The 144,179-nt window shown below is 37.2% G+C and overlaps 4 protein-coding genes across 4 annotated transcripts; 2 read left to right on the top strand and 2 right to left on the bottom strand.

Annotated features, from left to right (window-relative positions):
* Positions 1–3,790: 3,790 nt before the first annotated feature.
* Positions 3,791–10,044, bottom strand: LOC117315128. The gene is made up of 7 exons (XM_033869272.1): positions 8,492–10,044; positions 7,612–7,735; positions 7,089–7,215; positions 6,564–6,682; positions 5,449–5,659; positions 4,179–4,337; positions 3,791–4,023 (listed from the first exon to the last, which is right to left on the bottom strand). The coding sequence occupies exons 1-7, from the start codon at positions 10,042–10,044 to the stop codon at positions 3,791–3,793; spliced, it is 2,526 nt and encodes an 841-aa protein (XP_033725163.1).
* Positions 10,045–57,148: 47,104 nt separating this feature from the next.
* LOC117315127 lies at positions 57,149–91,488 on the top strand. The gene is made up of 12 exons (XM_033869271.1): positions 57,149–57,521; positions 64,960–64,991; positions 65,298–65,339; positions 67,421–67,456; positions 69,368–69,400; positions 84,856–84,888; positions 85,799–85,828; positions 86,115–86,126; positions 86,463–86,498; positions 86,846–86,890; positions 91,151–91,186; positions 91,430–91,488. Exons 2-12 carry the CDS (start codon positions 64,961–64,963, stop codon positions 91,486–91,488), a joined length of 393 nt encoding a protein of 130 aa, XP_033725162.1. The 5' UTR covers positions 57,149–57,521; position 64,960.
* Positions 91,489–94,173: 2,685 nt separating this feature from the next.
* LOC117315609 lies at positions 94,174–97,522 on the top strand. Its single transcript, XM_033869871.1, has 2 exons — positions 94,174–95,091; positions 96,569–97,522. The coding sequence occupies exons 1-2, from the start codon at positions 94,659–94,661 to the stop codon at positions 96,796–96,798; spliced, it is 663 nt and encodes a 220-aa protein (XP_033725762.1). The 5' UTR covers positions 94,174–94,658; the 3' UTR covers positions 96,799–97,522.
* Positions 97,523–104,071: 6,549 nt separating this feature from the next.
* Positions 104,072–129,883, bottom strand: LOC117315126. The gene is made up of 10 exons (XM_033869270.1): positions 129,782–129,883; positions 125,397–126,549; positions 123,189–123,440; positions 122,276–122,523; positions 119,445–119,796; positions 118,045–118,692; positions 117,371–117,781; positions 115,009–115,128; positions 114,168–114,275; positions 104,072–113,567 (listed from the first exon to the last, which is right to left on the bottom strand). The coding sequence occupies exons 2-10, from the start codon at positions 126,526–126,528 to the stop codon at positions 111,151–111,153; spliced, it is 5,688 nt and encodes a 1,895-aa protein (XP_033725161.1). The 5' UTR covers positions 126,529–126,549; positions 129,782–129,883; the 3' UTR covers positions 104,072–111,150.
* Between the last annotated feature and the right edge of the window lie 14,296 nt (positions 129,884–144,179).

Genomic DNA, 144,179 nt, shown 5'->3' with positions numbered 1-144,179 from the left:
GAGTGGGACGACTGGTTCGCCCGTTGTCAGTATAATGTGACGGGGTGGGGTGTGCTGCTGGGTGTCTTCGGCAGTATGCTTCAGTGAGGTAGCACTCTAAACCGGCAAAAGATCCGGCCTATCACAAGGAGACTTAACACAAACATACCACAGCCTCCCAAAACACACATACGCACTCATCACACGCATACATTTCGCACGCACGGGAGGCCGTTCTTAAATGACCTTAGCTGTTAATAGGACGTTAAACAAAACAAGGATGGATAGTATTGCAGCAGCAATACAAAGTCCCCTGCCTTATCCAGGAGTGCAACTATTTATTTCCCATTTTTTAAACTACGTGTTATACTGATCACGTATACCAAGTTTCGTTAAAATCAGAGTAGTACTTTAGGAGGAGTTGTCCGGACAAGTCTCAACCAATCAGAAGCCGGCGGCCATTTTGAAAATTGTTTTTTCGGGGGGGAAAAATGTGGGATGCACTATGCATTATGGGGACCACTTTTGTAAGTACATAGCATATATGTGGGCATAGTTTTACCTATATAAAGAAATGTTTTAAACAATCACTTGGATGTAAATAAAAGGAATTTTATGATTTCAGCATCATTGTTTTATATTATTTCAAAAATACACAGAACAATTATTCATTCCTGTGAAAAGACATCCAGAAATTTGTTTTCAGCCTATAATAAACCTAAATACTTACCTAAAATAATTTTGAAGTAATAAATGATCAGTCGCACTGCGAGGTACAATGTGAAACTAAGTTAATCTGAATTCTGGGAAGACCACCATGGATAATCGAATGAAACTTTGTCTTTCAATTGTGGTAGACAAATTTGTCCCACAATGACAGACTCTGTGTCTTTAATTGTGATTTTCGTTCCATAATGACAGACAAATTTGTCCCACATTGACAGACTCAGTGTCTTTAATTGTGATTTTCGTCCCACAATGACAGACAAATGTGTCCCACATTGACAGACTCAGTGTCTTTAATTGTGATTTTCGTCCCGTAACGACAGACAAATTTGTCCCACATTGACAGACAAATGTGTCCCACATTGACAGACTCAGTGTCTTTAATTGTGATTTTCGTCCCACAATGACAGACAAATTTGTCCCACATTGACAGACTCAGTGTCTTTAATTGTGATTTTCGTCCCACAATGACAAATTTGTCCCACATTGACAGACTCAATGTCTTTAATTGTAATGTTCGTCCCATAATGACAGACTCAGTGTCTTTAATTGTGATTTTCGTCCCACAATGACAGACAAATGTGTCCCACATTGACAGACTCAGTGTCTTTAATTGTAATGTTCGTCCCGTAATGACAGACAAATTTGTCCCACATTGACAGACTCAGTGTCTTTAATTGTGATTTTCGTCCCACATTGACAGACTCAGTGTCTTTAATTGTGATTTTCGTCCCGTAATGACAGACAAATTTGTCCCACATTGACAGACTCAGTGTCTTTAATTGTGATTTTCGTCCCACAATGACAGACAAATTTGTCCCACAATGACAGACTCAGTGTCTTTAATTGTAATGTTCGTCCCGTAATGACAGACAAATTTGTCCCACATTGACAGACTCAGTGTCTTTAATTGTGATTTTCGTCCCACATTGACAGACAAATTTGTCCCACAATGACAGACTCAGTGTCTTTAATTGTGATTTTCGTCCCACAATGACAGACAAATTTGTCCCACAATGACAGACTCAGTGTTGTGTACTTCAGTTTTTTTATCCCAATGACGGAAACACCATAATACCATCCCCTCTCAAGGTAAAATTGAATGTGCAGATGAAAGAAACAACAACCACGGTCATCAACACATTTTTTTTTTAATTGAGGTTTGTCTTATCTACTGAATTTTTTTTTCATATTTACAGAGGTGGAGAATTTTTTTTCCCCCAGATAGAATGAGTCTTCCATTCTGTAATTTTCTCACCTGGTTCTTTCTTTTGCCATGTAGCCATAAGCATTGGAGTGAAAGAAAGGAGGAGGGAACAGGAAACTGATCCCCATTTCAATCAGTGTTTGGTTATACAAACTTAGTCTATATTGATATTAAGATTCAATCTGATTCCACTTTTTTGAAAACAAAAGTAAATTATTTTGGGTTATTAATTCTAGAATGGCCTGTGTTTTGTATTTTTATAGATTTATCAATTTGGCAATTAGATAATAAGAACCAAATACTTATTGGTGCAAAAATGACATTGAGACTAGATTACTAACAAATGTCTGTATTTATTGTTTTTCATTTCACAAGATTCTAGCAATTAGTAAGACAAACCTTTGCTGTTATATTCATTCTAGGTACTTGCGTCGAAATTTAAGTAGCAGCAAAACAAAACATTCAAAATATTACGTCTTTAAAAGCTCAGCTGTAATGTAAATGTTTTATTCCTATTCTTTTCCTGTGCACAATATGAAAATGGTGGATTTAAAATGATTTGAAAAACAAACATCGAAATAACTTTGAACATAACTTAATTTTCTTGTATAATATATACATACCTTGTATATTTGCAATGATATGGCAAAATGAGACATAAGATATGCAGATAAGATGCAATGCATTCGTGAAAAAGTTTTCATTGCCCTTTAAAAGTTCCTTCATAGTTTTTTTTCAGGACATTGTGAAGTTCATTTAACATTGAATAACAGATGCAATCGATGTTTATGAAGCTCACTGGTGACAATTATATGTTACAAGATATGTTGGAAAAGAACAATTAAAGCTCGCTGATTGGTGATATATGTTGTAAGACAGAAAAACATCAATATAAATCAACACATGTATATGTACATAAAAACCATAACAAAAACAAATTGTATTAATATTAAAAGAAATTGCAGAAGCTGTACCTTTCCATTCACCATAGATCTTTCCTGACATTCAAGATATGGCAAATAAGTTGGCTACAGTTATCATTGAGATTTTCTGTCCTGCAGGTAGGGCGTAAGAATTGTACCGGCTGCCCCCATTGCATGATCGTAAGAGGCGACTAAACTTGGGATCTTATCGTTTCTCTTCTTTCTTAACAACTTTCTTCTTCCTAATGTCTCCCTTGACAATGCCTCACTTTTGGCCTTAGGTTCGCCGCTGTGAGGAAGGTTTTGGGTTCTGTCCCCTAGCCGAGACATACCAGAGTCTTTAAAAATGGTAGTTGCTACTCCTGCTTAGCGCTCAGCATATTTGGAGTGGGACGACTGGTTCGCCCGTTGTCAGTATAATGTGACCGGGTGTGGTGTGCTGCTGGGTGTCTTCTGCAGTATGCTTCAGTGAGGTAGCACTTTAAATCGGCAAAAGTTCCGACCTATCACAAGGAGACTTAACACGAACATACCGCAGCCTCCCAAAACACATACGCACTCACCACACGCATACATGTCGCACGCACGGGAGGCCGTCCTTAAATGACCTTAGCTGTTAATAGGACGTTAAACAAAATAAACCAAACCAAACCAAACTGTACACACGGTATTGTACAATAGTTTATAAAACAATTGGAAATTATGTCAATGAATTCTTACCCTAGGGCTATCAATGAAAATTATTGATAACAAACATTCATTTTGTGTTCAGATTTTGATCATTTCAAAAATGACTTCTGGTAACTGAATAGTATTTCAGTTGGATTAAAACAGCATGTTTCAAAAAAGACACTATTGAAAAAGTTAAAAGCAGAACTTTATAATGCATCAATAAAATCCTGATAATGGTGATTTGATCACTATTATCACTTGTTGATTTCAAAATAGTCAACTACTAATCTGTTGGATGGAGTCTTAGCAAAGAGATTTTCTTCTTTATTTTGGATGTGTCCAACTGCCAGATTTGTCCTCCTTTTCTTTTGCTGGTCTTTTTCCCCTCTTCAATAGCTTTTTGCCCTGATGTGTTGTCATTTCTGAAGGAAGCCTTGAAAATGTCCCTGAGTTCATCTAGTTCTGTTAAACTCCACTTGTGACGGTTGAAAGTTGGGGCCTTCCTTCTGGTTGGTTCTGTATAAATCATGACTTAGACTTAAGGTGATATATAACACAGGATTCACACTGGGAAAGGTCAAATATCACAAGATTAATCAACTAAAAAAAATTGTAACAGCCATTATGTCCAGTCATTTTTCAAAAACATACAAAAAGAAAAATGTACATACCTTTTCGGAGGGACTCCTCTTCCTCCACAGGTAGGTGTGGAATAAAATTTTCATCATTTCCACTGTCCTGATTTTCAGGATCCTCAATAGGCTCCTCCAGATCTCCACTGGCCTGTCCAGGTTCCAACTCAGGATCAGTTGTATTGTTTTCCAGCAACTCTGAATGATAAAGTTATTTTTTAAATGAAAGCAAAAATTACAGACAAAATAGAAAAACAGGATTATTTTCACCAATAGCCAGTTATGACACCAGTAGATACCCTTCTAGTGTCATACCTGGCTATCAGTAAATATATGTATATATATACAATGTATGTAAATTAAAGGGACTGTTTAAAATAATGGTCACTAATAGCTAATAGAGGACTTGTTGTCTATGTTTTTGGTAATATTTGGAACATTAAGTGCTTCGATAATATTACATGAATGCATTTTCATCATAGAATACCATGCCCGTTGTCAGTATAATGTGACCGGGTGGGGTGTGCTGCTGGGTGTCTTCGGCAGTATGCTTCAGTGAGGTAGCACTCTAAATCGGCAAAAGATCCGGCCTATCACAAGGAGACTTAACACGAACATACCGCAGCCTCCCAAAACACACATACGTTACATGTACTTGTATGATAAGCGAAAATGGTAATGAATTGAGAGATTCCACATCACCTGTAAATCTGAATCTGTATAAACCTACTGAAATTTCAACACTTTCTTGACCTAGACCAGCTTGTACAAAACAAGACCTGTTTGAGACCTGCTATTTCTATTTAACTTGTACAGCCCATACTGTGTTATCAGGTATTACTCATGTACATGGAATTTCACCTTGCATGTTTTTAGTACAAAATGTACTACTTATTCTCAAACGTCTTCTCTGTTTCCGTAGTTCTGAACTACAAATGTTTTTTCCCCCCTAATTTCTTATAATATAGAAAATTTAGCAAAATAAAGGGAAAACAAAGATTGGCCAAATATATAGGAATTTATAGGAAATGGCACCCAATACCAGTCGTGGTCCAAATGCATGCATGTGTGGAATAACATTTATTTCAATTTCTTAAAGATTCATGATACAGATTTTGAAATAATGCATAATTCCTACCAAATCTCAACTGCAATACCTCCAAAAGTAATAATATCATATTAGTTTGGTATATGTACATGTAGAAGATATTTGAATATCATATGTATATAACATAACCATGATGATGAGATTTAAAACGGTTATTCTTTCATTGATGAAACAAGCAAAAACTTCAATATGTAATTTTACCATCCAACTGAAACTCTTCCAATCTTTTCCCTTTAAATTTCCCGAGCAGTCGATTGTCCATCATCAACAACAACTTAGCAATATCCACTCTTTCAATCATGTCTGATGTGCATTTGTAATGGATCTTGTGCACATCCAGTGTATGGCCCAGGTGATCAACAATCCACTGCTGCTGTTGTGGTGTTACATCTATAGCATGAAAGAATAAAATCTACATTTGCTTTCAAGATCACTTGGAATGTTTCAAAGACCCAAAGAGATTTGGAGAAATATATCTCCTATCATCATGCTTATAGAGTTCATATTTTGAGTTTATGCCATTCTACTGTTTACATTTGTTCCCCTTTTACTTGGTTGAAAATGATCATGCTCATTTGAAGCATGTAAACATTGTTTTTGCATCATGTTACTTCTCAAGAAATGGGGATAAAAAAAATTGTTTAAGGACAGACAGATGATGTGAGATTTGAACAGCCCACCACCTGCTGTGATGGGCTTAAAAAAGATGCAATGTTAGCACACCAGTTATGCATGCAATAAAAGCACACAGGACCTTAAATAAGAGTGTATGTATATTGGAACAATATACACCCATCTCATGCCTTATAGAAATCTATCATTGTATTGAGGAAATGATTGTCTTAGCAAACCCATACTACACCTGCATTTTGAATATGAAAATTGAAGAAACCACAATATTGTTTCTTTAGTCATAATACCTTTAAACACCATATTTTATCAAAACTGAACATCTAAATATCAACCAATCTGAAGATAGCAAATGACAACCATTTAGAAAAAAATGAAAGTCACAGTTGTATTTGTAGTACTTATCATGAATCACCTCAACACCAAATTTCATAAAAACAAAACAGACATTATCTACATGTTTGACCTATCAGAGACTTCCATCCCATTACCATCATGTTATAAGCATCCCTCAAAACCCATAATACCCTCAGAACCCCTATGTACTAATTTTGTCAAAATCATGCATGTTTTAAATTTTAACCAATCAGAAGCCTCCATTTAATTACTATGGCCTCCGAGTTATTCAAAACTGTTGCCATCGTTTTCGGCATCCTTCAAAACCCCTTCTTACTCTTAATTATTACCTGAGAAAGAGTTGCCATAAGCCGACGCATATTTGTTCCTCTGATTCTTTCCGGATGTTCTAGCCCTGCAGCCTCTGTAACGGATCTTACAGCATCATATCCTCGGATTATGCCTTCTCCTAAAAGAAAACATAATATTTGTGTTTAAATTTTATTCAAAGAAGACCTAGGACAAGGGGGCTTTTGATTCCTGGTAGGAATTAAAGTTTAACTTAAACCATATACTTTCTGTCATGTTTATAGAAATAATAGCAGCATTTTTTTAACAATTGATTTTAACCAAATAGGCCCCCACATTATCAAAATTGTTCACCGTAGATCAGCTTGGTTCCAGTCACCAGGAATCCCAGTGTAACAGTTTATTGTCTTTAGTACTTTTACTAATTTAGATTGTTACTTAAAGCTTTAAACATTAGATTGCTGTGGTGATTGTGAAAGATGGAAAGAGTTCTTATCAACTGTATTGTACAGCATCATGTTTACATATAATAAGCATTTTTATCTCCAGAATAGCCATGTACTTACTGTTGCTGGCAAACACATAGGGATTTCTTTCAGATACCCCTGCACTCCTGCGTACATTGTCACTGGTTAGAAATTTCAGTATCCTCCTGGCATGTTTTGGTACAATTACTGGCACAAATTTCCCACACTGTTGATAAACCAAGAAAAATATCTTTGAATACTGCAGAGACTAAATTTGTTTTTCTAGGTTGATGAATTGTTTTTATTTAACTTATTTAAATGAATCTCTGGTAAAAATACATGTTGTTCCTCTCTATTAAATCAAATGTTTAATTAAACATTATCTAGAAACTGGGATTTCACAATAAACCAACATTTTTGCATTATCTGATCAAATGTAATCAACTTCTTCATCAGCAATCTAAATGATATAAACTGATGTGTTATATCTCTGTGCTTGAATACGGATAATTCAGTCATTGTAAATGATCGATATGTTATTATATAGTTATTGTAAAAATTGGGTCAAATTTTCCAGGTTACCATTTTCTTCTACTTAGTCTGATAAAAAACCATATATAACCTTTCCTCTAATTTCAATAACATCCTGATCTTCCACAAGTCTTTTTTCAAACTTGGTCAGGTCAACACCTGTCAATTCATCTGACTGATCTAGGCCCGTTTTTCTTTTCTCATATGCAGTCAGTCTGTTGCAAAATATCAAAATGCCTTCATAGAAAATGTATATGACATTTTGTACACTACAGTATTTGATATTAACAATTTAACAGACTTCTGGAAATAATTACAAGAGGTCCATGGGCCATATCAGTCACCTGAGTTCCAATATACAGAAAGATGTTTTAAACTATAAGATTAAAATCATCTAACCTCTGTTAACTTTTAAGTAGGTCAAAGTCATTCAATTGAACAAACTTGGTAGCTCTTCACCCCAGTATGCTACAGGCCTTAAATCAAGTCCCTGGACCTCTTGGTTATTGAGAAGTTGTTAAAAGGAAATAGTTTACACCGGACACCGCACCACATGCACGGCATATATATATAAGCTCACTTGCCCTTCAGGCAGGTGAGCTGAAAATGATGACATTCGTATTTGATAACAACAAAAGCGATTCAATTTCACAAAAATGCCATCTTGGTTATTCATTAAATGCCTAAATTACTTATGAACTAATATTGTTTCACAATTTGCTTTTTTTTTTTTTAATGTAAAAGAATCTTTTAAAACTTAAAAATTATAGCTAGAAAAAACTTTAAAATACACTACACCGCAAACCTTTCATAATAAAATATGACCAGAAAAAATAACATCAAATAATTTTAATGTATGCTACCATCATGCCATATTTTTCAAGAAGTCCTGCTAAAAAATGTGAACAAAAATTAAACTACGGTCAAAACTACCATCACCTACTGTTAAAACATTAACAGGTTAAGATTACCTCATTGCTTGTACCTCTCCAGGCCTTCTACGGTTGTACGTAATCAAATTAGACTCTACAAGGACGACGCCTTTTCGATAATTGTCGTAAGATGCATCAGATGTGTTAAATGACTCCAATTCTCTTTTGAGATATGATGCAAGCTTTTGGACATCATTTGGCAAGGGCAGATTAATTCCTTTGTTGCTTTTGCGTTCATGTAGTAAGACACGTGACAGTTTGGCGGTCCACTCTATTTCCATTAGCTTTAGGAAATCTTTTGCAGCCTTTCGATTTGCTTCATCGCCATTCTTTATAGCCTTTGCCAACTTTATGTTGCCGAGCCTCTTCAAATCGTATGAAAGCTTAATAGCATTTGATGGGGCTTCAAGATTTTCTTCATCATCATTATCCTGTCTGGCAACTTTCAAAGCGGCTTGTGCCACATGGGTGAAGAACATCGGATGTAAATAGTTTTCAAGATGAATTCCGGTGTTGGGAGTTGCCAGGATCCGAAGCTGAATAAGCAGCCTACTTGCTAGACGCATCACTGCAGAAACATAGTGCTTTCTCATTAGCTTGTTTCCTATGTTTCTGGTAAGCCACTGATTACCAAGGGCTATAATCAAACTGTCAGTTTTTGCAATCTTTCCAACCTTATCATCAAGCATAATGGAAAAGACCTCTTTTACCAATGCCTGACTTGCTTCTTCTGTGACCCTTCCTGCAAGAACAGCACTTTGCATTAAAAGGCTCCCTTTTGAAACATGTACAGACGAGTTATTTACAGGACAGTGCGCTTGATGCCTGTCCAAAACACTCAATCTAAGCCATCCAAAGCAGTTGGGACAAGGCCCATATTTTGTTACATCAAATTGTTCTTTTCCACTTCGTCGTGCTAAAAGAATCTCTCCTTTCTTCTGTTTTATGACATTTTCATTGTGAATATTACTTCCTTTACTGCGCAATACTGCCAACATGGTTTTACGTTGTTTGCCTTTGAGGGCCAAGACTTTTTTTACTTCTGGCTCATTGCAGTGTTTTTTTGAGAAGATATGCTGGGCGAAACTGGAACACATCTTTCTACAAAAAGGGCAGCTACATTTCGAATTATACACACGATCAGACCGTTTAGCCTTTCCTTTCTTTGTGGTTGTTGAATGCATGATCCTTCTGACAAATATGGATTTGTTCTTAACATCACGATTGATTTCCTCCTCATCAAAATCACTGTCATCATTTTCCTCATCCGAACTTATGTTCTGTAACGAAATTGGTCCAGAAGAAGGAATTTGGATCGGAATAATTTCAGAAATGTCAGAATCACTATTGCTAACCATTTCGTAATCAGTATCTTCCTTTATTGTCATAACCCTTTTCCTTGGTTTTACTTCTTCATTTTCACTTTCAGAAAATGACCTGGACCTTTTTTGTTGGTACACTGCACTTTCCATCTCCATTTCAGAGTCACTTTCAGAGTGAGACTCTTCAAAACTACTTGGAAGGTAGTCCTGATCTTCATTTTCTGAATACTGCTCAAAATCTGATTCTTCATCATAATGTTGAAAAGTCATCGGTTCGATAACTGCAGTGGGAACAAAAGTCATTTTCCCATCAGATTCTCCATATTCACCTTCCATAAATATTCTTTTATCTGATTGATGAACGCACACAACAGATGGTGGTGGCTCTGTCACTGAGGAAGAGTTTGGTGGCTCTGTCACTGAGGAAGAGTTTGGTGGCACTGTCACTGGAGGAAGAGTTTGGTGGCTCTGTCACTGAGGAAGAGTTTGGTGGCTCTGTCACTGAGGAAGAGTTTGGTGGCTCTGTCGTGGAGGAGGAGTTTGGTGGCTCTGTCACTGAGGAAGAGTTTGGTGGCACTGTCACTGAGGAAGAGTTTGGTGGCTCTGTCATGGAGGAGGAGTTTGGTGGCACTGTCACTGTGGAAGAGTTTGGTGGCTCTGTCACTGAGGAAGAGTTTGGTGGCTCTGTCACTGAGGAAGAGTTTGGTGGCTCTGTCATGGAGGAGTTTGGTGGCACTGTCACTGAGGAAGAGTTTGGTGGCTCTGTCACTGTGGAAGAGTTTGGTGGCACTGTCACTGAGGAAGAGTTTGGTGGCACTGTCACTGAGGAAGAGTTTGGTGGCTCTGTCACTGAGGAAGTGTTTGGTGGCTGTCATGGAGGAGGAGTTTGGTGGCACTGTCGTGCTGGACGTAACTTGTGGCTCAGATATGGAGGAATAGTTTGGTAGCTTTTTCAATGAGGAGGAGTTCTGTGACTCTGTCAAAGAGGAAGAGCCCTGTGTTGTCGTGGAGTTGTGTTCCTAAAAATAAAATTTGAGGGTCTTGATTGTGTGATTGTTTATTGAGTATTCATATTATGAATGATACAGATTTATGAGCAATGACTGGCCTGGGTTAACTTTGATGCAGATATATAAGGCTGTTAGATATACTTATACATTAATTTTCTTGCAAAAAAAAAAAATCTTACTTAACTGGAATTTATTGTGACTATATTAACTTTCTATAAAATAGGAATATTTATTGTGACTATATTAACTTTCTATAAAATAGGAATATTGAGTGCATATTCACATCTGAAGTTTATATTAAGATATCAAATGGTCTCTTGATGAGTTTGATATATAGTATAGCAGGTCAATATTTTTCAAGAGAGCCAGCTCAAATAACTATAATATTAAATGTTTAACTTGATATTTTCTAGCCAATATACTTCTAAAATTGTTACCTGTGTTGATTTCTCCAAGTGGATAGACAAATCTAATTTGTATTTGCTGAGTAGACCTTTGCATTTTTTCAAGTTTTCTGAAACAAATTAAAAGTACTATTATTTTTTGACATTTATAGTTCAAAACAATTGCAAAAATATATTATACATGTAATATATATAGAAGTCTTGGTTTCCTTCCACCTCCATATTTATTGGGCTAACAGAAATGTAGATACTGGTATGATGCTCATTTGTGAGCTTTGATTTATTTTATTTAATCTTTAATACCTCCCTCACTAACAATCAGGGTCATTGTGGGAGATCGACTTCGTCCTAAACCTTTGGACCCAAATAACCTTGACCTTTGACTCAGTGACCTTAACCTGTTCTGTCTGTTGATCAGATGTGTATTTCCGACCAAATGTACTTCATAATGTTGTAAAGAATGTTCACCCGTGAAATTAAAAAAAAATAATATTGAACTGGACCCTTGACCCTGGTAGTTAGCCTCAGTATGCATTTTTGTGAATTGAACATCCAGACTTCATTTCATGTGAACGGTTAATTACATGTAAAACTTAAGTTATCAGCGAGGACCTAAATTTGGGGACGGATAGACAGAGTGACTACTATAGGGCACCTGTTTGGTTTGGTTTGGTTTATTTTGTTTAACGTCCTATTAACATCTAAGGTCATTTAAGGACGGCCTCCCGTGCGTGCGACATGTATGAGTGTGGTGAGTGCGTATGTGTGTTTTGGGAGGCTGTGTTATGTTCGTGTTAAGTCTCCTTGTGATAGGCCGGAACTTTTGCCGATTTAAAGTGCTATCTCACTGAAGCATACTGCCGAAGACACCCAGCAGCACACCCCACCCGGTCACATTATACTGACAACGGGCGAACCAGTCGTCACACTCCAAATATGCTGAGCGCTAAGCAGGAGTGGCAACTACATTTTTTTAAAGACTGTGGTATGTCTCGGCTAGGGGACAGAACCCAAAGCCTTCCTCACAGCGGCGAACGCTCAACTAAAGGCCAAAAGTGAAGCATTGTCAAGGGAGACATTAGGAAGAAGAAAGTTATTAAGAAAGAGAGAAAAGATAAGATCCCAAATTTAGTCGCCTCTTACGATCATGCAATGGGGGCAGCAGGTACAATTCTTACGCCCTACCTGCAGGGCACCTGTATCTTCAATCTGGGGACATATCAAATTATTAAATCAGATTCTGCTGGTTTCTCAATAATGAAACAATAGGCATTGGAATTAGAAATACCAAGGGTACAAATCTTACTCAAGCTCGAGGCAATGACTGGTAATTCATTTTTAAAAGGACAAACGTCACAAGCTCTTCTTGTTACACTGAAATAAATAGAAAATATACCAAATTTAGTTATCATCTACATGCTGAAGTTTAATATTAATATATTAAAAAAGTAAGAATAACTCTTTATCCGAAAGATTGTGTTTGTGTTTCACACAATTATGTACCGATCTGGCTTTCCGAAATATAGCAGGAGAGAGGGTTACTGTCATAAAGTCATTAAAAGTAGTAAATCACTCAGAATTGTTTTCAAAGTAATTAGCAGCAATTATCCAATTCAACGATTGTCTTTAGATTTAATTTACAGTGACCTTTAATGTGCATCTACACTAGCATGGCCATGCTGAAAGGAAGGTATGATTTTCATTATATGATTTATCAACTGAATTAAAAGTTAAGGCATTCCCTTCTATAAGACTTAACTTGAATTCAAAACATACCATTCATTTTCATCCCAAAATCCAATAACATATGATGTGGTTGAATGTTGAATATCGACCACATACCCTGGCCACCACATCCCCTCCCATCTGCATAAGACAAGGTCACCTAAAATAAACAAACTAGTACAATATAAGGGAGTCAACTATTTGCATGTTTCGGTGCAAAAAATATTACTCATGTTGCGAACTTGCAATAATTTGGCAAATACAACTAAACAAGAAGCCCAATGGGCCTGTATCGCTCACCTCCATTTCTAAGAAGCTAATATCTTACCTTTATCCAAAAACAAATTTCCATGCGTCGGATCCATTATTCCATCTCCAATTTGATCTTAAAAAATGAACATGCAAGAATTAATGTCTACAACATTCACAATATTTTGACATGTCTTGTTTGCTTCTGTAGTCGGATAGAAGAGGAGTCATTTAACAAGTACAAATTGTAAATCCCTGATAAAAGTGCACCATACTTCATATTCATGATTTGCTGGTTTCTTATCACAGGATTCTAAATGTTAAAATGTTAACAATATGATCTTGGGTCTTATATTGGAAACACATGCAGTGTAACCTGATACATGTATCACAAGTAGGACTGGGTATTGATAATGTTTTTTCTATACAATACCTATTGGTCAATATGGTTTCAACACAAATACAAATTGGTTCTTTCCCAAGATTTGGTAAAATTGATATTTGATTATCAGTTCAATATGCTTATTATTATATGACAAGTATATTTTATCGATAATACTTGCTGATGTTTGTATGTTGTTTTTTTTTATATTTATTTCTCTAACTGCTATTTTGACAAGAATCTATAACTGTAAATACGAAACCAACAAAAGCTTTAAATCAGACGACTAGATTCTTTACTAAATCTGGTAAGTTTTTTTTTATTTTCTTGGGGTAAACCACATGATTTGACCATAAAGGCCAGAAAGTTAATCCCAGCTTAACTTTAAGTTACCAGGTAATTCTTGATGAACTTCTTCAGAAAGACAAGTGCATCTAATGAGGACCAAATGGCAACGGAATGACCATCGTTAACATTACAATTTTTTTCAGTGCTAGGAGAGCTATTTACTGTGGTTTAATGGTGCACACTAAGTGCGTGTTTAGATGAGCTGTTTCTCTTTGTTGGAATTAGCAACCTGATTGTTAGCCTCTTTAAAATACATATACATGTACAACCACTACCTTGACTGTGATTAAAGTGTACATTTATTTTTTCATCTTTTTTATACATATCATATAATACAGGTGTTATTTGCTTAACAAAAAAAACCCACCCATGGCCAGGCTGTCCTAATACAAGTTCAGATTAGGCATGATTCGAATACAGTCAAATTGTTCTTATCAAATATAAAGTTCAATACTTATGATATTCTTAGCATGCTTGTTATGATGTAATTAAAAAGTTTATTGTAGAACTTTCCCAGTTTCCTTTCATCAACAAGTTACGTCAAAAAGCAGTTCTGCTAGTTTGCCCTGCAGGTAGGGCGTAAGAATTGTACATGCTGCCCCCATTGCATGATCGTAAGAGGCGACTAAACTTGGGATCTTATCTTTTCTCTTCTTTCTTGACAACTTTCTTCTTCCTAATGTCTCCCTTGACAGTGCCTCACTTTTGGCCTTTAGTTGAGCGTTCGCCCCTGTGAGGAAGGCTTTGGGCTCTGTCCCCTGGCCGAGACATACCAGAGTCTTAAAAAATGGTAGTTGCTACTCCTGCTTAGCGCTCAGCATATTAGGAGTGGGACGACTGGTTGGCCCGTTGTCAGTATAATGTGACCGGGTGGGGTGTGCTGCTGGGTGTCTTCGGCAGTATGCTCCAGTGAGATAGCACTTTAAATCGGCAAAAGTTCCGGCCTATCACAAGGAGACTTAACACGAACATACCACAGCCTCCCATAACACACTGCTAGTATGTAGATTAATATATATAATATACTGCATATTAAATAATACTGTCACCATTGATTAATACTGGATCTTCATTTTATTTAACTCACCACTTGTATCTATACCCTCCATAGATCTCGAGCTAGTCTTAGCACGTCTCCGTGTCTTCATGTTGGTTTGGCAAGTCTACAATTAATAAAAGAAAACTATACAGCCATAATAATTGTTATCAATAGTTCTACATTGGTTTGTTTTTGTTTTACGTCCTATTAACAGCCAGGGTCATTTAAAGACGTGCCAGGTTTTGGAGGTGGAGGAAAGCCGGAGTACCCGGAGGAAAACAACCGGCCTAGGGTCAGTACCTGGCAACTGCCCCAAGTATAGGTTTCGAACTGGCAACCCAGAGGTGGAGGGCTAGTGATAAAGTGTTGGGACACCTTAACCACTCGGCCACCGTGGCCCCCTAGTTCTACATGCAGCTGCAGACTCCGACAAGTTTTCTGTTAGAGAACTAAAAAAATTAATATGACAAGATGTAGAACATTATATTATGATACAGTTTTGTAGGGTAAACATGAACCAAATCTTTTGAAAGGTTCTTAAGTTGCGGAATGGGGCATGTGCCAGGTGGGTGTAGATACAAATGTACTTACACTATTGATACAACATACAAGGGAAGGTGTATAAAAATATGTTACTTTGTATGTTACTGAAAAGTCTAAAATAATACATATACAGTATATCGAAGAAGTGTCTAGTTAGTAACAGCATATAATGCTTAAATGCGTAAAGTTCCGACTTAAAGACAGATTTATTCAACTATACACTAAATTGACTTTTGCATGTTCAAGTGATGCTTCTATATGTATATATATATATATATATATATAAATAATTCTAATACTACTCAAATATTTACTTCATTATATTCTCCTCAGTATTATGAATTTTGAACCACAAAATTTGTTCCCCGATATTGTTCCAAGGTATGGTCCAGTTTTGAAGGGTGAAAATGGCCTACATAGAAGAAACAAATATACATCAACAGGCCAAAATGTGAGTGAGAGCTCAAGGCCATCATGATTTGCTGCACTGTGCACGAAAAAGATGTAAATACACACGCACAATCTTACCAGTTTTATCATCATCATTGTTTTAAATTTGCTGTATACTTATTACTTTTTCTTTTGGTAATATTGTTTATATCTGTCTTAACAACATTATACATATATAATAAGGCCTTTGGTAAAATTTCACCGAAAGGATTATTGTCTGTATCTAAACGTCGTTTAAATTTATTTTTATCCTGATAAGCTACTTGTACATGTAAGATTGCCTTGGCAATTTGACAATTTGCTTGTCCATACTTATGGATAAATGGAAGATAGATATATCAATAATTAAAAATCTTTGTGCTTGAATAAATACCAATATTAATGAACTAAGAGGAGAAGACTTCTTTAGCTGTCACCTCTTAAAATTCGGAGAAATATTCAGGTACATTACAGCTATTGTATTTTCTGTTTAGATCAATGATCAGGAAGTTATATTTAAAAAAAAATGAACAAGATAAAAACTTGTTTTAATGCTGTCAATATATTGATACTACAATTAATAATATGATGGTTAAAAATGTGTATGGTGTTTCTTGTATCACACTTAAAGTATGACAATGGTTATAGGGCTGAGGACTAACAGTACCTTAATACTCTCTAGTTTGCTGTAAACCTTGATTCCATGATAAAAATAAAGCATTCCATCTGTTAAAAACTCTCAACATAGAAATGTATAAAGATAATTCAATGATGATCAGAATAGGAAGCAGAAGAGCAATACAACATGTCATCACAGACACCAAGAGCATGTGCTCTTCCATGTCGGCCATCTTAATAACAAAGTCACATGACCTACAAATTGAGACTGTCCTATGTGGGGTGATATTTCTTTTAGACCCCATCAGCCCTAAATATTTATTAGTATTGTATGAAATTGTTTTAAAAACCAATGAAGTCCTCTACAAATGAACAGTGACCTCAGATACCCCCTCATGACTCAGGGGGTATAATTTCACAATTTGTCTATCTCAATTATTTTTTTTATAAAGGCTTCATATTTAAATTGGCCCTGTAGGGAAATGTCTTAAGTCACTCCAGAAAGTACAAAAAATACTTCCGGTAACATTCCATAGGGTTAAATTACCAGGAAGGTCTGAACTTTAATATTAGAAGAAATTTGTTTGCCTTATTAATCTTACCTTGTGCACTTCGGCAATGGAGAAATATAGCGTAGATCAAAAAAACAAAGGCAAACAAAAGGTCAAAGAAGAGTGTTATAAAAAACATTGTGAAACTGAAAGTATTATAAAAAGCAGAGACAACTCGAAACACTAACTGCAAAAAAAAAATAAAAACAAAATACAACTAGCTCATATTTCTCCATGGTTTCTGAAAGAAGAAATACAAATTAAAGTATTGTTTATGTGATTAATGTGTAAAAAGTGTCATGAATGTACATATATACTGAAGATATAAATGTATATTCTCTGAAATTTTACTGATCGAGTAGATATTTTCAAGGATTAATCTAACACTTTTACGGGAAGAAAAGACTTTCAGGAAAATGGGGGGGGGGGGGGGGGGGGAGGACTGACTTGGGAGGTGAGGGCGGAGGGCGAATGCCGAAACAAGGCTCGCACAATGGGCTGTGACTGCAAATGATTGTTTGAAAATAAGATACAAAAAGATGCATTTTGAGAAAGGAGTAGGTAGGATAAGGGCCATGTTTTGCCCCCAAAAGAAACATTTAATGTCCTGTATATATTTGAAGATAAATGTATACTGATTAATAAAATATAACATTAAGAGTGCTCCGTTGCCATGGTAACGATGTAGGGGGCGCCATTTTGAGCATTGCAAAATTGGCTAATTTAGCCATTTGAGGTCCATATTTGCAACATTGTCTTTGTATCAGTGTCGTATTTAAACTATAAACAACTACTATATATTTGTGTATGAGGAGTAACTTCCACATAGTTATATGTTATGGAAATAAACACACACACACACACACACACACTCAACCTTACCCAAACACACAAGTATGTCCTCTGAATAAACCGCGATTTAAGACAAGCCCACACTCCGATTTTGCAGCCTGATGAGAATACTTTTTTTTAGCTTCATAAAATTAAAATGTATTGAAGTTTATCATTTTGATTAGAAAAATACTATACACAATGCTGTGGAAATCCTGTATTGTTGATGGCCTCTTCTCTTAGAAACCATTACGCCACTCTATCAGTTGATCAAAAGTGACATACGAAACAATAACGTCAATGTTTTGTTATGGGCTGATAACATCAAGTTTTAAGCCAATGAAAATGCAAGTTATAAGCCAGATAAAAAGTATATGTGTAAATGCATTTTTTTTATTTTTGAATCAAACAAATGCATACACATTAGTTTCATTGTATTGTAAAACAAAAACATTTGCTGAATAAAATATGCAAGAATACTAATTTAATTGCGAATTACAATCATGTTTATTTACATATCATCATAGCATTTTTATTTGCATACAATAACTCTATGAACAAAAACTTATCATAACTGGAATTACAAACCAAATGCATCAATTTGTTGCTACATAAGTATAACATCATTATATATATATCATTGATACATATCAATCATATGCCGGATAACTCAATATCACCCTGTCCTCTGTTTGCTGAGGACACAAAATCATATCGCAATATTAAGAATCAAGAATATGCTAGTATTCTGCAATCAGGTTTAGATAGCCTCCGAAAATGGTCAGTAGACTGGCCGTTAAGATTCTATTTTAACAAATGCAGGGCATTGCATATAAGGATAACACGAAAATACCAGCTACAACTTGGTCAAATCAGAAGATCTTTTACATATTTGGAGTCTATATTCAAACAACTGTTCATAACATTAACCAGGCCACACTTAGAATACGCTCGTATGCAGCATGTGCCTGGAATTCTTATAAATGACCAATCATGAGCATTGTTAAGAGCAATGACCAATCATGAGCATTATTAAGATTAATGAATAATCATGAGCATTGTTAAGAGTAATGACCAATCATGAGCATTGTTAAGATTAATGAATAATCATGAGCATTGTTAAGGGTAATGACCAATCATGAGCATTGTTAAGATTAATAACAATCATGAGCATTGTTAAGATTAATGACCAATCATGAGCATTGTTAAGATTAATGACCAATCATGAGCATTGTTAAGAGTAATGACCAATCATGAGCATTGTTAAGATTCATGACCCAATCATGAGCATTGTTAAGATTAATTACAATCATGAGCATTGATAAGATTAATGACAATTATGAGCATTATTGGGTTTAATGACCAATCACAAGGATGGATATAGTTAATAAACAGTAACAAGAGAAAGGACACAACTACTGTCCCAAGGCTAGATTTATGACAAAATTATAACAATCTTCAATCACACAAGTGAAAGCAAATCTTTGCAATTTAAAGAAACTTCAGTTCTATGAAAAATACACACAATCTTTTATATTAACTCCTGAGTCCTGGTACAGAAGGTTTCATATAAAACCAGGCTTAAAGATTCATATGACCAAGACAGCAACCATTATGAACAAAATAATTGTGTGGTAAAAGTGTTATACAGTTTCATTGTAATTGCCCTCTGACTAGGACCACGATGTCCGCAAAGTAGGCACAAATACATTGTAAGGTATTTGGCAAGGTCCATTTCTTTATGCATCTCGCTATGACGCGTGATCCTAAAGACATGGTATATGCAAATTTCATAAAACAGTTAACATTGTATCTAATAGATGGAATATACAGAGACATATCTTTATGCATATCATAAATCTGGTACACACACATATATATATATATATGTGTGTGTGTTAGTATACATGTAATTACTATGTACTGCTAAAATGATAAAATATTTACTCCTCAGTTACTGATTTGCTATCATCTGAATTATCTGAGGTGTCAGTTTCAGGCATATCTGCAGCATCTAATACAGATGACACTTTAGTAGAAGGTTCAATGGTGTCTTGGTGGCGAATGATACCTAGGTACCACAACACACTTGCAATATGGGCACAACAACCCACCTCTCTAGCCCCGACCTTACATGTACAGTACCATCCAAGTATAGTAAACACATCATATCGAATCCATAATGAATGCAAAACACCGCTACAATGCCGGCTTTGGATCCTGACTTTCAACAAGCCAGTGTCCTCCTTACAAACAAGTAACTCATAGTCACCGTCATCTGACATGTGCTCTCTCGAGTATGAACAAGCTTGCTTGATTTGATATATACCAAATGTAATATCTCTGAGATCGTCACTTGTTAGAATTGGGAAGTCGTCAAGTTCTTCTCCAGAGGCGTCAATGGTGACATACGTTGATCTTTTTTTTTAGAAGACCACGTTCTTCCAGCTCAGTAAGAAGACGATTCTCCTCCTTTGATTTGATCAGCATTTTGCGAGCCATTTCCTCAGAGGATGCGGTGGGTTGCAAAAGAGGCTTTTTGTATTTGTTCAAGATGCTACAAATAATTTGTATAAAATCACCAATACAATGGATATATGTATTTGAGACCACTTTGTCCATCATTCGATATTGCTTGATACGGCCATTAACACTCTCCACAATCCAGCGAACCTTTGTTACTAGCCGCGATAAGTTGGCGTCTTGTGTTGTGTGTTGCTTTGCTCCCTTTTTCAAGTAAGGTGGCATTTCAACGCGATAACCGTGCTCCTCAAGAAAAGAAACAGAATCCCGAAAGCCACGGTCAACGATACACATATCACCATCCTTGAACCACTGGTTAATGTTTTGTAAGTTGTTGGCAAACATATGTTTTGTAATTGCGGCGTCATTGTTTTTGCCATCTGCTAGATATGGTCCTAGAACACTAAGTATATGACCATCGGTACCCACAATTACCATAGGCTTTACTAGAGGTCGATGTTTATGTAAACTATAGGACCTACGCTGGAACTTGTAGTTTCCACTTTTTTGAATATATATATATGTCCCATCTAGAACGACGACTGCCTGATTATTGTTGGTAGTGAAAAGTTCCTTGGCAATACTCGACGTGTGGTCTTTACAGAAGTTATCATGGGTAATGTGGTTAAAACCTATATTTTTATTCACGAAATTGTCGATCAATGCAGATCTGGCATTATGTACACTCCTTTGAACTTGTGATTTCTTCAATCCGAAAAGTACTGATATCAGTTCATTGGACAATCCAGTTTTCAGTTTAACAAGCAATACCCCAAGACATGTGCGCGTTGATCTAACAGTAGTATTTCGAACGGACACAAGGTATGATGCAAGATCTGCAAATTGATCTTTATTTAGTCCGGTAAGTTCGGAATAATTAGCATCTGACAACACAGAGGGTATATCAAAATTGAGATGAAACGATGTTTTCATTAATGATCTAACATTCTGGAGTAAATCAGTGATGTCTGATCTGGAAAATAAGTCTGATGTCTTAGTACTTCTGATTAGTTGTAGAGATACAGTATCAAAATATTTGTCTTTTATATGACTGGCACAGCATCTATTTGTAGAGTCTATAAAAATTCCATGTTCAATAAACGCTTGAGTCCTTGCATTTTTAGGTATAGATATTAAATGGCATCTGTTGTTTCCATATTTTTGGCATACAATACAATATTTGTGTGTTCTAGGAGTAGACAGTATTTGAAGATTCACAGTTTTAGGGCTTCTAAATGATGTTGGAACATTGCTGACATGATGATTACTTGTTCGTGTAGATTTTCCATATTTATAAAACTTTCCTGTACAAGAACTACAAACGAAATCGTCATTACAAATGTCACGACGCAGAACTTTCTTAAGATACTTAAGGAATGGTCCTCCTGTTACCTTCCGCCTCAAGTTAAGTTTACATCTTTTCCTGCATAAGCAGCATGTAATTGCCTTGGGCATTGTTGAAACCTGGAAACAAATAAAAACATGTAACAGAAAATACTATTATGTAATTATCATTTAATAGATATTTATTTTAGCGATCAAATACAATATATTATATAAACATTTACTACAAAACATGTGCTGTCATCAAATCGTTTTAAGTTGCTCAGCAATTTTGTTTTAGATCTTTTATTTAACTATTTATATATACCATCTGTACACCGCCTTAGATGTTTCGTAATTTATTACAATAGGCCTTCGGCGAATTAATTATCGACCATGGGCAAGGGACCATTAACACAATCATACCAACTTTGTTTGTTGTTTATTTACTGTACTTGTGTAACTGATCCATATCCTATGTCTATATGTGATCGGTTGTAATAAACACGTAATTCAAGAATTTACTTGTCTGTACTGTCGGTATTACTACTTGACCAAATATAACTGTACTGAACTAAAGCACACTACATTATATTTTTTTCAATAAATGAAGAGATGAAAAGGTATCAATAATATAACGTTGTTTTATAGAATTAAACTCATTTAATTAACAACAATAAATCAAATGCATTTTTACAAAAATATCAATCGGTTCAGTGCAGTTAGACTTCATTAGAATTAAGTTGAATTTAAAAGTGCAGCAGGATTTTAATTATCTATGAGATGACAGAACTAGTAATTATAAATTAATTTAGCATAACATATCACTACTTACATAGCTGATATATAAAATAATAAAGCTAAAGATAGAAAGTAAACAAGTTATTAAAAAAAAAAAAACAGTTCCTTGCATGGGTGGATTCGAATCGCCCACCTTAGCGTTACAAGGAAATGATGTTACCACTACACCACTTCGTCTTTCACTGTTGGACGATGTAAACAATTACCATATTGATAATTACTCTAAATCAGTCACCCTGCATAATGTTACGTAATCATTTAGGCCTAAAGAAGACGATGGCTGACAAACTGCAGGTCAGCCAGAATAACTTATTTCAGTCATTTTATCACTGTATACTGTATAGTTATTAGTTCTGATCTCATTACGTATGTGTAATTGTGTTTTGTGTGAATTGCATTTGCGATCTGCATCTTTTAGATGTTAAACAGCACTGTTCCTACGGCAGAGCACGTAACGTTGGGCCTAGCACATGGATATTTTATTCAGGGATACACTAGGACAAGGCATAACGTTTCAAAGGGCTGTCTAATTAATGCTAGTAGATCTAAATAGTGATTTAAAGGTTGTGTTTTTGTAAATATGTATCAATCTCGCTAATACCGCAAAATATGATTTGGGCAAATGAAGTTTTATTTTTCAAACATCTTAACAATCCTTGTTCAGAGGCGTGTATTGATCGAGTTTTAAAACAATGTTTAGGGGCACCTAGCGGGTGAATTGACTAGGGCAACGTCTTACAATTGTTTTATTGAAAGTATTATAAGCGGTACAGTAGTGGTTTTATTTTATTTTATTTTTATTGTAATGCCCCTTTTTAAATTCAATCTAAATGCATTCTTGAAAAGTCATGCATTTTTTAAGGTTAGACCAGTTGATTTATCGCGATCAACTGTTTAGCGGACCTATACTGTAGTGATTGGTCAACTTGCAGACGACAGCTTATTTAGTTCTAACGTGCAGTGCCGGCATTTTATTTTCCATGACTTTCGGTGATGTTTTTAATACTATTGGATTATGAGTATAGTTTATATATTCATATCAAGTTTTAATGATATATAGGCATGGGGTCGTGATCGAGACACCCATGTTGCCAGTTTCGTTTATGTACACAACTTCAATTCCTTCGTTTCCGCCCATTTTTGTTTGTGTATTGTTCTATTTGGAGCTGGCAAATACCCGCCTGTGTGACAAGGTCTCCATCAATTCATATACAATGTATGAACAAAATGCAATAAAGCAAAACAATATCGACGATTTTTAATACTTATGTGCTGTGTTATTTGTTGAGGACGTCAAGCTCTGTTGCCAACAGTTCGATCGATTGTTTACACTTTCACTTCGATTCTGATTTCGACGGTTTCACTTGGTAACGTTAAATAACTACAGCAGGAAAACACAATCAAGCAAAACATTTCTATTTAAGTCAAAATACAAACCACAAGTGTGAAGCATCGTTCTTGGATCTTCTAGGCTTATATTCCACAGTGGAGAACAAACTTGTTTACATTCTCGATGTTTACTGTACTGGTACCCCTTCCGGAAGGCCCCGCGCAGAAACGGCATTCGTTTCCGACTTGAACGATGCCGATCTCCTCGAAAATACCGCAATATTGTTGATCGTTTTTGCTATTTTTAGGCATCTGCGCAAGGGAGAACATGTCCAATTTTTTAATATGTTTTTGATATTTGTAAAACACGTTAGCTGTATGAAAATTGTTCATGTTCTCGACTGCGCTGATGGTTTTCTTGGACTTCAAACATCGAAAAAAGGGTAAAAACAGTGATTTCGTGGATTATTGTCGTATTCAAAGAAGAAAACATGTATTTAGAAATACGATTTTTTAATCAACAATGGTTAAAACGAAAAGATATTGATATATTAAAATGTTTTAGGCATATAAAAAACACAATTTTGTAGTTTCAGTTTTCCCAATCATTAGGGGCGAAATCATGGGCTTATCCCATCTACTCCTTTGTTAGTATTTTATTATGCAGTGATTTTGGATATTTTTTTCTGGGTAGAGGGTGCAATAAATTTTACCGTTAATACATTTTACTTGTAAATATTTGTTGAGTTTTCCTTTTCTTTGTTGCATGAATTTAAAATTTATTTTTTCAATCCATTAACTAAGGACTTCTGTACTGGTATGCCACTAAAAATCCTCCTGCTTTCCAGAATGTCTTTATAATGTCGTTGTAATATATTTGTGCATCCATTTTCTTTTTAAAAACAAGCTTTGATTTATTAATTGCTTTAATTTATTAATAAATAAAATTGTCATTTCTTATATGTTGTGGTCGCAAAATAGTCGACGCACGAATTAAGTCTAGTAGTATCACTAGATTCTACTATCAATGTAACAGGTTGTCTTAGAAAATGAAGGCTTACATTTGAGTCGTTTGATCAACGAAAAAGAACTGTCAAAATCGATATCCCCGTCTATCTTCTCTCAAACTTAAAATACAAAAGAAATTTCACAAAGAACTGTCTGATCGAGCATCTGCTTAGGACCTACCGTTTGTGCCAGAATCCAGCATCGGAATGTTCTGCCGCCTGTCAAGAACCGCCAAATCCGAAAGGATGCTGGGAAAAATTCTTCGAGGAATTCCGTAGTAAGTCCCGAGGAGCTCCGAATCACCGTTAGTCTAGGTCACTTGTGTGCTTATAATAACATATTTAGAGCTAGCTAGTTACATCGGGAGTGACCAAGGGGGGAGATAACTTTTGTCTGACAGACAAATCGTAAACAGACAAAGTTGAAAACAGACAACAGACAATTCGTTGCGGGGATTTTTTTATTTTCGACAGAAAACGTCCCCATAAAACCATAACAGACATTTGGAGGATATTTCATTGTGGGGATATCCCCATAATGTAGCGAAATCCCCACAATACTTGTATGTACCAACAGATATTCGCACAATGTATGTCGTGTAAGAACAGACAGACAGACAGACAAACGGAGGGTAAACCTATAGTCCCCCCGTTTTTCAAACGGCAGGGGACTAATAAACCAAACCAAACCAAATATATGATCATTACCACCACAATGCACAACTAAAATCTTTGGAGGGTCTTCATGAGTCAACATTTGCTTGATTTTTCTTGGAATCACAGCAATCTTTATTCCTCCTTTACCTTGCCACCAAATCTTAGCCAGGTGACGTCTAAGAGTCAAATCAATCCCCTCGAGGGAACTCCTAGCATGTACAAAGGCTCTCTTTATGATGGAAGATCCCACTAACCAAATATTAACTGGAACAGCTGAAAACTTAAGCTGAAAATCAGCTGCTTTTGTGTATACATATGGTACAATAACTAACAAAATGCAGTATGCATTTAAAGACTACAAATTAAAACGAGAAGTGTGTATCCTAATATAACCCATGTAAGCTTTTGACTCCTATCTACCCATTTCCAGGATTCGAGTGTCGGAGAAACTTCTCAAGAAAGCTGCCCTGCAGGTAGGGCGTAATAATTGTATCTGCTGCCCCCATTGCATGATCGTAAGAGGCGACTAAATTTGGGATCTTATCTTTTCTCTTCTTTCTTAACAACTTTCTTCTTCCTAATGTCTCCCTTGACACTACCTCACTTTTGGCCTTTAGTTGAGCGTTCGCCCCTGTGAGGAAGGCTTTGGGTTCTGTCCCCTGGCCGAGACATACCAGAGTCTTTAACAAGAGATCCCAGAGGGATCTTGGCGCCCACCATTGAATGATAGGTTCCATGTCAGATGAATAGGTTCCATGTCAGATTGATCTTTTCTCTACTTTTCCCTTCATTTTACTCTAATCTGTGCAAATTGAGACATCCCTCCAGTACTTTTCAAACAAGGGAATCCTAGCTATATAAGAAATTTGAGATTTAACGATAATGGCTGTTTGTTTGTCAGGTTGTTTTCAGGACAGACTGGTCCAAAAATGCAATACAAGGGACCAAGGGGAACCTACTTATGAAATTTGAGAAAGATCCCTTCAGCACTTTCTCAGAAATAGCGATAACAAACTTCAACTGTCAATATCCAAGATGGCTGCCTGTCGGCCATGTTGTTTTCAGATCGGTCTCAAAACGCAATATGCATAACTAGGCACCAAAGGAAACCTACATATGAAATTTGAGAAAGATCCATTCAGTACTTTCTCAGAAATAGTGATAACAAACTTCAATTGTCAAATCCAAGATGGCTGCCTGTCGGCCATGTTGTTTTCAGATTGGTCTCAAATTGCAATATGCATATCTAGGCACCAAGGGGAGCCTACCTATGAAATTTGAGAAAGATCCCTTCACTACTTTCTCAGAAATAGCGATAACAAACTTCAATTGTCAAAATCCAAGATGGCTGCCTGTCGGCCATGTTGTTTTCCGATTGGTCTCAAAACGCAATGTGCATAACTAGGGACCAAGGGGAACCTACATATGAAATTTGAGAAAGATCCCTTCAGTTCTTTTTCAGAAATAGCGATAACAAACTTCAATTGTCAAAATCCAAGATGGCTGCCTGTCAGCCATGTTGTTTTCAGATTCGTCTCAAATCGCAATATGCATAACTAGGCACCAAGGGGAGCCTACATATGAAATTTGAGAAAGATCCCTTCAGTACTTTCTCAGAAATAGCGATAACAAACTTCAATTGTCAAAATCCAAGATGGCTGCCTGTCGGCCATGTTGTTATCCGATTGGTCTCAAAATGCAATATGCATAACTAGGCACCAAGGGGAACCTTCATATGAAATTTGAGAAGGATCCCTTCAGTACTTTCTCAGAAATAGCGATAACCAAATTCAACTGTCAAAATCCAAGATGGCTGCCTGTCGGCCATATTGTTTTCCGATTAGTCTCAAATCGCAACATGCATAACTAGGCACCAAGGGAAACCTACATATGAAATTTGAGAAAGATCCCTTGAGTACTTTCTCAGAAATAGCGATAACAAACTTCAATTGTCAAAATCCAAGATGGCTGCCTGTCGGCCATGTTGTTATCCGATTGGTCTCAAAATGCAATATGCATAACTAGGCACCAAGGGGAACCTTCATATGAAATTTGAGAAAGATCCCTTCAGTACTTTCTCAGAAATAGCGATAACAAACTTCAATTGTCAAAATCCAAGATGGCTGCCTGTCGGCCATGTTGTTTTTCGATTGGTCTCAAAACGCAATATGCATAACTAGGGACCAAGGGGAACCTACATATGAAATTTGAGAAAGATCCCTTCAGTACTTTCTGAGAAATAGTGATAACAAGAATTGTTTACGGACGGAGGGACGGACGGACGGACGGACGGACGGACGACGGACCACGGACGCAGGGCGATTTGAATAGCCCACCATCTGATGATGGTGGGCTAAAAATGTTAGTTGCTGCTCCTGCTTAGCGCTCAGCAAATTAGGAGTGGGACGACTGGTTCGCCCGTTGTCAGTATAATGTGACCGGGTGGGGTGTGCTGCTGGGTGTCTTCGGCCGTATGCTTCAGTGAGGTAGCACTCTAAATCGGAAAAAGTTCCGGCCTATCACAAGGAGACTTAACACAGACATACCACAGCCTCCCAAAGCACACATACGCACTCATAACACACATGCATTTCGCACGTACGGGAGGCCGTCCTTAAATGATCTTAGCTGTTAATAGGACGTTAAACAAAATAAACCAAACCAAACCATTCTCATGAAAGCTGTAGTTGCTGCCCCAACCCTGAAAGAAGGCTTTCCTTAACACAGAGAAATTGATTGAAAGTGGGTAATAGGTAAACCCCCATAACGGCAAAACAGTGGGCCGACTGAAACTGGCCTAATTTTCAGAAAAAAAAAAATTTTTTTAGCTGAACCGGGCATGAACTAGCATTTGTTGCTTGAAGCATTAAAATGTTGTCCCTGGCAAGCTGATCAGTTTTTGAAGAAACTAACTTCAATTCAAGTGCTGTATTGGAGTTAACGAGGGGGACATTAGAACTACATAACACATGCAGAAACCAACTCCCCGATACGCAAAAATGCATGAAAAGCCAGAGAAGAAACTGCCGCAATTGTCCTAGCCTTATAGCCAGATTTACAGACAGCTGGTAAGATATCGACTAACTTTGACAGTAATTGAGAAGACAAATCTCTCGGGGTACTTTTTTTTCTACCCAAGTATTCCAGTAGCATAGTTCTCAACTCAGCTAATTTATCACTTGGAATTTTAACTGACATTTCCAAAGTATTCAGTTCAAGACCTAAAAAGACCATAACTTGTGAGGGTAAAGCAGTTTTATCCTCAGCTATAGGTACCCCTATTTCGTCACACTTCTGAAAAAGTTGACATTAGTACCCGACAGTTGCTAGGGTTTCTGCCCCCAGCGAAAATAAAATCATCTAAATAGTGGTCCAGTGTAACTAGTTTTGACCGATCAGAAAGTATCCATTGTAGGAGTGAAGCAAACTTTTCAAAAAGTGAGCAAGAGATGGAGCAACCCATCGGTAAGCATTTATCAATGAAAACCTTGTCCCCGATCTTAAAACCTAATAAATCTAAATTCGAAGGATGCACTGGAAGAAGTTTAAAGGCTGATTGAATGTCCATCTTACCAAGAAGTGCCCCGGTACCTAAAGATCTGATAACCTTCAGAATATTATCAAAAGGAGAATAACGAACCGAAGCTTGATCTATGTTAATAAAATCATTAGCACTTGAACCATGAGTGTACGACAAATGTTGAATTTGACGCCATGTACCATCTTTCTTTGGAACTAAACCGATTGGGGATAACCTAAGGTTTGGAATAGGAGAGGTCAGAAAGGTGCCAGTGATCCTTCCTAACCTTGCCCTGCAGGTAGGGCGTAAGAATTGTACCTGCTGTCCCCATTCCATGATCGTAAGAGGCGATTAAATTTGGGATCTTATCTTTTCTCTTCTTTCTGAACAACTTCTTCCTAATGTCTCCCTTGACAATGCCTCACTTTTGGCTTCCCGCTGTGAGGAAGGCTTTGAGTTCTGCTCCCCTGGCCGAGCCATACCAGAGTCTTTAAAAATGGTAGTTGCAACTCCTGCTAAGCGCTCAGCATATTTGGAGTTGGACGACTGGTCCGCACGTTGTCAGTAAAATGTGACCTGGTGGGGTGTCCTGCTTGATGTGTTCGGCAGTATGCTTCAGTGAAGTAGCACTATAAATCGGCAAAAGGTCCGGCCAATCACAAGGAGACTTAACACGAACATACCGCAGCCTCCCAAAACACACATATGCACTCACCACACGCATATATGTCGCACGCACGGGAGGCCGTCTTTAAATGACCTTAGCTGTTAATAGGACGTTAAACAAAATAAACCAAAACAAACCAAATTATATCGGCAAAAATTCTTGCCTATTACAAGGAGACTTAACACAAACAAACTGCAGATTCCCAAAACACACATTAGCACTCACCACACGCATGCATGTCGCACGCACGGGAGGCCGTCTTAAAATGAATTTGCACATTAGCTGTTAATAGGACGTTAAACAAAATAAACCAAACCAAACCAAACCATTTCTCCTTCTGCATCCATTATTTTCACACAGTTCTCCGTTTTGACTATATTGTTGACAAAATTCACAGTATTTCCTGCTCACTGCTTCCTCAAATCCGATTTCTTTTTTTATCCTCCGCGAAATGCGTTTGAGGGGGATATTAAATTGGGCTACGTCCGTCCGAGATTCTTTTCCGGGCTATAACTTCATAACCGTTCAACACAGCTCCTTGAAACTTTCTGTATATATCAGACTAATGCCCTAGTTGTGCCTTTTGCTATTGCGGACCTTCCATTTTCGGTATTTTTTCTCTCACCAAGGAAACTTAATCAAAAATACCAAATTACTGTTTCCTTTTGTTTCCGGGCTATAACTCAAAAACCGTTCGACGCAGCTCCTTGAACCTTTCTGTATATATCAGACTAGTGCCCTAGTTGTGCCTTTTGCTATTGCAGACCTTCCATTTTCGGTATTTCTTCTGTCACCATGGAAACTTAATAAAAAAAAATACCAAATTTTTGTTTCCCGGCTGAAACTCCATAACCGTTCAACGCAGCTCCTTGAAACTTTCTGAATATATCGGACTAGTTGTGCGTTTTGCTATTGCGGACCTTCCATTTTCGGTATTTTTTCTGTCACCATGGAGACTTAATCAAAAATGCCAAATTACTGTTTCCTTAATAACTGTTACTTTGAGCTTGATATATACATTTATTTGGGTTTTCATACCAACTGCGGGGCGCGGGGGATAATGCCAAGCTTAGCGGCTGCTTGTTTAAATTCTCTTTTACCTTAGAAACTGACTTGATAAAATTTCCTTCAGCAGATTCTGGCAGAAATGATGAAATTAGTTCAAGTAAACCAGAAAATCCTCGGTTAGATAGATAATTATCCATAACACAGAGCATTATCATGGTATTTGCACTTCTAAGTGTGTGTCGGCATCCTTCATATAATCTTCTATCTTCGTTATTTTCTACATTACATTCAGAGTAAATTTCAGAAAAGAAATTGTTGCTCCGTGAAGCGGAGTCCGAAGTTGCATCTGAATTTGTATCTGTATCCGATAGGATACGCACTCAACACACGCATGCATGTCGCACGCACGGGAGGCCGTCCTTAAATGACCTTAGCTGTTAATAGGACGTTAAACAAAATAAACCAAACCAAACCAAAGTATCCGATAGGATAGGACGTTAAACAAAATAAACCAAACCCAAATACAACTTGCAAGAGAGAGTTTTTACAACAGCATGGCAAGTCTGAAGACTCTGTTCGAGTCTGTTAGTATATACAAAATCCCGTTATAGTCATGGTGGGTAAATTTTGTTAGTGAGACATTTGTTTCCGGCTAACAACTTCTCTTTTTTGTAATACACAAATGATATACATCCGTAGCCTAATATACTTCATATGTTGACACGATTTAACTGATGGTTCCCGTGTTAACTGCAATTATTAAAAATGAAATATGAATGTTTGGTGTTCTAGACTATTTTAGATTATAAACATAATTCCTCACCAGTATATGCAATTTTGTTGGCGTAGGATTACGTAGTTCTGTCTCAATCCTGCCTTGCAAACGAAGTCAAAAATTCAGTTTGATCGTTGTGGAAATTTACATTGGTCCCCAGATAAACTATCCACATGTCTTGGACTCATACTCATCCTCAGTTCATATGCATGAACATTTTATATAAGCCTAAAACCAAGCGTGTTTACCTGTGAGGAAGGCTTTGGGTCCTGTCCCCTAGCCGAGACATACCAGAGTCTTTAAAAATGGTAGTTTCTACTCCTGCTTAGCGCTCAGCTTATTAGGAGTGGAACGACTGGTTCGCCCGTTGTCTGTATATTGTAACCGGGTGGGGTGTGCTGCTGGGGGTCTTCGGCAGTATGCTTCAGTGAGGTAGCACGCACTATAAATCGGCAGAAGTTCCGGCCTATCACAAGGAGACTTAACACAAACATACCGCAGCCTCCCAAAACAAACATACGCACACGCATGCATGTCGCACGCACGGGAGGCCGTCCTTGAATGACCTAAGCTGTTAATAGGACGTGAAACAAAACAAACCAAACCAAAGGAAATGGGAGTGTTCCAAATGAAGAATTCCATATGTAGTTGTACTTAAAATCAGATTTTTGTGATTCTACCTACTGGTTTCAATTCCAGAAACGTTAATACTTAATAAGAAAATTGATATATCAACACATTGAGAACTTTTGAGATATTGAGAGGGATGTGTTTAAAATGCATGAAACTACTAAATCAATGTTTTGAATGATTTTAGAATCTTAACATTAATATAGTAAATATATGGTCATTTTGTCGAATTATCCTTTTTCTTATATGTCTCATTGTTATTGAAATAAAATTCTCATTTCAATGAAACATGCTACACTAAAACCTGTAACAAATGCTAAAATTTCATTATTTTCTTCTTGTAGTAAAAGTTTATGGTCGGATGGACTGATGTACACCTGTAAAGGTAATAACACTATGTCTCTATCATTTATATCTAGCTCTACTTCAAAAGGAAATATATAAGGTAAAGAGTGTAGGAAACTTCGTGGTATGTTAAGTCATATATATATGGGGGAAAAAAAATGAAAACTAAACCCGTTCACCAACTTAGGAACAGTAAGATCATTTACAGAGATTTGGGCATATATAGATATACAACAGATTAAAGTGTAGTGCATATATTTAGGAGGTGAATATATCAAACAGAAATATTATGCAAGGTGAGTCAAAGGACTGTCTGTGGGTCAAAGGGTACTTAAGGAAATATAAAGAGTGATTATATTAGAACCATCACAACCACAACAAAAATACTGCTAAATGCTAACACCAAAGCCACACTGAATACTGACATTAGGTAATATGGAAAACTCACCAAATGAACACTTTCACTGAAATCAAATTATCCTCATTAATTCTTAAATAATTCACTATAATCTACAATCTCATGATTTAACTTGGATTCTTGTGAAATGTTCATTGAAATTGCATCAATTTAAGCAATAAAAAACAAACAAAAACAAAAATACACAATTATTAAAATATTTCATAAAATCAGACAATAGAACACCTCCAATAGTAGGTCAAATATGTAACTGTATTGTCATATTTGTTTACTCACTTGCGATAGCTATCAACAAAGAAATCTTCGATCAAAGCTGTCATTAGACTGGAAACTGTCCTTGAAGAAAGACCTGCAAGGTACTCGTACTTGAATACCTTATCCTGTGCTTCTACACCATTGTTAGTGTTGGAAACTAAAGTGAGATTGCTGCCTCTGTATAACCAAACCCACATCTACAAAACATTATAAAAAATGGCATTGTATTTTATTATGAGTTTCCACTGGTGAAGATTGTATATGTTTAAAGACAATCTTATTACTGTAAACTTGGGGAAACAGCAAAAAACATCATGAAAGGCAAAAACTGTCAATAAAGTTTTGATTTGATTTGGTATTTGGATTAAAATAAAAACATATATATACAAACTTTTATATAGACTTCATTTACTTGTATCACTGTTTTACATGCAGAACATATGCGTGTCTTACTTTGTTTATCATTAGCTAGCCATTGATTCTGAATGTACTGTTGCAACTTCAGGTTATTCCTCCATGCTTCACTGTTCTGGAGTTTCTTCAGGTTGTCATTGTTCCTCTATAGAACATGACTCTGCAACTATCTGAAAATTAATGATGCAGAGATGATGTTTCTGATTGAAAATATCTGGCTCATTAGTAAACTGTTCTTTTTTATATACCAACAGATTGAAGTAGCACTGCTAATATGTTTCCTGTAAAGATACAATAAAACATAATTCTTCTTATACCTCACTTGCATAATGCTTGTGGCATATTAAATTATTGAACTTTTAAAATATATTTCACATTAATTTCATGGCCACTCATGTAAGATCTTCTCTATATATTAAGCACCAATTCTTACATTAAGCACGTGTAAAGTTTCCTCCTGGCTTGTTACATCATGTTTAGAAGCTGTTGTCCATCTTAACCAGGCCTGCTTTCGATGAAAATCACAGATGAAAATGTTCGCCTCTTTAAAGCAGAAATGACTTCATTAATATTCATCACCTCCCCAAAAATACTGGAAGCATTAGTCATCAAACAAAAGATCTACAACATTCATTTATTTGACAGTGGCCCCCACACAGCAGAAATGAATCTTTTCATGTGCAAAATTTAAAGAAAATTTTCAATCACTAGTTACTTCTTACCAGTAAAACTAGTAAAACTAAGGTCATGTTGTAAGAGTATAAAGACAGCATTTTAGAGGAAAAGAGTAAATATCAGATAAATATTATGATACTTATTAATTTCATATTGAAAACTTTGATACTATATCTGTACAATTAGAATCATAAGATTCTTTTTTACTGAAATTGCATCTCAATATTTCACAGTATTTGTGGAATCAATGCCTAACTGTATTAAAAATAGAACATTTTTGCATTTTCATTACATCATACAATTGCACATCTGTATTACCTGGAAAAAGTCTGGATATGGCATTAGCTTCAACTTCTGAAAAATCAATCATGAAACTTCCACATGTCCACTGAAGTTTGTTCTCTTGGATAATTCTGCAATGGAGGCGGAGTGTTCTTTCTCCAGAACAAATGAGGCAACTACGCTGTATCCGCAGTTCGTTTGTACACAGGCAAAAAAGAGTGGCAAGGCATATTTAGTTGTGCGATAGGTGGCATCTACATAAACAAGCTCCTTGCCGTATCTTTGGAGAAGCCGTCTTTGCCATGCTGACTGATAGACGACAAGAAATCTTTCATCATCAGTTGTCATGCAATGATCCCCATCTTCATTCAGGGGTCTTTTCACGAATGAAGAGAGAAGGAGAGTCCATGAATCATTTGGCCTTTCATCTTTCCATACACGGATTTTATCAGCAAGGTCTTCCTGATCAATCAGGCTGTGTACAGTTTTACGTCTTTGTTGGTAAATCAGCTTTCTGATGTCTTCTTTGCTTGGAAAAAACCTTCTGTTTATGATACGTGGCATCTCCCTATCAACAAATATATCCTTAACGAGAATTTTCAGATGTCTTTGCATCTCCTTTGGATTTTGAATCCCCTCATTGACAAGACTCCTCAATTTCTTCACAACTCTTTCATCAATAGGGCTTTTCAATTCTGCAGCCTATGATTGGTTTGGTTTGGTTTATTTTGTTTAACGTCCTATTAACAGCTAAGGTCATTTAAGGACGGCCTCCCGTGCATGCGACATGCATGTATGTGATGAGTGCGTATGTGTGTTTTGGGAGGCTGCGGTATGTTCGTGTTAAGTCTCCTTGTGATAGGCCGAAACTTTTGCCGATTCTGCAGCCTATGAGGAAATTATAACACCGTATAAGAAAACCCACACAAGTTTATATGACATGTAAGAACCAGATGACAACATGACAAAGAGTATATCTGGTTCTGTTTGTTATGTTATAATAACAATGCACAGAACCAGATGACAACATGACAGAGTATATCAGGTTCTGTGTGTTGTCTGCCCTGCAGGTAGGGCGTAAGAATTGTACCTGCTGCCCCCATTGCATGATCGTAAGAGGCGACTAAACTTGGGATCTTATCTTTTCACTTCTTTCTTCCTAATGTCTCCCTTGACAATGCCTCACTTTTGGCCTTTAGTTGAGCGTTCGCCCCTTTGAGGAAGGCTTTGGGTTCTGTCCCCTGGCCGAGACATACCAGAGTCTTTAAAAATGGTAGTTGCTACTCCTGCTTACCGCTCAGCATATTTGGAGTGGGACGACTGGTTGGCCCGTTGTCAGTATAATGTGACCGGGTGGGGTGTGCTGCTGGATGTCTTCGGCAGTATGCTTCAGTGAGATAGCACTTTAAATCGGCAAAAGTTCCGGCCTATCACAAGGAGACTTAACACGAACATAACGCAGCCTCCCAAAACACACATACGCACTCGCCACACGAATACATGTCGCACGCATGGGAGGCCGTCCTTAAATGACCTTAGATGTTAATAGGACGTTAAACAAAATAAACCAAACCAAACCAAAATCAGATGGTGGGCTATTGAAATCGCCCTGCGTCCGTGGCCCGTCGTCCGTCCGTCCCTCCGTCCGTCCGTAAACAATTCTTGTTATCGCTAATCTTCAGAAAGTACTAAAGGGTCTTTCCCAAATTTCATATGTGGGTTCCCCTTGGTGCCTATTAATGCATATTGCATTTTGAGACCTATCGGAAAACAACATGGCCGACAGGCAGCCATCTTGGATTTTGACAATTGAAGTTTGTTATCGCTATTTCTGAGAAAGTACTGAAGAGATCTTTCTCAAATTTCATATGTAGGTTCCCCTTGGTGCCTAGTTATGCATATTGCATTTTGAGACCAATCGGAAAACAACATGGCCGACAGGCAGCCATCTTGGATTTTGATAATTGAAGTTTGTTATCGCTATTTCTCAGAAAATACTGAAGGGATCTTTCTCAAATTTCATATGTAGGTTCCCCTTGGGCCTAGTGATTCATATTGCATTTTGAGACCTATCGGAAAACAACATGGCCGATAGGCAGCCATCTTGGATTTTGACAATTGAAGGTTGTTATCGCTATTTATCAGAAATTGCTGAAGGGATCTTTCTGAAATTTCATTTGTAGGTTGCCCTCTGTGCCTAGTTATACATATTAGATTTTGAGACCAGTCAGAAAACAACCTGCCCGACAGGCAGCCATCTTGTATTTTGACAATTGAAGTTTGTTATCGCTATTTCTCAAATTTCATATGTAGGTTCCCCTTGGTCCCTGGTGTTGCATTTTGGGACCAATCCGAAAACAGCAGACAGCCATTATCGCTAAATCTTCAATTTTATATAAAGGTTCCCCTTGTTTGAAAAGTACTAGAGGGCTGTTTCTGAATTTACACAGATTAGTAAGACTTAGAGGAAGGGAAAAGTAGAGAAAAGATCAATCTGACATGGAACCTATCAAGATCATTCAATGGTGGGCGCCAAGATCCCTCTCGGATCACTTGTAATAACAATGCACTGAACTAGAAAATGACATGATAAAGAGTATATCAGGTTATGTGTGTTGTACGTCATATTATAATAACAATGCACTCATTTTGTTAGCTCACCTGCCCGAAGGGCAAGTGAGCTTATTCCGTGGTGCGGCGTCCGTCCGGCGTCAACTTTTTCATTCAAACAACTTCTCAATAACCAAGAGGCCCAGGGACTTGATATTGGGCCTGTAGCATGCTGGGGTGAAGGGCTACAAAGTAAGAATTGTACCTGCTGCCCACATTGCATGATCGTAAGAGGCGACTAAATTTGGGATATAATCTTTTCTCTTCTTTCTAAACAAGTTTCTTCTTCCTAACGTCTCCCTTGACCACCGGGTGATACCGGAAGTTACGAATCTGACGGGGAGTATATACCGGAAGGGCGTAAGGACATGGCTGGGGTATGTTTTATAGTGATACGTTTTATAGTGATACATGGCATTTTCACATACTATCAGAAATATGATGATGCCCACGGAATTCTACGCTATTTCCTTTATACATATCAGTAATTCGTTAATCTCATATACTTGCAGTGTTTGATTGATGCTCAATATTATTCGGCTGCCCTACTGTCAAACGACGAATTTGCTATGATTTTTGTCAAAAATACCCAATAATCGCGATCAAAACACGATGGACAGAGTTTTGGCATTAAACATTGACTACAATAAACTATTAGTTATCAACAATTTGTTTGGATTACAGCTATAAAGTACCTTAATTGGCTAATTATAATGACACGAAAACATTCCGACGGGGAAAATCTCTCTCCAATATCTGAATCCGACGGGGTATATCAGTACACAGGCTTTATTTGATTTTCATTCAGATATCAAATACTTGTTATCAATATGACACATGATTTCATTTATTTCCAGATAATTCTAGATTTACCCAATTATCGGAAGATTCTGGTGTTTTACATTTGATCCAGGGACTTCTTACCCGTTAACATTTATGCGTATTTTTGGAGGCGTAATAAAACGTTTAAGGTTTGGAGTTAACGAAATTGGATTTAATGGATTTTTTGGGGCGCGTGAAGCCACAACGAACTCTTTTTACGTGTTGGCATTATCTTGAAAATTAAAAGAAATAAGTGTTGACGTTATTAAAGTCTCTACTTCAAAATTCATTGGTAAGGAGTTACATCAATTGATTCAACAATTGATTCAGCAATAGTTCGAAAACGAACACATTGACAAATGATTTTTCGCCATTTTCTGCTATGTCCTGACATCCGATTTCCAAAAATAGATACGAGAAAACAAGTTTAATACAGGAAAATTCTGGTTTCTCAGAGGTGTACAATTCCTGTTATCATTTATATGATATTTGTCAATTGGACATTTTCACGTGTATATACAACATATCAGTAATACGTTACATTCAGGATTGAATCAAAGTTTCACAGAATATCTAACAGTGAATTGTTTTGCAATCTATAATACGACATTTAAGCGTCCGAGAGAGGCAGTAGCTCCTGGGAGTAGAACAGCGCAACAATGCATCTAACGTATGGAGTAAATGACGGGCACACTTGCAGATTTAAACATGATTTCACTTGGCTTATACGGAGAGGTTAGAAACATTTTCTGTTAGATGCGCATGCTCCGTGGAGCTTTATTCGTCAAATTGTTGCTATTTTAGTTTGTTAGCAGTTTCGCTAATTCTGGACACTATCATAAGTGGAATTGAGCTTCATAAGATCGAAAGCAACTGAACCCATACAGTTTTCAGTTAGACTTATTACATTTTGATAACGTGTAGCGCAATACACACACTGTACGATGCTTGACATACTTGTACATGTATATATTTACATTTACACTGCAGCCCCACTGTATAACTTTACCAAGCTCACTTGAAGGTTACGAGTCCATAACGTCATTATATAGTGACGTCATAATTGTCACGTCGGCGATAACGAAAGATGGCTGTTGAAAAGGTGGTTCCGTCTTTGACAATAATAATTTGTTCGTTCATCGTAGGAGCAAAATTCCTGGATATAGTCTTTAAAAATCGTTGTCAAATTTAAGTATAAGCATTGAACTGCTTTCATTTGGAAGTTATGGGCTGATGAATGCCAAATGAACAAAGGCAGCATGAAGCGCTAGCGCACTTCATTAAATTTGCCTTTGTCCAGTTGGCATTCATCAGCCTATAACTTCCAAATGAAAGAAGCTCAATGCTTAAGTATCACATAGTCGCGACTTCGTGTACTGATAGTCCCCGTCGGATTCAGATATTGGAGAGAGATTTTCCCCTTCGGAATTTTTTCGTGTCATTATAATTAGCCAATTAAGGTACTTTATGGATGTAATTCAAACAAATTGTTGATTACTAATAGTTTATTGCAGTCAATGTTTAATGCCAAAACTCTGTCCATTGTGTTTCGATCGCGATTATGGGGTATTTTTGACAAAAATCATAGCTAATTCGTCGTTTGACAGTAGGGCAGGCGGATAATATTGAGCATCAATCAAACATGGCAAGTTCATGAGATTAACGAATTACTGATATGTATCAAGGAAATAGCGTAGAATTCCGTGGGTATCATCGTATTTCGAATAGTATGTTAAAATGCCATGTATCACCATAAAACATACCCCAGCCATGTCCTTACGCCCTTCGGGTAGATACTCCCCGTCGGACTTGTATATACTCCCCGTCGGATTCGTAACTTCCGGTATCACCCGGTGTTGACACTGCCTCACTTTTGGCCTTTAGTTAAGCGTTCGCCCCTGTGAGGAAGGCTTTTGGTTCTGTCCCCTAGTCGAGACATACCAGAGTCTTAAAAAATGGTAGTTGCTACTCCTGCTTAGCGCTCAGCATATTTGGAGTGGGACGACTGGTTTGCCCGTTGTCAGTATAATGTGACCGGGTGGGGTGTGCTGCTGGGTGTGCTGCTGGGTGTCTTCGGCAGTATGCTTCAGTGAGGTAGCACTTTAAATCGGCAAAAGTTCCGGCCTATCACAAATTGTTCAATTTCCTACCAGTCAGAATAAGATCTTTGAACATGTGCATCTGGTTTGCGTCACTTTCCAAACGAAATCACATATTTTATAATATTTAAATGTTTCAAGACATACAACTGTACATACCACAGGGGCATGTCTAGTCTTATAAAAATAGCCAGAACGTCTTAATATGTAGGTACTTCTGGCAGTTTTTAAGGGGCATCTAAACAGCAAATCCAGCCAAAACAGTTGATATTTTACAAGGCTATAAATCCCTACTAGGGTACAATTTAATAGAAGTAACTTGATAAAATTTTGATATGTATCATGTCAAACTGTGGGCCTTGCTGTTGACATTTAATTTGTTCAGTTGTTTGTCAATTTCAACAAAACACGAGAAAAGTGTATGTTTCAGGGGGACATAATTAACTCATTTGTATCGCATTTATTGTGCAAAACAGTCATGTCGTTTTGTTCACAAGAGTCTAAAGCACAAAATAGGAGCATTGGTTTGACTAGATTTGGCTTTATGATATGTATTAACACTGATTTTATTTTGACCTTGAAATGCAAATGGCGGTTGTGAATAATATCACACAATTGTGGCATATAAGAAGGTATTTTAAACGTCAAAAATGCTCTAATTAGATACTATAAAGAACTCTAGACATGACAGGAAGACTGTTTTTAGGAAAAATTGTTGATCCGTTCAGTTTGGGGTAAAAGATATATATTTCTGAAAAGGGCCCAAAACTCACCAGTTTGACGATTTGTCTTAACAAGAGCTGTTGGAGAACAGCATAGCTCGTCTCGCAAATGTTTGTCAATAAATAATTAAAATATATTAATTGGAATGGTTTCGCAAATTGCATTAATAATATTTATATTGTTTACTTAATCAGATTATGTTTTGTGAATTCATGCATTTGGGAGACAAAAATGTAATTGCTTTTGGACATATTTCTTCAATTTTTTGACAACATATCCTAATGAGAGTTGTCTCCCTTGAAAAATGTGACCGGTATAAATTGTCTATTGTGACGTTTTCATATTGTTTTATATTCAGTTTCACCCCAAGAAAGGATAGTGTAACTCCATAGGGACTCTTACCAAATATCAGCACCCTAGTACAATCATAAAGTAATGTGTTAAAAAGCTTTCAACATTTGCACGAAAATTTAAAAAAAAAATATTTCAGTTTAACTCAGGAAAGGGATAGTTCAACCCCCAAAGGGAACCTAATACCATGTATAACTATGCCTTTCAACACTCACAATATAAAGTTAACACAAAGTCCAAAGATTTAAAAACAAAAACAAAAAAACACAGATTTAAAAAGAAAAAATCAAATTTTTACTCAAGGAAGGGATTGTCTTACTCCATAGGGACTCTATTGCCAAATATAAGCACCCTAGTACAATTATAAAGTGATGTATTAACACTTGCACCAAAAACTTAACGCAGAAATATTCTAAGTCCAAAAATTTGAAAATTCTGGTTTTTTCCCAAAAACATCTTTTAGTTTAACTCTGGCAGGGGGTAGTTTAACCCAAGAGGGAGTCTATTACCAACTATCAGCACCCTAGTACAATTATAAAGTGATGTATTAATACCTTTCAACACTTGCACCAAAAACTTAACGCAGAAATATTCTAAGTCCAAAAATTTGAAAATTCTGGTTTTTTCCCAAAAACATCTTTTACTTTAACTCTGGCAGGGGATAGTTTAACCCCAGAGGGACTCTATTGCCAATTATCAGCACCCTAGTACAATTATATAGTGATGTATTAATACCTTTCAACACTTGCACCAAAAACTTAACGCAAAAATTTTCAAAAATCAGTTTTTTTCCAAAAAATCTTTTAGTTTAACTCCGGCAGAGGATAGTTTGACCCCCACAGGGACCATATTACTATAAATTAATATGCCTTTCAACACTTGCACCAAAAATTTAACATTTGGAAAACCAACGCCGACGCCGGAGTGACGACATAAGCTCTCACTCTTCTTCGAAGAGACGAGCTAAAAAGGTCATTCTTACTATAATCATGTCTTTAAAGTATGATATAGGAGCATTTGTAATGGCTGAAATGCCCCCCTTTATGCTATATTTGTGTAATATCATCCACAGCCGCCATTTGCATTTCAAGGTCAAAACAAAATATGTGTTTATACCTACATAAAGTCAAATCCGGTCAAACAAATGCTCCTACCCTGTGGTATAGACACTTATGAACATGACAGCTGGGCTAATTTTCAGTTTTGGTTATTTTTGTGACTTAGAATTAGTCCATGCTTCAACTTACCACAAAGTAACTCTATAGAAGAAATTGTTAGCATCTACATCAAATTATTTGTGATTTTAAGACACAACATGTCCCAACAAACATTTTGGTATATTATATGACTATTTTTGTGCAAATTTTAAGATATTTATTCGTGTTTGAAATACAACATTATTCTGCTATATAGATGACCCTTAAATATAAGACTAGACATGCCCATGTGTACATACTAACAGTTAACCGAAATCGAAAGTACAGTATAAGTCACCACGCCTGCGCACGACACATTCTTTGCAAGCCGCACTTCCGTCAGGGTCTGTGCGTTGTCATTTTCCCTGACTTAAATGAAATACGAATAAATGACGGGTAAAATACGTTATATGTCTAGTACATAACATACTGCATTTTATGTTTAAATATGAGTTTGACAGAATGAATTAAAGCAGGGATGTATAATACAAAATGTACGTCCCTGATTAAATGACCGTCAAATTGTCCATTACTACATGTAGGTCTAAAGTTAACATTAGAACTGTTCAGATTGATAACGGTTGCGCGAGAATTTGACATCCTACGTATACTCGCAATCTCATTCATATTGAAAAAAAAAAAGAAATAATAATAAAGCTTACATAAGTCCACTCAAAGAAATGGTAGGACAAAATCATCTTCCGTTTTGTCGTCATCAATTAAATCAGTTATCAGAAAGCCTAATGCTGTATCACGCATGTCCGTCATATGTACTCACTTCCTGTCCAATTGTATTTGGGACATCTTACTGTGCGGAACACTTCAGAACACCCCACCTGAGCAGCCCCTATGAAAACAAAACACCATAACATTTAAACTTCAGGGAAAATGAAATAGAAACGTACTATGTTATAAGGGTTACGCCTGTTCTCGTTCTTCAGGTTTCACCGATATGGTCTACAACAAAGACAAAATAAATCATGTTAAAGCACAAGGCAGAGAAAGATATTTTACTGTTTCCCTTAGACCCTGGTCCGTACACCTCAAAAATTCAATATGTTTATTGTAACCTAGCGATGGGTATGCACGGCAATGAATACTGCAACTATCTGCGATTAACATTATTCATTATTTCAACACAATTAGCATTTAAAAAACTAATTTCAAGGCCAACATCTTAAATTTAAAATCTTCGATCCCAAACAACCCGCTACCATTTCTGCATGGAACGTAGAATTTGTTGTGTCGGCAACTCTATGCAGTCTACAACATTTCTAATAAATTCCTTTTAACAATCGGGGTCATTCCGTAGAAATAGATTTTGATACACAATAGCGTATAATATGATGCTCCAACCCAAGAAAACATCTTACATCTTACTATTGTAGCTTTCAAGACTGACCACTCACACGACTGTGTCATCTCACGTAATCCCTCAGTACCATATATGCAAGTGTGGAATCCTAATCAAACATCAATAAATCTTATTTAATTGATCAATTCCACACTTCATTATATGGTAAATGATTGATCACGTGGGTTTTAGAGACATTTTATTGTTTCGTTAAAATTTATTATAAATATACTCCAAATAGTTATAAACAACAACAAAATAAGGTTTTCTAAACACATTTATTTACATTATATACATTTGTATGAGAAGTGCACTCGTGTGATATGCAGAATACTTATTTGTCACACGCGTTTAGGATTGATATACTGAAGGAAGCGTCAGATACTACAGTTTTGTGATAGAATTTCCTGAAAACACATGCGGAGCTCCAACATGCAGTCCTCGAAATTGTAGATATTGGTACAGTTTTGGGTGGAAGAGAGGTTGATACTGACCGATACATCCCTCTATAATCTGCGTAAAACATAAACAAACGTAGTCCGCGGGAAAATGTTGAAGATATATTCACCATTACTGTTACGGGTTTGTTCAACAATGTGCTTCTAAATAAGGGATCTCTTCCCCCACACGTTGTTTTCCCTCAGAAGGAAAGTTTCAAGGCCTCCCTCGGAACCATATCCTGTTTTGGAAACTGTTCAAAATCAATCGAGTAGCCATTTACACTATTCAAAATCCAATCATCAGATGTAAAATCAAGCCAATTTTTGTTTGCAGCTTCTTACCTTCGATAAGTCTACATGTAATCCGTTTGGTTGTGCCGGCCTCTCTTATGTGAAAAAAGAGATTCCCTGCTTTGTGTGGCGGGCTTCTGATAGGGATGGTTCCGGTATTCACCCCTTTGGTTGGAATGTGGGAATATGTTGCCTGGTTGATAATACTCGGCTTGGTGGTAACCTCTAGTGCTCTGTCCTTGATAGACACAAGGCCTAGTACTCCTGTGAGGTGACATCATTCCCTGGCATACACAAACTTGATAGATCTTGTCCCGAACAAAAACTGTCTGCCCTGATTTGGGACAATTCAGTAAAAGCCCGGACCTGTATTTTAATATGTCCGTGAGTTTTGCCACATTCTCTTTAATGACTGGCCCCTTTTTACCGCCCTTGGCTGTTTGTATGAGATTATCAGCTACTTCTAGCATTGGGATGGTTCCTTTAACCATCACAGACTGCACTTTCTGGATGCCCTTATCCTTGGTTTTAGCAAAGGGCTTTGCTTCTGTTGAAATATCCGAATTAACCTTGGACGTCGTCAAGTTAGGACAATTTACCGGTCTGTTATATTTTGCCTTATGCTTCGGTGAGGTAGCACTCTAAATCGGCAAAAGATCCGGCCTATCACAAGGAGACTTTTTTTTTTTTTTTTGATAAAAACACATTTTATTCATATTACACATAATACATGTATATACAATACAGCCTCCCAAAACACACATATGCACTCATCACACGTATACATTTCGCACGCATGGGAGGCCGTCCTTAAATTACCTTAGCTGTTAATAGGACGTTAAACAAAATAAACCAAACCAAACCAAAAGTTTCACTGATCCGCTGTGCTCCAATCACGGTTCTGAAGGCACCGTTGCACGAACTCGCTAGTTGATCATTTATGTTAGGCCCACATGTCTGTTCACTGATGTAAATATCTTCCATATCTTTGAGGAGGTCATCAACTCCCCCCGATGAGTCATTGAGGTGTTCAAAATCATCCAAAACATCGTCTAAACCATAATTTTAGTCCTCAGATTTGTCCTAATCAGACACTTCATGGGCGCCATATGCAGACTCCTGACTCGAATGATTAAAATGGTTTAAAAACATGTCTTAAGCAAGTTAATGGGTATTTCAAAAATAAATCGGGATGACTATCATTGTAAGTTCTGATCATATATTTGATTAATCAATGGATTTCAAGAAAATTTACACATACCTCAGTCCTGTATATATTAAATGACCGAGGTGCAACTGTCACCCATAGTAAGTTGACTGATCAATTACAAACAGTTAAAAAAAACAAGACAACTAATTCTAAAGTGCTAATTGGATAATTTGCCGAGTCATGTTTTGCGATGATAACATGGTTCACTTCTATTTACTGTTCCATAATGATATTTAACATCTTTACTACCAGACTGACCTCATGAGACACTAGTAGTGTTCACACTCCAACACGACCTTTTCCAGCTTTGGGCACCTTGGTCGGGGCCGTAATAGTGAACACCTGTATGGTGGAGGGGTAGTCCTCAACTGTAACCATGTAACTTATCAACAAGCAATATATCTTACTTTCCTTTGATGTAGCATAATTTATCTAGATATTTTTACTACATTTTGCTTTTAAGTACAAATGTATGTTAAAGCTTTGGTTAGTCATATTAAACCATCTTTTCTCCTTCATGTTGTAGTTGTTCATCGTATATATAATACGTTTGACCTATACAAGAATCATTATCTGCCTAATCTAGTAAGGGGAAATAATTTTGTTTAACGTCCTATTAACGGCTAAGGTCATTAAAGGACGGCCTCCCGTGCATGCGACATGCATGCGTGTGGTGAGTGCGTATGTGTGTTTTGGGAGGCTGCGGTATGTTCGTGTTAAGTCTCCTTGTGATAGGCCGGAACTTTTGCCGATTTAAAGTGCTACCTCACTGAAGCATACTGCCGAAGACACCCAGCAGCACACCCCACCCGGTCACATTATACTGACAACGGGCGAACCAGTCGTCCCACTCCAGATATGCTGAGCGCCAAGCAAGAGCAGCATCTACCTTTTTTTAAAGAGTCTGGTATGTCTATGCAAATAGTACTTTAAACAAAATATTCGGGATCAACTTGCATAATATTCTGATGTTATAGCTTATAACATCACCTTTATATGATTAATTTTGCGCCAAATAGCATGTAAAGAGGGATGTACAACATAAGAAATTCACAATATCACATCAACTGTTGACCACATAACCTAATATATTGACAACATAACATATTGGTGTCTGATGACTGAATGTTAACACAGTAATGTATTTACTGTAATCTTAAGGCAGCCCTGACCTCCGATACGATACAATGATGTAAATCATGATTAAACAACAATATTATTATTTTTGATTGGATGAATATTGTACATATTATGATTGATAATAATTATATACTTACTATATCATTTGAGTGAACTTCAAACATTGAGTAAAATTTATCTTCAAAATTAAATCTCCTAATCAGAACTGCAAGATTTACTGATTAATTATCATCCATCTTTGTTGAATTAATGATCGATGCGTTTATGAAAAGGGACGCGTTTCCCACATAATTCGTGGTGGCAGCTCATTAAATATTCATCAATGGTCAATGGTATGATAACTAGTATAATGAATTTCCCTATATAAACTGATACAGCATCGTTTGTTTCACAGTGTAATGGAAACACCTCGTTAAAAAGAAGGAATGTAATGTTTCTGGTACAGTGTATTTGTTATCGGTTAGTTTAGACTAAAGGGACAGATCGTTATCCATTGATTGAAAAAAAATATTATCTCGCCATTACTATTAAATTCACGATTTTACATCAGATACACAACTGTTTTTATATAAAAAAAAACAAGCAAGAATATGAACGGTTAAATTTATATCAAACTCGTGAAAACAATGTATACATCAACATACATAACAAACCGCTCCCTTTCCCAATGTGTAAACTTTAAACCAACTACAAATAGATCGCCCGGCTTCAGCCGGCCCGATAGTGAAACTTGGTGTGTAGATGGGTAAGATTAAGATGATGCGTAGTACAAGACCCTGAGTCTTAAGAGTAATTGCCAAAGTACATCTCAACCAAATGTTATCTTTTTTATTTAGAATGTCCACCATTTTCATATATCCGCTTAGCTGTTGATATGACGTAAAACACATTAAAAACGAAACCGAAATCTGCTTGAATTCTCAGAATGTAAACTAATTAGCGAGTCTGAACTCGTTCGAGATAGTAGCCTATTCAACAGACATCATGGGTGTTAAACATACCGCCGGAAACGTAAAGACATATGTTCATACACATATCACAAACATATTTTTCACACACGAGTGCGCCGCCGCTTTGTACATATGTGATTTGTCAAAATACAGAACGTGTTGATCATAGTTGAACAAAAAAAGTTCCTGTGCAAAATAACCTTGTGTGGAATACAGTAATTGTTTCGAAAAGGTACTATCCTCATTGATAGCAAAGGTGAGTATTTTCAAGTAGTGTTTTGTGTGATAATTACATAAAAATTTGTTTAATGTTATATTTTGTAGGATTTCGATATCACTTCCCTATACCACTGTTTTAAAATGACAGCCGAATAATCACTGGTTTGTCAAATCAACATGTATACGTTGACAGGAAAATCCATTCTGCCGTTTGTATAGTAAATAAAAGACAAGTGTTTCCCTGGTATATTGGTCCTCTCAAAACGAAACAAATGTAACTAGAGTAACAAAATAACACATTGTAAATATTCAGTTTCCAGATAGCCAGTCATGCACGTCTTAAGTTGAGCGTTGGCCACTGTGATAAAATAAATAAAGAAATTTCCAGTCACATAAACGAAAGCCAGAAGTAACTGAGAATTTTTCTCTTAACAGAGAAAAATAAAATTACCTTTAGACCCGTTTCTGTTAAGGTACAGTCCAACATTAACCAAACCTGGTATATATCCTGTACAAAGCCGGGCAGGTGAGTCACGCAATTACATTTGATACTTGGTATCCTGATAATATCTCTTCGTTTCCGCCAACTCAATGCACAATCGCACTACCATAATTAAGTTAGGCTATACTTCATGCACATGTCAATAGCACAATAAAACTACTGAACAATAAACTTGGCTATCGCGTGACACTAAAAGGAATTTAAACACGCACATTAAGGTAGACCGACCCTTCGGGTTTCCTCTGATAGATCTCCTTAATTTTATTTTTATTTCAATGTTAATTATACTCTTATCACAAAAAGCACATTAAAACATATGTCACCACGTTCGTTTTACTACCAGGGCCACATAAAGATACGTATTAATTAATAGCTAAACCATATTTTTAAGGATTTTGGTAGATTTTATATTTTCCCGATAATATTCACCTAAAGCATATATCATCATTATGAGCAATATCATTCACAATTATCAAACAAAAGCGAAGATTCTTAACAAAATATGGCTATTTTTATACGAAAAACCTGTTATTTTTATGAAAAATTGATTAAAAAAATACACGTTTATTTTTTTTCCTGAAAAAAATGAACTGAAAAATGACCCCCTTTTTTTGCTTAATTAAAAATTTCATCTATGCTTTAAGAAAAACAAATAAAAATAACACCTCACCATATTACTTTTCACACTATGGCAGTTTACTTTTACCCCAAAACTTTTGCTTTAAGTATGGCTCAAATTAACAAATTAGAGCAGTTATTTTGGAATCTGGAGATTGATGGATTTTTTTGTTCAATCTTTTCCATTTTCTTTCATAAGTTGTGTTGTAATCGATGTTACTGGTGCTTTCTTTTTTTCTAAAAGAATTTTATTTCTTTTATTTCCCAAACATAATTAACATTTTCCGGATATTTTCCTGTTTCCGGATACAAATTAGAACATTACACTAACGGTCCTTCAGACGCTTGCTTCTAATACGCAATGTCAAACGAAGCGTATCGGTGATACAGAATGCCAGAACATGCACACTATGAGGTTTATTTGCAGCGCTAAACAATGTTGCTCGAGTGTCGAGCGTTCCAACCTATGCGATTATGTAGTATTTGTGGTAATGCAAGACTCATATCTTCCGCGCTTACTGTCAATACATGGCTGATATTAGTTGTAGCCTGCATATGTTTCGAATGATTTACGGTACCTACCTGATTAAAAACGATATTATCATACTGTATCATTCCAGTACCTGTATGTCCGCGTGAGTAATACATGTAGGTCTACTGTTTACATTGACGTAGCTATCAAACTAAAACACCAGCGAGCTTAACGTCATTGTTCTGGATTTTAATGGCATTTATTTGCCATTTGGCGGGTACACAGGGTTTAACTTCTGCACTTTATTTTCATATAAACTAGCCTAGAGTCTCGGCGCACATAAGGCCATTTAAAACTAGATTTGATCAAGATCAAAACACGGGATTTCCAAATAGAAAATGATCGCAAACATAATCTCGTTCTGACGAACGCTTTTGTACGTTTTACCTACGATTTCTCTTTGTTTTCTCTTCGCTTCCCTTGCTCAGCATATTTGGAGTGGGACGACTGGTTCGCCCGTTGTCAGTATAATGTGACCGGGTGGGGTGTGCTGCTGGGTGTCTTCGGCAGTATGCTTCAGGGAGGTAGCACTATAAATCGGCAAAAGTTCCGGCCTATCACAAGGAGACTTAACACGAACATACCGCAGCCTCCCAAAACACACATACGCACTCACCACACGCATACATGTCGCACGCACGGGAGGCCGTCTTTAAATGACCTTAGCTGTTAATAGGACGTTAAACAAAATAAACATCCCTTCTTTAACCGATCAATTTACTTTTAACCCTGTCTGTAACCATGAACTTCGAAGGTCAAGGTCACATATTTGTATATCTTTTTTAGCCAGTCATTCATGCTATAGTTGTGCCAATTATCAAGTCTGTTGGTGACAGAGTATTGGAAGAAAATCATTTCAAGAGTAATTGTAGGATATTGATTTTTGGCATTAAAATATTTTCCTATGTATTTTTTCTGAGATTAAGTTGACGTTTTCACCTGGAAACGTTGCAAACTTCTTCAAAGGAACGTTTTCTTTAATAAACGATGAAAATAAACCGTTCGAAAGAGAATTTGAAATTATCGGTTTTTGATCATTTGACCTCTGTGACCTTGAACGAAGGTCAAGGTCATTGAAAAGCAAACAAGTTTGTAGGCATTCGTACATGCTATCACTGTGCCAAATATATCTGTGTATGTAAAGATATTGGAGCAGAGGGTAATTAAGTGCATTTTTGGGACAAATTTGAATTTTGGCGGGAATACGAACATTTTTCAAAGTGCCATTTCTACGTCATTTTTTATCACATGACCATAAAACTAGCACAGATCATCTTCATTAATCATACACTTTATAATGAACTTAAAAAATAACTCAATTTTGTTTTTAAACGAACATTAATGTTCGGTTATTGTGATCAAGAACTGGACTGAGAAATATAACCATATATGGTAGCCACATTCACCAATACGCCATCTACTGTCTGTTTCAATGAAATATGGCTGCCCCCATTGCCTTACGCTTCAAATAATTTACTTGCAAAAACATCTTCGTTTTATATAGTAGTTTTACCGAAAAGGTTGAAATGTATTCAGTAGGTGTTTTCAAGATGCATACGATTTGAGAAATGCATAACGCTAGCGAAATGAGAAGACTAAATGAACATGAACTTTGCGAATAACTCCAGGTCAATATATTTATGTAAACAACTATTGCGCAGGCGCATTCGTCTCCGGATGTTTAGAAAGTTTTGCTCTTCTGTGTTCTTTCCAAAACGGCTGACATTATAGCATAGGTCTGCAAATTTGTCAGCGATTTACTTAAATGTGTAATATATATATTCTAGAATGTTACATCATTATCAACTAGGTGTGTATTTCTATAATTTAGAGAAAGAAATATATCAATGACGGCATACGAGACGATACATTGTATCATACTATACTGTAGTTACTGTACGTGTTTGCGAGAAAGAACTGTACATATGTATAGGCTTACAATTAGGTGGCATTTGTGGTCAGGGTGACTGGTCATAGCGTTAAAATTGTCATCGATTTCCATATACATGTACCATTTTCCTTTGACGAAAATGACCCAATAAATCAAATGCAAATGATAATATCTTGCTATGTGCACGGGATTGCTTGTTGTAGGCGATACTTGGAACGTATTTACTGTTGTAAGGGAGGTAACTGCAAGATTTACGGAAATCAAAAATAAACCAATTTGATTGGTCGATTCTTCCTTCACTTTGGCATGGGGTTTACAATCGAAGTGACAGATAACTACGGCAATATTCAGATGATATCAACAATAACATTTTTGGATAGGTGTGGTTGGCAGTTGTTGTCATGTTTAAAATGAACAATTATATAGCTTGTTTTTATTTCGGCAAAGACGAGAATATTTACTGAAACGGACCACACGTGAAGCAGACTTGGAAATACCGAAACGAGGAAAAATCGGGCTTAATTATAATATAAATTGGCATTATTTTCAGAGGATTGACCAAAATATATGTTCTGCAATGCCTGATTGTATCATATATAAAATATTAGAGGTTTATTTGACCGAATTTTAAATTAATTATTCATTTGCGAATCGCGGCCCGATTGTCGTTGGAGTTGAATTACCGAAATGGCCGATAGTCGACCCAAAATCGATATTTTTACGAGAATTTTTGTTTTCTTTCACCTGAAAGTATTTTGAAATAATTTGCAAAATACCGAATTCACGACCAAATTTTCGATTGCGACGAACTTCTGTGACGGTGTTAAGTTCATGTTAAGTTATATCTGATTAAAATCAGCTGTTACATGGCTACGTTTACTATGCACTACGTCTACTAGGTATTTTTTTTTAAAAACGGAAATCCGGATTATCTAAAAACAAATGCAAAAATACTTGTGATATTCACTTAATTTGATATTCATTCGTTAATTGTTATTTGTAGTTTGATAACTTCTGATATATTGTGATTGATACTCTATATAATAATGCTGTGGAACTTGTGTTATTTTTCAAACAAATTCATTTTAATAATTTGTTAATTTAGAATTTTCATCAAGTCATAATCAAGACTTGAAATTCTCACTACACCATACTTCAAACACAGAGTAATCGATGAATTGATAAACTGAAAATTTAAGTCAAGCAAATGAGTTAATATTTACCTTAAATATTTTTTCAATATACAACAAATGTTCAGATGACTATTTGTGCCATGCTGTTACAAGATTTCAGTTACAATTCTAAAATTGAATTAGTATGTAAATATATGTTATCCTGTCAATATCCACAAAGCGAGTGTAGTCTACTGTACTCAAAGTCATGCCAGTAGATAGCGGTACATATACTTACTGCTTACATCTAGTGCTTACTTGTGTGAACTATTAATCAATAACAAAATGGTTCATATATTTCTATATATGACTTCACAAATTATGTGGTGTCTGAAGATCTGAATGAAGTGAATAAACGATGTATTAAATTATTTTTATGAAATATTCAAGTCACAGATCATTCTCTTTTTTAAAATATTGCTTTCAGGTCCATTTTGGTAATTCAAATATGACGGCAATCAGGCCTCGAATGGCGAATGATTACAAACATTTTAAATACGTCTCGGTCAAATAAACCCCTAATATTTTACATATGATTAATTTTGACATTGGAGAACATATAATTGTGTCCATTCTCTAATATAAGCACTGGTAGAAAGTACAGAATAGAGCTTGATAAATATATATTCAAAATTACTAATTACCCCGGTAAATATAACATTTTACGTAAACCTCACATGACTGATGGTGAACTTAAACTTGCAAATCTCCTGTGTCATTCCAATTTTGATATGTGTAAATATATACACGAACGGTATATATATAGATATAGATATAGAATGATTCACAAATTTGCATACAGTTATGGAATATTATAACACCCCGAAAACTGTTCTCTCCACATAAAGGATGTGATTTGTGCAATTACATTGCTGAATTGTGTGGTTCACTATGATTGGATGGTCAACATTGGAAAGGGACAATAAATAGGAAATGTGTCATCCCATCGAATGGACTGTAACCTTTATCAGTTTGAAGTTGAAAATGAAGCTTGAAGTTTTCTTTTCCTGTTTGCTGAATTATTTGATGAAGATAGTCTTTATATGGTTGTTATTCTTTATCACATTGTGTACAATGCTGTAATTATACCAGAAGTATATCTTCTCATATAAAGATTTATTAACATCAAATGATTCCTGAACAAAAGGAGTCAAGTTTTTTGTTTTGAAGTACCATACATGCTTGAGTACAGTTTCAATAGGATACATTCCTAATCCGGGCCTTGATTAGCAGCTCTGGTTTTGGTTTTCAGTAGTTCTTTATGTGTGTTTCATCATATTAAGTTGAAATATGCTAAACTAACGATGGAACTAGCCTAAATTTAGTGCATATTAGAAGTTGGCATCAATAAGGTCACAGAGTCCTGGCTGTATTATAACTGATGATGGCTTCCCGAAAGAAAGAAGACATATTTTATTTTCATCCATCCAAGATAGATCAATAAACTTCCAATTTCAATCAGGACCTTACAGAAATATGCATGTGTTCAATCATATCAGAACAGCTGCAAACATTTCAAATAATTTGCAATTAATTCCTAAACCAATATCAGTAAATTTATCGACTTTAAACTTAGAAGATTACTGATTTTGCATTAAACAATAATGTTCGTTTACAGTACTTCCAGTACTTTGATTAAATTTTTGACCTTTATTTGACGTCATGCTTAGACCTTGACTTTGACATATTTTCTGATAACATGTTAGAGAAAAGTTAGCCCCGACCATGAACTACAAGATGAAGTGATTTTTCAAGGAAAAAATCAAACGAAGAAAGATCCTGATTCGAAAGAATTTTCAAAATTTTACTTTTTTTGATTATTTGACCTTGAATGAAGGTCAAGGTCAATGAAAAGTAAAAAGTTGTGTAGCCACTCTTATATGCTATTATTGTGCCAAAAATCAAGTATGTAGGTGTATTGATGACGGAGGAGAAGCATTTTAAGTGCATTTTTGCCAGATTTTTTAATTTTGGCGGAAAAAACTTTGAAATTTTCAAAGTGCAATATCTCCATCATTTTTCATCCGATCACTAAATTTTTTTCAAATTCCAACTCAGTGGTCCATGCTCTTTCAAATGTGATGATACACTTAACTCCATAGCGAGGTCATGACCTTGACACTGTTTCTGATAACATGGCTGGAAAAAAGTTAGCCGCGACACCGATCCACATGACACACTGAGCGTGCACGAAATAGAACGATCGTGTATGAAGTTAAAGTCGTTCAAAAAAAATCTGTGTTTTGACCTGTGACTTTGACCTTTGAACTTATGATCTCCAAAATGTCACACTAAACACCAGCTCGGTTGTTGGGTATCATGTACTGTAATACGAACGTTTTATCTGTTTGCGTTTTCGCTGGAAAGTGTTCACAGCAACTGATAAGAATAATAAGAAGAAAAAACATAACAATAACAATAGGGATTTCCATCCGAAATGAAAATCCATCCGAAATGGAAATCCCTAATTATAATTTCGGCTCCGAAAAAAATAAGGTAGGTAGAAAGGAAAAACCTCTTTATTTATTTTATTCTCTTATTTTATTCCTTTCCCGACCAAAATATTTATTTTTTATTTGAAGGTAATCAATATCTATATCTATGACATAATAATGACTAAGTAGATAGCATCAACATGCACACCTCTTTGTTTATTCATAACTGTTACATTAAATTCCATCTGAAAAACACTTTTACATTAAATTCCATCTGAAAAACACTTTTAAATAAAATTCAAAGTTCAGACTACTACTTTAGCATACAAATATGTGAGCAAATCAATTCATTGACAGTTGTATCAAATGTGTTTTACTAGTAATTTAGTGGTGTTCAAAAAATGTATGACTGGCAGCTCAATTCCATACAGTTTTGCCTAAGATACCATGGACACGTGGTAAAGATACCCCTCACCACCAAACCTCAGGGTAGTAATTTATAACAGGTGATGTGGGATCTTCAAATATCTTATGTACCACAAACAAGCAAGTGTCCAAATATCTGGACCAGAAGATGTGACTTTGACTGGCAATTATTTACAGATCATCTGTGATTTAGGATTCACAACTCAAAATATAAAAAAAATGTTTTAGGGTCGGCAGAAAAAAAAAAGGGTAGGTCGGGAGAGGGGAAACACAATTCAAATTGTAGTTGGCTTAACAATGATTGCATGACCTCAAAGAATTGTGTTGCTTTATTGTATCAGTTTGATATCAAGTTCCTGAGCCTTTGATGATAAAATATTAACACACAAAAATACAACTTCAGCAGAATATTATTAAGAATGTTTATAGAAGAAATTCACAAATTACATGTACATGTGGTGTCATACTCATAGTACATTTACTAATGCATAAAATATACGCATAACATTCTTGTTGTGTGTTTACATGTATTGTTTGCTTTCTGATGAAAAAAAAGTTACATTTTATATCAAAAAATATTTCTGATACAGGATCATGAGTATTTTCCATTAATCATATCTATACAAATCGTATTTGGCGTAGAAGATAATTGCCCGAATTTGTGCTTGTCAATCCGTCGTCCGTTTTTGTTATGATCTATTTATAAAACTGCTCGAACCTGGTAGAGAGCTCCCAATGGAGTGAAATCTCCAGCGTAGACCACAAGAAACGTGTTTTATAAACCTACAGTTAAATACAATATTTATAATTTATCCAGAAAATGAGCAAAAAGGCACTTAACCTCTACATCAATTTCACGGGTTTCAGTTTTTGAAAAATTGTCGAATGTCGACTTAAATTTCGATAGTTTATATAGATCTATTTTACCATCCATACATGTTGCAAGCTTTGTGTTTACGTCCCATGCGTTTCCTCCTTTTTCTGATCTGTGTCTACCAACGGTTGGAATATGGTTGACTACCTCGCATTATGAATAACAATATATCACATATAAAATGCGCAAGGCCGAACTTACGTACCACTATACAATCTGACAGATGGAGTACATAATTGTTGGTTGCCGCAAAGTGCAAATGCTTTTAGAGCATCGGCCAAAGTCCCCAACTCGGCGTCGGCCCGTGGGCCATGAAGAGTCCTCTTGTTCTACATTGCCATAAATTGGACCTCTTCCTGACTTCCTGAGACTGTAACTAACGTTATATGGTCGTCACACATACTGACATACAAATGTAGGCACATGATGCGATACATCAGCGCTGTCCTTGTTTTCAAGGGACCATCTTTATGTTCTCACTTCATTGAAAGCATAATCCTTACATAGTGTTTTAGTTTTACAAAACTGACCCCTTTAACTTCTTGACCGCATCCTGTTGTAGGCCTAAACATTGGCCGCCATGGCAGCCATCTTGAAAAAAACACATTTTAAACTTCTCCAGTTCCACTGGTGCCATTGAGCTGGAAATTGGCGAGGATGTTAAGGAAGGAGGGCCAAAAAAGTGTTGTTATTTTTCGGCCTCTTAAAATCATTGACATGGCAGCCATGGAGGCCATTTTGTAACATGATTGTGCAATCATGGTTTTCCTGAAAAATGCCTATTTCAAACTTCTTCTCAAATTCCAGCAGTGGGATTCAGCTCTAACTTACCAGAGATTGTCCTGAGATGGTCCAGACCATGTGTTGTTATTTATTGGGTCGGTCAGAGATCTAAGATGGCCACCATGGCCAACAGTGCCACTATATACTTGCTACAGAGAATACATACTACAATAATATAAGGGTCTTTGATTTAGAGTCAGATGATCGTTAAGGCCCTCTTGTTTAGAGCCCTACCTGACAGTGTCTTGGTCTATTCTGTCCCAAGGGAGCTGTTCTAGTGTGTGCGTCAACATGTGTCGCTGTGGAATTATCTTACCCGGACCCGGGATGGAGGTCTTTAGGGAGTAGCAGGTTGGTTGGTTTGGTTGTATTTGTAAAAACGTCCTATCAACAGCTAAGGTCATTTAAGGATGGCCTTCATTGCATCTGATATGCATGCGTTCGGTCAGGCAAGTCTGGTGTTGGCTCTCCATATCTGAAGTGCTGAAATTTTCATTCAAAAAGGAACTAAGCTGTTAATAGGACGTTAAACAAACAAAACCAAACAAAACCCAATATTCAAAAGGAAAATGATGTGCAACTTTGCTTATTTTTTCGTATCCTAATGTATATGTGTATTTAAGGATTGAATAATGTTATGTTGAGGTGTATGGGGGTATAAACCTCAATAGGTCTTGAGACAAATTTTATGAACTGCGAATTTTGTACAATATTTTGTCTTTGACAAATAGGGACTCGTGCAAGTCTACCACGGAAATGTACGTCATCACTCTTCGTCTACATATGGTTAATACTTTCAGGATTTCTTTCGTGAACAAACTTAATAGCAATTAAAACAAAAATTAGTTTTAAAGGAATTCATTTCATATAAATATGATCACTTTTGAAAAGGAATTAAAAAAAATATAGTCCAAGCTCGACAAATGTATTCCTACGCCTGACTTGATATAGTTCATTGAAAAATAACTCGAGTTAACTGTGGTAGGTTCATTGAGTCTGAATTGAGTGGAAATATAAATATTAAATCAATAAATCAGGCTAAGGGCATTCAATGAACATCCCATAACATTATATTTGTGTGTATGCATATTAGGTATCCAGTTCTAAACTACAGTGGAACTTCGTTAATTCGAACTCGGATAACTCGAATACCCCGCTTAACTCGAAGTACCTCGCCGGTCCCGGCCGAATTCTCTCTTTATCTTAGTAAAAAAAAACTCGGAAAATTCGAATTCGGATCACTCGAAAAACTCGGATAATACGAAGTAAAAATTTGGTCCCAACAATAAAAATCCTACTTGAAATGTTCGAATAACTCGAAGTATAATTTTCGTCGATCGGTGGCAAACGCCGACATTTTTTAAGAGCTAAATTCCGTTTGTAATACTGAACATATCGGCACTACTAACCTACATGCTATTATAAGTGTTTCATTAAATTCATAAAAGAAATTGTCGGTTGAATCTTATAACAACAAGTCTTGGTGATAAAAAGTACTGCTTTACTTACATCAGGTAATTTCCCAAGGCGGTCGCCGATATCAGTACACACGATAGTCAACAACTCATCTACCCGTTCGCTCAAGCGGAACTAATCTCTGACACACTGGTAGATCTACCCGGCTGATGTTATTACAGGTGTAGAAATGACACAGTCACCGGCGCCTATTAAATCTTTAAACTGCTGAAACAATAGCGTAATTACTGCCGAGGTGTTCAGAGTACAACTGTAACGGTCAGTGCTGTCTATTAAATCGGATAAAACGCCAACTCAGTTACAGTAACATTTTATACGCACATGCGCAGCCCAACTTCCGGTGCTAATACACATGGAAATGGCGTGGTTATCAATAAAAAGTAAGTAGGCCGATCAAACAGTATTTTATATATGTCCAATAAAAGGTAATGGTTCTGTTACGTTTTGTATGCAATCTGTGTTAAACTTAAACGGTTATTTGTTTTGACATTAATAACTTGTTATTTTGTCGAATTCCGTTTTATCGTTTACCTTTTGCAAACATGACATTGAAACTTTATCGTGACTGTATATCGGCAAAACTACACCAGATTACAAGTGACATAATGAAACATTACATATATATTTACATGTATTGACCAGTCTTCACACTAAACTGATGAGCGACAGAGCGAAGTTATAATGATTATATAATGTTGACAAATATTGACCAAACTTTTCACCAAAAACGATAACTCGCTTAATTCGAACACTCGGATAACTCGAAGTTTTTTCGTGGTCCCGTCGACTTCGAGTTAACGAAGTTCCACTGTATATGAAATAAATAATATATTAGGGACAGCGAGCAGCCCATAACGATGTAGGTATATATTTCTTCAATTTTGACTGTGATATATTTTTGTTTATACAATATCAGATATCAAGATAATGATGGACAGTGAGCATCCCTTATCAATGCATTTACTTTTTCATCATATGAAAATAATCATGATATCTAGATCTATATGAAATGCTATGTTTAAGGGACAGTGAGCATCCCGTAACATTTATTAGGTTGTTTCATTTGTTTGTTTTTATTTTTTTTGGGGGGGGGGGGGATATACTGTATTACATATCTAGACTATATAAAATAAATATGTGAAGGGGCAGTAAACTTCCCTTCCAATATTTGCAACGAGTTTCGAGTGTTATTATTTACGTGTCAACAGTTACAGTGGCGCACAGTGTGCACTGTAAACTAGCCAAGACTACGTTTGTCGTCATACCCGAATTCATTATACGGGGTCAAGGGAAATCCGTTACCTGGCGATATATTACAATACATGGCATGCATTACATAATATTTTATTATCACTTTCATGGAATTCTTACCTTTGAACACACATAAAGGTTTTTCTTTAGCACGATCTCTCAGGACGCCTACGTTCAGCTGTTCTCTTGGCCTACCACATAACCGAATCCAACGCAGACATTTTTCCAGTGATCTTGCAGGTTTGGGAAATGTTATGAATGAAACCCTCCCGCTAATCTCTCAGGAAGACGACTGTCAGTGTTACTTGTTCCCCAACAACAACGTTTTACCATTTTGAATAGATCTATCCCGTCTGTGTCAAATAATCACCCTGTCACCACGCTTTCAAAGTTGTCGGAGCAACAACATGGGCGGTTAAAGTCACGTGCAAAGGGGGCGCTACCAAATTTGGTCAGAAACATCCTTGGGGAATGGGAACACATTTTGCATGGGGAACCAGCCAACCAAATTGTTTTCCCATAGACTTCAGTGTTAACGTTTTGGAGTATATCATTAAAATTCTTGAATTTAATATGGCAGTTATGATTCATAACAAAAGTTTAGGGTCTCATATAACACGTAAAACAAAAAGAAGTAGGGTACTTGAACTCAAATTTTTTCCAGGGTAGGCATATTGAAAATGGGTGAATTTCGCAGTAAAAACTCTCAGAAATTTGAAATGTTTACCTGTAAATTATTATTACCTGAACTTTTGGGGAAAAAAATCAATCGGACTTACAAAATTTATATCAACATTTCTAATAGATAGTTCACTATCAGGCTACATATTTATTTTGTTACTTCATAACATACTGGCCTATCTGTGGCTACCAGACATTTTATCCCTGGCTCAACTTTCTACACAGGGGATGTTTCAAAAGCCTATTTTTAGCTCACCTGGACCGAAGGTCCGGTGAGCTTATGTCATGGCGCAGCGTCCGTCGTCCGTCAACATTTGCTTCAAATCGCTAGTCAAAATGTTCTTATTAGATTTTGACCAAATTTGGCCAGAAACATCCTTGGCAGAAGGGAAACAGATTTTGCATAAATGGTGACTGACCCCCGAGGGGCCAAAAGGGCGGGGGCCCAATAGGGGAAGTAGAGGTAATTCCTTTAAATCTCTACTAGTCATAAAGTTATGAATGGATTTGAACCCAATTTGGTCAGAAACATCTTTGGGGGAAGGGGAATAGGTTTTGCATAAATGGTGACTCTGACCCCGAAGGGGCCAAAGGGGCGGGGCCCAATAGGGGAAATATAGGTAATTCCTTTGAATCGCTATTAGTCATAAAGTTATGAATGGATTTGAACCCAATTTGGTCAGAAACATCCCTGAGCGAAGGGGAACAGATTTTACATAAATGGTGGCTCTGACCCCGGAGAGGTCAAAGGGACGGGGCCAATAGGGAAAATAGAGGTTATTCCTTTAAATCGCTACTCGTCATAAACTTATGAATGGATTTGAACCCAATTTGGTCAGAAACATCCTTGGGGGAAGGGGAACAGTTTTACATAAATGGTGGCTCTGAACCCGGAGGGGCCAATGGGGCGGGGCCCAATAGGAAAAATAGATGTAATTCCTTTAAATCTCTACTAGTCATAAAATGATGAATGCATGTTCTAAAAACAATTCTGTCTGGACTTTAACCATATATAGCATTGTAAGGGATTTACAAATAAAACAAATTGTATATTAACATCATTTTGACATTTGGTCTAATCCAACCAATTTCATTTCCCGGTAATCATTTTTGCTATTCATCTAGCTAGAAACTAATTTTAAGATTTTTTAGAGTGTAGTGTACTGTACATTTACAACACGAAACATCTCAGACACAAACAAACCACACACGAACGCATCGTGATTTTACTACACAAAAATGTATCCCATATTTCACAACACTTATCTGGAATACAGTAAGTACAAGATGTTAAGTCCAGCTTCAGTACATGTACCGTGCGACAACGCAGGTTCCATCAGGTAAAAGACACAATGGTATCGTGCATTTGTCCACTAATCCCCAACACTCCTCCACACTGTGCGCGCGGCGTTGGTAAACAGGTGACCACTCGGGGTTTGTTTCAACCGTGATGCAACATTGAGCGAGTGAAAGGAATTAGACCTCACCGCCGTGGCGTGGATAGGGAGACATAGCAACTGACTTGTACTGTATGTAAAATAAGGATATATTCTCGTTGAATTTTTCGCTTAGCCAGCTTCCGAACTGTTAGCGGTGTGGATACTTTCGCGCTGTCAATCATGCTGAAAAAATATTTATGCGCTGCGATCTTTATAACGAGTTTTTGAAATCAATTTTGTATATAACGAAATATAAACTGTAGTTCATAGAATGTGCATTTGTTTCAAATTAGTAGATGAATCTCAAAACACCTGACCGACCATGACAATACAACACGCAGAAACATGCATCTTGGATTTGGTTGTATTAAGTATGTTTGGTGTTAATATTCGCGCTTCAGAATTTCCACGTGCCAATTTATCACGTGTACGGATATTTTCGCGGAGGTTTAACGATCCCGAAAAAAGCGAACATTTCCACACCGCGAACATATCCACTTTAACTGTACCTGCTTCGGAGTGTTATAAAATGTCTTCATTGATTTGAAGACTGACTCTTTTGTCACGGTTGTCAGGTTAAACATGACCATAAGCAACATGATATGTTCAACGTGCCCTTTCCTGTCTTGTCATTCTGTGAGTTTTAGCGCACCTGGGCCAGATGACCAAAGTCAGCTTATGCCATACCGTGGCATCCATCGTCTGCTGTCCGTTCGTTCGTCTGTCAACAATTTAACAAAACCGACATCCTCATAATCACTGATTGCAATGTAACCTAAATTGACTTGTAACATCTCTAGGTGGTGGAGATTCAAAAGGCGAGAAATGTTGGGATGCCCCCAGAGAGCTGAAGGGCGGGGCTAAAATAGAAAAATTGGGTTAGATTGCTGTAAACGATCATGGGTCTTTTCCTTAGTCGTATTTTTGAAACTGTTGATTTTCCCACTCCATTGTTTTTTAGCATTGCATCCATCAATAGATCAATACAATTCTGTCAGAAAAATAGGGCCTCAAGTCTTCCCTTCCCTAAGGAACGTAGTTTCTTTGACATTCTTTGAAGCCATTGAGATCCCCACCCCATAACCATATATAGCATTGCTGGGCATCAAGAGATAAACACAGTCGTCATGTAAAAATAAAAAATAAAATAAAAAAGTTTCTTCACCGCAAGGGACTGTTTTTTATATATATTTATTCAAACAAAGAAGGAATTTTTAAAGTTCTTATGTCTAATTGAATATCAAACGTGTCCGGTTAATGATTTACACACATGACAACAGGGTTTCAACATATGTTCCTGTCTGTCCCTGGTTGTGTCCATTCATATTTAAATGTGATCAGGAAAACAATGAATGGCAATCTATGATTTTTATTTTCAAATCGCCCTGCGTCCGTGGTCCGTCATCCGTCCGTCCCTCCGTCCCTCCGTCCCTCCGTCCGTCCGTAAACAATTCTTGTTATCGCTATTTCTCAGAAAGTGCTGAAGGGATCTTTCCAAATTTCATATGTATGTTCCCATTGGTGCCTAGTTATGCATATTGCATTTTGAGACCAATCTGAAAACAACATGGCCGACAGGCAGCCATCTTGGATTTTGACAATTGACGATTGTTATCGCTATTTCTGAAAAAGTACTGTAGGGATCCATCTCAAATTTCATATGTAGGTTCCCCATGGTGCCTTGTTATGCATATTGCATTTTAAGACCAATTGGAAAACAACATGGCCGACAGGCAGCCATCTTGGATTTTGACAATTGAAGTTTGTTATCATTATTTCTCAGAAAGTACTGAAGGGATCTTTCTCAAATTACATTTGTAGGTTGGCCTTGGTCCAAAGTTAAGCATATTCTATTTTTGGACCAGTTAGAAAACAACATGGCCGACAGGCAGCCATCTTGGATTTTGATTATTGAAGTTTGTTATCGCTATTTCGCATAAAGTACTGAAGGGATCTTTCTCAAATTTCATATGTAGGTTCCCCTTGGTCCCTCGTATTGCATTTTGGGACCAGTTTGCCCTGAACACAACCTGGCAAACAAACATCCATTATCGCTAAATCTCAAATTTCTTACATAGCTATGATTCCCTTGTTTGAAAAGGTTTGGTTTGGTTTGGTTTATTTTGTTTAACGTCCTATTAACAGCTAAGGTCATTTAAGGACGGCCTCCCGTGCGTGCGACATGCATGCGTGTGGTGAGTGCGTATGTGTGCTTTTGGAGGCTGCGGTATGTTCGTGTTAAGTCTCCTTGTGATAGGCCGGAACTTTTGCCGATTTATAGTGCTACCTCACTGAAGCATACTGCCGAAGACACCCAGCAGCACACCCCACCCGGTCACATTATACTGACAACGGGCGAACCAGTCGTCCCACTCCAAATATGCTGAGCGCTAAGCAGGAGTAGCAACTACCATTTTTGAAGACTCTGGTATGGCTCGGCTAGGGGACAGAACCAAAAGCCTTCCTCGCAGCGGCGAACGCTCAACTAAAGGCTAAAAGTGAGGCATTGTCAAGGGAGACATTAGGAAGAATAAAGTTGTTCAGAAAGAAGAGAAAAGATAAGATCCCAAATTTAGTCGCCTCTTACGATCATGCAATGGGGGCAGCAGGTACAATTCTTACGCCCTACCTGCAGGGCAGGTTTGAAAAGTAGTGGAGGGATGTTTCTCAATTTACACAGATTAGTAAAATGAAGGGAAAAGTAGAGAGAAGATCAATCTGACATAGAACCTCTAAAGATCATTCAATGATGGGCGCCAAGATCCCTCTGGGATCTCTTGTTACAGTTGAAATTGGTTGCTATCGAAGAAACTGTGCTTGGATCTTTCCTATACTTCATATATAGATTATTCGTAATAATCGTGCCTATTACCTTGTAAAGAAATAATGCTTTGACACATACGACATATATTTGTGAATACTGTTTGCCTTTTTGTTTACAGAATGTCAGCAATCAAAGCAGCCACTTTATTTGGTAGGTATTATCACTATCAGTCACATGTATTAATCGTAAAATGATGGAGGAATAGTTATTTGTAAAGGACAGTACGAACACTAGTTGGCCGTTAGGGCTTAGGACAATTTACGGCTGTATGATGCAGTTTTGTAATCTTCATTCGACATTTTCATTATTTGCACATTAATATGCTAGTCATTTGTGTCTTCTACAATCAGATTATATTATTATCACATGTCAAAGGGGAAAACTCGACACTTAATATGTTGAATAAATCTGATACGATACGAGATATCACTGATTTTTTTTTTTTTTTTTTAACAGGAAATGCAGTATGGGAATGCATTCAGTCTTTCAACAGATTTCGTAAGTATGATAATGGTGTTTTTGTATAAGCAATACTATGACCTTGAACAATTATGGCCACTAACAGGATATTAACATAAAAGTTATTGCTCTGTTGAAGACTTATAAAACAAATTTAAAATTAGAAGCAGTAAATTTGTTGATAAAAGTTTGGCCTATAATGCACCTTTCCACAATCATTTGCGAACTGGACTCGATGTTTAGTTATTGTTGTACTATATACATGTATATCTCATTATTTTATCATCCACATGTACACATTACTCCATACATAAATACAAACTATGCTAGAAAATATATCAATGTTGTACACATCACTTATACACACATACAATATTTGTTAGGAAATATGTTAATGTTATAAACATCACTCCATACAATATTTGCTAGAAAATATAAATTGCAGATAACCTTTTAAATATTGAATTATTACACATACACAACAATCTAACACATTAAATATGCTAGAAAACATTTAAATCATTAGTGCACAACCCTGTATATACATGTATACTATATATATAATATCAATGGCAGAATAACCTTCCTATGTATATTTCACAGTCACACACACACACACAAACACACACACACACCCTCACACACACACACACACCCTCACACTCACACATACACCATCACACACACACACACAATCTAACATACTAGATATGATAGAAAACATCCAATATTTTAGTTTCAACATTACTTTGGAAAAGATACTAGCCACATACAAAAAAGGAGAGAAAACATAACAAAATCAAAGAAGAAAATGAAGTTTTTTAGTCATTTTAATCATTTATCTCAAAGTGTTTAATAAATACATTGTATTGACTGAAAGGTAGAGAAATAAAGACACGAATAGAGAAAGTGAATATAGTTTAAGAACATTTAGATCGGTTAGGATGAGTTTTTTTCGCAACAAGAATTAAATCGGCTTTGAGAAAGAGCTACAGATCAAATTAGAATCAGTGTCACTATACTTGCAACCGAGTACGTATACTACAATAGTACAAGGTCTTTTGAGTCAGTTGACTGTTAAGGCCCGCGACACTCTTGTTTTATTTTAGAGAATTTGATCCATAAATGAATCTAGACCATCTAGTAATGTTTGTACTTCACAGTCCCATCATAGGTGCGTTATAGTTTTTGGTTCAGAATTACGTAGTAGACAAGGAAGGGAGACAATGTATATCGATGTAAGTTTTAAGTATATCCTACTATTTCCCCTTGATCTGATATAATTTTCTAATCAAAGTCTGGAGCATTAGTTGGCAAAGGGTATCAAACATTGTATAAATGGAGGGTGTGGCTACCCTGGGGCTAGAAGGGTCGGGACCAATAGGGGAAATTGAGGTAAATCCATTAAATCCCTACTAGTTTTGAACAACTGAATTTATTTTGGTGAAATTTGGTCTGGAGCATCACAAGTTAAAGAACATTTTATGTTGTATAAGTGGAGGATGTGACACTGTTGGAATGGGACAAAGGGGGACCCAATAGGGAAATACAGCAAAATCGTTCAAGTTAAAGTTTGGTTTGGTTTGGTTTGGTTTGATTTTTTTAACGTCCTACTAACAGCTAAGGTCAAAAGTGAGTATCATCTGCGTATTGTGATAATAAAACCGGACGTCAGTTTTAATCTCAATACCTTATATATTTCCATTATTTCTTTATTTTGTAGCCGAAACTTCTACACTGAGAATAAATAGAATGTGAACAAAGCTTTTTAAGAATGTGATAAATTACTACATGTCCTGATTGATCGTAGCAAAATTTTGCGATAGAAACAAACAGAGGTTGTGACTTATCCGTGGCCGAAAGGGGAAAATATAGCAAAAACTTGACAACCCCTCTTTTTCTTAAAAAGGGTGACTGAATTGATTTGTAATATACGTTACATAAGAGTATTTTTCCATGATTAATGGAATATCAAGGAGAGCGACGAAGGCCCTTCGGGCCTCTTATTGAAAATAACTATAGGTATATACATATGGAGTTTGATTTTCCTCATTCAATCATTTCTGTTTTAAGGATTTACCAGTCATACTCGGTAATTGATTTCGCATTGCTTGTTTCAGTTATGACGCGATATCCTGAAGTAATAGCAGTAATAGGTAAGAAAACTATGTATAAAATAACCAATTAAGGTACAAATACACGGGACTTGTATTATGAAAAGGTTTATGTAGAAAAATATTAAATGTGCATGTTTACCTGTTGATAATGAAATTGTGTTCTATAAAAGTTCGTAATATAAATGACTTGCATACTTTAAAGGAAACTGTGTCAAAAACGATAAGTAAACTGATTATGTTTTCCTTATTTTGAATAATGAATTATCATGGTATTTGTAAGGTACCTGTGACAAAGTGATGTATTACCAAGGTATGTTGTAAAGGCTGACATGGACAGAGTTTGGTTTGGTTTATTTTGTTTAACGTCCTATTAACAGCTAAGGTAACCCGTGCGTGCGACATGCATGCGTATGTGTGTTTTGGGAGGCTATGGTATGTTTGTGTTAAGTCTCCTTGTGATAGGCCGAAACTTTTGCCGATTTATAGTGCTACCTCACTGAAGCATACTGCCGAAGACCCCCAGCAGGACACCCAACCCGATCACATTATACTAACAACGGGCGAACCAGTCGTCCCACTCCTAATATGCTGAGCGCTAAGCAGGAGTAGCAACTACCATTTTTAATCACTCTGGTATGTCTCGCCTTGGGGACAGAACCCAAAGCCTTCCTCACAGGGGCGAACGTTCAACTGAAGACCAAAAGTGGGGCATTGTCAAAGGAGACATTAGGAAGAAGAAAGTTGTTCAGAAAGAAGAGAAAAGATAAAATCCAATATTTAGTCGCCTTTTACGATCATGTAATGGGGGCATCAGGTACAATTCTTACGCCCTACCTGCAGGGCATACATGGAAAGAGTAGAATTATTGTGATCAGTTCTGTCCTTTATACGTTTACCTCCTTTTTATGACGCTTACAACATATCAATCAGCCCTCGTAAGTGCGTTCGAGTGTTCGGTTTTTGTTCAAAGAAACACTTTCGTCTAAGATGCAAGGGTAAATTACCGCTATTGGTTAACTTCTCTGTTTTGTATATGTTATACTGGTAAAACTATCACAAAGCCGGAATGAGCTTATTACAAGCCTTTTGAATAGTATTACATGCATTTTATAATATTTCCGTTGATCTCTAAATGTACAAGTGTAATGTTAGGAAATAAAACGGCCGATAGGCACAGAAAATTCTGCAGGAAAGTTCTAACAGTCGGAACAAGTAGCGAGGCACTTTAACGAACGTTATTGCAGACGACTTTGGATAGTAGGTCAAAGATCTGATTTATGTTAAAGGGATATCTTACACAAGATAGAACTTCAACGATATTTTTTTGATCGGCATATACATGTACTTGCGTTCTTAAATCTATGACCAAGTGCTTCAGTTCCGGATATGCTGATGTATATGCTGTCTATTTTGATATCGGCCGTGGACGTTCCTACTGAAAAGCTTTTGTCTTAACTGACCACAGGAAAGGTGTTTTACTGTTGACAATAGTGTTAAGAGCCTTAAAAGGGGTTTTCTTATGAAGAACAGTCAGAAGTTTCCAGCTCGTACGGAATACCCTTTAAAAAGTTTCCAGCTTGTACGGAATACCCTTTAAATCTTAAAGAGTGTTATCAATGTTCCTAAGGTAATAGGGTGGATGTGCGTGCTTCGATATGTAAACCAGCAGTATGCATAGATGTTTTCACTTTTTTATTTGCTTAAGATCAAATATTGTTTCGGAAAAATAAGAGTACGTATTTCAGATTTAAGAATATTTGCAAGTTGGTCTCGCAAGGTCCAGTATCTAATGAGTGCCTAAGATGAAATTTCCCTTGCCTAAATTACCTTGACATTCTTCAAAATCATACGAATCACATTTGTCAAATTCATATGTTAATACTAATAATCTGAAGAATCTATCTTCATTTTTAAGAATAGTTTGTCTACCTCTATCGATTTCTATTTCAGGTTCTATTGCAGTCATTTTGATCGTCAGCAAAGGTAAGACCTCAGTTTTCACAGCTGAAACCGTTACAGTTAACTTGGCTTTAACATGAAATATAAAACAACAATGTTACCACAACAACGATCTGCTCGGACTCTTGAACGTGTTTGAAAAATTGAAATGTTAAGGACACCAATAATATATAGTTTTTCCCATCCATATAATTTTATATTTTGGATTCAAGGCCATGTCGGAATTCCTAGAAATGAGAATGCTGATCAGGCTTGCTAAAGCAGCAGCTAACCTTCAGCAAAACAGTAGACTGCCATATTCTTATTGTAAGCCATTGATGTCGAAGCTGAATGAAATTGACAAGACCATTGGTCACAAAGGGTAAATTGCAGGATATTCGACATAAAATTGGCAAGTTTGGTAGAAGTAGAACGAGTCGTTGTTTTCTCCTACTTGCCAACACATATCACTCATAGCTATATTTTTCGAAGGGAAGATCCTCTCATTTGTCAGGCCTTCAATCACCCTTTTTACTGTCAAACATGTGTCACCTGAGACTGTCTAAGCGCCTTTTGTCAACAGTCATGAGTCCCTAAACAATTTACATTTTCGATTGATCAGAAACCTCTGAACCAATTTCAATGAGATTTTGCAGAAACCCCCCAAGGTTAACAAAAATTGTGAATGACATGGTCCCAAGCCCCCAGCGGATGAAGGGACAGGAAAAAAGGGGGCCGATTTCACTGAAATTTCAAGTCTTCTCCACAAGACACAAATAAAGATGAATCAAACACTCCTCATCAACTGAAGTGTCTTTAGATGTTTTACATTAATTTCCTGCCCCTTGAGTCCCATGTTTGTCCTTGTGTGTGGGGGGGGGGGGGGGGGGGGGAGGGGGGGGTAGAAATTACTAAAGTTTATGTAAATACATTTTTAGCTCACCTGGCCCGAAGGGCCGGTGAGCTTATGCCAAGGTGCAGCGTCCGTCGTCCGTCAACTTTTTCTTTAAATTGCTACTAGTCCTAAAGTATTAAAGGGATTTTCACAAAATTTGGTCAGAAACATCCTTGGGGGAAGGGGAACAGAGTTAGTATACATTTTTACTCTGAACCCCCAGGGACCTGAGGGGCGGGGCCAAATAGGGGAAATAGGGTTAACTCCTTTAAATCGCTACTAGTCATAAAGTTATGAATGAATTTGAACCAAATTTGGTCAGTAACATCCTTGGCAGAAGGTGAACAGAGTTTGTATAAATTTTTACTCTGAACCCCCAGGGGCCTGAGGGGTGGGGCCAAATAGGGGAAATAGGGTTACTCCTTTAAATCGCTACTAGTCATAAAGTTATGAATGAATTTGAACCAAATTTGGTCAGGAACATCCTTGGCAGAAGGGGAACAGAGTTTGTATAAATTTTTACTCTGTAACCCGCAGGGACCTGAGGGGCGGGGCCAAATAGGGGAAATAGGGTTACTCCTTTAAATCGCTACTAGTCATAAAGTTATGAATGAATTTGAACCAAATTTGGTCAGGAACATCCTTGGCAGAAAGGGAACAGAGTTTGTATAAATTTTTACTCTGAACCCCCAGGGACCTGAGGGGCGGGGCCAAATAGGAGAAATAGGGTTACTCCTTTAAATCGCTACTAGTCATAAAGTTATGAATGAATTTGAACCAAATTTGGTCAGGAACATCCTTGGCAGAAGGTGAACAGAGTTTGTATACATTTTTACTCTGAACCCCCAGGGGCCTGAGGGGCGGGGCCAAATAGGGGAAATAGGGTTACTCCTTTAAATCGCTACTAGTCATAAAGTTATGAATGAATTTGAACCAAATTTGGTCAGGAACATCCTTGGCAGAAGGGGAACAGAGTTTGTATAAATTTTTACTCTGTACCCCCAGGGACCTGAGGGGCGGGGCGAAATAGGGGAAATAGGGTTACTCCTTTAAATCGCTACTAGTCATAAAGTTATGAATGAATTTGAACCAAATTTGGTCAGGAACATCCTTGGCAGAAGGTGAACAGAGTTTGTATACATTTTTACTCTGAACCCCCAGGGGCCTGAGGGGCGGGGCCAAATAGGGGAAATAGGGTTACTCCTTTAAATCGCTACTAGTCATAAAGTTATGAATGAATTTGAACCAAATTTGGTCAGTACCATCCTTGGCAGAAGGTGAACTAGTTTGTATAAATTTTTACTCTGAACCCCCAGGGGCCTGAGGGGCGGGGCAAATTAGGGGAAATAGGGTTACTCCTTTAAATCGCTACTAGTCATAAAGTTATGAATGAATTTGAACCAAATTTGGTCAGGAACATTCTTGGCAGAAGGGGAACAGAGTTTGTATAAATTTTTACTCTGAACCCCCAGGGGACCTGAGGGGCGGGGCCAAATAGGGGAAATAGGGTTACTCCTTTAAATTGCTACTAGTCATAAAGTTATGAATGAATTTGAACGAAATTTGGTCAGGAACATCCTTGGCAGAAAGGGAACAGAGTTTGTATAAATTTTTACTCTGAACCCCCAGGGACCTGAGGGGCGGGGCCAAATAGGGAGAAATAGGGTTACTCCTTTAAATCGCTACTAGTCATAAAGTTATGAATGAATTTGAACCAAATTTGGTCAGGAACATCCTTGGCAGAAGGTGAACAGAGTTTGTATACATTTTTACTCTGAACCCCCAGGGGCCTGAGGGGCGGGGCCAAATAGGGGAAATAGGGTTACTCCTTTAAATCGCTACTAGTCATAAAGTTATGAATGAATTTGAACCAAATTTGGTCAGTAACATCCTTGGCAGAAGGTGAACATAGTTTGTATAAATTTTTACTCTGAACCCCCAGGGGCCTGAGGGGCGGGGCCAAATAGGGGAAATAGGGTTACTCCTTTAAATCGCTACTAGTCATAAAGTTATGAATAATTTGAACCAAATTTGGTCAGGAACATTCTTGGCAGAAGGGGAACAGAGTTTGTATAAATTTTTACTCTGAACCCCCAGGGACCTGAGGGGCGGGGCCAAATAGGGGAAATAGGGTTACTCCTTTAAATTGCTACTAGTCATAAAGTTATGAATGAATTTGAACGAAATTTGGTCAGGAACATTCTTGGCAGAAGGGGAACATAGTTTGTATAAATTTTCACTCTGAACCCCCAGGGGCCTGAGGGGCGGGGCCAAATAGGGGAAATAGGGTTACTCCTTTAAATCGCTACTAGTCATAAAGTTATGAATGAATTTGAACCAAATTTGGTCAGGAACATCCTTCGCAGAAGGGGAACAGAGTTTGTATAAATTTTTACTCTGAACCCCCAGGGACCTGAGGGGCGGGGCCAAATAGGGGAAATATGGTTACTCCTTTAAATTGCTACTAGTCATAAAGTTATGAATGAATTTGAACGAAATTTGGTCAGGAACATTCTTGGCAGAAGGGGAACATAGTTTGTATAAATTTTTACTTTGAACCCCCAGGGGCCTGAGGGGCGGGGCCAAATAGGGGAAATAGGGTTAATCCTTTAAATCGCTACTAGTCATAAAGTTGTTAATGAATTTGAACCAAATTTGGTCAGGAACATCATTGGGGAAGAGGAACAGAGTTTGTTTAAATCTTTATTCTCAACCCCCAGGGGCCTGAGGGGCGGGGCCAAATAGGGGAAATAGAGTTACTCCTTTAAATCGCTACTAGTCATAAAGTTGTTAATGAATTTGAACCAAATTTGGTCAGGAACATCCTTGAGGGGAGGGGGAACAGAGTTTATATGAATTTTTACTCTGTACCCCTAGGGGCCAAAGGGGCGGGGCCAAGTAGGGGAAATAGAGATTAGTCTTTTAATTGCTACTAGTCATAAAGCTTTAAATGGATTTTAAGCAAATATGGTCAGGAATATTCATTGGAGAAGGGGAACCGAGTTGGTATAAATTTTTACTCTGAACCCCCAGGGGCCTGAGGGGCGGGGCCAAATAGGGGAAATAGGGTTAATCCTTTAAATCGCTACTAGTCATAAAGTTGTTAATGAATTTGAACCAAATTTGGTCAGGAACATCATTGGGGGAAGAGGAACAGAGTTTGTTTAAATCTTTATTCTCAACCCCCAGGGCCCTGAGGGGCGGGGCCAAATAGGGGAAATAGAGTTACTCCTTTAAATCGCTACTAAACCTAAAGTATTGAATAGCTTTTCACCAAATTTGGTCAGGAACATCCTTGAGGGGAGGGGGAACAGAGTTTATACGAATTTTTACTCTGTACCCCTAGGGGCCTAAGGGGCGGGGCCAAATAGGGGAAATAGGGTTACTCCTTTAAATCGCTACTAGTCATAAAGTTATGAATGAATTTGAACCAAATTGGTCAGGAACATTCTTGGCAGAAGGGGAACAGAGTTTGTATAAATTTTTACTCTGAACCCCCAGGGGCCTGAGGGGCGGGGCCAAATAGGGGAAATAGGGTTACTCCTTTAAATCGCTATAGTCATAAAGTTATGAATGAATTTTGAACGAAATTTGGTCAGGAACATCCTTGGCAGAAGGGGGAACAGAGTTTGTATAAATTTTACTCTGAACCCCAGGGGCCTGAGGGGCGGGGCCAAATAGGGGAAATAGGTTACTCCTTTAAATCGCTACTAGTCATAAAGTTATGAATGAATTTGAACCAAATTTGGTCAGGGAACATCCTTGGCAGAAGGGAACAGAGTTTGTATAAATTTTTACTCTGAACCCCCAGGGGCCTGAGGGGCGGGGCCAATAGGGGAAATAGGTTACTCTTTAATCGCTACTAGTCATAAAGTTATGAATGAATTTGAACCAAATTTGGTCAGTAACATCCTTGGCAGAAGGTGAACATAGTTTGTATAAATTTTTACTCTGAACCCCCAGGGACCTGAGGGGCGGGGCCAAATAGGGTTACTCCTTTAAATTGCTACTAGTCATAAAGTTATGAATGAATTTGAACGAAATTTGGTCAGGAACATCCTTGGCAGAAAGGGAACAGAGTTTGTATAAATTTTTACTCTGAACCCCCAGGGACCTGAGGGGCGGGGCCAAATAGGGGAAATAGGGTTACTCCTTTAAATCGCTACTAGTCATAAAGTTATGAATGAATTTGAACCAAATTTGGTCAGGAACATCCTTGGCAGAAGGTGAACAGAGTTTGTATACATTTTTACTCTGAACCCCCAGGGGCCTGAGGGGCGGGGCCAAATAGGGGAAATAGGGTTAATCCTTTAAATCGCTACTAGTCATAAAGTTGTTAATGAATTTGAACCAAATTTGGTCAGGAACATCATTGGGGGAAGAGGAACAGAGTATAAAGTTGTTAATGAATTTGAACCAAATTTGGTCAGGAACATCCTTGGCAGAAGGGGAACAGAGTTTGTATAAATGTTTACTCTGAACCCCCAGGGACCTGAGGGGCGGGGCCAAATAGGGGAAATAGGGTTACTCCTTTAAATTGCTACTAGTCATAAAGTTATGAATGAATTTGAACGAAATTTGGTCAGGAACATTCTTGGCAGAAGGGGAACAGAGTTTGTATAAATTTTCACTTTGAACACCCAGGGGCCTGAGGGGCGGGGCCAAATAGGGGAAATAGGGTTAATCCTTTAAATCGCTACTTGTCCTAAAGTATTGAATAGCTTTTCACCAAATTTGGTCAGGAACATCCTTGAGGGGAGGGGGAACAGAGTTTATATGAATTTTTACTCTGTACCCCTAGGGGCCTAAGGGGCGGGGCCAAGTAGGGGAAATAGAGATTAGTCTTTTAATTGCTACTAGTCATAAAGCTTTAAATGGATTTTAAGCAAATATGGTCAGGAATATTCATTGGAGAAGGGGAACCGAGTTGGTATAAATTTTACTCTGAACCCCCAGGGGCCTGAGGGGCGGGGCCAAATAGGGGAAATAGGGTTAATCCTTTAAATCGCTACTAGTCATAAAGTTGTTAATGAATTTGAACCAAATTTGGTCAGGAACATCATTGGGGGAAGAGGAACAGAGTTTGTTTAAATCTTTATTCTCAACCCCCAGGGGCCTGAGGGGCGGGGCCAAATAGGGGAAATAGAGTTACTCCTTTAAATCGCTACTAGTCCTAAAGTATTGAATAGCTTTTCACCAAATTTGGTCAGGAACATCCTTGAGGGGAGGGGGAACAGAGTTTATATGAATTTTTACTCTGTACCCCTAGGGGCCTAAGGGGCGGGGCCAAGTAGGGGAAATAGAGATTAGTCTTTTAATTGCTACTAGTCATAAAGCTTTAAATGGATTTTAAGCAAATATGGTCAGGAATATTCATTGGAGAAGGGGAACCGAGTTGGTATAAATTTTTACTCTGAATCCCCAGGGGACTGAGGAGTGGGGTCCGAATAGGGGAAATAGGGTTAATCCTTTAAATCGCTATTAATTATTAAGTTACGAATAGATTTTAACTAAATTTGGTCAGGAACATCCAGAGAGGAAGGGGGGAAAGAGTTTGTATAAATATTGAGGGGCCTGAGGGGCGGCGCCAAATAGGGGAAATAGAGATTAGTCTTTAAATTGCTATTTGCCATAAAGTTTTTAAATGGATTTTAACCAAATTTGGTCAAGAACATCCTTGGGAGAAGGGGAACCGAGTTTGGATAAATTTTTACTCTGTACCCTCAGGGGCCTGAGGGGCGGGGCCAAATAGGGAAATAGGGGTTTATCCTTTAAATCGCTATTTTTCATAAAGTTATGAATGGATTTGAACCAAATTTGATCTGGAATATCCTTAGGGGAAGGGGGAAAGAGAGTTTATATAAATATTGACTCTGACCCCCACGGGGCCTGAAGGGAGGGGCCACATAGGGGAAATAGAGATTTGAGTTTTAAATGGATTTGAACCTAATTTCGTCAGAAACATCCATGGTGATGGGAGAACAGATTTTGCATAAATGGTTACTGTGACCCTCAATCCCATAACTATGTATAGTATCGCTGGGCATTAAGGGATAAACACAATTCTTATGTAAAAATAGGCCAAAGGGTTTTCCCCACCCTAAGGGACTTAGTTTCTTTAAACACCATTATGGTGTAAAAATAATCCATATGGTCTTTCAGAGAGTACATTTTTAGCTCACCTGGTCCGAAGGACCAAGGTGAGCTTATGCCATACCGTGGCGTCCGTCGTCTGTCGTCCGTCGTCCGTCGTCCGTCGTCTGTCGTCCGTCCGTCGTCCGTCCGTCCGTCTGTCAACAATTGACTTCTTCATAACCACTGATCAGAATTTGACCAAATTTGGTCAGAAGCATCCTTATGGGTAGGGGACTCAAAATTGTACAAATGATGGGGCTGACCCCTCAGGGGCCTGAGGGGCGGGGCCAAAAGGGGTCAATTTGGCTATATTGATATAAACGACTTCTTCTCTGAAACCGAGCAAAGGATATTGCTCCTATTTGTCTGGAAGCATCACTATGGGGTGGGGATTCAAAATTGTACAAATGATGGGACTGACCCCCTAGGGGCCTGAGGGGCGGGGCCAAAATGGGTCAATATAGCTTTATTGATATTAACAACTTCTTCTCTGAAACTAAGCAATGGATATCACTCATATTTGCCTGGTAGCAACCCCCTAGGGGAGGGATTCAAAATTGTACAAATGACAGGGTTGACCCCTGGGGACCTAAGAGGCGGGGCCAAAAGGGGTTATTTTGGCAGAATTTATATAAATAACTTTTTCTCTGCAACTAAACAATGGATATCTTTAATATGTGACTGGTAGCATTCCCTTTGGTTAAGAATTCAAAATTGTACAAATGATGGGGCCGACCCCCTTGAGGCTTGAGGGCTGGGCCAAAAAGGGTCAATTTGGCTAAATTGATATGAACAACTTCTCTGAAACAGCTCATATTTGACTATTAGCATCCTATTGGGGTAGGGATTCAAAATTGTATAAAGGAAGGAGCTGACCCCCAGGGGACAAAGGGCAGGGTCAAAAGGGGCCAATTGGTCTAAACAAGATCTTCTCTGAAACTAAGCAATGGATATCACTCACATTTGTGTGGTAGCATCCCTATGGGGTCGCGCCAAAAGTCAATTTCATTTTATGGATTAATGCACCATTTGGCATTTTTAGGTCATCTGACCCAAAGGGTCAGGATGACCTATAGTCATCGTGCTTCGTCCGTCGTCGTCCGCCGTCCGCCGTGCGCCGTCCGTAAACTTTTTCTTTCAAAACGCTACTCCTCCTTAACGCTTGGGTGGATTACTTCCAAATTTGGTTTGAAGCATCATTGGGGGAGGGCAATCATATTTTATATAAATGAGGCTGGTCTGACCCCTGGGGCCAGAAGGGCGGGGCCCCAAAAAGGGAACTTAGGTGAATATTGCTATAAAATCCTACTCCTTTACCCTTGGGTGGATTACAACTAAATTTGGTGTGAAACATCATTGGGGGAGGGCGGTCATATTTTATATAAATGAAGTTGGTGTGACCCCTGGGGCCTGAGGGGCGGGGCCCCAAAAGGGAACTTAGGTGAATATTGCTATAAAATCCTACTCCTCCTTTACCCTTTGGTGGATTACAACTAAATTTGGTGTGAAACATCATTGGGGGAGGGCGGTCATATTTTATATAAATGAAGTTGGTGTGACCCCTGGGGCCTGAGGGGCGGGGCCCCAAAAGGGGAACTTTGATGAAATTTTGCTATAAAATCCTACTCCTCCTTAACCCTTTAGTGGATTTCAACCAGATATGTTGTGAAACATCATTTGGGGAGGGCGGTCATATTTTATATAAATGAGGCTGGTGTGACCACTAGGGCCTGAGGGGCGGGGCCCCAAATGGGGAACTTTGATGAAATTTTGCTATAAAATCCTACTCCTCCTTAACCCTTTAGTGGATTTCAACCAGATATGTTGTGAAACATCATTTGGAGAGGGCGGTCATATTTTATATAAATGAGGCTAGTGTGACCCCTGGGGCCTGAGGGGTGGGGCCCCAAATGGGGAACTTTGATGAAATTTTGCTATAAAATCCTACTCCTCCTTAACCCTTTAGTAGATTTCAACCAGATATGTTGTGAAACATCATTGGGGGAGGGTGGTCATATTTTATATAAATGAGGCTGGTGTGGCCCCTGGGGCCAGAGGGGCGGGGCCCCAAAAGTGAACATCCTTTGGGAAGGGTGGTCATATTTTATATAAACGAGGCTAGTGTGACCCCTGGGGCCTGAGGGGCAGGGCCCCAAAAGGGGAACTTTGGTGAATATTTGCTGTTAAATCCTAATCCTCCCTAACCTTTTGGTGGATTACAACCAAATTTGATGTGAAACATAAGGTGACGGCAATCATATTTTTTAATGAGACAGGTTTGACCCCTGGGGAAAAAAAGATGGGGCAAAAGGAGCGCTTAGGTTAAACATTTCTTAAAAATGCAATTCCTCCTTAATGCCTGAATTGATTACAACCATATTTAGTATGAAACATCATTGGGGAAAGGCAATCCTACTTGATATAAATGAGTCTTGTCTGACCCATTGGGACAGAGGGGCATGCCCCAAAAATGGGAACTTAGCTAAAATTTTGCTTTATGATGCTGCTCTTCCTGGACAATATTTGACCCTGGTGAAAAGTGACCTTTACTCTAGTTATACCCCCCCCCCCCCCCCCCCCCCCCCCCCCCCAACGAAGTTAGGAAGGGGGGGGGGTATACTGGAATCACCCTGTCCGTCCGTCTGCCACAAAATTTGTCCGGATATGCATTTGCTCATTTCTTTATGGATTTCACTCAAATTTGATATATAGTTAGAAGACCATATGAACTTGTGTCCCTTGCATCGATTTTGCGATTTAGCCCTTTTTAACAGAGTTATGCCTCTTTTTCATACAAAATGTGTCATAATTTTGTCTGGCTATGCATTCACTTCGTTTTTGATCGATTTTCTTGAAACTTTATACAGAGTTGAAGGATGACATAAAGTTGTGTCTCCAGTAACGGCTTTTTCCGAATTCTTTTTTACAAGTTATGCCCCTTTTTGTAAAAAATGGTTACTGGCTTGTCCGGCTAGGCATTTGCTTCGTTTTCAATGGATATTGTTAAATTTTGGTATGTAGTTAGATGACCCTATGAGGCTTAGCTCTATGCAAAGATTTTGCCGAATTACAAGTTCAAATAGAGTTATTTATTTGCTTTGTTTTTAATGGATTTTACTAAAATTTGATATATAGTTAGAGGACTCTATGAGGCTGTGCTCTATGCAAGGATTTTGCCGAATTACCAGTTCTAATAAAGTTTTGCCCCCTTTAAAAAACGAGCAAAATATTGTCCGTCTACGCATACACTTAGTTTTGGATGGATTTTCTTGAAACTTTATACGTAGTTGAAGGACCACATTGAATTTTGCCGCCAGAAAAAGCTTTTTCCTATAAAACCCAGAGTTATGACGCTTTATGTAAGAAATGGTTACAATTTTGTCCCGCTATTGATTTATTTTGTTTTCAACAGATTTTCTTGAAACTTTTTACACAGTTGAACGACTGCATGCACCTGTGCCTCCATTAAATGCTTTTTCCAAAAACATGCTTTTTACATAGTTATGCCCCTTTCTTTGAAAAATGGTTATAATTTTGTCAAGTTATGCAGTTCCTCAGTTTTTACAAAATTGGTGTATTGTTAAAAGACCATACGGTGTTGTGATTTTCCCCAAGTAGTCATTTTAAATAAAGTATGCCCCTTTTTCATACAAAATGTGTCAAACTTGTGTCCGGCTATGCATTCACTTAGTTTTTGATGGATTTTCTTGAAACTTTATACAGAGTTGAAGGATTTGGTTTGGTTTATTTTGTTTAACGTCCTATTAACAGCTAAGGTCATTTAAGGACGGCCTCCCGTGCGTGCGACATGCATGCGTGTGGTGAGTGCGTATGTGTGTTTTAGGAGGCTGCGGTATGTTCGTGTTCAGTCTATTTGTGATAGGCCGGAACTTTTGCCGATTTATAGTGCTACCTCACTGAAGCATACTGCCGAAGACACCTAGCAGCACACCCCACCCGGTCACATTATACTGACAACGGGCAAACCAGTCGTCCTACTCCTAATTTGCTGAGCGCTAAGCAGGAGTAGCATCTACGATTTTTAATGACCCTGGTATGTTTCACGCAATTCCAAACAGGAACCAATTAGCGAGTACCACCGCCAGGGTGTTGTACGAACAATGTATTGCCCACTACAGCTTTCCTGCCCGAATTCATAGTGACCAGGGCAAAAATTTTGAAATGAAGATTATAAAAGAACTTTGCAAGATAACTGGAGTTGAGAAAAACCAGAACTACCCCTTACCATCCTATAGGCAATGGCATAGTCTAACGGTTCAAACCCTGTTGAAAATGTTAGGTAGTATGGAGGAAGAACAAAAGTCCAGTTGGAAATCCTATGTGGCTCCTCTTGTTCATGCATACAATGCAACAAAACATGAGACCACGGGGTATTTTCATCATTACCTAATGTTTGATTGGCACCGAAGACTTGGTGTAGATGCATTTCTTGGCATCTATACCAGTTCTGAGACTGTAGGGAGTCGTCAGAATTATGCCCAGAAGCTTAAGCGTCGGACAGACTTTGCCTACAAAGCTGCCTCGGCTGAAAGCGAAAGGAAGGGTAAACGGTACAAGGATAGGTATGATAGGGGGGGTTAGAGAAGCTAACTTGGTTAGTTATATACATGTATTGACAAAAGAGCTATGCTGTGCTTTTTAAGTTGTCCGGTCCGTCATTTTTACCTCACCTGGACCGAAGGTCCGGTGAGCTTATGTCATGGCGCAGCGTCCGTCGTCCGTCCGTCAACATTTGCTTCAGATCGCTACTAGTCAAAAAGTTCTAAATGGATTTTGACCAAATTTGACCAGAAACATCCTTGGCCGAAGGGGATAAGATTTTGCATAAATGGTGATTCTGACCCCCAAGGGGCCAAAGGGCCGGGGCCCAATAGGGGAATTAGAGATAATTCCTTTAAATCCCTACTAGTCAAAGTTATGAATGGATTTGAACCCAATTTAGTCAGGAACATCCTTCGGGGAAGGGGAACAGATTTTGCATAAATGGTGACTGACCCCCAAGGGGCAAAGGGGCAGGGGCCAATAGGGGAAATAGAGGTAATTCCTTTAAATCGCTACTAGTCATTGAGTTATGAATGGATTTGAACCCAATTTGGTCAGACACATCCTTGTGGAAAGCGGAACAGATTTTGCATTTAAATCGCTACTAGTCATAGAGTTATGAATGCATGTTGTAAACAAAGAGAGTCTGGACTTCGTTATTTCTTTAAAGCAGTTGGGATCCCCATACTTAAAGCATATAAAGCATTGTTTGAAGTTGACAAATAAAACGAATTGAACCATGGGCCTCTTGTTAGCTCACCTGGTCCGAAGGACCAAGGTGAGCTTATGCCATACCGTTGCGTCGTCCGTCCGTCAACAATTGACTTCTTCGTAACCATACGTCAGAATTCGACCAAATTTGGTCAGAAGCATCCCTATGGGGTGGGGACTTAAAATGGTACAAATGCTTGGGCTAACCCCAAAGGGGTCTGAGGGGCGGGGCCAAAAGGGTTCAATTGGCAATATTGATATAAACGACTTCTCTGAAACCAAGCTCATATTTGCCTGGTAGCATGACTATTGGGTGAGATTTAAAATTGTACAAATGGTGGGGCTGACCCCCTGGGGGCCTGAGGGGCAGGGCCAGAAGGGGTCAATATTGCTATATTGATATTAACGACTTCTTCTCTGAAACCAAGCAAAGGATATTGCTCATATTTGCCTGGTAGCATGACTATGGGATGGAGATTCAAAATTATACAAATGGTGGGGCTGACCCCCTGGGGGCCTGAGGGCCGGGGCCAAAAGGGGTCAATATAGCTAAATTGATATAAACGACTTCTTCTCTGAAACCAAACAATGGATATCGCTCATATTTGCCTGGTACCATCACTATGGGTTGGGGATTAAAACTTGTACAAATGATGGAGCTGACCCCCAGTGGCCTGAGGGGCATAGCCAGAAGGGGTCAATATAGCTATATTGATATTAACGACTTCTTCTTTGAAACCAAACAATGGATATCGCTCATATTTGCCTGGTAGCATCACTATGGGGTGCGGATTAAAAATTGTACAAATGATGGAGCTGGCCCCCAGTGGCCTGATGGGCGGGGCCAAATGTGGTCAATTGGGCAATATTGATATAAACGACTTCTTCTCTGAAACCAAGCAAAGGATATTGCTCATATTTGCCTGGTAGCATGACTATGGGATGGAGATTCAAAATTATACAAATGGTGGGGCTGACCCCCTGGGGGCCTGAGGGGCGGGGCCAAACCCTCAATATAACTATATTGATATTAACGACTTCTTCTCTGAAACCAAACAATGGATATTGCTCATATTTGCCTGGTAGCATCACTATGGGTTGGGGATTTAAACTTGTACAAATGATGGAGCTGACCCCCAGTGGCCTGATGGGCGGGGCCAAGTGTGGTCAATTGGGCAATATTGATATAAACGACTTCTTCTCTGAAACCAAGCAAAGGATATTGCTCATATTTGCCTGGTAGCATGACTATGGGATGGAGATTCACAATTATACAAATGGTGGGGCTGACCCCCTGGGTGCCTGAGGGGCGGGGCCAAACCCTCAATATAACTATATTGATATTAACGACTTCTCTGAAACCAAACAATGGATATCGCTCATATTTGCCTGGTAGCATCACTATGGGTTGGGGATTTAAACTTGTACAAATGATGGAGCTGACCCCCAGTGGCCTGATGGGCGGGGCCAAGTGTGGTCAATTGGGCAATATTGATATAAACGACTTCTCTGAAACCAAGCAAAGGATATTGCTCATATTTGCCTGGTAGCATGACTATGGGATGGAGATTCAAAATTATACAAATGGTGGGGCTGACCCCCTGAGGGGCGGGGCCAAAGGGGGTCAATATATCTATATTGATATTAACGACTTCTTCTCTGAAACCATACAATGGATATCGCTCATATTTGCCTGGTAGCATCACTATGGGTTGGGCATTAAAACTTGTACAAATGATGGAGCTGATCCCCAGGGGCCTGAGGGCCTGGGCCAAATGTGTTCAATTGGGCAATATTGCTATAAACGACTTCTTCTCTGAAACCAAGCAAAGGATATTGCTCATATGTGCCTGGTAGCATGACTATGGGGTAATTGTACAAATGGTGAGGTCGACCCCCCAGGGGCCTGAGGGGCGGGGTCAAAAGGGGTCAATTTGGCTAAATTGATATGAATTACCTGTCCACTGAAACCAAGCAATAAAGATTGCTCATATTTGACTCTGAGCATCCATAAGGGGTTGTGATTCGAAATTGTCAATACAGCAAAATGTGGTAAATTCGGCTGTATTGATATAAACGACTTCTCTGAAACCAAGCAATGGATATTGCTTATATTTGCCTGGTAGCATCACTATTGGGTGGGGATTCAAAATTGTACAAATGGTGAGGCTGACCCCCCGGGGGCCTGAGGGGCGGGGTCAAGATGGGTCAATTTGGCTGAATTGATATAAACAACTGAAACTAGGCAAGGGATATCGCTCATATTTGCCTGGTATCATCATTTTGGGTAGGGATTCAAAATTTTATAAAAGAAGTCAATTCCATTTCATGGATTAATGCATTTTTAATATTTTTACGTAAAAACCTCACGTACCCATATAAAATGCCTATGATATATTGACATAGCAAGACCAGTGACAAATATACTTAATCATCATTCTTGTTTCATATCTCATGAAATCAAGGTGAGCGATATAGGCCCTCTGGGCCTCTTGTTTAACTCACCACACCCATGCATATCGCACGCACGGGAGGCCGTCCTTAAATGACCTTAGCTGTTGATAGGAAGTTAGACAAATAAAACCAAACCAAACCACTCGAAGGACCAGTGAGATTATGCCATGGACAGCGTCTGTCGTCCTTGAACTTGACAACTAGTGCGCAGATTGCCACCACATTTTGTGTGGAGCATCATTAGTCGAAACAGACCAGTAAACGGTAGACCTGAGCACTGGGACAGGGCCAAACGGAGGAAATGCGTATCGAATTATTGGTTAAGCGATGGGTCCCCTTTCCCTGGGGCCTTAGAGAATAAGAAGACACGATAGGGGAAATATAGCAATTGCTTTGAAAAAAATTTATTTTAAAAGGGTTCTTCTAAAAAAAGGATTTGGTCTGAAACTCCTTAGGTTAAGGGGAACCAATTTTGTATAAATTGTGGCACTGGACCCCCATAGACCTGAGGGCCGGTGCCATATAGGGAAAATAAAGAAAATTCTTCAAAATCCTTCTGTAGAAATTTAGTGTTCCCTATATTTCTGCTGTATTGAAGGTTACCGATTCAGGTCCTCTTGTCCACATCCAAATTTGCTCTGGCGATCATATATCACTTTGTACACGCAGCTCGTAAGCGAGTAAATACCATAGTCTGTAAATCACAATTCAATGCTTGATGATTTTTTTTTCTTTTATTTAGTCGTGAACTTTCGACATTCCATGGATGGAAGAGGTAAGTATTGGAATCGCCGTATAGTTATCATTGGCTGTGAATAGGATAACGAGAAGGGAACTATTGTGATGATTTCTTTTAAATGATAACGTAAGTATAATTGGGTTTCTAAGAATAAGCGGGAAATGTTGATCTTTTAGGGACAGGAAGCACGAAAACAGACAAAAGTCGATTAGAATATATCACTTGAGACTTTTCAGACTGAAACCTACCATTGTTCCTTGTCTCCTGGATCTGAAGAATGGAGCAAAATGTGGCCACTTGATTCTAATTTCAACAGCCTTCTTCTGAATACTGTAAATCACTTATATTTTGCGAGTACTTAATTTCGCGAACTCGCCTCATTCGACTTATTCGCGAATACATAATTTCGCGAATTATGATCTCAAAATGACTTTAAATTTGCGAATGACGTTAACAGGTCGGCAATATTTCCATGTAGAGAGTGAAGTTTACAATGTAAATAAAGCTATCAGGTCCGTTCATATATAGTGTTTTGTGATATAAAAATACACTCTGATATAAGAATATATTTATCATTCTGTTATTACTTTAACGGCGATGTCTGTTCACCATCTAAAGATTACGGTATATTCAAAAGGACGCCACTTATTCTTGTCATTCTTATATAAATATTCGCGAGGGATTTAAATTCGCGTTTGACACTCGCGAATTACCGCGAAAATAAATGCCACGCGAAATATAAGTGATTTACAGTACAAAGATATGCTACAATTGTAGAATCAAGTCGATTGTGAACTATCACGTGTAAGGCTAAGAAATGCACCTGCTGGGCATATTACGTGATCTTATCGACAAGTTTTAGAATAGGGTATTGTTTCTTTTTTTAATCAACTGTCCAATTCCTAATGAATTTCTTGACAATAACGACGATATTACTGTTTTACAGGAAGAAGGAAAAAAATTCTAGGCAGAAAACGTAAGTTAATTTGGGAGTTCGCTCCATATATTCAGTTTTTTCCATTTGATTTTGAACGTATTTATTTCATATATTTCTAATTTCTATTTCGAAAATAATGAAGATTTAAACAATATATATATGTAACTATTTTATGTAATCGATAGTGTATGTATATATATCCGTTGTATCAAACGTTAATTCCGGCGACTGTCTGTTTAAAAAGGTGAATAACATTTTGTCGAAAACCACTGAAGTATACGATTATACGTGATTATGTCTGAGATGTTATTTCTTTGTCTTGTAGCCATGGACGATTGTAAGTATACTGACTATTGTTCGAAGACATTTCAACAACTCCATTTACAGCACCATTTCTTTAATGAGTGTTTGAAATTCGTTTTCCGTCTCACTTCCAACAATAACACCAAATAAAAGCATTTTTCTAAAAGCGCCAGGCTGGTCCGAGAAGTGTAAGCAAATTATGTCATCTTTCTTAAGTCCATTTGATGTATCCAACTGTTTGTAAACAGAAGTCGATATATATTGGCGGCTAGCTTGTGATAGTAACAATGATTATTCCTCTGATTCCTTCGGATCGTATAGAAATACTAATTGCAATCAGTTTGTGAATTTTTAAAATTATAATTCACAGACGACGCAGTTGTTGCAGAAATCAAGCGCTTCTTTGGTGAGTTAAAAAAAATTTAATTCAGTTCCCTGAATTAATTACTTTGTGGTCTGTTTATGTTATAGCAAACTTAATGACTTACGCAAATGATATCCTATAAACAGCGAATCCTTCTGGGGACTATAGCCAGTATACTTTCTGAGGTACATGTTGCAAAATAAAGTCGACATCGCGTCCTCACCACCACATAGAGCCACCTAATAACACACATTCAACAACCCCTCCCATGTAGCTTGCACACTACTAATGCCGTTCTTGAATGAGAAGAGCTTTATTATACCGTTAAACAATCCTCAACTAATGACAGACGCTATATATTATGAATTATTTTATTAATTGACTTTCAGACGACTCTAAAGCGGACGGGGTGACGAAAGAGGGAATTTCAAGGCGTAAGTATTCCTTAAACTATGTTATATACAAAATTGCAAGAAATAACTAGAATATTGATTATGGGCGGTAATGTTTCAATAAAAGTAGATGCAATGTATATATTTCAATGTTCTTATTTCGCTCACCCGGCCCAAAGGGCATTAGGTAAGCGTAAGCCATTCCGCAGCATCCGTTGTCTGTCAACATTTCGTTTAAATTGATGAATTTGGTCTGGGCATTATTAGAAGATTAAATATTTTATAAACGAAGGATGTAGCTCCCCTGGGAAGGGCGAGGCCCAATAGAGGAAATTTGATATGGACCGTTGTGCATATTGCGTTTTGAGACCAATCGGAAAACAACATGGCCGACAGGCAGCCATCTTGGATTTTGACAATTGAAGTTTGTTATCGCTATTTCTGAGAAAGTACTGAAGGGATCTTTCTCAAATTTCATATGAAGGTTCCCCTTGGTGCCTAGTTATGCATATTGCGTTTTGAGACCAATCGGAAAACAACATGGCCGACAGGCAGCCATCTTGGATTTTGACATTTGAAGTTTGTTATCACTATTTCTGAGAAAGTACTGAAGGGATCTTTCTCAAATTTCATATGAAGGTTCCCCTTGGTGCCTAGTTATGCATATTGCGTTTTGAGACCTATCCGAAAACAACATGGCCGACAGGCAGCCATCTTGGATTTTGACAATTGAAGTTTTGTTATCGCTATTTCTGAGAAAGTACTAAAGGGATCTTTCTCAAATTTCATATGAAGGTTCCCCTTGGTGCCTAGTTATGCATATTGCGATTTGAGACCAATCGGAAAACAACATGGCCGACAGGCAGCCATCTTGGATTTTGACAATTGAAGATTGTTATCGCTATTTCTGAGAAAGTACTGAAGGGATCTTTCTCAAATTTCATATGAAGGTTCCCCTTGGTGCTTAGTTATGCATATTGCGTTTTGAGACCAATTGGAAAACAACATGGCCGACAGGCAGCCATCTTGGATTTTGACAATTGAAGTTTGTTATCGCTATTTCTGAGAAAATGCTGAAGGGATCTTTCTCAAATTTCATATGAAGGTTCCCCTTGGTTCCTAGTTATGCATATTGCGTTTTGAGACCAATCGGAAAACAACATGGCCGACAGGCAGCCATCTTGGATTTTGACAATTGAAGTTTGTTATCACCATTTCTGAGAATGTACTGAATGGATCTTTCTCAAATGTCATATGTAAGTTTCCCTTGGTGCCTAGTTATGCATATTGCATTTTGAGACCAATCTGAAAATAACATGGCCGACAGGCAGCCATCTTGGATTTTGACAATTGAAGTTTGTTATCGCTATTTCTGAGAAAGTACTGAAGGGATCTTTCTCAAATTTCATATGGAGGTTCCCCTTGGTGCCTCGTTATGCTTATTGCATTTTGAGATCAATTGGAAAACAATATGGCCGACAGACCGCCATCTTGGATTTTGACAATTGAAGTTTGTTATCTCTATTTCTCAAAGTACTGAATGGATCTTTCTCAAATTTCATAAGTAGGTTCCCCTTGGTCCCTTGTATTGCATTTTTGGACCAGTCTGTCCTGAAAACAACCTGGCAAACAAACAGCCATTATCGTTAAATCTCAAATTTCTTATATAGCTAGGATTCCCTTGTTTGAAAAGTACTGGAGGGATGTCTCAATTTGCACAGATTAGTAAAATGAAGGGAAAAGTAGAGAAAAGATCAATCTGACATGGAACCTATGAAGATCATTCATTGGTGGGCGCCAAGATCCCTCTGGGATCTCTTGTTAATGATTGTGTTAGTTTTCTTACAGTGTTGAAACTACAAACGTGTACACACAACCGAAAACGTTCTACATGACACAATATGCATTTGAAGTCAAATGTAAATAAGTTAATAACGATCAATTTCATTCGTTTCTATATGCCGACATAAGACACTCAAAACACTGAAGAGTTCCAACAGCAAATCAAGAACATTAACACTTGCTATGGAAACCGTCCAAGACCTCTCCATTACACAACACCAATACTCTCAAACAGAAAAAGGCGTGGAAATGTCGAACATCGTTTAAAATATTTTGAAAAAGAAGCATATCGTCAATTAAAGACGTTGACTAAATTTACCTGAATAGATAGTGGAATGTACAGCACTTTTCTCAGTTTCTAAGTACGATCACATTAATTTTATACGAGAGAAAATATGTAAATAGGGGACTCTGGAATTATTTACAGACCAAATGTGAGTGTAGTCTTTCATGGCCGTCGCGTGACCGCACGAGAACAGAGTCAGTCGTTCAGATACGGGACGTTGAACACCGACTATTAAAATCTGGTTTTGAAACATACAGAACTGACGAGAAAATTATTAAGTAATAAATTAATTTAAAAGATAATTATTTTTGTTCTGTTCATTTATAAATACGACATTAACTCACATGTGATTCTAAAATCCCTACTAGTCCTGGACGAAAGAATAAATTTTAATGAAATTTTGTCTCAGTAATTATTTGGCAAAGGGTATCCATTCAATGATGTATACTATAAATGGAGTGTTTGGCTTTATTGAGACGTAAGGGCCAGGGCAAATTACGAGAAAATGGGGTTATTTGTTTAAACCGCTACTTGGTTCTGAACGATTCGGAATGGATTGTGATGAAATTTGGTCTCGAGCATTATTGGCCATTCGAGGCCAAATATTGTATAAATGTAAAGTGTTGTTCCCATGCCGTTGACTCTTAGTTGAGCGTTACAATTCGCCCTGTAGCCTGGGCAATGCATACCAGTCTCTAAAATAGACGATGTGGTGTCGTGCTTGTTGTCTAGACAGTATACTTTCTGATGTAGCCAAATAGAGTCGACATCGCTTCTTCACTATCACACGAAGCCACCTATCACATCCATTCAACAACCGCGAAGGCCGTCCTTGAAAGACCATAGCTGTTAATAGGATGTTAAACAATACTAAACCATACTACCAGTAACAGACGGAACATATGAGTAATCATGTTATTAATTGGCTTTCATACGTCTCTAAACCGGAAAGGTGACGAGAAAAATATCAAGGCGTAAATATTTTATTGACTTCCATATGTAATGTGCAAAAATCCAAAGAAGAACTAGTACATCCTATCAGGGTAGCAACGATTTTAAGACTTTATAAGAAAGCAGATACAGGGTATATACATGTTTTAACTCATCCGGCCCGAAAGGGCATCATGTGGGCTTATGCCATTCCGAGGCGCCAGTCGTCCGTCAGCATTCTTTTGAATTGCTACTAGCCCTGAAACCCTTAATAGATTTTGATGAAATCTGGTCTGGGGTTTTATTAGGCGAAGGGAATTCAACGTTTTAAAAAAGAAAGGTGTGGTTCTCATGAGTTAGTGTCTGATAGAGGACATTGATAATATCCTTTAAATTAAAACTAGTAAACAACTAAATAGATTTTGTTTAAATTTTGAAAAGCAGATTGGGGTTCCCCAGGGGCCGGAAGGGCGGAACCAAACATGAGAAATAAAGGTTTCTCCTTTAAACGTCTTCGGCAGTATACTTCAGTGAGGTAGCACTATAAATCGGCAACAATTCCGGCCTATCACAAGGAGACTTAACACGAACATACCACAGCCTCCTAAAACACGCCTACGCACTCATCACACGCATGCATGTCGCACGCACGGAAGGCCGTCCTTAAATGACCTTAGCTGTTAATAGGACGTAAAACAAAATAAACCAAACCAGTCCAAATTGCATGAAATATGGTCAGGAGTATCATTCAGGAAAAGCAATCTAATGATGTATAAACGGGGAGTGTGGCTGTCTTTGGAAAAGAGGAGCGGGTCCGATAGAGGCAAAAGAGACAGACTCTTTAAATCACTCGCTTACATCCTACATATTGATAACATATTTGTTCTGGAATATTTTCAAGTATAGGAGATTAAACGTTGTATAGATAAGGATTGCTGCTTCACTGGTGGCGGAAAAGTATCCCATCGAGCTAATAAAGTTAAAAAATTAAAACAATTATTCTTTTAACAGTGGCATGATCTGGTCCGGATTTTAATTGAACTATTATTTGGAGAGGCAGCTTAAATATATAGGAAAATGTTGGTAATATCTGCCGTATTTTGCCATGATTACTGAAATATTTATATGAAATCGGAAACGGTTAACTTTCATGATGATAATCATTATAGGTCGAAAACAGAACATCTAACGTTTCTTTAACTTTAAGTACATGTACTTGTTTGTTTTCGTTGAATTTTTTTCAGATGTGACTCGTTCGAAAGTTCGTAAGGATATACGTGGTAAGTTAACTTTACAAACTAAACAGCATTATTTTTATTCAAGCCTTTCACACGAATTATGTATCCAAATCGAGTGTCATCGTAAATAGAATAACACATTGAAATAACTTTGTTTTAAATGTAATATAGTATCATATCGACATCGCTGAAAATATTCTGACATCTATTTAAATGCAAATAATGTCATGTTCACTTGGTTTCACATATTTATAATCATTTATAATGTTTTTCTCCCCGAGATAGATAGCATAAGCCATGCACAAGTTCCTAAAGGCAAAGAAAAAGGTTTGCATTTTATATAAATATCTAATTTTTAAAATGAAGTTCCCATCGATTACCAATTTTGAGAAAGTTTTTTGCCATACCGTGGCGTCCGTCCGTCCGCGCACGAGCAATTTCTTCAAATGACACCTTAACCACTGAGTGAAACTAAATGTGATTTTATCCTGGATGGCTGGGAATCACAATTGTACAAATTGCCGGTCTGGCCACATTGTAGAGTTACAAATGCTATACAGTGGTCATTTTGTCTGTACTTGACCATTTGGTCAGCCTACCAAAACAGTCATACGCACTCACCACACGCATGCATATCGCAATCACGGGAGACCGTCTTTTAAATGACCTTAGCTGTTAATAGGACGTTAAACAAATACAACCAAACCAAAGCAATCGGTTTGGAGAAGTGACACATTTTGACCAGTCACGATCCGGGGTTAATATTGATATGATGACCTATCGCAATCGCCTTTTTCCGGTGGTGTCCAACGTCCGTCCGTCGTGCGTCGTAAACAATTTGCATTCAACTTCTCAATAACCAACAGGCCCAGTGATGTGATAACAGATATTCAGCATGCTGGGATGAAGGGCTACGCAGTTTGTTCAAATGGATGCATTTGACCTTCATTCATGTCACATGGGTTTAATAAGGTAAAACCTTTTAAACAACTCAACAACCAAGAGGTCCAGAAACCTGATATTTGCTCTGTTGCATGCTGGGATGAAGGGGTACAAAGTTTGTTCAAATAAATGACCATAATTTTAATTCAAGGTTACAGGGTTCAAATATTCTAAAATATTTGAATGACGTATTTTCACTAAGCAAGAGGCTCAGATACATGTACCTGATATTGAACCTTTTGCATGTTGGTATAAAGATTTGGTTTGGTTTGGTTTATTTTGTTTAACGTCCTATTAACAGCTAAGGTCATTTAAGGACGGCCTCCCGTGCGTGCGACATGTATACGTGTAGCGAGTGCGTATGTGTGTTTTGGGAGGCTGCGGTTTGTTCGTGTTAAGTCTCCTTGTGATAGGCCGGATCTTTTGCCGATTTAGAGTGCTACCTCACTGAAGCATACTGCCGAAGACACCCAGCAACACACCCCACCCGGTCACATTATACTGACAACGGGCGAACCAGTCGTCCCGCTCCTTATTTGCTGAGCGCTAAGCAGGAGCAGCAACTACCATTTTTAAAGACTCTGGTATGTCCCGGCCAGGGGGACAGAACCCAAGGCCTTCCTCACAGGGGCGAACGCTCAACTAAAGGCCAAAAGTGAGGCATTGTCAAGAGAGACATTAGGAAGAAGAAAGTTGTTCAGAAAGAAGAGAAAAGATAAGATCCCAAGTTTAGTCGCCTCTTACGATCATGCAATGGGGGCAGCAGGTACAATTCTTACGCCCTACCTGCAGGGCTGGAGCTAGCCAGATTGTTAAAATGAAAGACTGACCTTAATTTATTCATCACAGGGGCCAAATGTGCTAAAATCTTTTTAAACGTTTTCTCGAGAACCGATACACATACTTGTAGAAACCTAATATTTGGCCTGTACTATGCTGGGGTGAACGACATAGACCTCAAATTTAAGATCATGAGAATCAAATCTGCAAAATATATCAAAACTGAGGTGACCGTTAAGGCCCATGGGCCTCTTGTTTCATCGTTTCGGCAGTGTTAATTAATTCGTATAATGCAGAAAGTGTAAACTAACCAAATAAGTTCTAATACTGATTTCAAACGGCACCGTGATGCATTCGGCATGACGATATGCATATGTGCTAATGGGACACAATAAGGGGGTATTTATAGCAAACTAGAACGTTTTACAAATAAAGAACAAAAACATTAACCAGTTCCTATCGACAGTATTTAGGACATCAATATTGCATTTTAAGATGAACCCTAATCTATCAGCAACTTCCTTATCGTGTTCGTATTTGCTGACTGCAAAAATAAACCCTTCGGGGCCTCATATTAGTTACACGCGAAACTCCGGCTTTCTACCTCTGCTTGTATTCCTATGGTAAACAGGCCGTGTCGCGTCGATGATTCATTTTAATTCGCCTTCATCTACCGTTTTGATTATTACATAATTAAATCATAATGTTCCTTAGTCGTAGTATAGGTGTTTGGTACCTGTTACTTATAACACGCGTATGCCGGGCACCTGTCATGTTCTCTCAGGTAAGGCCGGTATACCGAAGTAATTTCTTGTATATTTCATTTTAACAATACTTGACACAAAATAGGTTCCGGATTCGGAATTCAGAGTGAGCGGTATCGGGAAGTTTTTCATTACTATAATAATGATAGATAGCTTCTAAACATCGCCATTTCGATCGACATGAACATGTGATCCGTTTTGAGAAGGATCGGTTCTGGGAAGTTGCACTCTATGATACTTGTAATGGAATGTTTTGCCATATCATGGAAATATTCAGGTGAGCAATGCATGCTTTTCTGCTGCATAGAATGTCAGTGGTCCAGCCGACATCCCATTTTATGCAGTTTTTATTGGATTTTATCAGCTTATTTCTACATTAAAGTTGAGCATTCTAGCTTTACTTTGCCATTTTCTGTATGTGACACGATTTAATACGACAAAAAACAATACTGAAACCAAAACCTTGTAATCTTTACCATTTTAATACCATATATATTTTAAATTGAAAATCTGACAATTCAATCCTTGTATATTTTTAGGCATGCAGACTAGTCGACCAAGTGATATTGTCAGATTACTGGCAAACATGTACAGCGTACCGGAGACCTCCGTAGTTTCTGCCACCGTCTGTAGAAATGGAAGACCAGTATTCATTGTTTATTCCGATAGTTACACCAGAGTGACAAGAACAGTTGATTTCGGACATGATGTAATAATAAAAAACCCGAAGGACATTAACGGAGAGGCCCAAACAGTAACACACCATTGTGACAAAGAAGGTATTATTATTGGCACAGAAGAGCTTAAAATCCTTCAACGTGGAATAGCTGAGAACGCGAAGGAATGGTTTGGTTCCCATTCAAATCTGAACATATTGAGTGTGTCACCCGTGAAATCTAAACAGCAGGGAGATCAGATCTCAGCATGTCCTTGTATTGTTTTTTACTGCAGCTCAAAGGGATACATTCCGTTCCCATATAAAGAATTTCCACGGACGGTAGAAGTCGGGGATGAACGTGTAGCTATTGATGTCAGGGAGGGTTATTTTCGGTTCACTCCTTTTATTCCACCACGTTATATTCCAATACCCAGTAACCTTTTTCATCATCAGTTGCGTATGGGCTGTAGTTTTGGTGTTGAAACGATTCCCAAATTCCGCTGGTACTATTGGACCGTTTGTGGAGTATGAGAGTGAAATTGCCTTTCTCACTTGTGCTCACATTATTTATGGCATCGATCCTAGAGGTTATGACTTTGCAAATCCAAAAATATATATTGAACAACCGCCTACATCCTTTAGTCATCGTTCTCAAAATCGCTGCGGAGAAGTTATCAAAGCAGTGTTTAAGCCTAACTCCAACACTAGTATTGATGCTGCTTTGGTTCTCATAACAGATCAGCAAAGGCTTCCAAAAAGAGGACAATTTGCCATCGACAACGAATATCGTTACAGAGACTCAGGTATGTACATTGATTCCCTTGTTGTCGTTTTCAAATCTTTCAGTTAAAAAGGTATAAAGGGCACTGTCGTTTAAATCGTAGGCAATGCACGCTTATGTAACACAGAAAGCTGACATTAATCGCAAACTCCAAATTTATGGAAAATTTACAAAATTAAAGTATGAGCTAATCGAAAGCATAGGAAGTCATTTAACAAAAGTCGACATAATAACTCCTAAAATTACAAAGATTCGGCTGAAAGTTCATGTGAATGGATCGATCATTCCAGTCATACATTATTAAACACGGCCGTGGAATTTAGACGATTATCTTATTCCGTCAGCAGAAACTGTTGAAAGTTTTCATCTAAGATTCTCCAGTGATGCACGGTTCAGTTAGATAATGTGTTGTTGACCTAATTTTAGCTCATCTATCCAAAGTGTGACGTTTGTCGTCCGTACCCATCTATCCGACCATCTGGCGTCAACTTTTCGCTTTAACAAATTCATATTCCAGGGTCATATATTTGCCATGCTGGGAAGAAAGGTATTCATGTTTCTTGAAACGAATCGCATTGTCCTACTGACGTTGAAATGTCCAGTATCATGATATTGTAGCATACCGCGAAAAACGACCTTAATATGCATGCCATGTCACAATGGTAAAAATATGTCAAAATTTGGATGACTTCTCAATACCCACGATAAATTGTTATGTATGAAAACATATTTAGCTCAGCATATGCGGGGTCAGCTTTGACAATGTATCAGTAGCAGTTGGGCGATACAAGCCCACTGGGCCTCCGTTTATAGTAGTGTTTTGCGGGTTTTAACTGATATGGACTCAGTTAGAATTTGTTTTATTTTGGTATGTTCGTGACATTGTTCCTGGGGACAATTTTCGGTTTAAAAAAGTTGTGTTGCAGGTTTCTCCTGTGTTTTAGATTTCAGTCAGATAATGTACTATAATCCTACGACTTTTTTATCTGAATAACAGCCCAAAGTCTTCCTCATAGGGGCAAATGTTCAAATTAAGGCCAAAAGTGAGGTATTGTCAAAGAAGACATTGGGAAAAATGAAGTTACACTCCTGTATTTAGAAAGAGGAGAAACGATAGATCCCAAATTGCAATTGGGGAAACAGGCACAATTTTAATTCCCTACAAGCAAGATAGGGTCAATATTGGTGACAGTATAGGTGCTATATGTTTTGCACGTGACGATCTGTTGCTTATCAGAATAAAAATAACAAAGGTAGTAATAGCAGACAGTTAAAATACCTAAGTACGAATCAGATGAAATCCAAAACACGAAAAAAAAAAATACATCATTATATTTTTGATGGTTTATATTGTTTTATAAGCTGACTGTCAAAGGATTCTAAAACATGTATATATATACAGTATCTTATAATATATTGAATCTGTTTCTGATCATCATATATGTTGGGTGACGTTAGAGAATATTTCTTGTATGCCCTCGTTATGTTATAATTTATAGGTTTTGATGATATGCCTGTGTTCAACTCTGGCATCGTCGCGAGCCATCCCAACCAAGGCGTAAATAAGCGAATTGTTAAATTTGGAGCCTCAACGCACGTAACAAGCGGTTTGTTGGTTTGTACAGGGTCTGTAGTAAGACCTCTGTCACACGAGCTGCAACTTTACGGGAACTGCCCAACGAATACTGATGCAAAACCAGCTGGAAGTCCAGGGGATGAAAACCGCTGATCGTAGTCCAAGCCAACCGGACCCTGATCGCTTCTTTAAGTGTGGAGATTCCGGAGCTGGTGTGTTTTATGTCGACAATTCACCTGCTGGACAGCCACTCACGTGCATTGGAATGGCAATTGGTAGCACTTCTTATGGATCTGCAATTGTTACTCCAATTAAGGATGTTCTATCTGCTCTAAAATTGCCAGCGGACACTTTACTCAGGTTTCAGTGATCCTGAATACCAGTATAGAATCCAATACTGAGGATATTTCTGACAATATTTGGAAAACATGAATGATCCAGGATTTTGCTTCTGGTAAGAATGTTTTATTTAACTTTGTGTTTGCACAGTGATAGTCAAGAACTAATGATTAATAAGTAAAAGACATCAATGTATCTATCAGTCGAGAAACCGGAGACTTGAAGTTTTTATTGCTATTTCGCAACTACATGTAGTAGATTTCCCCAGAAATTCCATTTTAGGTTCTGCTTTGTACCATGAAGTACAATCATAGTATTATGCAGTCAGTGTGAATAGAATATGCTACTAGGAAAAAAGGTAATGGAAGCATTTAAGACTATATTATTGTTGGCGCAAAAATTCTATATTTTATAGGTGTGTGTTTTAAATGATTGTACTGAATGGCTGAATTATTTTAAACTTTGGAAGCGTTTATGCATAAGTACTAGATAGAGTGATTGCCATATACCTGAGAATAAATCATTAGGTTATACTTTTCAATGTCGTTAAATTGTTTTGTTTAAAGCCATCTTAGGCGTAATGACACTAGTAAAAGAAGCTTGTTAACAACAGTATATCAAAGTATGCACTCAAAACATTAAAATTTAATGTGATGATTGCAAACAAATTTGATTTTAGCAAACACATGGTACAGAGCCATTTTATGCAGGTAATCAAATATCAATATTTACATTTCCACTGTGTGTTCTCTATATGAAGGTACTAACAAAATTAGCGTTCATTCCTAGGTGAACAATTAACCTGCCGCGTATGAATATTTCATAGTGAATTTTATGAAATTTGTTGTAATATAAACATTATTAGACATTTTACATTTTCCATAATTTTGGATTTCTTCGATGTCTAATTTCTCTTTGTAAAAATGTTACACTTACAAATTATTTAATTACATCTCAACCAGCTGTCTGTCTTTTGAAAGTGATATGTATAATTCCCCTTTTCTCATTGTTATCGGATTAAACCGCGCAATATGTATGTACATTTACCTTTTGATGTTAATTGAGTTAATTAACTGGTCTGGCCAGGTATGACACCTAGCCTCGGACAAAGGTCAATTAAGCTTATTATCTCACCTGTCTGAAATGTGACCATCTGAGTACTAAAATGCCACCTGTCAATCATTTGTATTAACTCTAGCTTAAATACTATGTGCAAGGTTTTGTAAAATGAATTAGAACCTAGAGTTCGGACTGCACGGGTGGATTTACGGACATTCCGGAAATCGCCTGCCGACTCATTCCTTTAATAAATACTACATTTTGGACCGTACCTGACCATCTTGGATTATATATTTTTTCGACAAAAACATCACAACAACCAGAAAAATCGTTGTGATAAATTGGTGCGAGAAACCGGAGTAACTTGCCACATTAATTTGTATAAGTCAAGTTACGTACACGATTCCTGGAACCTCTACTGCCAAGCGATATTCCCACAAAGAAGAGAAGAAACCGATCATCGGAATCACACGGAACTGGAACTACACCAAGACTGTGTTCGTCATATTTTGGAACTTTCCAGAATAACGTTATAACAGTAAGTCAGGATGACATCGTGTTATAGGTGTGGTAGAAACTTTAACTCTAACCACCTGATGCACTGTCCTGCAAAAGGATGTTACTGTTTTCTTTGTGGAAATGTTGGACATTTTTCAAGAATGTGTTTTGCACGGAGCAGACAATACAGCACAAATTGTGTTACAGGATCGTTTTCTTGGACCAGGCAGCGTCCACAAACGTATCGACGTCCTGTTCCTGTCCGCATATCTTCGGACAGCGAGTCTGTGGTGCAGGTAACGCATCAGAAAAGGAACAAATCTTCCTCTAAACGGCGACGAGATTCCGAAAGGCTCAGGAAATTCCGAGACACGAAACAAGTACTTTCTGTTCTACCATTTTATTATATTTCTACCGATGAATTTGACAACGAATTTCCGAAAGAATCTTCCATCACACATCAGATTACCAATCTCCAATCAAAACTTGTACGTGCAAAGTCAACAATTTCGACTATTTCTGTAAAGTGCGCGAAGCTTGAAGAAACAAACAGAATTCTAGAAGAGGAATGTACGCGTTTAAAAAGTGTCACCATCAACAATTACGTGTCCCAAATAAAAGAACTTGAAAAAGCTTTGGATAATAGAAAGAAAATAATGAAGAGCAAGGACGAGACAATAAACAGCCTTCACATAACAGCCAAAGAAAAAGCACAAACAAGTAGACAGATATCAAATTTAAAATCGAGGATTTCGGAGAAGGACGAGCAAGTCAAACAGAAACAACGGGTGATTTTGAGCCTACAAAATCAGCTAAGTGGATATCATGGTCAAACACAAAATAACAATTCACGACAGCAACGATCGCGCATATCTTTGGAGCAACGAACAGTTAACTTCCGGCCGAACTTTAGACATACAGTAGTGGACAGCTAAGATAGATTTTAAACAAGTCGCGGGACGCGACTTTACAGGAGCCGGAGGGATATTTCATAGTGAATTTTATGAAATTTGTTGTAATATAAACATTATTAGACATTTTACATTTTCCATAATTTTGGATTTCTTCGATGTCTAATTTCTCTTTGTAAAAATGTTACACTTACAAATTATTTAATTACATCTCAACCAGCTGTCTGTCTTTTGAAAGTGATATGTATAATTCCCCTTTTCTCATTGTTATCGGATTAAACCGCGCAATATGTATGTACATTTACCTTTTGATGTTAATTGAGTTAATTAACTGGTCTGGCCAGGTATGACACCTAGCCTCGGACAAAGGTCAATTAAGCTTATTATCTCACCTGTCTGAAATGTGACCATCTGAGTACTAAAATGCCACCTGTCAATCATTTGTATTAACTCTAGCTTAAATACTATGTGCAAGGTTTTGTAAAATGAATTAGAACCTAGAGAACGGACTGCACGGGTGGATTTACGGACATTCCGGAAATCGCCTGCCGACTCATTCCTTTAATAAATACTACATTTTGGACCGTACCTGACCATCTTGGATTATATATTTTTTCGACAAAAACATCACAACAACCAGAAAAATCGTTGTGATAAATACATACAGTACATTGTTGACGGTGCCAACGTCAACATTGAGAATGTAGAAGTGTGAATATAAAATCGCGTTTGATTACACATGACATAATGTTTTATCAACTTTAAAACTTGTTAATGATTGTAAAAATGAAGACAACATTTCAATATTTTTCTTTCATGATGATTAAAATAATGAATTTGTGTGGAACTATATTTTGTGTACTTGATTACCTTTCCCGCCAAATTGGAACTATCTGTTACGCTGTTACATCGATCATTCAGCTGTTTCGTCACTACGCATAACGAAAGTAGAATACTCTTTCTTATGATTTTGTTCAAAGATTACGTTGAAAAATAGTTTTGAAATGTAAATATAAGAAATAATTGTTATTTTTTGTTGTTCATTGGTGTATGAACGGCATTTTTTGAAAGAAATTTCAACATGACGCGCGTCATTTAAAATATCTGTCAAAAAATGCCGTTCATACACCAGTGAACAACAAAAAATAACAATTATTTCTGAAATGACAGATAAACTATCAAACTTTTCATTAAGGTAGCATTATATAACCTTTCACGTCTTTGTTTAAAATCGGCACACGCTATCATTAGAAAGATCTATATCCTCTTTTTTGTATTTGTCCTTTTTTTGACATACGTCACAGGGTAAGGAGCTGGCACGCGCTATATGACGCTGCTTACATTGAGTAATCATGTCGTGTAAAAGATGACGTCATTAATATCTACGCACATTGCAAGGAGCATTGCAGATTGCACGATGATAAACTTAAACTTTCATAAAAATTTACATTTGCTTGCAAGTATGTAAGAAAAATAATCAAACATGGGTCTGTTCCGCGAGCAAGTATATCTCAACCCTCGTGTTAAAGGTCGTGCTGACTGGCCAAACTCTTACACTCGGTTGAGATATCCCTGTCCACAGAACATACCTTTGTTAGATTATATTCTTATTTATTTAATTTACATTATAATCAAAAGTGTTGTACATTGTGTTATTGTTTATCTTAATTTTACTAAAGATATTTGTGATTAAATATATTTATATTCAAAGAGATGTTTTCAATTTTTATTTGACGACCATCATTTGGGTTTTTCAACTCGCCCAACCGTCATGTACATGTTCATTGGTGAGACTGATCAGACCATAAAATGACCGTCGGGCGTCAATTTTTACAGTTGCAGACTCAGAAACCTCAATGGTCCTTAGTTTTGCATGATCATGAGATTAGAAAATAATCTCGAAAATAGATTCAATGGTGAACTAAACGCTATAATCAAGGATATGAAAATAACCTCCATGATCGAGAAAATGAAAATAACCCATGACCGAGGAAATAATAAAAAATAGCTCCAATGATTCAGAAATCGAAAAGAACCCCAATGATCAAGCAAATTAAAATAAGCCTCATAACAAGGAAATGAAAATAATTCCCATGATTGAGGTTATAGAAGTAATTCCCATGATTGAGGTTATAGAAATAATTCCCATGATTGAGGTTATAGAAATAATTCCCGTTATCTAGAAAATAAATTATCCCCATGATCGAGGGAATAAAAATAACTCCCCTGATCAAGGAAATCAAGTGGGCATCCACATGGACCTGTTGTTCACCTATTTGATTACTTCCTACCTTTCAGTTCACCAAAAACACTTGTTTCAGCGTGATAACAAATAAGTTCCCTGGAATGAGGGCAAAATGCTTTCCTTTTGCAAACTTTACCAGGAATCAGTCCATGAACTAACAAGCATAACATCATGATTTCATTCCTTTCAATTATCTGAGATGTTGTCTCAGTGTTTTTAACAATTTGACCCCTGTGCCATTAATATGGGTCAAGGTCGTTAAGTTTCCAAAACTTTCAAAGAAACCTACCAGACGTTCTGTAGTTCCTGGCTCTGTACTTTTTAGTTTATCATCAGAAGTCTTTTAAAAGTTTTAATAAATTTGACCCTGTGACCTTGAATAAGATTAATGTGTATTTCCCTTTGCAAACTTTGTTGGGCGTCACCCCCGGAACCTATCAGAGAAAAGCATGACTTTACATTTTTCATGTAATTACTGTTATTTATTTCAGTGTTTTTACAAAATGTTACTTCTGTTCCTTTAGTAAGGGGTCAAGGTCATTTATTTTCTCAAACTTTGTTTGTAGAAACCCACCAGTCAAATATCTTGATTTTAAGCCTTTTGGTTATTCAGAAGAAATTTGTTTGGTATGTTAACAAAGTTGACAACAGTACACTTGATTTTAGGTCAAGGTAATTTCTGTTTACAAACACTGTGGATCTCCATCCCAGACCACATATAACAATTGTGCAATAGGCCTTTCCTTTATCTTGAGAAAATTGTTTGAAGGAAAAAAAAATATGCCATATGAACACCACACCATATCATAAGCTCATATGGCTCTTATAAGTCAGAGGAGCTAAAACTTAACAATTTGGTCGAAACTCTCACAAGTTAAAGTATATTGACCTTGTTTAGTTCCAAAAGGCATTTTTGCCACTCTCTAAATTATATGGTCAAAAGCTTAAACTACTGTAATGTGCCCAATGTAGTCTTTTATTCATTTTGACATCTTTAGGAGATAAATGGCAAAATAAGAACACTTGAATAGCATCATCATTATTGTGAATTCACATGTCTAAATGGCTACCATAGTCAAATTCCTGAAGTTCTCAGTTTGGGTCAAATTGCACTACTAGAACTGAAGAAATTTATAATACAACACTAGTTGGGTTTTTTTCCAAGATGACAGATGTAAAGTGAAGATGACAGAAGAACTTGAGACAGACATCGGACACAGCATCACAGCAGAAAGTAACTGGTTCTACAGAATAGACTACTGTTCAGAAAATTTGATGGAATGGTAGCAATATTCTTAACAAGAGGCCCATGGGCCATAACAGTCACCAGAGTTTTAAAATATTTCTTTGACCCTGCCCATCAACCCCTTTGCCCCTGGGGAGGGGGTAAACTTTACTATAGTTTATATAGGGAAATCACATTTTTGACTATTATTTGTTGAATTTCTTTGGAATTCATTCTAACTTGGTTAAAATTAGCAGTTTTGGAAGGCAGTTTGTTGCTATACAAATGTTGACTCGACTGACCCCAAGGTGAGACCCCAGGGTCATGAAATTCACAATTTTCGTAACGCACCTTATAACCCTTTCATCTATAAAGAGTATTTAATTCTACCTTATTTGGGCCTTGGTTTTTTTTTTTAATTTAAGCTAATTTCACCTTTTTTGATCCCACCCATTAGCCCCTAGGAGTCAATCTGGCCGACATGTGAATACCATCCCATCCAGCTAATTTGAATCAAGTTAGATTGAATTCCAAAAGAAATTCAACAAATGAAAGTCAAGAATGTTATTTCCTTATATAAACTATAATAAAGTATATCCCCCTCCACAGGGCACATGCAAGACCCCAGGGTCATGAAACTCACAATTTTGATAAAGGAACTTTTCTATCTATGAATAGTATTTGATTGTACCATATCTGGGAGTTGAGAAGAACATTTTTGAAATTTTAGTCAATTTGTCCCTTTTTGGCCACGCCCCTCAGGCCCCTGGTGGTGGGGACCATAAAATTCACACTTTTGGTTGACCTTTGGTAATAGAAGCTTCCAGGAATATTTAATTGAATTTGGTTTAGCAGTTTTGGAGAAGTTGTTAAAAATGTAAATTGTCTACTGACCTACGATGGAAAAAAGGCGATTACAAAAGATACTTTGTCTCAGGTGACCTAACAATACTATGGTCTGTGGTGAAGGTTATCATCACAGGGACCTAAGAATTTGTTAGTCTTGGTTTATTTGGACCTATCCCAGTGTGTATGGCACCTTTACACCTAGACTGTAACAAATTCCCAGGTCCCTGTGAACATCAGAACATGCCAGAGAACTAAAACTCGGACAACACAGGGTTGAAAATATTAATTACGCAACTCATATTTTTCTTCTACTTTTTATTGTTTCGTAATCTTTGAACAGTAGCAATAAAGATAGATACAACATAAACCTCTTTCATCAAAATCTTCTATTCTAGTAAAATAGTTTTCAATCTCGTACTGAGAAACTAAATTTTACCAGGTGACAATGAATACTTAGATACCAGAGATTTTCATTGTAAATAAAAATACATGACTTTGGACAGTCCACTCCATCAACTCATCGAGAGAGAAAAACGTATACAATATATACAATCTATAGGCTTACAATAGGCTTATACAGACATGTAAAATCTAAAATGATGAAACGTCACAACATTATAATGCCTTTTGAGTAATACTGCAAATTACTTCTACTGAGGGTAGAATTTAACCCGACACTCAATAATACATTGTAATAGCGTTTAGGATGTCGCCATTAAGTGTTGTTTACGGAAGAATGAAAAATTCCCAATTCCCAAAGGGCCATAACTCATGTCAATAATAAAAGGAGATTGAAGACTGAAACACTACCACTACCAATAATGATCATGAGTTAAGTCAACATCTGGAAGAACTGGAGAGAAAAAAAAATAGGAAAGTATCTGAGACGAGACAAACAGTCAGACAGATAGACAGACATACTGACCAACTGTTGGGAATAAATTTACTTAACCAGTAATTGTATCTTTTTCATTTCCGTCTGACATCATTCATTCCGTAAGCATTGGTTGCAAGTTGTTTGACCCTAGATATCTAAAGGTCAATGAGAAGTAATGGTAATTGGACAAAGCAAATGTTGGTTAGACTACAAACTACTGAAGTTTTTACCTGACATCATTATTTCTGTCTGCTATGTCAACTCAGAATTTTGTTTTCAACTGTATTTTCCGAAGTAAATGAGGAATTTAATCAAACAGATTCACAAAAAGAAACTACTTAATTTTCCTTTTTTCTCTATTAATTAAAATCCAGCAAATATTCTACACAAACATTATTCTGATTACAGGCATAATGAGTATTACTAAAGAAACAATGGTCTTTTACAACTGACTGAAGTTTGATCCAAATCCCACAAGGAATGAAACATCATTAGTACTAAAAATAGTAATAGTGATATTTATCCAACAAACCTGAAGCTCGAAATGGTCAGAGATGTCCTTGTCCTGAAGAATTGTGTTAAGTTTGATCATTAGTAAATGAAAGTTAAACAATTAAATTGTTCGCACACTTAAAAAGAATTAATTCGATTAATATAGTAAAATATATGTCATTAACACTTTATATCATGCTTTTAAAATTTGATATATTTCCATATGTATTGAAAGTGGCCAATATTACTTATATTTACAGGGTAAAGATGACCATAATAAAGTCGTGCTGGGTGAACCAGCTTTAATCAAATAGTTGACTAGTTTCGACACTTAGGCACGTCATCAGCAGAACCCTTCTGATGATGACGTGTCAAAGTGTCAATACTAGTCAACTATTTGATGAAAGCTGGTCTACCCAGCACGACATTGCTATGATCATTTTAACCCTTTGACTACTCCACTTTAAGGCCGGACTCTTGTATTCCTTGTGGAATCCGTCGGCTAGGTAACACCACATCGAACATTTTACACGGATATTTGATCTCTTACCTCCCGTATACTCTATTTATAGTAATTAAATATGAAGAAACACCAAAACTGGCTTGATATGTGAAACCGAATTTTCGATAATATGTGAAACGTTATAGATTTACTATAAACATGTGTAATGGATATGTGATAAACGGGGCCGAGACATTCAGAAGTCAATATAATAACATAATGTGAAATCGTTATGTGGAATTAATTCAAAAATATTCTGAGATAATGAATTCAAGCACGAAAGATTCAAAGTATTATTTTTCCTCATCATCGAGGTGAATAATTTTCTGTCACCCACAGGTTTATAATTTTCTGTCACCCACAGGTTTATAATTTTCTGTCATTCCTTGGCCACCACTTGATATGACACAACACCATTTACCTCTCCACAGAAACATTATCTCCTCATTGAAATGCATTCTAATTACATGACTAACACTTATACTGATTTCTTCGAGAATATTACTGACAGGATTGAAGGAGGAAAAAGAACTGTGTCATAAACATGAAGGTAAGAGATGAGAATTCTTATTACAGCCACCTACAAAATCCAAGGGTTCTCTCAACACACCTGTGTTCAAATGTGAAGAACTTGACTTTTACCACGACATACTCCGAGGGAGATGAGAAGACACATCTATCACAAAACTGGCCTGTTACACAACGTTATAAATACCGTAATACACACAAGTATCTAGAACATCACAATAAACTTATAATGTCACATGGTTGTCTCAAGAATACAGCTAGAGTCTAAATTCTCCTGTCTTACATTAAAAAAAAAAGGGAGATTTCACTATTAATATTCTCATAAACACGAGTTATGTGATAAACAGAATCTTACACTAGTGGCTATGTCATATTGGAATTCACCAAACATCTTCAATAAATCTCTTTGGAACAAACCTAATCAAACTAATGAAGCAGTTTAATCACTTCCATATGAAACTCCCATCGGAGTTATAACGTCCATAGATATATATACCGGGTCTAGTAAGTAATAACGTCCATAGATATATATACCGGGTCTAGTAAGTAATAACTCCCGCCAAAGTTATAACGTCCATAGATATATATACCGGGTCTAGTAAGTAATAACTCCCGCCGGAGTTATAACGTCCATAGATATATATACCGGGTCTAGTAAGTAATAACTCCCGCCGGAGTTATAACGTCCATAGATATATATACCGGGTCTAGAAAGTAAAAACTCCCACCGGAGTTATAACGTCCATAGATATATATACCGGGTCTAGTAAGTACTAACTCCCACCGGAGTTATAACGTCCATAGATATATATACCGGGTCTAGTAAGTAATAACTCCCACCGGAGTTATAACGTCCATAGATATATATACCGGGTCTAGTAAGTAATAACTCCCGCCGGAGTTATAACGTCCATAGATATATATACCGGGTCTAGTAAGTAATAACTCCCACCAGAGTTATAACGTCCATAGATATATATACCGGGTCTAGTAAGTAATAACGACGGTATAATCCAATAGAGGTACTGGATCCTAACAAACAAATATATTTAGGAACCCTGGAGTTTGAGGGTGATGATTGGTTTAGACAATGAAGAATATCATCCCTCAGAGATAATTTTCTGGTCATATCATTAATGTAAGTAAATATTTTATTACCTAAACAGTTTGCTAAATGTAGAAATATATCAAGTTGAATTTCAACAAAACAGATATATATACAATAAGCACCGAATTCAAACATTCAATATTACTAAGTTAGAGGGTAAAATGCATTGATTCCTAAAAAATATTATTTATAAAGCATCAGCCGTCGTGCTTGGTATTTAAAGTCGCTACATAGTAATGCAAGTTAGCCAAATATGTTACATTGTATATTTACATATGAAAATGTCATTTATAACAACTATAAACACAGGTGACTGATTTACATTTTTACATCTTATGATTTTAAACTGATTTAAACTAAAATAAATTGCTGTGATGGAACTCAAGAAGACGGAATAGTTTGTTTGTATTCTGGGTTTATTAACAGCCAGGGTCATCTTGAGGCAGGGTATCTTTGTAGTAGTTGGTGACTACCGCACTAAACAACATACGAGAGGCCTGTCACATGCCATCCAGAGCATGCCAAAGGACACAACCATGAGAGCACAGACATGCCTGTTTCTTAGCTTACTGAGACACACAAACCGACACGGGACAGGAAACTTTTGATGATCTTCCATATTGTTATTTGTGGTATATAACCAACTACATGCTTTTTGATTTAATGATATCATACTGTTAGTGTCATTCAGCAAAACATGTCAAATAGTAATAGGTGCACCAGTCCAAACTGATCAATTATCCTTGTATTAGAACAGAGAAATCACATGGACAGAATTTCATTTCACAACAATGAGGTAAAAGAGATTCTGTTAATATTACTATAGACTTACTTATTTTGGCACACTCAAATTCTAGAGAAATATCAAATTTTTTAACAGAGCAATGAGGTTTTGGCCGATCCCGAATATTTTCTGAAAAAAAAAAACAACAAACAAAACAAGATGGATGCAGGTAGTACAATGTTTTTAGAGAGAAAATAAACCTTCAGTCAGTTTGGCAGTTTTCCAAAGTCTTCACAAAATAAGATTTTCCTGTCATGAAGCCTAGATTTGAATTTTTTTCTTAAATATATATTACATCATCAGCTCAACTCTAAGAAAAAAGACATTTATCAAAGGAAAATAGCGATTTAAAAATATTCATGTTCATACCAAAATGCTGCACTGAAGAGTGCCAAATTTACAGAAATAAACACAACATTTTGACAAGAATGGAAAAAAAGGTAAAATATTAATATACAGTAGTACCATTGATGTAAGTTTAAATTCATTACTTTGGGGAAAGAATTCTAAACCTATTCCATTTTTTACCATTATCAATAATATATTTCTAACAATATACATCATATATATAAGTTCTATATACAAAATGTACACATTGTATATTATAATTGGATACTAATGAGTCATGCCTTTACACAAATTATATTTACAGTAGTTTAATCGTAACAAACTCCTGATTTTTATTGTCTAAATGCCATTGTCATGAAATAAAATGCCCACAGTACAATACCACAACAATTCCTCATAACACAGGACTTCAAAGAAAAGTCAACACATCATCTGACCTTACACGACAGAAGTTAGGTACTGAATATACATTTCAATATACACAATATTATCATACAGGAAATTTGAATATACAAATTATAAACAATGTTTGTCTTTTCTTCAAATCCACTACAAATCTTTAACATATTGAGACATTTTCTTCAATATTTTTTGTTGTTATTTACAAAGCAACTGACCTTCATGTTGTTTTTCCCAAAGTAGATGAAAAATATAATTGATAAAAAAATGCAAACAAAGTCATATCAGAAAATTACAGAATGATAATAATTCTTCATTTGAGGACATATAATATCAAACATCAGAAAATAATTACGTATTTATGTATTATATAAACCTAGTGTAGCACAACTCTAACTATCGCCAACATCAACGCGACGACACATACATCACTACATTAGTAGTATTAATATTAGCAGCCTTAAAAAGGTCATGACCTTCACAAGCACTAAAGTCAAGAGGAAAAGTGCCGAGACACAAATATTTACAATAGGACAAATTAACATGTACAGTAAAATCCTGCATAAACCTATCTTCACTTATCCAAATTTCTGTAATGTCCCCCATGGAACCACATAATTGGTTGTTCTACCATATAATATATGACTATGTCATCAAAATATCATAAGACATGTATAATATATAACACTAAGTGACGTCATAAACGTCATGAAACGTCATGAAACGTCGCAATGAGACATCATAAACATCACAATGAATACATGATGTCACACGACTGTCTCTATATACTATAGGTCTCCGAGTTGAAATTCACCTCTGATACAGTGTTCTCAGTTCAAATTCATGAATATGCATAACATGATAAATAGTATCTTACACTCTTGACTATATCATGTAAGATCCTCTTGTAACTAAAATGCCTCCTCCCCAAATCAGCAATATTTTATAGTCATAAATCATGACTTGAATTATACTAATATCTAAAATATATTTAATAGAAAGAAATACATTCCAACTTTAACAAATCTATTTGGCATAAAAAGACTAAGTCGAATAAACTTAATACGATTTGTACTACTCTGACGTAAAAAGGAATAACACTTCAGATCGCCACTTATATCTTTGCGATACAAAAAATTTATATTTCTTTACAAAATATGTTCTATCAAGAAATTTTGACGATATTCCCAATATATAATCTGACAGTAAATGTAAATAAATTCTTACAGTATTCCTAATATACAATTAAGAATGTGTTATGATATTTCTAATCTTCATTGTATTCTCTATAAATTCAGACAGTTCACAAAATGATATATATTTTGTTTCTGCTATAAAAACAGGAAACATGTAAGTTTTACTTACAATAGTTCACCGCTATCAATTAAAAATCCATTGGATCTCATCATTATACGACATATTTACTGTATTCATATCTCGCCTTGTGTATAAAAAATGCCATCAATCCAGAATACAGCAGTTCAACAAAGACAGAGTATGTATTTACATGAATAAAATATAATCTTATTGTCTCCTTCCTCTTGTCAATAGACTTGATATATCACAACACAGGCATCTGGTCATACACTAGTCATTTGTCTGATGAAGGTGACAGTGTAGTCACCGAAACGTCACACACAAATCATAACTGAACTTAAGATATACACTGGTTGTGACATGCCAAGTCTATTCATATTTTCCCTTAACAACCAGAAGAACATGCCTCATGACTTCTTGGTAAGACCTCTTCATTAAAGTTGACAATAACAATCGATGGGAACAAATTACCAATGACTTGGTTAACCTTCTTAACATGACAATTAACTAGTTAACTCTATATCAACACCCTTAAACTGTAGAAACCATCTTAACTTTTTATCCTTTAATCTGTTAATCTTCTAACATCGTAAACGTGGTTAAAGATTAAACTATTCAACACATTAAACTTAACTTATTATCACAATAACCTCGTCAACCAATTATTCTACTGTGTTAACCTGCTGACTTCATAACTTTACTCCGTTAGCTTGATAACCACATTAACATAACAACATAATTTGTTAACCCCATTAATCTGTTAACTCAATTAACCTCTTAACCCCATTAATCTATTTATGTCATTAACTTGATAACCCCAAACCTGCTTATTCCATTATCTTGATAACACCATTAATCTGTTAACACAATAAACCTCTTAAACCAATTAACCAGCTTATTCCAGTAACTTGATAACCAGATTAACCTGTCAACTTCATTAACCTGCTAACCTCATTAGCCTGTTAACCCAATTAACCTGTTAACTTCACCACCTTCATATTACAAGATGCTATTATTCACTGTTTTACACTGCTGGTTTCGTATCTGGTTCAGCCAATGGTGTTGACTCCTGTAACACTGTGGTAGTGTTACCTGTAGGTTTCACCTCTAGCTGAGCTAGTGAGGCCTGAATAGGGGCCCCGGACAAAGTCTTAATCAGTACAGTTTTCGTCGAAGAACCCTGACCCAACTTTAACAGAGAGGCCCGCGGAGGGGTACCTGATGCCTGAATAATTGTTCCTTTCTGCGGGGAAAATTTCTGTAGAAGTGACGTGGCTGTTTGTAAAGAAGCTGTTTGGAGAGCAGGGGAGACAACCTGCGGAGAAGACACAGTGATTTTCTGAGGAGAAGATACAGCGACTTTCTGCGGTGAAGATAGCGCAATCTTCTGCGGGAGTGATACCAAAACCTTCTGTGGAGACGAAGACTGAAGAAGCGACGAGGCATTTTGGGGAGAACCGGTGGTGACAATGCCAGCATTCTGAGAACTCATAATAGCCTTCAACATGGACTCCGATATTATCACCTTCGTAGGCATTTCTGTAGCTGCTGGTTCAGTCGTCGACTCTTCAACAGGGTTGTCTTTCTTGGCCGAGTCTTTTTCGTCATCACCTTCATATCCCACACTGTTGGAGTTGGAGTCATGTGGCCGCGGAGATTCTTTGCCCTGTCTGGACTTTGGTTTGCGACCAAATGCTATCTTCTTGACAAACATCACATCACAACGCTCACACACGCTATCATTATCATGCCAACGACATTTGCGTGTTTTCTGCCGTACAGGTAAAATTTTTGTAGGTTCTGCCTTGACAGGGGATGTAGGCTTCTTCTCCACTTCAGAGACATCTTCACTGGCTTCCTCTGTATTTTCTACCTGTTTCTTCGGCTTGGTCAATTTCGATTTAGGTGTTTTCTTTTTCCCAGGTTTTTTTGCTTCCTTTTTGGGTTCCTTTTTCACGACTTTTGAACTTTCCAAATTCTTCACAGATTCGGGTGAAGCTTTATTTCCAGTAGAGCTTTTCTTATGTAATATTCCAACAGATTTCATTTCATTTTCGAGTTGCTGGCCAAATTCTTTCCCAAGGTGAGTATGTATTTTTAAATGTTCATGCAGCAGAGGTCGACTGTTGTACCCATCGCCACAAAGACCGCATCGATACATGAACACACCCTCGTGTTCGCTCATGTGTGAAGCCATGTCCAGTGTGCATGTTTCAAGACAGTAGGGACAGAACTGGATCCCATGAACAGATTTCCGGTGTTTAGACAAAGCCCTGTTACACTGAAACTCCAGATTACAAACTTCACAGACAAGACTTCCACTTCGTTTGTGCATGTTGACGTGGGCTTTGCATGCCACATCGCTGATAAAACTCCTCTGGCAGATCTCGCAAACAAATTTACTTGTGCCAGAAGTTTTCTCCCCAATTGTCTTGATGTCACCATATTTGTGGAGCCGTTCACATTTTTTACAAGGGCAATCAACATTTTCGCCGTGCCAATCAAGATGTCGTAGAAGTACTCTCATGTCACTACACTTCTCGTCACAGAGACCACACTGGTACGGGTACATCCGGGAGTGTACCATGGCATGACGGGCAAAAGTACACGTTTTGCTGAAGACTTTGGCACACAGCGAGCATTTATACATCGTTTTACCATCCACTTGGAAAGTTTTGACTGAAACCTGTATGTCGCCATCCACTGCCTCGGAGTCGCTTTCTGCCATACCTTCTTCACCTGCACTGGAGTCCGGACTTAGATCGTCATAACATATGACATTAGGAACCGAGGTACTCTCGTCAGACATGTCGGAGTCGGACGTACCTCCCTCGTTAGACAAATCGTCTCCCTTCTTACTTTTGTCACGCTCAATGCTATCTCTCAATGCCTCAATCAGACTGGTCAAACTGTACTTTGGTCGAGCGTCACTGGTGGCCGACATTGAACTCTGGTTGGACTCCGGATCAACTTTTGACGGTGTTCGACTTTGATCTCCCTTACTCTTACCTTCACCTAATTTATTCTTTCCCTCTTCGTTTTTAACATTCCTTCCTTTTTTCTTCTTCACTCTTTGTCTCTTTGTTCCACCTTCCTTGCTTGCTGATGCCCTGCCCTTCTTGCGACTCAGAGCCTCTTTGACAGTTTTCGCCTGTTTGTGATGAGATTGACAGGAAAGCGACATGTCTGGAGTCTGTTCGATCATCTCCGTCTTCACAGTGCGTAAGTCCAAAGCATTAACATCAAGTACTGAATGTTCCTGGCCATCAAACATCTGGTCATGTGAATCGTTGTGAACCTGACCTGCACCATCGTACCCTTGACCTATGACCTCTGATTCTCCAGGTACCATTAGCATGTCTTGGTGTAGATTCATGAAGTGTTGTAACAGATCGATCTTCTTGTTGAAGTCAATTTTACACCACAGACAGGAGTAGGAAACTGTAAATATACAAACAAATTAAACTTTGGTATGTTTGTGAAATAGGTAAACAACTGAATCACAGAGAACGTAAGCCTACCATATAGTAAAACCACTGTTTAAAATGCATCAGAAATGTGAAAAACAAATTGATCATGATTATTTTATAAGTCTGTACCACAAACAAGTTTAATTATAATCTATGATTCCATATCGTTATCTTTTATTAGACTTGTAGTTCAGTTATATTTGAAATAATCATGAAAAATTCTTTTATAACTTAATAACATTCATGAATAAACTAAAGAAGAAATTAACTAAATAGACAAAGTCTAAGCAGTGTGATGTAATACTAAATGATATATAACCCACTTCCTAACCCCAATTCCTGGCATCAACCAAATTCTTATTAGAGCTCAATAAATTCAACAAAATATTTCTATATTAATACACATCAATATACAGATCTGTTGAATACTGTGATATTCAAAAATTCTCATCGACACAAGTTAGGCAATCCAGTGACAGTTAATCCCTCTAGGTTAAATGTCCTGGTAAGCTGTAGACTAACATAATTACCTAGAGATGAGGTGTCCCCACACTAACTCTGACAGACTTACAGTTCGGAGTACTGGTTGTCTCCCCTTCTACAGGAGGGTTGTCATCCTGTATCTCCTTCAAGTCAATCGTCACTTGTTCCATCAGTTCGGGTCTCAGGTTAGGGGAAGCTGTAAAATATTCACAGATGATTTTTGATGGCTGTATCAAGATACAGCAAAAAATCTCTAACATTACTTCCCAAAATGCATACATGACATGGCAAAACGCAAATTAATTTTTCAAAGGAATTATTCAGAATAAACATTAGATATTTGTAATTTATGCACTATTGGGTGTTTCATATTTTTCCCGGCATGATTTTAGCACCCATTTTATGAAGTGCGTGAATTTGAGACAATGCAATTTGCATTTGAGCTGTCTTTTTTTTTTTAATTTACTGGCTCAAGATATCAATAAACAGTCATTAAGTTTAAATTGAAAAAAACATTTCTAAATATTTATAACTCTGTATCATAAAATACATGAATCACACAATTATGCCTGGAACTTCAAGGTAACAAGACAGAATTCACAGCTTTTCAAGGCCCAATATTTTGGAAGTGGAAAACTAACTGTTAAAGCTGACTGTCTCAAAGGGAAATAATTTTTGAGATTTTTCACCATTTTATGAATATGAGTTTTGTGATAAATAGAATCTTATATTCATTCCAATGCAATGAGGGAATCATGGAACTCATCAAATCATTGAATACAAATTATCATACTTATGAAAATTTAATAATTCAGGTCAAGGTTAATAATCAATAAATATATATTACATTGATATTCATGTAAGATCATCTGTTTACAAAATAGTTTAGCCCTCTTTAGGAGTATTTTAATGCTGCATTCAAAACTTACTTGCTTGTGATGGCGACACCTTCACACTAGGGGAGACAACACCCGAGCTTCCAGGGGAGGCAACTCTGGGAGTGGCTGGCGGGGTCACGCCTAGAGAGGCTGGGGAGGACTGTGCATCATCTACAGAAACAGTGAGAAAGTATTAGGAGGAGTTATAAAGATTTAGGTAATTTTTGGGGTTTTAAATCGCTTTTAACATTTTTAAACTATAGATGGAGCTTCTCACATCAATAATAAGCAGTCACATCATTAAGGAATTTAATAACAGTACACTTAATCTAAATTTGTCATCCTAGGTAAATTTTCTGAGAAGAAATAAGAAACAATAGAATATTTTTTAAACTTGTATGTCATTGTTTCCACATTGCTGCATATGTAGCTAAATGCTTAAGTCAAAGTTCAAAACAAAGATTTTTTTTCTTAAATCTTAATTTAACAGAGCATTTGTGTCCCTTGAAGTCACATTCGTGCAAAATTTCTTTAAAATTTGTGACAGATGAAAGCGAGAATGGACAAGAGATCCCAGAGGGATCTTGGCGCCCACCATTGAATGATCTTCATAGGTTCCATGTCAGATTGATCTTTTCTCTACTTTTCCCTTCATTTTACTAATCTGTGCAAATTGAGACATCCCTCCAGTACTTTTCAAACAAGGGAATCCTAGCTATATAAGAAATTTGAGATTTAACGATATTGGCTGTTTGTTTGCCAGGTTGTTTTCAGGACAGACTGGTCCAAAAATGCAATACAAGGGACCAAGGGGAACCTACTTATGAAATTTAAGAAAGATCCATTCAGTAATTTGAGAAATAGAGATAACAAACTTCAATTGTCAAAATCCAAGATGGCGGTCTGTCGGCCATATTGTTTTCCAATTGATCTCAAAATGCAATAAGCATAACGAGGCACCAAGGGGAACCTCCATATGAAATTTGAGAAAGATCCCTTCAGTACTTTCTCAGAAATAGCGATAACAAACTTCAATTGTCAAAATCCAAGATGGCTGCCTGTCGGCCATGTTATTTTCAGATTGGTCTCAAAATGCAATATGCATAACTAGGCGACAAGGGAAACTTACATATGAAATTTGAGAAAGATCCCTTAAATACTTTCTCAGAAATAGTGATAACAAACTTCAATTGTCAAAATCCAAGATGGCTGCCTGTCGGCCATGTTGTTTTCCGATTGGTCTCAAATCGCAATATGCATAACTAGGCACCAAGGGGAACCTACATATGAAATTTGAGAAAGATCCCTTCAGTACTTTCTCAGAAATAGCGATAACAAACTTCAATTGTCAAAATCCAAGATGGCTGCCTGTCGGCCATGTTGTTTTCGGATTGGTCTCAAAACGCAATATGCATAACTAGGCACCAAGGGGAACCTTCATATGAAATTTGAGAAAGATCCCTTCAGTACTTTCTCAGAAATAGCGATAACAATCTTCAATTGTCAAAATCCAAGATGGCTGCCTGTCGGCCATGTTGTTTTCCGATTGGTCTCAAAACGCAATATGAATAACTAGGCACCAAGAGGAACCTTCATATGAAATTTGAGAAAGATCCCTTCAGTACTTTCTTAGAAATAGCGATAACAATCTTCAATTGTCAAAATCCAAGATGGCTGCCTGTCGGCCATGTTGTTTTCAGATTGGTCTCAAAACGCAATATGCATAACTAGGCACCAAGGGAAACCTACATATGAAATTTCAGAAAGATCCATTTAGTACATTCTCAGAAATAGCGATAACAAACTTCAATTGTCAAAATCCAAGATGGCTGCCTGTCGGCCATGTTGTTTTCGGATTGGTCCCAAAATGCAATATGCATAACTAGGCACCAAGGGAAACCTACATCTGAAATTTCAGAAAGATCCATTCAGTACTTTCTCAGAAATAGCGATAACAAACTTCAATTGTCAAAATCCAAGATGGCTGCCTGTCGGCCATGTTGTTTTCCGATTGGTCTCAAAATGCAATATGCATAACTAGGCACCAAGGGGAACCTACATATGAAATTTGAGAAAGATCCCTTCAGTACTTTCTGAGAAATAGCGATAACAAGAATTGTTTACGGACGGAGGGACGGACGGACGGACGGACGGAGGGACGGACGGACGACGGACCACGGACGCAGGGCGATTTGAATAGCCCACCATCTGATGATGGTGGGCTAATAAAAAGGTAACTTATGTCTGCAAATGATTGGTGATGAGGCCATGAATATGTTTATTATATGACAATTTTCAGAAAATTCATCATTTCATAACATCTTGGCATCAGATTTTAAATCCATTGAGACACATGTTACAATCAGTAATTTGACCAAATTATTCAGAAATATTTTAGACAATATCTTCTTACCTGACTTAGCGAGTTGACCTCCGGCTAGTGTTTGACCGACCAGGACTCCAGACGATGTAAGAGCCGACAGCTGCTGTTTTGTGAGATTTTGGAGATTGATCACCTGAGTTTGAGGAACAGGGGAAGATAACTGCGGTGTGGTGGCGGACAACGGCGTATTTGGATGAAAGACTAAATTATAAGTCGGAGATGCTGAAGTTGATGTTGCTGTACTACTTGGAGCGACTGAAGAAATGGTCTGAGATGTTGATGTGGCTGCACCACTGATTAAAAGTCGTGTGACCAGTTTGTTTCGAACTCCTGCAGGCGTATCCATAACCTTCGTGGAAGTCGTAGGGAACAGGGGCAATCTGTTTTTGAGTTCCCTTTCTTGGCTGGCTACCCACAATTGTAGGTGTTGGTATAACCTGACTCAAAGACTGGGGAGGGCGTGTTTTTAAAGCTTCGGCGAGACTAGTTATGTCTTTGTTGACAGTGTGTTTCGTTGGAGAAAGCAAAGCCTGACTAGTAGCTCCGGCGATACTCACACTTTTCAAACCTTTTTGAACATCAGGAGATTTTGATAAATTTCCCACAATATTTTTCAGATCCATAGCCTCAAGCACTGTGGAAGGGATATTTTTATTCACACCAGTAGATCGGGGTGAACTAGTTGCCATGCTGCTGAAAGTATTAGTCAGAAACTTGACCTTGATTTGCACCAGACATCAAGGTCAGAAATGCTTGTCCCTGACCCCCGTTTTGAAGTGTTGTGTTGACGTTTGAAGAGATACTTGACGACGACATCAAACTAACGGGAATTCCGGTAGTCAATACAGACCCACCAGACGCCAAGGAGGTGGATACGGTCGACAACTCCTTCTGGCCCTTACCATCCAGATTAATTGTAATGCCAATTTTCTGTGCCTGAGCTGCGTTACCCATCATGGCTGCCAGCTGACTCAAAGGAATAGTGATTTTCTGTTCTTTCCCTTGGCTTTTATCTAAATTTAACAGTCCAACATTTGGTACACTTGCTACACTACCAACCTCTATAGGTTTCTGTCCGCTAGCCATTGAAAGCGCTTTTCCTCCGACCGGAAATGTTATCTTCTGCTCGATTCCCTTCCCGGAAACCGCTGGTGTTCCGCTTAGTCCTGGATTCCCAGCACTCTGTGTTCCCTGACGAAGCAGGTTCTGGATTTCCGGAGGAATAGCAATATTTTCTGTTACTTTGCCTTCCTGGTCGGGTTTGTTCGGCATCTGTATGAATGTGACTTTGCTGCCTTTCTGGTCGACAAATGGTAACTTTAGCGGTAATACTGATATCACCGGCTGCCCTCCTGCAAAAACAAGTTAAGATGACCATTTTCCACACTGTGTAAATTACTGTACAAGGAAATATAATTATACTTAATTTATTAACTTAAAATTTGTTTGAAAATGTTTTCACATTGCAATCAGTCTTAATTGTGTTTTCCAGTAAAAAATAATTTGCAGTTTCAAAGACACAATAAAAGATCAAGCAAATCATTGTTTTCTCAAACAAATATCAGGGTAAGTGTAGTAAAGTCTGTACAACTTAACCGTAATATGAAGGTTAAAACACCTTAAATTTACATGTTCAACTTATTCTTAACATACTAAAGAAAGATTTTTTTGTATGGACAGATCATAGTAAAATTGAAATAGAAATGTAAATTTGAATTGAAACCTATCTGAACAAGTTCATGGAAAACCGGGTGACAGCCTATTTTTATTTTAAAATAGGTTATTTAAAATCATCAGTTAAGAGCTTTGGCATATTACATACTTATTTTAAAATGTTTCCTCAACAAATTTTGGTTTAAAAGTCATGAAACAGTGTAAAGACATTTTTGACCATGTATTCCTATTTATCAAAAACTTGATGGCTAGTGATGAAACAGTCTAAAGACATTTTTGACAATGTATTCCTATTTATATCAAAAACTTGACGGCTAGTGATGAAACAGTCTAAAGACATTTTTGACAATGTATTCCTATTTATCAAAAACTTGACGGCTAGTGATGAAACAGTATATACATGTACAACATTCTGACTGTAGACACGTACCATGATCTGTGACATCTATCGATTGACCTTGAACTTCAGGTGTAACAGCTTTAGACATGGTCGTCGCCGTGTTACTTGCCGACCCCACCGCCATTACATACGTGCCTCCCGATGACCCTATGACCCCTGTTGACCCCACAATTCCTGTAGATGTTCCAATGATGGACGATGCTGAGCCTGAAGGAATGTCGAGCTTAAATAAAATATTTCCATCCACCTGCTCGATCGATCCCCCCATATTTGGAGTGATGATGAGATTCCCGTCACTATCCTGTCGGAAACGTTTCGGTGTAGATTGACCGGCTATATTTAGTGTCGAGCCAGCTCTTTTTCCCGAAGCACCTTGAGAGCCCTGTGTTATGGTAAATAAAGAGGTTGGTAATTATTTATCATTTGATACAGTGTCCTATCTAGCTCAAATATTCATATCAAAGAAATTTTACAAATTTATCACTCCATATATTCATACAACAATAACAGTTCCTTCAATATGAAACACTAACTATCAACTCCCGGATGATTTCGACCACACACCAAAACCATGTAATAATTTATTTGGTTTTATTCAGATGTTCACACTTTAAGCCCTTATGACGACATATGGTGCCCCTGCTATGTCTCTTCACTTAAACCTAGGTCAGGCCCTGGAAAAATTATAACTAATTCAAATTCCAATCGATACTAAATTCAAATCATGGTAATAATAATAGATGAATCTATTGTCCAAGAGTTGATTGCCATACACCAAATTAATTGTGAGAATTTCTAGAATGGGATTCATAGTTGAATATAAAATGAAACTAGTCATACATCAACTTTAATTAACAGGTAAGTCTGCAAGTCAGGTAAAAGTTGTACATTTTTTAATTAATCATGATGAATATTTATGACAGTTTATTGTGCAGGAAATTATCTTGATATGCAAAATTAAACTTTCAAGAATAAGATTTCAAGTTGAATATGGAAAGTTGAAAATTAAGTCACTTGACAACTTCAATTTACAGGTAAATCTGCAACTCAGGTAAACACTCGTTTGTGTGAGAGGAAACCATTTTCCGATTAACCTTAGTTCAGATGGTCAGGTTAATTTTAGTTACTTAATCTGTTAAAATACAATAGAGAAATATCTTAACTGTGTCTTACTTTCGTCAATTACACAAGTATCACTGGATTAGGCAATTTACCTGCAGAAAAGGCTAGAAATTTGAGAAAGTGTCATATGTCATAATTGGGGATCTAGAGGGGGTGTCATGTCGTCATTGGGATAATAGGGACATCATGTCGTCATTGGGGATATAGAGGGGGTGTCATATGTTATCATAAGGGATATAGAGGGTGTCATGTTGTCATTAGGGATATAGAGAGGATGTCATATGTTGTCATTAGGGATTCAGGGGTAGAATTTAACTTTTTAGTAACTCGCACGTTGTTGCGAGTGGATAAAATTTTAACTCGCAAAATTACAAGCTTACTCGCAATTTTGAAATTATGTGTTAACATTAAATATAACAGATGTTTTATGATAAATAATCTTTACTTGCTTGTGGACACTTTAACATGACTATGATATATATATACATACCAAGCATTCCCTGTCTGTTATAGGGCTGGGATAATACAGTGATGCCCCGATCCGATACTTATCACGATACTAGAGCTATGATCCGATACTTATCACGATACTAGAGCTATGATCCGATACTTATTACGATACTAGAGCTATGATCCGATACTTATTACAATACTAGAGCTATGATCTGATACTTATCACGACACTAGAGCTATGATCTGATACTTATCACGATACTAGAGCTATGATCCGATACTTATCACGATACTAGAGCTATGATCCGATACTTATTACGATACTAGAGCTATGATCTGATACTTATCACGATACTAGAGCTATGATCTGATACTTATCACGATACTAGAGCTATGATCCGATACTTATCACGATACTAGAGCTATGATCCGATACTTATCACGATACTAGAGCTATGATCTGATACTTATCACGATACTAGAGCTATGATCCGATACTATCACGATACTAGAGCTATGATCTGATACATATCGCGATACTAGAGCTATGATCCGATACTTATCACGATACTAGAGCTATGATCTGATACTTATCACGATACTAGAGCTATGATCTGATACTTATCACGATACTAGAGCTATGATCCGATACTTATCACGATACTAGAGCTATGATCCGATACTATCACGATACTAGAGCTATGATCCGATACATATCGCGATACATAGAGAAACCATATCTAAACATTATACATTATTTGTTTCAATAAAAAAAGTACCTTTAGTAGTAAATGCAAGTTTAATCGTCATTTTCAAACACTGGAAGACCAAATGTTTTCCATACATCAGATTTTGATCAGAGAAGCGATTTCAAAGCTACCCAGTTGTTTGCTATGATGTTTGGTTTGTTGTGAACGCGTAGTTGTCAAACGCTTTCTGATTGGCCAACTGCAGCCAGCCTCAACCAACTGTCACTTTCAGAGTACCGCTCCGGTCTTCACTTTCGTTTTTGACAAATGTCTTTTAATTTGAATTCAAGTCTTTACGAAGAAAATGCATTTATGTATTAAACAAATAAACAACAAGAGAAAGACACAGGGTCGATATAGGTATCGTAAAATTACATTTGGATCGATATTGGTATCGTAGAGAAAGTGATCGCGATCCACATGTACACCAGTGTATCGTCCCGGCCCTACTGTCTGATATACATTAACAAGATTGTCCTGCCAACCACACTCCGTCTAACACCAATTTAATCACATGACTAGCTATGATCTACATACCTGACTCTGTCCAGCCTGCAGGGCCAGTTTTTCCTGTTGGAGTTCTATGGCCCTGAGCAGAGTCTGGAGTGTGCCACCCCCTTCTGCAGCCTCGTCCGAGATCTCCACTGTCTGAGATAGGTCATTACTAGTTTCATTCTCCTCCTCTTCCACCTCTTCCGCCTGTTTTTTCTTACTAGCAGCTGACTTTTCTAGCAGAGTCCCATCTGCCTCTTTCTTTAGTCGCCGAGTTATAATAGTTCTCAAATCTGTTACGAAATATAAATATCATGCAACAACAATTGGTTGATTGTTAATTTTTTTGTTTGCTTCACAACAACTGTAAAGGTCACTGCTACTGCTGTAGTTTATAATGTTAGTCGGATAGCAAAGCTTTGATTGCCTTTCAAGTAGACAACCCGGGTTAGGTTCCCTTATCACAAATAACAAGACAACCCGGGTTAGGTTGTCTTATCACAAATAACAAGACAACCCGGGTTAGGTTGTCTTATCACAAATAACAAGACAACCCGGGTTAGGTTCCCTTATCACAAATAACAAGGTATCAGGCCACCTTCCAGATCATGTGTTTTGCTGTAATCTCCGGTTACCTCCCCCAGTAAGATCCCCTCACACACTTCCCTCCGGGCCAACAAGACTGATTAATATAATATAACCTGATACAACACACTTCCCTCCGGGCCAACCAGAGTGATTAATATAATATAACCTGATACAACTTATTTTATTATTGTGAAATTTTTTTATAGATATAAACTTTATTCCTTTCCAGAATTCTTGTACAAGACCCAAATTTGAAGACAAATGAACCCAGATATTTTCAATATAGATACCCTGGACTACATGTAAATATCTATCTGACTATCTTTGTAACTAAACTGTAACTATAAAATTTTAAGAAGACATGACTTACACTTCTCTGTCTTGCTGACGTTTTTCTGCTGAATGCCCTTGACCTTGACGGGAAGTCCGGCAGTCTTCTTTCCCTTGTTGTCGATGCGATCCTTATACACAGGATCGTTCAGGTCCAGAAACTTGTAAACTTTGAATGCATTATCTCCCTTGCGTACACCCAAGTCTCGCAGCTCGATTACGTCCGGGAGACTGTTGAGAGCACAGCGGAAGTTTGCCTTCCATCTTTTGTGGTTCCCTTCATAGTGGCGACCTGCAACACGACCTGTATGGCGTTAAGATTTAAGGATGATCATAATCAACATTCCTGCAATCAGTTGTATCTGCCTCACTGACGGGAGAGATATAGAATATTTCTATATTTCTATTTCTGAAGTGATAGCACTAGTTTTCTGAAATCTGAAGGTACAGATAGACATGTCTGGTTGTCCCTGTAATCTCAAAGAGTCAGATCTCATTTTGGGGATTTGAAAACATACTTTAAAGGGTTTACAAGATGCCTTATAGAAGTTGTGTAAAGTTGAAGTTCACTGACTATAAGCAAAACACAAAATATTTACACTTATTTCTGCTAGAAATAGCTCATGAGTTAAAATATTTATTTTAATTAAAATATACTTAAAATATCTATTTTAATCCATTAAAATGTACAAGTTAAAATATTTACTTTAATTTTAATGCATTAAAATATACTATATATATATGTAAGCTGAGAATCTGGCTAGTCTTTTCTGGCTAATCCTTCAGGCAGACACTACTCTCATTGCTCTGAAGATCTATCATAAAATGAACATCGATTGATTAAGAAATTGTGAAAAAGGATAATATTTCCCAACATAAACAGTCATATACAGTCAAACCTGTCTATAACGACCGCCCAAGGGGAGGCAGAAAAACGGTCGCTATAGACAGGTTGCCTTTATAGACAGGTCAAAATTATTGCACTAACCAATTTAGGTGAAACTGCCGTAAATAACTTGTCATTGAACAGGGCATTCAGAAGTCAAATAAATGCATAAACTTTATAAATCTGAAGGGTTCAATCTTTAATGATTTTGTAGACCCAAAGAAAAAATATTACTCAAAACGGTCTTATGGATACTTTTTAAAAATATTTTGTTCTGAAATAATGCTATATGTATCTATCAAATTATCTCCCTTTCTTTCTTAAATAAAGAAAAAGAATACGTAATAATTAATTAATTATATTTGTGTTACTACTAATTATTTTGTGATATAGTCTAACTTCTTAAAACCAAAAGATTTTTTTTCTGACCCAAATTGAAATCCGGATATCTGTGGCAGTTTACGACTTTTTATTAGTATTAACTAATTAAAGATGGCGTCAGTACAAACGCTATTACCGACAGCTACGATTAAGAAAGGCATTATTGGCTTTCATGTGAGTAAATCTTGTTGACAGATATGACCGATGTTTTTTATTGAAGTGATGTATCCTAGTTGTAATCACAAATTTAACTGACCGTGTCAAATGAAGCCACCTACGCACAGTTGTAATGTAATACCGAAACGCATGGTGACCCGACTCCTCTCTCACTGGGCCCCAGGCTAGGGCAGCTACATGTACAGTAATTATAGGCTAACAGGTGGTAGGGGTCTTTTGTTTATATAATCAGGCAAGGGTTGTGGTGGTCCTTTTTGATATAATCAGGCCAGGGTCGATGTGTCTGAATTTTCCGGGGATTTTATGAGAGATGACTGCCAAGAGCAGAAGATGGCTGACAGAAATCAGTCACTATAGAAAACAAATTAGCAACCGCCGGTCCAAAACCACTGGTCGTTAGTCACATTAGACAGGTAGTCGCTATACAGAGGGTCGTTATATAGTAAAATCTCACAGGGGGATCTTAAAATCGGTTGTTATAGACAGGCAGTCGTTATATATACAGGGGGTCGTTAGAGCAGGTTTGACTGTATGCCATTTGTATGACAGACTACATGCAAGTTGTGTTAAATACAAACAACATCTGCAATGCATTATCCTCATCACCTTCTTATAATTCAATCTCACAACTTTGGGAAAAATGAAAACGCAAAAGGAAGAAGCCCAATTGGTCTGCATTTCTCATCTACTAGATATAGAGTTGTCAATCAGACTCATATCTCATATATTTATAGCCTTATAAACGGACCAATGTAAAAGTTACAAATCAACTTTGACATATGAAATATAATAAATCATAACTACCTGTGTGTATGGCCCATCTCTCAAAGAGATCCGAATCTCTGTCACGGTTGAAGCAGTTATGAGCTGCATGCTTCCATGAAATCCTGAAAATCCTCTCGCGGCGGTTCTGCCAGGAGAGACCGGGGACATTGTTTTTATCGAGCAGTTCAATCATCCAGGGTCGCATTTTCTGACGTTCCACTGGCCGTACAGGACGTCCGCTGAGGAGATCTTCAACGGTAGCTCTCTCATCAGGCGTCAGCTGTCTGTCATCCATGTTTCCTGCCCACTCCTTACTAATAATCTGCTCAATTAATCTCTGACGAATTTCTGGATGAATACTTAGCTTCTGATCTACTGCAGCTTCAGCATCAGCATCCTCAACTTCCTCTTCTTCATCTTCATCCTCCTCCTCCTCTTCCTCTTGTTTAACAATTATCTGTTTGACTTCATTCTTCCTAGGTTCTCTTGGACGAAGCCCCGCCCTCTGTGACGTCTCTTTAATCTCTGCTGGTAATGTTATAGTGTCTAGAGTGACAGGCTCGCCTTCATTCACACCGCCCTGTGCAACCTTTATAACAATGGTGTACGATTCTTCAGCACCCGACTTCTTTTCCTTGGACTTACCCTTAGCATTTGTAGATTTTGTCTTGGCCTTCACCTCACTTTGACAAGTAACAGTAGTAGGAATATTTGTATTTACCTCAGGTGTGGTCTCAACTACAGTTTCTTCCTCAGCTACAATTTCATTAAATTCAATGTCCATGACCTCTACGGACCCTTCAGACATGTTTGACTCCTCACACACCATTTTGTGTTCCTCTGACGTTTCCTCTTTAATCAAGACTTCTTCTGTTTCACCTGTCTCCGGAAAAATCTGAACTTCAACCTCAGCATCCATAGTCGTTACATCTGAACTTTGACCTTTATCTGTAATTGTCTCGACCTCCACCTCAGTGTCCATATCTGGGGGCTCCGTGTCCTCAGGTTTGAGTTGATCTAACTCTTCACCAGCTGAACTTTGACCTATGCTGATATCCACAGACTGTGATTCTCCATCCTCATGAGTGTCCGGAGTTATCTCCCTTTCTGGTTGTTCTTCAGTTTTAATTTCTAATTGTTGATCCGAATCCATTTTCTTCTCTTTGTTCATATCATCTTCAACTGTTATGATCTGAAAACAACAGAAACATGCATGTAAAATCATGTTTATTTGTTGAAATTTTCTCAAAAGGAGATGTTTTGCTTCTAAAATACAAAATAAATCAGGAAAATTAATCACAAATTTTTATTTGATAGTTTACGAGTAGAATATTGAAGAAAACTTTCACATTTGATACCATTTTCATAAATGTTTACAATTCCTTTTTTTAAGTTTATGATTGTGTTATTTAATTAACTTGTGCATCACAGAGTAGGTAAATCACCTTGTTTTGTTCAAGGTCTTGTCTGAAGTGCGGCTATGCTTATAATTTTTGTTTTTCCAGATATAAATGTAGGCCTGTCATCTGTCACTGGCCGCCTATACTGTGTTCACATTCGTAATCTTAGTTACAAAAACGCATTTCTAGTGCGTCTAGATGACCCGGACTAGGACATGTCTTTCATATTTTTTTTTTTGTATGTGTGTAAACATTGTCTCTGTAAAGTACAACAGTTATGTTATGGTATCAGATAAGAAATAAGCAAAAAGGGACAAGTCAAAACTAGAACTGTCGCGAGGATGGCCGACTAATACCCCCGCAATCTGCACGAGTCAATGGTGAATTGGAACTGTTAATTAGAGGCTAACTAAGATAACCCAGTAATATAGTGACCAGTTGCCATAGCAACCATAATTTTGGGAAAAATAAAGTGGCATGCACATCTACACATGGTCCTCTATATTTGTGTGAAGTTTCATTGAAATTGGCCATTTAGTTGAGGAGTTGTCCGGACAAACTTAAAGTTATGGTTCTTATCGGAAAACCTGTTTATAGTGACCAGTTGCCATAGCAACCATAATTTTATTGAAAAAAAGAAAGTGGCATGCACATGCATCTACACATGGTCCTCTATATTTGTGTGAAGTTTCATTGAAATCGACCCTTCGGTTTAGGAGGAGTTGTCCGGACAACCTTAAAGTTATGGTTCTTATCAGAAAACCTGTTTATAGTGACCAGTTGCCATAGCAACCATAATTTTGAAAAAAAAAAAGAAAGTGGCATGCACATCTACACATAATCATTAATATTTGTGTGAAGTTTCATCGGAATTGGCCCATTGGTTTAGGAGGAGTTGTCCGGACAAAATGCGTCTACAGACAAACGGACGGACAGACAACCTGATTCCAGTATACCCCCCTAACTTTGTTGCGGGGGTATAACAATATGCTGATACAGCTATATAACAGCAGTTTCTATACCAATATAAGTATTGCTTTGAAATTGTACTATATCAGTATACAGATCTAGCACTATCAGTCAAATACATTTTTGTCTAGCCTAGATTCCGTGCGCTTCAATAATGATTATTCCAAACCTAATATTGCTGTTTGTATATCAGCACATTTTGAATTTAGTTTTCCAAATTTCTCTTGAGCAAGTGCTTCATTCACAAAATACCCAACATAATACTGTATCAGCACATTTTGAATTTAGTTTTCCAAATTTCTCTTGAGCAAGTGCTTCATTCACAAAATACCCAACATAATACTGTGTATTATGTCATAAGTCTTCAGAATTAGGCCACAAAAATATGTGATTTTGCCGATTGCCAGAAAAAAATTAAGTAGGTAGGCAAGGAATTTTTTTCATTTTTTGAATAGATTTCAATAACAATCTTGACTGTTAGTCTTTCCTTGAAAATGGACAATGGACTTTGAAGTTGTTGTTTTTTTTATCCATTTTCGAGTCAATGAGTACTCAGGTCAGTAGGTACAAAAATATAGCATCAGTTACAGTAGGGTAACCAGAAACACTGGGTTTTTAGGTCTTCGTCTTAGTAGGCAAAATCCTAAGATTATACAGAAGAAAATGACTGTAACGATCAATGAATATTTACCATGAGTCAAACAAATAAAACTATTAATGCAGGAGATGGATTATCCATACATCTGCTTCATTTTATATGATTTTAGGAAAAGATAAATTTATGTACAATTGATCATGATGGATAAAATGTAATTTAAAGCAATATATATTATGATGTAAACAGGAGCATTAGAGCTAGCTATCATGGTAATGTTGTATTGTTTTTACAGTGTCAAGACGTAAAATAAGACTAGTATGCCAGAGGTCCCAGGTTCGATACCTAGCGGAGACAGTGATTTAAAATTTAACTAATCCTGTGCTCTGTTATATGTATTTTAGTTGTGATAACATAGTCTTACTGTGAGACAGGTGTATTTTCTCGGTTGGAATGAAAGAGATAGGGTAAGATTATTTATATTACATGTACGGTAACTTAAGAATATATATTCCAATTTGTAAGTCACAAAAAAGCAAATAAGAAACACATTTTACTGTATCCGTGCCGAAAAACAGGGAACGGGTGAATGGCCTATTGAGTTTAAGTTTGATAAAATACTGTTTGAAACACAACAGGTTTAAAAATAAACTTTTAATATCATTATCTTACTTAATCTACTTACAGTGTGTGGCTACATTGTCGAGACGAGTGTTACTAAAAATAACACGGCCGGTTTCTATGGGCAAGCGTCTATGTTTCTGTCTGGACTAGCATTAATCAATTAGAAAATGAGATCCGTTTTTAATGAAACTTTATTAAATCAGTTTCATTAAGTTATTCAAATATTTGCAGACAGAGACAGTCTGCCCTCTACATATTTTTTCTACGTATCCAACTAGTGGCATAATGAGGCTGCCTCGTTTTCGTCTTGCCCTACTTTCATTATGCAATTTGCAAAACATGTTTGAATATGCATATTTTTGATACTGTGTTCAATTCAAATACGAAACACACTTTAAATGTTAACATTTAACCCAATTCTGGCGAGAACCAAATCAAGTGATCAATTTTCGTCGGTATATAAGCAGGTCTTTTCCGACCATAGCTCATTTGCATAATTCTGAACATTGTCGCCATATTTGCTCAACAGAAAGTAGATTTCGAAAGTACTATTACTGGTTTTCCCAAACACATATTATATCTCATTCAGAGATGTAAAACTACAGTTATATAACTCTTCAGTTGTTCATTTATCAAAATATTACAGTAGTTTAGATATCCGAACGTTCAAATTTCTGAAAATCATATCATTTTTGGCGAAGTGTGCCGCGTCTGTCTTTCTACTTTCGTTCGCTGTCCGCATGGTTTCGGATTCACCTTGCTCAAGTATGTCCAACTCAAATAGAAAATGGAATTCCAAAACGCAACAAATTTTGTAAAACATGCAATATACTTACATCAATTAACACATTTACGAGGTTGATTGTATCTTGGTTTGCTTCTTTTCATGCTAAATACCGAGTTATGGTCGCCAACATCGCGGCTCTCGATAGAGAAACTACGCCGGAAGTTCTATAAATTTGCATAATTTCTGAAGACGTAAATAAAATACTCGTCGTTGATTGGAGGAATATCACCTCTTTATTCAAAGTGATAGTAGCATAGTAAATTAGATTCACAGATAATATTTGTGTGTGTTTTAGTTGTTATTTGTCGATGCTACCTTCGTAAGTAGTCATTTTTGACCTGTAAATGAATGGCAGTACTAAGTTCAATGTGTAAGCTATACATACACAGGGTGCATGCAGGCTGACATGTCATGTCCTGCCAACGGATGCTTGAAGATGTTTTATATCAAATAGGCCTATAGATATAAAAAAAAATGCGGATTCCTTTTGAACTTACTTTATTCTGAACACAGGCAATATATGCATCTATATTCAGATCAAAGTCCATTTATATAATTAAACGTAATATATAAAGAATAATCTAGATTCTATAGCATGTTAACTCATTTTTATTACGTCGTTGAAGTTTGCATGATAATTGACAAATCTGGACTAAATATTGCGTGCAAGAAAAAATATATATACCAGGTAGATACTTGATTAGTTGGACAATAATGAGTTAATCTTATCCATAATGTACAAGTTTATTCATTATCACCAGACACTGGCAGACAGTATATATCAAGTGACGTGATTCTAACCAATAATAAGATAATGCAGTACAACGACGTATAATGTATAATCACTAACAAGTTGCAGCGTTGCAAGATACAAATTATTGTCAGATACTGAATTATTTGACAAGGTATCTGAAATAACATGAGTTTGAAAATCTAAATATCAAAGAGAACGGATGCTGGATCCAAAGATCTGTGAAAACTGTGTGAATGGCAAGCAAATGCCACTTACAATACCTTGACTTGACTCAGTTCCTTGTTATGTAGACTAAACCTTTAAAGAACCATTTGATGTAATTCGGTTGAGGAAAAGCCATACATAATTACAGAAGACCAGTTATTAGACAATATATTGTCTGTTCATGTACAATAAACTTATTACCTAAATTCTACAAACATTACTGCTGCAAATTAATTGAATACCTAAACTGTAGCAGTTATCAATTAATTTGATAAGAGACAATCTTAGCATCAGAGACAAACTGGGTTCCCCATCCCAACGGGTCACAAAAAAGTACTATCAGATGACCTGCTGCCAATCCTCTGTTGTTGATAGGCTAATTATTTCATTTCATTTTTTTTTTTTTTTTTTTTGGAAAGGGGCTAATATGTATAGAGGCCCCGATGGGTTTTCTCATTGTACCTGCATAACAAAAGGACAGGTTTTTAATTTAACCGTATACATGTGATATGTCTTTTTTTTTTCTAGTCCTAGATATCCAATGATCAATGCTAACAGTTGCCACCACCATACGCCTGGAACATCCAGTGCCTAGTGGTATTTTTTGTTTGTTTATTCAGTTTTCAAAATTGACGATAATTGTGGGGCAATGGAAATTTGGGTATTGAACAGTGGATGTTGTTATAGTCGATATGGCAGCAAGATACAGCGTATGGTGGGCAGGTACAGTTAGGGTTCACGTGGCATTGGTCCACAACACATCTTCCTGCCATATTAACTATAACAACATCTAAACCACTGTTCATTGCTTAAATGTACATCTTTTAATATTTCCGCTATGAAGCTATCAGTCTCTCAACAGGCGACAGTCAAATATTTCTGAGTTTAAGCAGATATCTATATGCTAATTAGTTTATAGATCTATAGTTTAAGCAAGTCATGCGGAAAAAAACGCACTGTTTGTCGATTGTGTATTCATAGCAGGTAATCGCGTGAAGAAAAACGCCTGAAAAACATGATGATACCTGCATTACATTATGTATATGTGTAATAGTCTATCACTATAACACATACAAGTCACGTGACATCAACGTCATGTGTGTAATAGTCTGTCACTATAACACATAAAAGTCATATGACATCAACGTTATGTGTATAATAGTCTGTCACTATAACACATACAAGTCACGTGGCATCAACGTCATGTGTGTAATAGTCTGTCACTATAACACATACAAGTCACGTGACATCAACATTATGTGTATAATAGTCTATAACACTCATACAAGTCATATGACATCAACGTTTTATTATACCTCAGACTTGTATCACAGCTTCTGATTAGTGAAAACCATGTCACGTGATTAAAAACATTCGTTATGTCACCCTCTCGTGAGCCCTCCAAAATCGTTATGTCACCCTCTCGTGAGCCCCAACTCGGAACTCTCTTCCGTAACGTCTTCAAAAGTAGTCGAATCAGAGAAGTTCCGAGTATTCTGCTTGACAACAACAATGGCTGCCGGCGGACGCTATCGTCTGCCAACAGAGGAGGAATTGGCGAAATTATTGCAAGAAAAGGATTCTAAAAACACCAAAAGGGTCACCAATGTGGCCGTGGATTCCTTTAGACATTTCCTATCTGCAACAGGTAGGCCTAGACCAAAGGATTGTGAAAACTTCGACGTCCATACATTGAAAGTTCAACTGGGAGAATTTTATGCCGGGTCCAGAAAGACGATGGGGTACCTCTTAAAAACTTTTCTTAAAAACTGTTGATAGTAATAAATAAACTTATTGATACCAAAATTAATTCACTTATGTTTTTTTCGGTATAATAAAACAATTACTGCCCTTGTTCCGAGTTGACATGAATATTTGCCCACCCTTGAGGTGTCATGTCACCCTCGGGCTACGCCCTCGGGTGACATGACACCTCTCGGGTGGTCAAATATTCATGTCAACCCGGAACAAGGGCAATAATTGTATAATGTGTATAATAGTCTGTCACTATAACACATACAAGTCACGTGACATCAACGTTATGTGTATAATAGTCTGTAACACACATACAAGTCATATGACATCAACGTTATGTGTGTAATAGTCTATAACACACATACTAGTCATATGACATCAACGTTATGTGTGTAATAGTCTATAACACACATACAAGTCACGTGACATCAACATTATGTGTGTAATAGTCTATAACACACATACAAGTCAGATACTCAGCGATGTAATACCCTTTGGTTACAGGGTTATCTATTTTGTCTTTGTCCAATCTTGTTAATGTTTTAATTCGTTAAAATGCTAGATGTCACATACCGTACCAACTAGGGGGGATATATATATACGAACATATCTTTAATACTCATCAAATCCTATCCCTGTGAAGTATTTAGAGGGTATTGAATGGTTTCCCGTTGAATATATATATTAACATACATTTTACGAGTATGACAGAATGTCGATATTTTCGTGAAGGCGAAGCACGAGTGAAAAATATCGATATATTCTGTCATGCGGGTGAAATATATGTTTTATTCAACAGGAAACCATTCAACTCTTTATGGCATTTTTATGCAAGTTTTAATAAGTTGAATACAAAGGTTCGCTTCGATTGGTAAAAACGAAAAACTTTTCATTGCAAAACTTATATTTCCACTGCTCATTGCTGCAGTGAAGATATAAGTTTTATCAGCTTGATAATTGCTATTATTCGAGAAGGCAAACATTCAATAAAAGTGTAGTTTTTTTGTTATGGTTTTTATATCAATGTTCCTGTATGATGTAATTATCGTTTCTATGATCCTTACTGACCATTACTGAATGAACACACATGTACCTATACTTGCGTTACATATTGTACAGGTTCAAGATGGTGAAATCAAGAAGTGGTGTTCAAAAAGTGTTTAGAGAACGTGCCAGATGGGGTCCAGACAGGTGACTGGAATTAGTCAGTGAAGAATCGACATCCTACCGTACCCTGGTACAAAGACGCAGGCGGACTAAAGTTTAGTACTGTGAGCCATGACGCACCCCGCTAGTACTATTTGTGCTTTTTAGACAACGTTATGCCACAACTGTTTAGATGATCAAACCTACACTGAGTAGAGTTCATTACTATACTGATTCTCCTTTCAGTCAATACGGCCATCGGTATATGTTGTACACCATTGCAAACCACATGGATCTATATTATACGTTGACGCCTTCTAGGATTACTTTGAAGTGGGCAATGGCAAGGGCCCCCGCGATGGCTCAGTGGGAAGCGGGAAGACAATGGCGATAAAGCAAGGTCATGTTGTGATGCAGGATGCTTCAGAGTTTTATAATTGGGCAATGAAGTTAAGCCTAAAACGTGCGGGGTTCGTGTATGTTTCCAAAAAGGACACTGAAGCTAAACAGGGAAAAAATAACAAAATCAAAGCAAAACCATTCATATGTACAATGACATGACATGCAGCCGCAAACAGGCATACATTGATGGCGAGAGAAACACCGTGTTATTATGATACGTGTCTACGAGGAGAGATTCAGCAGCACAGACAGTCGCTTGAGTGTAGTTATGAAGTGGAAACCAATCCAGAAGTTGGACATTCTGAACAGCACAGAAATGAACTTGACAAACCAACGGGTGCAATTGCTGATATTCTAAATGAAGTCACCATCCTGTTCCAGATTTAAGGAATTTAGAAATTAACAATTATGTTGCGACAGAATACAACGGAAATTTGGCCTAAAAATGATATGTGTGTTTCCACTGATATGCCAGAAAAATAGGGTAGGCCGGTAGGAAAATCTTTGTGTTTTTAAGTGCAATGTAGTTTTTACTAAGATTATATAGACAAGAAATCTCGACTTTATATAGCCCTTCCTTGAAAATGATAAAAAATGCAGGGTAGGCACAAAAATATAAGGTTAGTAGGGTTAGCGGAAACACGGGTATTTTTTAGGCCTCGGTGTGTTGATGATATTATTGATATTGATTGTGAAGACAGTGTAATTGAGATAGATTGCATGACGCGTGCAAAAAAAAAAAAAAAAAAAAAACAACTTTACAAATGGCCACAGAAACGGGATCGCCTGAATAATGAAACGTAACGTCTTATGTGAACGTTAGAAACAAATATTTAAACTTATGAAAGACGACCAAGACAACATCGACGTGCTACATGCCCAAACTGGTTGTTATGGTTGTTAAGCAATAAATGACACGCACGCGTTACTGTGTACTAATTATGGTCTATCTGGTCCAATATTGGGCTAACTGTGTAGTTTGTAATTAAAACATCACCTTGCTGGCATGTTTAAAGGCTGTAACGGAGTTATTTTAATTAGATATATCTATCGGTTTTATTGGTATGACAACATGTCAATACATATTGCTAACTTTTAATACGACACTTTATTCGGTAGTAGTCGTTTTGGTGGTATCGCTAATTTACATTTAAATTGCGATTATTACAGAAGGTAGCTGAATTTTAAAGTTGTACTACATGTGTCTGTTTTGTTTTGCTGTTTCTACTAATACTGCAATACACGTGTTATATTTAACGTGATGTACAAGATCTAGTTACTATTAACATGTGGTACTCACAGGAAACAACGAGAGTGTACCTCGATATTGTTATAATTACAGCTATAACACAGCAACATAGCCGTCTTAAAGCGGTTCACAGTTTTTATCCGTGGTAAATGGTCATTCAACTCGCTGGGGAACATACAGCCGGAGCTGCCATTTCAGCGCGAACAAGTTACACTGCCCTACCACGTACTCATTTACAGCTGGAGTCGACTGGAACACAACGGGGTAGAGCATCTTGTTCAAGGATACAACACAGCGCCGATTCCGGGACTCGAACTAGCGACCCTGTGGTCACCTAACCTTGCCTCCTACCACTAGACCACCGAGCCTCTTTCCGCTGTGTACCCTAATTCTAAACTGTGGTTGTTGTCATAAAATCGGTGTTTGAGTACTCCGTATGATAGAGCTCTGAGGTGTTTATATCAAGGGTCAGTATTCTTTAACTGTTCGTACCTTTATTCAGACGAAGTGTTGTGGCTAACTATACATTCATACAGTTATCGGACAAATACTTAACAGAAACTCGAAAAAAATAATTTTCTGACTAGGCTGTTGGTTCTTATTACTGACTGTGTGTGTGTGTTATCGAAGTTTCTGTTCTTTGATGGCTCTTAGAGTGCGATTCGTTTTATTTACGACGACGACGACGACTGATTTCTAAAATTTAATTTGTTGTCAACATTTATTCCAAGGAATTTTTCTTCCGTTTCTTCAGACAGTGTTAGTGTTGTTATCACACCATTATTATTATTTCTTTATTTCCTCCAAATTTGAAGAGCAATAGAAATAACACAAAATACACATAAATCTCAACCAACATAGAAAGAAAAGAAAATTCGTTCACACTCGGGTTTACATCCTTACATAGTGATACACGCTTTGACATTAAAACATTATAGAATGATATAATAACATGGGCAGTTCACTATACACAACACAGAAATATAACAGGGGCAAATACAAATGTAGAATCGTACGGTGATATTTAATGACATACATTCTATCACTCAAAATAGACAACTTACACTCCTCGTACTACATTATCATCATAGTGTGTGCAATAATACATACAACACACAGCAATGTAAATAGCATCTTGTACACCTTACAAGAAAAGTTCAAACAAACAAATACAGTAATCAGACTAGTAGTGAGTTGCACTAATCGTGCATGTTAATTGTGCAATACAATGCCGTATATCAGGAAAAGTGTAGACAATGTTGGTCAACTAATAATAATATATACATGTGTGTATATCCTGTATTGGTTACAGAGTTCTCCATCAAGGATAAATATAAGTTATATGAAGAATTTTAGATATAATAACTATGGATTTTATTCTAAATTCCTCTAATTCATAAGGTGTTAAGTCATAATTGAGAAAACCACCAAGAAGAACGTGAATTAAGTGGTAATTAGACATTGCGTTAAGATAAAATAAGAAATCTATATCTTTTACAGTACTGAGTTCGCACCAGAGCTGGTTACGTAATGGTTCTGTATGCGAACATTCCAGTACACAATGAGCGATATCGTCATTGTACATAGATCCACAGTAATGACATAAATGTATATTTTCACTATTACGCATTTCAACACAAAGTTTAACAACTTTCTAAAAAGATAAACTGTATTGTGGAAACCTGAGAGCAAGTTTCCATATTGTACATGGTTGTATGTTCTTATGTACAAGAATAAAGCGAGAAAAAACTGTTCATAGTGTATTACATGGTTGTTGACTAGACATTTCCATTGACATTTGCTTGGAAACACACCATTTTTCAAGTATACATCGAGAACATGATACAAATTATACTTTTGTAGAATATTAACAATGTCAGGAACAAATCCTCTGCTAAAGTGACACAAATTGAATTCAAAAAGACGCTTAATAAGAATCTCGCGTGTTAAACAGCCAACCTCCATGGTACATATTCTACCTAGAAATAACATTTTCCTTATGCTAATGTAAACCTCTATGGAAAACCAGCCAATAAGGGACGTACACATATCCGTTCTTGTTCTTACATTAAGACCTTGAATTGATTTCACAATGAAGTTCTGTGCTTTTTCTAACATGTAAATATCATTCTTCTTTAAATGCCACAGTTCACACCCATATAGTGCTGACGGATATACTTTACATTTAACAATCTTTGCTGTAGTTAAAGGATTCAGCGCACATGGATGTGCACCAGAACGTATTAATGACATAACACCACATTTCAATTTAGAACATGCACGTTCTGTACGTTCGACATTGTTATTTTTACTATTTAATAAAACACCAACATGAGTTATACTTTATACAACTGGTAGTTTCTTACCATATACAGCTATATTACAGTGAACATTAGACTTCTTTTTAGAAGTAAAAAAAACAATTTTAGATTTAGTAGAGGAAAATGTAAACCTCCACTTTCTACTATATGTCTCACATATAGCGAGTAGATACTGTAAACTTTTAACATTATTGCTGATTATACATACATCATCAGCTTGTGTAGGTATATTTATTCGCGAGGAAAGGACTATTGCCCCTTTCCCGCTAAATTCTACTTCATTAAGCAAGTCATTAATAAATACTGAATATAATTTTGCAGACAAAGATCCACCTTGTAAGATTCCCCGTTTCATGATTACATTGTCAGACTTGAAACCATTAAAAACAACATTACTGGTAAATCGAGAATACATTTGTTTCATGATATTCAATACTTTCCTTTAATTCCCATATTGTAAAGCTTATAGTATAGGCCATCTTGCCATACAGAATCGAAGGCTTTATTGCTATCAAGAAAAGTGACGAGCACATCGGATCCATTATCTAGATTATAACTCACGCTTTCCTGAAGGTTGAAAGAAATACGTAAACTACATATTTTATTGCGGTATGTGGACTGATGCCTGTTCGGAAATGTGGGTGAATCTAATACTGGACTTAAACGTGTAGATAAAAGTGTCTCGAAAATCTTGAAAAACACAGGAATTAATGTTATACCCCTATAGCTGTTTGGATCGTCTTTTGGTTTCCCATTACCGTTGTACAGAGTGATTATTGTACCATGCTTCCATGATTTAGGAATATACTCATGTTTAACGATGAGGTTGAACAGAAATGTAATATGATTGATCATTGGACTATTACAGTATTTAATATGCTCATATACCAGACCGTCAGGACCACCAGACTTTTTTTGTTTTAAGACCTCTACATATGTCAGCAACCTCTTTAAAAGTGAATTCTATATCTAAAAACACATCTTTATCTGTCTTAGCTTTTTCTGTCATATTCAGTAAATCCCAATTAACCTGGTTAAAGAAATCTACATCAAACAAGTCATTAGGTTCGTTGTCGAACAATTTGCAAAAATGCGTACCCCATGCCTTTGCTATTCCTTCTGGATTACGTAGGACATGACCATCATACTTCAATTCAGTTTGTTTTAATATGGGTTTACGTGCTTTACTTTTATATGTTTGCCAGAATAATGCCTGGTCAATCTCACCTGATTGATCAATTTCTTCGAATTGATGCCTCATATACTCGTTAAAAGCCTTTCTGAGCTTACTTCTAAAAACATTCTTACATAACTTATAGTCTAAATAATAAACATCATCACCTCGACATTGACCATTTTCTCTCCATAGTTTCCGTTTACTCGCCACCAGACGGTGAACATTTGTTAACTCATCATTCCAATACGGTTTTAAATGTTTCTTAAATTTACATTCCCGAATACAACATTTCGAAGCATTTAGCAAAACAGATTTAAGAACGTTATAATAATTATCAATGTCACGGGTCGACGTGATATTTTGAGGAAATGATACTGGCCTTGGGTACAAATCGACAGTATGTTTATAGCTTTGTATTTTGCCAGTTTTTACAGCATTACGCCAATTGTACCTCACAAATTCATCATTGAATTGTTTAGTTAGAATCCGGGGAGCCCTAACAGAACATATAACAGGAAGGTGTTCTGAAGTATTGATTTTACATTCGTCTAGGACTTGAGACCATTCTACTAAATCTATCATACTACTTTCAACAAAGATATGGTCAATCATTGTACAGTTTCCGGAAGAAGGACAAAATGTATGTTCTGGACCTTTACATTCGGTCTGAACATTTACCGAGAGTAAATTATTTCTTTTCAAAAACATTTCGAACAAAATGGATCTTTCATTCTGTAAGAAACGATAGCGTGGACCGCTTATGTTCACATTTAAATCACCTATAATGATAACCGTTCCTTTCTCCAAGTACACGGCCACACGAGATTCTAATGTGTCTAGAGTCTCTTTAAAAACATCCAAGTGTCTTGATGACACTTGCATGTATGCGGAAAAAACAAAAATATAATTGCTATCAGACTCTTGAATTTCAACACCTACAATTCGAGAGCTACCGGTAACAATCTCCTGAACATTAAGATAAGCTTTGTAAAGAATGCAAACGCCCCCTCTAATGTTGCATTTATAGCGAAATGGGTCTATCTCGGGTACAGGTTTCACTATACTTGAGTATCCACAATGAGTAAAAGTATCAAAAAATGACAAGTTATATTGTCTTACCCAATGTTCAGACAGACCACAAATATCAATATTATAATCTTCTAGACATTTTAGAAGGTACGGCGTGCCTGCCATTATGCCTTCTATGTTCCAACACATAATATTGAGTTCGTCACACACTTTGTTCATGTTCGTTGATGCAAACATTCTTTGGAAGCCACGGACGAATGGACACGCCTTCCGGCCAAAATGACGGGTCTTGTAGGCTATTGTATACGTCATCAACTACGTTTACTTGGGCCGAAGCAGTTCGTTTCCAGCGCTTCTCAAAGTATCGTAAGAACGTTACAGTAACATTTTTCGCTTGGAGGAAATTGCGCATACCGTTTTCCGAGGAGAGATTTTTGTTAATACCGTAAACATAGTATCTACGTGTTTTCCTGTGTTTCACGCTAGTGGTGAACCCAACGAAATCTTGTTTTCGTTGAATTGACGACTGCGATAACGACGGAACGGAAGACCTACACACTGACGACGGAAAGTGTACTGGTATGGATGATGCTCCGTTTGATGTGGGCACGGGGTCGTCAACTTTTGATTTCTTCTCCTTAACAACTGACGAGTAACTTCCTGCTGGATGTGTTTTCCGGGAGGGTTCCTTATTTTCCCGAGATTTGTTGAGGGGTTGGTGGGTCTTTTCTGGGACATTGCACTGTGAGGTTGGCGGCGGTGAATCTGATAAAGGAAGGAACCGGTTGCTCACTTCAACCTGGTATATTTCCTGACTAGAGTTGCTTTTTTTGTGCAGATTTTTGTCCTTTATTCTTCAATTGTCGTTTAATGTCACTTATTTGTTTTTGTGTGTTGTCTGAAATTTTTTGCAATGATTTTACAGTGTTTTCCATTGTGTGAATGTCATCTTCACATTGCTTTGTAGTTTGCATGTTGTGCTTCAGTTTATTTTTAAGGCTTTCGATGCCGTTCAACTGATCATTGTCAAATATTTGAGCTATTATGTTACAATCCGTCACCTTTTCATATATTTCTTTTATCGAGGTTTTGATATTAGTGGTTGGCTTTTTAAGTTCACATATCTGTTTTGTCATGTCTGGGTAATCAGACGATGTGTTGTGGCTAACTATACATTCATACAGTTATCGGAAAAATACTTAACAGAAACTCGAAAAAAATAATTTTTTGACTAGGCTGTTGGTTCTTATTACTGACTGTGTGTGTGTGTTATCTAAGTTTCTGTTCTTTGATGGCTCTTAGAGTGCGATTCGCTTTATTTACGACGACGACGACGACTGATTTCTAAAATTTAATTTGTTGTCAACATTTATTCCAAGGAATTTTTCTTCCGTTTCCTCAGACAGTGTTAGTGTTGTTATCACACCATCAATATCTTACTGTAAATGCAGATTTTTAGAACTTTTTTACCTAAATACATTGTTTTGTATTTGTCCGGATGAAATTTCAGCAACCATTTATCCGACCTTGTATTTAGTAAATTATCTATACCCCACTGAAGGTCTCAATTCCCTCTGGTGTCTTTATACAATTTCTTATTATCAACAAACAGTAGAGAATTAACGGTATCCGGTAGGTAATTCATGTACAGAACAAACAGCGATGGTGAAGGTATTCCGCTGGTGACTTGTTTCCATTTCGAAGTATGACCATTAACAGCAACTTGTCATCTTTTAGCCGAAAAGTCTTCTATCCATCTTGCTAAATAATCTTCTGTGTTGATCGGTGTCAAACGCCTTCATAAAGTTGAGATAAACTATCTCCATACCACCTCATCCATCAATGATTTTCGTTTAGTCACCCATGGTTTTAAGAAGCTCGAGTAAAGCTGATCTTTCTTTCACAAACCCGAACCGCTGAGTACTAAGGAGTCCTTTGTGAGATTGTCCGTAATTCCATTTGTATAACTGTGTCCAGTAGTTTACCCACGATAGGATAGCTATCAACCGACTGGTCTGTAGTAGCCTGCATAACGCTTATCTCCCTTAAAAAAGTACTGTAGCAGTAATTTTTCCTACTTTGCATGCTGGTGGTACACATGAATTAATTGATTGACAATTATATGGAGTGGTTTAGTTCTTTTGGATATTTGTTACCTGGTCCTGGTATTTATCTGAATTGAGATTTTTGACTAAAAGGACGATTTCTTGTTGACGATATCCTTACAAGCATTTTATTTTCAATTTGCTGGTATGGGAGCTGAGGTACATCTCTTTCTGACTCACTTGTAAAAACACTACTGAATCAAGAAAGTCAGGCGAACCCTGTTAGGTTGATCATCAAGAGAGGTTTCCAAATTATGTAAATCATCAGACGGTGAACTGTTGAAATCCCCCTTCGTCAGTGATCGGTCTTGTTATTGCTATTTCTTGGGAAATATTGGAGGATATTTATCAAACATAATATTACGTAGGTGTCCTTTGTTCCCCAGTTACACTTGTCTGTTTAAAAATGGTATAACTCGATCATACGTGTAAGTTGCTGTCTAAGATTTTTTACTGCTTTGTGCTATTTCTCATAGAAATAGTCAGCAGATATTTCCCAATTTCGTTCGTAGATTCCTTTTTTGCTGCTACAGATATAAATAAAAAAAAGCAGCAAGATAGATTGTGTACACCATTTAATTAGTGATGTAATAAGCAAACATACGAGAAGAAATCATCTAAAAAAATCACAACAATAGTCATACTACATTCTATAATTATGTCAGAGTACCCGGCCATCACCACGACAGTGAAACAGTCTTGTTTAGTGATGATATGTCATAGTGTGCTGGTTAAGAAGATTTATGTATTTAGTTTCTGGCGAGGTGATTTGGTGTTGTGGATTGTTTTAGAATTCACGACACAGAAAAAGCAGGAGTCAAAAAATGTGTCTCCCTTCGCCATTTGCACTTCTTTTATAAAAATTGTATAATTGATAATATTCTTCGAAGATTAAGTTATTCAAGGTAGATAAATACCGAGGTAATATTAATACCTTGGGTTGTGTCTCTGTGATTATATACAGATGATGATGATGAGGAGGAGGAGGAGGGGGAGGAGGAGGAGGATGCCATTTTGCCAATGTGATGAAAATTGATTATTTGTCAGATTTGTTGATATAGCAACACAGTATTGTTATCAAATCGAGTAGAGTTTCCTTTGATGTCAGATAAGGACATTTTGGCGATATTGTCCCATTCAGTTTATATTAAACAGTCTGTTATAAAAACACAAAAAGAACAACCACCTCGTGTTCACTGACGCCACAGGGTTACTGTGATGATCCAAGTTGTACATCCTAAAATGTTATTAATTTATATTGTCAATATTTCTCTCGTTTCAGACTTCACATTCACACTAATTAAATTCCTTCTTGTCGTGTTGATAAATCCTTTCTCTGTCTGATAATATCCAGATTGTACCTGTGTTAAGTTTGGATCAGATTTTAAACTCTGTAATGTTTGTTAAATGTCAATACAAATGTCCAAACAGAATGAAACAATCCTTCTGGTCATTAATTACTGTCCTCAGACGTTATCCAATATACTTCCTGGTTGTAAGTTACCGACAGACATTCAATTGTATAGAGAATATATCGTCTAATATGTATGTGCATTGGATTCTAAGACATACCTGTACTGTGGGTAGATAACCTGTGTATTGGGTAATAAGACATACCTGTACTGTGGGTAGATACACCTGTGTATTGGGTAATAAGACATACCTGTACTGTAGGTATATATACCTGTGTGTTGGGTAATAAGACATACCTGTACTGTGGGTAGATACACCTGTGTATTGGGTAATAAGACATACCTGTACTGTGGGTAGATATACCTGTGTATTGGGTAATAAGACATACCTGTACTGTGGGTAGATATACCTGTGTATTGGGTAATAAGACATACCTGTACTGTGGGTAGATATACCTGTGTTGGGTAATAAGACATAACTGTACTGTGGGTAGATATACCTGTGTTGGGTAATAAGACATACCTGTACTGTGGGTAGATACACCTGTGTATTTGGTAATAAAACATACCTGTACTGTGGGTAGATATACCTGTGTGTTGGGTAATAAGACATACCTGTGCTGTGGTTAGATACACCTGTGTTTGGGTAATAAGACATACCTGTACTGTGGGTAGATACACCTGTGTATTGGGTAATAAGACATACCTGTACTGTGGGTAGATACACCTGTGTATTGGGTAATAAGTCATGCCTGTACTGTGGGCAGATACACCTGTGTATTGGGCAATAAGACATACCTGTACTGTGGTTAGATACACCTGTGTGTTGGGTAATAAGACATACCTGTACTGTGGGTAGATATACCTGTGTATTGGGTAATAAGACATACCTG

This window comes from Pecten maximus, chromosome 17, assembly GCF_902652985.1.
Source record: "Pecten maximus chromosome 17, xPecMax1.1, whole genome shotgun sequence".
NCBI lineage: Eukaryota > Metazoa > Mollusca > Bivalvia > Pectinida > Pectinidae > Pecten > Pecten maximus.
Note: the sequence above shows the minus strand (reverse complement) of the source record. Positions and strands in the feature narration are given on the sequence as shown.

What these genes read in the sequence shown, in the direction of transcription:
- LOC117315127 (XM_033869271.1), top strand. Translation starts at nt 64,961, where the DNA reads ATGTCAGCAATCAAAGCAGCCACTTTATTTG. An exon ending in CAAAGCAGCCACTTTATTTG is followed by an intron (nt 64,992 to 65,297) that starts GTAGGTATTATC and finishes TTTTTTTAACAG; the next exon opens with GAAATGCAGTATGGGAATGC. An exon ending in TGAAGTAATAGCAGTAATAG is followed by an intron (nt 67,457 to 69,367) that starts GTAAGAAAACTA and finishes TTTCTATTTCAG; the next exon opens with GTTCTATTGCAGTCATTTTG.
- LOC117315128 (XM_033869272.1), bottom strand. Translation starts at nt 10,044, where the DNA reads ATGACTTTTCAACATTATGATGAAGAATCAGATTTTGAGCAGTATTCA. An exon ending in CTATGTGTTTGCCAGCAACA is followed by an intron (nt 6,683 to 7,088) that starts GTAAGTACATGG and finishes GTTTTCTTTTAG; the next exon opens with GAGAAGGCATAATCCGAGGA. An exon ending in TTATGGCAACTCTTTCTCAG is followed by an intron (nt 5,660 to 6,563) that starts GTAATAATTAAG and finishes AAGCAAATGTAG; the next exon opens with ATTTTATTCTTTCATGCTAT.
- LOC117315609 (XM_033869871.1), top strand. Translation starts at nt 94,659, where the DNA reads ATGTCAGGGAGGGTTATTTTCGGTTCACTCCTTTTATTCCACCACGTT. An exon ending in ATATCGTTACAGAGACTCAG is followed by an intron (nt 95,092 to 96,568) that starts GTATGTACATTG and finishes TATAATTTATAG; the next exon opens with GTTTTGATGATATGCCTGTG.
- LOC117315126 (XM_033869270.1), bottom strand. Translation starts at nt 126,528, where the DNA reads ATGAACAAAGAGAAGAAAATGGATTCGGATCAACAATTAGAAATTAAA. An exon ending in AGGTCAACTCGCTAAGTCAG is followed by an intron (nt 115,129 to 117,370) that starts GTAAGAAGATAT and finishes CTGTTTCTGTAG; the next exon opens with ATGATGCACAGTCCTCCCCA. An exon ending in GGTGTCGCCATCACAAGCAA is followed by an intron (nt 114,276 to 115,008) that starts GTAAGTTTTGAA and finishes AATATTTTACAG; the next exon opens with CTTCCCCTAACCTGAGACCC.